The 101,521-nt window shown below is 45.1% G+C and overlaps 2 protein-coding genes, 2 long non-coding RNA genes and 1 other non-coding gene across 13 annotated transcripts in view; 3 read left to right on the forward strand and 2 right to left on the reverse strand.

The window, feature by feature from the left end:
• RCAN3 (RCAN family member 3) overlaps positions 1–17,293 on the forward strand; it is a 39,063-nt gene extending 21,770 nt beyond the window's left edge. For all 3 annotated transcript variants that reach the window (XM_043445492.1, XM_043445491.1, XM_043445493.1), the window contains exons 3-5: positions 12,487–12,660; positions 13,692–13,863; positions 15,107–17,293. In XM_043445492.1, the coding sequence (XP_043301427.1) occupies positions 12,487–12,660; positions 13,692–13,863; positions 15,107–15,291 (531 nt within the window). In that variant the 3' untranslated portion in view covers positions 15,292–17,293. The remainder of the gene's footprint in view (positions 1–12,486; positions 12,661–13,691; positions 13,864–15,106) is intronic.
• Positions 17,294–36,636: 19,343 nt separating this feature from the next.
• LOC122426653 (non-compact myelin associated protein) lies at positions 36,637–82,535 on the forward strand. Of its 7 annotated transcripts, none has more exons than XM_043445740.1 (5): positions 36,653–36,701; positions 44,145–44,286; positions 72,936–73,026; positions 77,236–77,320; positions 79,897–82,535. In XM_043445740.1, exons 2-5 carry the CDS (start codon positions 44,254–44,256, stop codon positions 80,036–80,038), a joined length of 351 nt encoding a protein of 116 aa, XP_043301675.1. In that variant the 5' UTR covers positions 36,653–36,701; positions 44,145–44,253; the 3' UTR covers positions 80,039–82,535. The 7 variants fall into 7 exon arrangements, with proteins under 7 accessions (XP_043301677.1, XP_043301675.1, XP_043301681.1 ...); XM_043445746.1 differs by lacking the exon at positions 44,145–44,286 and adding an exon at positions 58,205–58,281 and having other exon boundaries at positions 36,672–36,701; XM_043445743.1 differs by lacking the exon at positions 44,145–44,286 and adding an exon at positions 69,415–69,536 and having other exon boundaries at positions 36,683–36,701.
• On the reverse strand, positions 58,903–60,066 carry LOC122426656. The gene is made up of 2 exons (XR_006265204.1): positions 59,933–60,066; positions 58,903–59,098 (listed from the first exon to the last, which is right to left on the reverse strand). It is a non-coding gene; the product is annotated as an uncharacterized LOC122426656 (long non-coding RNA).
• On the reverse strand, positions 74,498–90,854 carry LOC122426655. Its single transcript, XR_006265203.1, has 4 exons — positions 90,713–90,854; positions 87,544–87,627; positions 86,778–86,887; positions 74,498–74,688 (listed from the first exon to the last, which is right to left on the reverse strand). It is a non-coding gene; the product is annotated as an uncharacterized LOC122426655 (long non-coding RNA).
• Positions 84,089–84,160, forward strand: TRNAC-ACA. The gene has a single exon. It is a non-coding gene; the product is annotated as a tRNA-Cys (tRNA).
• Positions 90,855–101,521: the final 10,667 nt, after the last annotated feature.

The following is a 101,521-nucleotide window of genomic DNA, read 5'->3' on the forward strand; positions in this document are numbered from 1 at the left end:
CTTTGTCTTTTGGTTGGGGCATTCAACCCTTTACATTTAAGGTAATTATTGATAGGTGTGGTCCCGTTGCCATTTACTTTGTTGTTGGGTTCGCGTTTATACAACCTTTCTGTGTTTTCTGTCTAGAGAAGATCCTTTAGCATTTGTTGAAGAGCTGGTTTGGTGGTGCTGAATTCTCTCAGCTTTTGCTTGTCTGTAAAGCTTTTGAATTCTCCTTCATATCTGAATGAGATCCTTGCTAGGTACAGTAATCTAGGTTGTAGGTTATTCTCTTTCATTACTTTAAGTATGTCCTGCCATTCCCTTCTGGCCTGGAGGGTTTCTATTGATAGATCAGCTGTTATCCTTATGGGAATCCCTTTGTGTGTTATTTATTGTTTCTCCCTTGCTGCTTTTAATATTTGTTTCTTTGTGTTTGATCTTTGTTAATTTGATTAATATGTGTCTTGGGGTGTTTCGCCTTGGGTTTATCCTGTTTGGGACTCTCTGGGTTTCTTGGACTTGGTGGCTATTTCCTTCCCCATTTTAGGGAAGTTTTCAGCTATTATTATTCCTCGATATTTCTTTTTGTCTTCTTCTTCTGGGACTCCTATGATTTGAATGTTGGGGCATTTCACATTGTCCCAGAGGTCCCTGAGATTGTCCTCATTTCTTTTGATTCTTTTTTCTTTTTTCCTCTCTGCTTCATTTATTTCCACCATTTTATCTTCTACCTCACTTATCCGATCTTCTGTCTCTGTTATTCTACTCTTGGTTCCCTCCAGAGTGTTTTTTATCTCATTTATTGCATTATTCATTTTTAATTGACTCTTTTTTATTTCTTCTAGGTCTTTATTAAACATTTCTTGCATCTTCTCAGTCTTTGTCTCCAGGCTATTTATCTGTAACTCCATTTTGTTTTCAAGATTTTGTATCATTTTTATTATCATTATTCTAAATTCTTTTTCAGGTAGATTCCCTATCTCTTCCTTTGTTTGACTTGGTGGGCATTTTTCATGTTCCTTTACCTGTTGGGTATTTGCCTTTTCATCTCGTTTAGATTGCTCTGTCTGGAGTAGGCTTTCTGTATTCTGGAGGTCTGTGGTTCCTTTTTATTGTGGAGGTTTTACCCAGTGGGTGGGGTTGGACGATTGGCTTGTCAAGGTTTCCTGGTTAGGGAAGCTTGCTTCGGTGTTCTGGTGCGTGGAACTAGATTTCTTCTCTCTGGAGTGCAATGGAGTGCCCAGTAATGAGTTTTGAGATGGGTCTATGTGTTAGGTGTGACTTTGGGCAACCTGTATGTTGACGCTCAGGGCTATGTTCCTGCGTTGCTGTAGAATTTGCATGGTATGTCTTGCTCTGAAACTTACTGGCTCTTGGGTGGTGGTTGGTTTCAGTGTAGGTATGGAGGCTTTTGGACGGTCTCTTATTACTTAATGTTCCGTGTAGTCAGGAGTTTTCTGGTGTTCTCAGGTTTTGGGCTTAAGTCTCCTGCCTCTGGATTTCAGTTTTATTCTTCCAGTAGTCTCAAGACTTCTCCAACTATATAGCACTGATAATAAAACTCTAGGTTAATGGTGAAAAGATTCTCCACCGTGAGGGACACCCAGAGAGGTTCACAGAGTTACATGAAGAAGAGGAGAGGGAGGAGGGAGATAGAGATGAGCAGGAGGAGAAAAGGGGGGACTCAAGAGGAGAGAGACAGATCTACGCAGTTCTCTGTTCCCAAAGTGTTCTCCATAGCCCAGACACCCACAGAGATTCACAGAATTGGATTGGGAAGAGAAGGGGGAGGGAGGAAATAGAGGTGATCTGGGGGAGAAAAAGGAGAGTCAAAAGGGGGAAAGAGTAATCATCACACTCCTGAGTAAAAATGGGTACTGAATATTGGATTCTTAAATGTCCAAAATTGATATCAAATACTGAAAAACAAAGATTAAAAATCTAGAGTAGAGGTTAGACTCTTAAAAATACAATATTAAAAACAAAAACACAAAAAATTTTAGAAATATATATGAAGTTCAGTTTAAAAATAGGGCTTCTCTTTTTTTTTTTTGCAAGGTTATAGTGAAATGAAAATGAAAATTAAGGAGTAGTAGAGGAGTAATAGAGGACTTTAAAAGAAAATAAGAGAAAAAGAAAAAAAAGAAAAAAAAACAAGAAAAAAAATTTTTTTCCTAATTAAAAAAATCATAAAAATATATGAAAATGAAAGTTAAGGAGTAGTGGGGGAGTAATAGGGAATTTTAAAAGAAAATAAAAGAGAAAAAAATAGAAAAGAAAAGAAAAAAAAATTTTTTTAATTAAAAAAAAAAAAGGTAAAAATATATCTAGGAATTTCTCTGGAGCTGTTGCGGTCAGTGTGGGTTCGGTTCAGTTTCAGATAGCTCCTCGTTCCAGCTTACACTTCTCGATATCTATAGGCCCCTTCCGGTGTAGTCGGTGTTACCTACAGGGATTTTAATCTGTTGCACCGGTCCCTTCTGAAGCGGTTCCCTTTGTTTATTTGGCTTCTGTTTGCCGGTCTCTTCAGTGCCTAATTTCCGCCCTGACACAGGCGGGCGGAGGTGGTCCCTTGTTCAGGTTGCTAGTTCCGTTGCGCTGCGGAGAGGGAGGGGCCCGTTTTCCCGTCTACGCTGCTCAGGCTCCTGGCTGCTCTATATGGAGCGGGCCCTGCGCTGCGCGCGGTTCCAGCCCTCGGGTGTTCCACAAAAGTGCGGACTCGGATGCGCCTGCGTTTTGTGCCTTCCCCGTCCGAGCAGCTCAGGCAGCCAGGAGCTTGACCGGAGCACTCTCCCCGGGTGCGGCGCGCCTTCACCCCTCCGTGGTCCCAGTCTCAGTTTCCGCCCGCGCCAGTCGGATGCGTGCGCCTTCTCCCCTCCGCGGCTCCAGCCCCAGTCCTCGCCCGCACCGGTCAGGTGCGTGCGCCCTGTGTCTAGCCGCGACCCTCCCGGTGGATGTCAACCATCCAGAATCTCAGGAGGTCTTTGATTAGAAACTGGAGGCCTGTTTGCAGTATGGTAGGGGATGCCGTTCCTGGGGCCGAGCCTGCCCCTTTCCCCTCCCCCCTGCCTCCAGCGGGGCTGGGCCGGTCCGCAGCCTGCGAGCTCTTCTCTGGACTTGCTCGGTCCCTTTGTTTTGCAAACGGCCGGCAGTGTGTTCCAGCGGTTAATTTTCTGTCTCTCTTTTGCTATCCGACAGTTTAAGTTGGTAACTCACAAAAGCTCCCTCCGATTGCCCTCAGGGCACTCAGGCCCGGTCCTTACCCTAAGCAATGCCGCCAGCTCCTCTCCTTCCGCCCCCACTTGCTGGTGGCGGATGCTGGCGTCTGGGGTACTTTTCTGCTGGGAGTTGCTTTTAGGTATGTAATCTGTGGGGTTTTTTTATTTTTCCTCCCACTTAGGTTGTCCTCCGAGATTCAAAAACTTCCCCCAGACCCGCCAGTGCGAGGGTTTCCTGGTGTCTGGAAACTTCCTCTATTAAGACTCCCTTCCCGGGAGGGGTCTCCGTCCCTAGCTCTTTTGTCTCTCTTTTTATCTTTTATATTTTGTCCGACCTCCTTTCGAAGACAATGGGCTGCTTTTCTGGGCGCCTGATATCCTCAGCTAGCGATCAGAAGTTGTCTTGTGAAGTTTGCTCTGCGTTCAGTTGTTCTTTGGATGAATTTGTAGGGGAGAAAGTGGTCTCCCCGTCTTATTCCTCCGCCATCTTGGCTCCTCCCCCCCCCCCCCCCCCCCCCAAATAGGCTTTCTAGTTGGCTCGGTGTTAAAGAATCTGCTCGCCAAAGACGTGGATTGGATTCCCTGAGTGGGAAAGATTCCCTGCAAGAGGAAATGGCAACCCACTCTGGTATTCTTGCCTGGGAAGTCCCGTGGACAGAGGAGCCTGGCGGGCTGCAGTCCACCGGGATGCAGAGTGTCAGGCATGACTGCGCACACACACGAAGAAGAAAAAACAGCGGAGCGGGGCTTCCCTGGTGGCTCAACGGTAGGGGACGTGGGTTCAGTCCCTGACCCGGGCAGATTCCACAAGCTGCGGAGCGACTAAGCCCGTGAGCCGCAACCCCTGAGCCTGCTGTGCTGAGCCCAGGAGCCGCAACCCGGAGGCCGCGTGCACTCGGGAGCCTGTGGTCCGCAAGGGGAGAAGCCCAGCAGGATGAGCAGCCCAGGCGTCACAGCTAGAGGGTAGCCCCCACTGGCTGCAGCCAGAGAAAAGCCTACCCAGCAGTGAAGACCCAGCACTGCCAAAAATGAATAAACAAACAAAATTACTGAAAAAAAAATAAAAACAGAGGAGGGCTAGAGAGTGGCTTGATGGGTGACGATGTTTAACTAGGGTGGTCAGGGAAACCCTGCCTGGAGAAGTGACACTTGAGGTCACTGAATAATAGAACTGCTTTTACTAGTTTGGGTGTACAAACGACTTCTCTAAGCCATTTTAAGAGTAAGTTGCCAGCCACAGTGGCCATTACCCCCAATATTTTAATATGTATTTGCTAACAAACAAGGGCATTCTAAGAAAACAAAACAAAAACAAAATCAGGAAATTAACGTTGACACATTACATCGTTCTAATCCTCAGACCCCATTCAAGTTTGCCCATGGTTCCAGTAATGTCCTTTATAACAAAAAAATCCAGCCCCTTATCACTCAATGTATTAGGTTGTCAGGGCTCTTTATTTCATCTCTTTCAGCCTGAAGCAATTCCTAGTCCTCCCCGCCTTTCAGGATGCTCACACTCTTGGAGACTGCAGGCTGAGCCTGAACTTCCCGCATCTTTCCTGCTTCATGGGCAGGGAGAGCAAGAAGGAGGAAGTGGAGGTCCAGGTGGACACCCTAGAGGGGGCTTTGCAGGCTTCCTTCTGCAGCTGCATCGGTGGACAGTACTGCCCTTGACAGCTGCAGCCTGAGTGCTGGGAACAGAGCAACTGAAACTGCGTTCCTCCTTCCTGGGGCAATTCTCATGGTTTTTAGGGGAAGAACTCATGTTTGTGGTTTTCTTCAACCTCTGATGTTTTAGATCAAAATTGTTGGGAACTTCCCTGGTGGTCCAGTGGCTAAGACACTGTGCTCCAATGCAGGGGGTCTGGGTCAGGGAGCTAGACCCCATATGTCTAGTTTAAAAGCTAAGAACCCAGTATAGCATAAATTAGCAAATAAATGTTTTTAGGAAAAAAACTGAGCCCAAGTACATGGATGCATTTGCAAACCTGAAGTGTTTTTTGCAGGCCATTTTGAGTCTCAGATTGGATAACTGCCCTGTAATCTGACTGCTTCTTCAAAGTGCCCGTGAAACAACAGAGTAGCTTGGTAGGGCGCCAGAGGACTGTTAACAGGAGACAGAATTCTCTGCTCCTCCATTTGTCCTGTCTCCCTACTTTTGTTCCACCTGTTCTTTCCTCCAGGAGGCCTTAAAATCTGCTGCTCTGTCTTCCCTGCTCTTTTTAGTAAACAACTAAACAAACTTTAGGGTGAGAAAAAGAAAAAAGACAAAAGCCATGGGTGCTGCTGAGGGGCTGTCAACAGCTGGGACCTCATGAGAAGTTCTCCTAGTTATGGTTTTGAAGACTGTGCGTCTCTAATAGATATTCCCCAGAAAAACCAAATGAAGTGTTTTTGTTTATTGATGGGCTGCAGGGCTTCAGTGTCATTAATGATGCAGTCAGTACCTTTGTAACTTGCAGATAGTGTGAGTGAGTGTGTGTGTACGCACATGTGTGTATGTGTGAGCTTAGCTGTTAATGTGACCAGGTAGTGGCTGTGGTTGTGGGTCTCATTCCCCTCCTGAAGTGGCAGACTGCATTTTCTCAGTGTTTAGGGTGAGCAGTTACCTCGTAAACTGCTGGAAAATGACTTCATTGTGCACACATCTTCTGTAAAGCATCATTATAGAATCCTTTCCACCTTAGCCATGGGAAAAAAATGCAAAACCAATAATTTTGCCTCTGGCATCAGTGAACCTGTAGCCACTGGACTCTGGATGGGTGGAATTTTCTGTCTCAGATTTACAGAAGAGAATGTGAAATTATCTTGCCTTCGGATTCCAAAGATAATTTCACTGCTGAATGGATTGAAACGTCACTTCTGTGCTTCCCTGATAGCTCAGTTGGTAAAGAATCCTCCTGCAATGTAGGAGACCCTGGTTCGATTCCTGGGTCAGGAAGATCTGCTGGAGAAAGGATAGGTTACCCACTCCAGTATTCTTGGGCTTTCCTTGTGACTCAGCTGGTAAAGAATCCGCCCGCAATGCAGGAGACCTGGGTTCGATTCCTGGGTTGGGAAGATTCCCCTGGAGAAGGGAAAGGCTACCCACTCTAGTATTCTGGCCTAGAGAATTCCATGGACTATAGTCACAAAGAGTTGGACACAACTGAGTGACTTTCACTTTCCAACTTAATGTACAGAAATGATGGATGCCTCAGGATTTTTTGGCTCAAGGCAGACGGGTGCAGCACAATCATTTTCATAGTTTGTCCCTCAGTGAATTGATAAACATCACCTTCTCTGCCTTGGGCAAGAGACCAAAGAGTAGAGCGACCATAATTCTGGAAAGGTTGAGAAATGCGCACCTAGCAACCGTCCTTATCTGTCACTCCCTGAAGCCTGTTTTCCCATCTGACCTTCCCATTTTTCCCTTCCGTGATTTTAGTGTACCCACGGCCCAGCTGCAGAGTAACCTTGAGTTCCCAAGAAAGTGTGTTGGTTGTGTGTTATCCTTAACATATTCTAGGTGCAAGGTATTTGTAATCATTTTTACTGCTCACTTATTGCACGGGTGATTCCTGCATATGAAGGCAGCTCTGGTCTCTATTTTATGGAAAAATTACATAACAGGAAAAGCCTGGGTTTTAGGCCAAGTTATTTGCGTCTTCCTTATAACTGTTGTACTGCCCGAGACGAATACTAAGTGACCTCTGAAGTAGAGTGGTCAGTGATGCCCTGGATCTTATGGGATCCCCGCCATCTTCTAGGGAATAAATGTGCAGCTGTTACCCGTTTAATAGGATGGTGTTACTTTTATATCATTAGGGAATTCAGAAACCTATAAAAGGGAATTATTTCTACAACTTCCCTGGTGGTCCAGTGGTTAAGAATCTGCCTGCCAAAAAATAAGATCCCACATGCTGCAGGGTCATCGAGCCCGCTCGGCACAGGGCCTGAACCTGTGCGCCCTGGAGCCCGTATGCCGCAACTACTGCGCCTGCCTGCCCGAGAGCCGCGGCTCCACAGCAAGAGAAGCCGTCCAGTGAGAAGCCCGCGCACCGCAACCAGAGAGGAGCCCACCCTCTGCAGCCGGAGACAGCGCGAACGAACCCAGCGACGAAGAGCCCATGCGCCGCGATGAGGGCGCAGTGCAGCTCGGGTGAATTATTTCTAAAGCAATTTAAGGAGGAAAGAAAAGAATTTGGTTTCTGAATGGATTCTGTTTGTCCTGCGTCCTTTCAGTCCATCGATGTCCATAGGTGTCCATAGATGAAGCCCTCACCGCCTGTCTCCATTCTTCTAAAGCCCTTTTGTGCTGTTGCCGGCATGTCAGGGACAGCTCAGGAATCCACGTGCTGTCTGTGGACACGGTGAGGGGCGGAGCTACCAGCTAAGGGCACTTACCTTTTTTCTCAAATAGGAAACAGCAAAAGTTTTGCCTCTACTTAATTTTTCGTATTTTCTGCTCACCTCGGAGCTTAAAGTCACACAGTTCATAAGCTGTATTTATGCCACATTAAGGGGGAAATGCATGTGAAAGAGAGGGAAAGAAACAGCAAAACTTTCTCATCAACTCCTGCATGGCTTCATTTTTTACTAATTCTTCATCAGTTCACACATACGGGGATTTAGAAGAGAGAGAGACACATAACTCATTGCTGTCATCTGGATGTTACATTCAGTTTTGGTGTATTTCTGGAATGATTTTAACAATTGGTTTGAAAGGAAATAGGAAGAGGGATGTGATTATCAAGTAGCTATTTATCTACACACATTTTTAGGAGGTATATTTAAAACAAAAGAATACATAAAGTTCAGAAATAATACACACATTTTTAGGAGGTATATTTAAAACAAAAGAATACATAAAGTTCAGAAATAAAGGATGGGAATTGAGTTCTGTGCCATATACAGTTGGCTCTTGAACAACACAGATTTGACCTGCACAGGCCCTCTTATATGCAGATTTTTTCCCAATGAACTACAGTGCTACACAGTCTGCATGGTTGGGTGAATTCATGGGTGTGGAACCGTGGATACGAAGGGCCCCTGCAAAGTTATATGCAGACTTTCAACTGGGCAGGGTTGGTGGCCCTCACCCCTTTGTTGTTCAAGAGTCAACTGTATGACCAACAGAAAGCTACACCAGCTGTGTTAATATCAGACGAAACAGACTTTAAGGCAAAGGACATTCCTAGAGAAATAGACTGCTAACTAATGGTAAAAGATTTAGTCCACAAGGAAGACAAAACAATTCTAAACTTGTCTTTTGTTTTTCTTATTGTTTAGTCGCTAAATCGTGTCCGACTCAATTTTGTGACCCTATGAACTCTAGGCTGCCAGGCTCCTCTGTCCGTGGGATTTTCCAGGCAAGAATACTGGAGCAGGTTGCCATTTCCTTCTCCAAGGGATCTTCCTGACTCAGGGGTCAAATCTGAGTCTCCTGCATTGGCAGACATATCCCTAAAAACGTATGAAGCAGAAGTGAGCAAATTGCAAGGAAAAATAAATCCACCTAATAGTGGGAAGTCTTAAGAAACCTCTTGGTTCAAATAGACACCCCCTTCAAAAGAAATCAGTATATAGATTTCTATATTCTATATTTTTCTGAAGAACACAAGCTTAATATATTGAATATATTTATGGTACAGCATCCAACAGCTGCAGAAAGACATGTCAAGCACACACAGCAGATTTATGAAAATAGATGAAATATTGTAACAAAAGCAAGTCTCAAAAATATTGGATTGATATCTCTTATAGATAAAAACCTCTGATCATAGTGAAAATAAATTAGACGTTAAAAAGATAACAAGCAAAATCTCCTACCTATTTGGAATTTAAGAAATATATAAACAATTCATGAGACAAGGAAGAAATCATAATGGAAATTAAACTAAATATTTAGAATCAAATAATAATGAAAGTAATATATATTCAAACTTGTGGGAATAGCTAAAAAATAATATTTAGAAATATATATTCCTTAAATGTTTCTATTAAAAAGGAGAAAATTGAAAAATTATAGACTCAGCATCCATCTTAAGGCCTTAGAAAAAGGAAAAACTCAAAGAACAAAGAGTAGAAATTAATGAAATAGAGAGTAAATATACATAGAATCAATAATGTCAAACAGGTGATTCCCTGAAGAGAAAGTGGTGTGTGTCTCTACTTATTTGGGTCTTTAATTTCTTTCAACTATGTTGAATAGTTTTCAGTGTACTGAGGGAAGGATAATCATTTCAACCATGGGTGCCGGAACAGAGATAGCCATATGGGGAAAGAAAAAAGTGAACAATGACTCTTGTCTCACATACAAAAATTAACTTGAAGTGGATCCTAGACCGAAATGTGAAAACTAAGCTATAAAACATCTACAAGAAAACATAAGAGAAAATCCTAGTGACCTTGGGTGTGGCAGAGATTTCTACATTTGATACAAAAAGCACAAAGTAGTTTTTTTAAAGTCAACACATGGACTTCATTAAAAAAATTTTTTTTTAATTTGCTTTTTAAAAAGTACTGTTCATAATGAAAAAGGAAAGCAAGGACAATATTTAAAACATAGATTTGACAAAGGACTTATATCTAAAATACATAATAGAATTCTTACCACTTAATAAGGTAGCCTAAGTTAAAAATTGGGGAAGATTTGAATAAATTTGACCTACAAAGTTATAGAGATGGCAGATATACTTATGAAAAGATGCTCAGTGTCAGGAATCATTAGGGAAATATGAACTAAAACTACAGTGAGATAATTCTGTACTCCCAGTAGAATGGCTGAAATTAAAAAGACTGACCATGCCAAGTGCTGGTGAGGATGCAGAGCTGCTAGAACTCTCATACACTGTTGGTGTGAATATATAACAACTCTGAAAGACAGTTTAGTAGTTTTTGAAAAGTTGATCATATACCTATCATATGATTCAGGTATTCACCCAAAAGAAATAAAATCATATATCTACCCAAAACCTGTACATGAATGTACATAGCAGCTTTATTTGAAATAGTTCAAAACTAGTAACAACCCAGTTGCCTGTCAGCAGGTATTTGCATAAATATCCTTACAGTGGAGTTCTACTTGATAATAAAAAGGACCATAAAAGAGAACCCAATAATATGACTCTCAACATGATTATGCTCAGGGAAAAAACCCAGGACCCCCCCTGCCAAAAGTACATTTTTATGAAATACTAAAAAAATACCATCTTCTAGAGTGATAGAAAAAAAGATGGTGGTTACTGGTGGGAGTGGGGTGGGCATCTCATACACTTTCGTTTTATGGAGAGTACGGAGTTAAATATGAAAGGTGAAATCATAAAATTTTAAGAAGACAATCTGGGAGAACATCATTGTGATCTCAGAGTATACAAGGATTTCTCAAGACACAACACAAAAGGAAGAAAATGGATACATTTAGTAAGGTTCAAATTTAAAACTTGTATTTTTCAAAAAAAAATTGGGAAAAAGTATTTATGGCACCTATATTTAACAAAGAATTAGCACCCCTATAGAACTCCCCTTCCTCAATTAAAAGAGACAACCCAGTAGAAACATGGACAAAAGATATGAGCACGCGTATCATGGATTCTGTAGGCAAGAATACTGGAGTGGGTTGCCATACCCTCCTCCAGAGGATCTTCCCACCCCAGGAATCTAACTGCTTCTCTTTTGTCTCCTGCATTGGCAGGCAGGTTCTTTACCACTAGCGCCTCCTGGGAAGCTATATCATGTTAAGAGGAACCCCAGAAGACCCATAAACATGAAAAAAGGTTCAACGTCTTTATTTTTCAAAGAAATGTGAATTATAACCAAAATTAGAGCCTATTTCATCTTCCTTACTTTGCATTGGTAAAAATTTAAAGGTCTGTATCAAATGTTGGCATAGATGTGAAGCAACCAGAATACACTTTCACTCTTAGACAGTAAATTGGTACAAACACTTTGGAAAACTGTGTGGCATCATCTACTAAAGTAAAAGATATGTCAGTGTTGAGGCCCAGGACGCGTGCTTAAAAGACGCTTGCTCCGTGGAAAGAAAGCTATGACAAACCTAGAGAGTGTATTAAAGAGCAAAGTCGCGACTTTACCGACAAAGGTCCATATAGTCAAAGCTATGGTTTTTCCAGGAATCATGTATGAATGTGCGAGTTGGACCATAAAGAAGGCTGAGCAGGAAAGAATTGATGCTTTCGAATTGTGGTCCTGGAGAAGACTCCCGCGAATCCTTTGGACAGCAAGGAGATCAAACCAGTCAATCCTAAAGGAAATCAATCCTGAATAGTCACTGGAAGGACTGATGCTGAAGCTGAAGCTCCAGTACTTTGGCCACCTGATATGAAGAGCTGACTCACTGGAAAAGACCCTGATGCTGGGAAAGATTGAGGGCAGGAGGAGAAGGGGGCAACAGAGGATGAGATGGTTGGATGGTATCACTGACTCAATGGACATGAGTTTGAGCAAACTCTGGGAGATAGTGATGGACAAGGAGGCCTGGTGTGCTGTAGTCCATGGGGTCTCAGAGATGGGACATGACTTAGTGACTGAACAACAAAGGCCCAGTGATCCCACTTGTAGTGTGCACACCAGAGAATCCCATGCATATGGGCACCAAGAATGTTCATAACAGCATTGTAGTAGCAAAAACTGGAGGCAATCCAGATTCCAGCAGCATTAGAGGAATTGTGGTATAGCTGTACAATGGAATATTATACAGTCCTGAAGAGGGTGGCTCACAGTTAGTTACACACAGCAACAAGGAAGCATCTTAAGAAAAAAGGCAAGTTATAGAAGAATATATGCAACATGATTCAATCTTTAGGGGAGCTTATAAATGTTGTAAAACTATAAAGAAAAACAAAGATAAGCATGAAATTCCAGAAAATAATTACTTTGAATCTAAAAAGGAATAGGATGGAGGTAAAAACTCTGGCATGCTGAGGACTTCAAAATGATAGTGATGTTCTTGTTCTATCATTGGGCATGTTTTTATCATTTTATACCTTACTTTCATTTTATAATACTTTACATTTGATTTTATAATATGAACTCTACATAATATACTATTTAATAAATTTATTTTTAAAATAAGTGCAAACTGCAGAATTTAGCATATGACTAACAGGACACCTGTTCTTGTGTACCTACAAGAAGAGAATGCTTCTTTGGGGAAAAAAACAAATTATAATGAATTCTACTCCACTACTTATGTTTAATGATTTAAATTTCCTCTTGGTAAAGGTTTTCCTTTTTTTCCCCCCCTGCCCTTATTCTCTCTGCTGTGCTGCCCCTCACTTTGTAGGAAAGATTTGAAGCGCTCTTCACCACCTATGATGACCAAGTTACGTTTCAGTTGTTCAAAAGCTTTAGAAGAGTCCGAATAAATTTCAGCAAGCCTGAGGCGGCGGCACGGGCTCGGATAGAACTCCACGAGACAGACTTCAATGGCAGGAAGCTGAAGCTGTACTTTGCACAGGTACTGACTTCATAGTGCAGAGGGCAGCGTGTTTACCTCCATCCAACGATGCTGTCCACTCTCCGTATTCTCTATTATCATATCAGAGGTCTTTGAGATGAACAATCCTGATCAGCAAATCATGTAAACATATGTTTCCTTTGTTTTACAGGTACATAAATGTATACATTTATTAAGCATATTTGCCCTCCTAACTTTGTTTTGCTTAGCCTAATAGTTAGAGGGCTTCATTTTTTTCTGGCAGCTTTTCTCAACTGGGGAACACCTAAGCCTTTTCTCCTGTCATCTAGAATGGCACTTGTGATGGGACATCCTTGGAAGATATGAGAAAAGCAGCCTCTGGACTCATTTCCATGGGCTGTGATTCCTAAGAGGCGCCCTGTTGAAAATGGCTCCCAGCCCAAGGGGTGAACAGGGAGCAGACAGAGAACGTACAGAAAGGCTGTGCTAGACTTTGGAATTGCGAAGGACCCTGCAAGTTAATGAGAATTGGCTATCCTTATTATTCTAATCCTCCATCGATAGGACTCTGACAAACCAATTACTTCTTGGAAGAATTAGTGAAATAAAAGCATTAGATCAGCTGTTAAGTGCACTGTTTTATTTTTAACAAAGCATTTTTTTCCCCTTGGTCTAGCTTTCAAAATATTTTTAAAAAAATTAAGATGGGGTTTGCTGTCTGACATTACAAATAAAACCTATGTTTGGACACGTCTTGGTGGAGTCGATGGCGACAGTATAACCTAATCTCTTCTAAAACTGGAATTCAGTGCTTAGTACGATTCATTGTCCATTCATCTACTCATTGATTTTTCTTTCTATTTGACGAATATTTATTGGGCACCTAATGCTCTGTGCCGGGCTCTAAGTGTTCAGTGGTGAACCAGACAGACTCTGGCCCAGCCACTGGAAGATATTTAGCCTGTCAAAGAGAAATTTTACATTTTCTCCAAAGAGATGTTTTAGTTAATGGGAAGATGAAAGTGAAAACATGGCCTGGTCATAAATTGTGAGCACCTCCCTCCCTGCAGGTACAGATGTCCAGTGAAACACGGGACAAGTCCTATTTACAGCCGCCCCAACCTGCCAAGCAGTTCCTCATCTCCCCTCCTGCGTCACCTCCGGTGGGGTGGAAGCAGGGGGAAGACGCAACGCCTGTTATAAACTATGATTTACTCTGTGCTGTTTCCAAGTTGGGACCAGGTAACAAGCTTCTCTCTCTCCTGTTTTTTTCTCCAAGAAACTTTTGTTTTAAAGCCCACATTCAGCTATTTGTGTTCTAGCCAATGAACGGCAACACGATCAGCATGGAAGATAGGGTCACACAAACCTGGGTTTAGATTCTGGTCTTTGCTAACTGTGATCTTGAGCAAGTTATTTAGCTTCAATTTTCTGAGCCTCTGCTTTCTCATCTAAAATAGGGATCATAGGAGCTACCCTTCAACATTGTTCTAAGGACTAAGGGCTTCCCCAGGTGGCACAGTGGTAAAGAATCTGTCAATGCAAGAGACACAGGAGATGCAGGTTCGATCCCCGAATTGGGAAGATTCTCTGGAGAAGGAAATGGCAACCCACTCCAGTATTCTTGCCTGGAGAATCCCATGAACAGAGGGGCCTGGTGGGCTACAGTCCACAGAGTCACAGAGCTCGACACGACTGAGCAAGACTGAGTGCACGCACGCGTGCACACACACACACACACACACACACACACACGAGAACTAACTGATACATACGTAATAGTAAATCTAACTGCAGTTTACTGCTCCACATTCTAGTACATGACAGATCATTAGAGCATATTAGTTGCCATCAAAATCGCAGACAGACAACTTCTACACTGAACAGTTTATCAAGGAATTGGTGGTGATACCGTATCATCCCTTCAGATTCTTACTCTTGGGTTTCTTTTCCCATCTTCTTTTCCTTCTGTTTAATTTCTCTCTCTCATTCCTCCAAAATAATACAATAAATCAGTGCCATTGTTGGTTCATAGTAGTTGTCCACCTAAAATAATGTTGTGTCTTCATTAACGTTAGGGGATACAAAAGGCATTTGAAGAGTTGTTTTTGGACATGAGAGCTGTGTCTTGGATCCCTGAGGTCCCATGAGAGATTGCCGACGCTGCCTGAAACCTTACAGGTGTCTCCCAAGGGGAACCCAGAAACCATTATGAAGTTAAGCAGGAATACTTGCATTGTTCACAGAACAGTAATTAGCACTTGCATTTTAACTCCCAAGACCTCATTACTCCTCACTACTAATTTCTCAAAATGCCAAAATTTTTTAAGAACCTTAAAAAGCATCAATTCTCTAATGTCTAAACAGGATAAAGTACCATGACATAGGATTTACAGATTGAAAAGCCAGTAATCAGCAATGAAAACATGCGTAGAACAAGACGTTTCAAGGTTCAGAACCTTTCCTTTGCTGTTTGCCTCCGCAGGAGAGAAATATGAACTTCACGCAGGAACCGAATCCACACCAAGCGTGGTGGTTCACGTCTGTGAAAGTGAAACTGAAGAGGAAGAAGAAACAAAAAACCCCAAACAGAAAATCACCCAGACACGGCGCCCAGGACCTCCGACCGCAGCGCTGAGCGAGCCCCGGACCTTCGACTGTGCGCTTTGAGGCTTTGGTGGCGTGGCGTGGAGCCGCTGCCCACCTGGCCTGGGATGGCGGGGACATGCCCTTCCGTGACCTTGACCACTGCTCCACCAAGGGGAGGCCGGGGGGCATGGAGCACCCACACTGGGGACAGTAGAACATGGAGTAGCAGTTTTAACTGATCAGTTAAAATCACAGCTTTTAACTGATGTTCTGAACAGCATATTACTTTAAAGGATTAGCCCCCACCACGTGGCAACTCTTGACCACTTTTAAACAGCAAATTAGGAGAATGGCTTCCTCCAGAAACATTGATTTCCCTGATTCTGGATAGCACGGGGTACCCCAAAGTGAAAACTGTAGTCACCCAGGGCAGTTCCATTTTTGAGAACTTAAAAATAGTCTTACAATTAAAAAAAAAAATTAGTCTTACAATTTTAATAACCTAATCAGATATGTTTGTAACGGTCTATTGGCTTCCAACAAGTCTGTTGGTCAAAGATTCATTGCTATTCAATATACATGGAATTTTTGGCCCAGAAAGAGACCTGACATAGAGAATAATTCATAGAAAATAATTTTTTTTTCTCAAGTGGTTTTTTTTTCTTTAGCTTTGGGGGAGAAATGCCCAGTTCCCTTCAACTGTCAGAATCAAGGTGCCCAAATCTACATGCACACTGTTCTCATCACAAAGTGATACATAATAGACCCCAGTTCCTGATAGGCGCCCAGGCAAAGAGCTGCTGCTTTGGGAACGAGACGCATCACCTGTGAGCTTGATGACTGTGACCTTGATGCCTGTGACCTCATGCGGCTGCCACACTCTCCCATTTGTGACACATCCTGGCCTGTAGCTCGGACTGTCTTCAACCACCAGTTGGGTGGTCATTATTCATACTTGTGTGTCATCATTCATAGACTTTAAATCAGAAAAAGTACTGATAAGATTTTCTGAAGACTGTTTTTAAATTGTCCATTCAAACATTTTTCTGTTGGCTTTGACACAGAAGTCACACACATTGTTTTTCTGTGAGTTAAAGAAAGATGTAACAGGGATAATTCATTGGTCAGAGTTTCTTTTGGGTGAAATTTGTTTACTGTGGCTTCCTGTTGGCATTTTCCCTTAAAACAGAATTGTTTCCTGCTTGTGTTTGAGGGTGTATCATTGAACAGACATCTTCTTAACTCTTTTGTGGTCTGTTTGAATTTCGAAGTCCTTTTTGTAGAAAAGTGTCCTAACTAAGAATGCTTTGCTTCAGGTCAGGTGGCCATACTGGTTCTCTGCTCCCTCCAAGGTTTTCTTTGTAAGACAAGTGTCTGGGGCTCCTCGCTGTGTCTGTGCAAGGACTTGTGAGTTTGGACTAATAAACCAGTGTGGCTGCCACGACAACAGAAAGAAAAATGTAGAAATTCAGATCATGCTTTCGATACATTTTTGGTAATGTGTTTCAGTGGTCTAGATGTTCTTATTGTGGTAGAATTTATTTCTAAGGACTTAAACTTTATTGCAAAAAAAAGTTTTCTATATTTTCCCTACCTTAAAATATGCTGAGATGATCGACTCTTCTGTTTGTATATATCCACCACTGGTAAGCCTCGATGTAAAATTCAGTTGAAATTTGTGATTCTGCAAGCAGCTTATTAAACTTATTAAATTTATTATTTGGCAGTTTAACTGGCAGCCACTTAATAAATTTACTTTGCAGTTCTAAATTCAGCCAGTTTTTAATCTTATCTAGGTGCACTAACTTATCATTGCAGAACAAACTCTGTAAGTCAGGAAATGTATGTATTTTCAACGTTTGGAAATTTTTGAGTTTTCTTTTAGGTAATATTTATTCACTGTAATTTTCTAAGTGATCAAAAGTCATGATGTGTTATTATTTGGCTTGGCTTTCATGCTCTACCTTCCAATTAAAGAATATTCTATCCCTAACTTAAAACTGTCTTTTATAGTCCAACAATGCAAATTTAAGCGTTAGTTGCTCAGTTGTGTCTGACTCTCTGTGACCCCATGGACTATAGCCCACCAGGCTCCTCTGATCATGGAATTCTCCAGGCAAGAATACTGGAGTGGGTTGCCATTTCCTTCTCCAGGGGCTCTTCCTAACCTAGGGATCGAACCCAGGTCTCTTGCATTGCAGGCAGATTTTTTTACTGCCTGAGCCACAAGGAAAACACCCCAACAATGCAAATTACCTGATTATTTCTTTTTCTCTTTTCTTTATTTTTTTCAACGTTGAATAAATTGAAGAAAAACTTAAACCAAGATTAAGTATATATTAAATAATATATTTTTAATTTAATATATGTAAAACTTTTCTGAGGCTTTCCCTGGTGGTCCAGTGGTTAAGACTCCAGTCTTCCACTGCAACTTTTCTGAATGGAAAACATTAATATTTTTGTTCTTTCTAGTATAGTATTTCCACAACATGAGCTCTGGAAGAAAAACTACTAAATCCATTCACTTTTTAAAATTTTTGACTATAACCCACAGCTTGAGAGAATCTTATTTCCTTGACCAGGGATTGAACCCAAGCCCTTGGCAATGAAAGCACCAAATCCTAACCACTAGACCCCCAGGCAGTTCCTACTCATTAACATTTTAATATTGTGAAATCAACCAGAATCTCCCCAGGTATTATGATCTCTGATCTGTTTTGACTATTGTGTATCCAATTCATGTGTCCATCTTGTGAGAGACGAGTCTCATTCATCTTTTATTTAAGTACCTTTTAATAAGTTTTATCTACATTTCTCTTTGAAACCGAGTCATCACTTAGATTTAACTGTAGCCATGGTTTCTTTAGACACCATAATCTCAGGAATCAGGTTAGGCAATTGTGAGGAGAGAAGATGATGCTTTTTGTTAGGAAAAAACATTTGTAGAAGATAAAATCATAAGACAATAAAAATAGTCGACAGAACTTGCAATGCATGGGCTCTTGTGGTCTAGATTCTTTCTCTCTACCCACCTGACGAAACCAGAAGTGAATCTGTTATATTTAGAAGTGCACGCCTCTGAGCATCTACTAGTTTAGGTGCTAAGAGGCAGAAATGGTAAAAAAACAGTTCCCTTGCCTTGGAGAGCTGAAAATCGGGTGAAAGCAAACTAGTCTTTTCACATTCTGCTTCTCCAAAATGTTGTCACTAAAACCTATCAGTAATGAAGAGCCAAGTAAAAGCTACTGGGAACTTTTAAGTTCAACATAAAGGGTATTTTTTAAAATTTTATAGTCCCAGTGTTGATTTCCCAGTGTTGTGTTAGTTTCTGCCGTACAGCAAAGTGATTCAGTATAAATTCAGATACATATTCTTTTTTTTTTTTTTTTATTAGTTGGAGGCTAATTACTTCACAACATTTCAGTGGGTTTTGTCATACATTGATATGAATCAGCCATAGATTTACACGCAGATACATATTCTTTTCTATATTCTTTTCCATTACAGTTTATCACAGGATATTGACTATAGTTCCCCGTGCTATACAATTGGACTTTGTTGTTTATAACATAAAAGTTTAAATAAACATTTTGGTTTATGGGATATTCAAATCAAGGAGATGCCAGGAGATAGCGTCAGTCTAGCACTTTCGTTCTTCTAGAATATGATTGTTTTTCCCATTCACAGTAATCCCATCTTTTTAAAATGTTGTGATATAAGGTGAAAATATTTGATTTCTCAGAATCTCAATTACAGAGCTGAAGGCGACTTTGGAAATCATATAGTTGAATCCTCGTGTTGCTTAGATTACAAAGCAGGAGATGTGACTTGCTACGAAGCCCACAGAAGGCAGCCCAGGTTCTAGAATTGCCAGTCCCAACTTCCCGGCTGTGGCTTGTGTCTACTTTTTCTTGCATTGACTTCTTAAAGACACTCAGAGACAGCAATAACCAGCCATAAGAAACAAAAGGGGAAAAAATTCCTTTTCCCCAGTGAGGTACAATGAGTAGGAAAAATCTTATCTGATGACGTCAGTGACTTAGTAATTTCAATGAATGAATTTAATGTTCCATGTTTTGTGTTTTTGTTGTCATTGTACCATTGGATTTGGAATCTACTTAATGTTATTTTGGTAGCCAGGAATTGTGGTGACATTTTATGTAGGCTTTCCTAGATTTTCATAATAATCAGATTAAAGTATAAATAGGCGTCCTTGAGACATGACTGTAATGAAGCAGAATGAGATCTAATGTGATTTGGAAAGAGCTTGCAGTGGAAGGGCGCACTCAGTGTGTGTGAGATGGAATTCTGGTAATGGCTGAAGGCTGACCTGTGCTTCGTGTTTTTATATAGACTTTTTTACAGTCCGTGGCTTTATTTTTAAAAGGGAAAATCTAAAACATAATTAAGCGTTGGAAACGACAAAATTCTTCGGTGTGTCAGGCTCACTGTTTGGTGGATGTCTCTCTCTTCTCCAGAGTTGTGTACTTCATACCTGTCCTACAGATGAGATCGGTCAGTCTTTCCCTTCTTGGCTCACTTGCATTTCTATCTTCCTGTAGGAAAGGAAATGAATTTCTTACAATAAGTATGCTAATATAAAGAAACTAAAGACTCAGAGAAGTAGTTGCCTTCTAGTTGAAGAACTAAGTCCATGTTGTAGAACTGTGTCTTTTAAAAGGTTCAACAAATTTAAAGAATAAGATTTATGAACCTTGTCCAACAATTTGATAAATACATGTTTTTTAAACTTCCATTGGAGTGGGGTCAGTCAGAGCCCCTTCATTGGAATGCCATTGTTTTTTAACCATGAATCAGGGGGAAATTGTAATAATTTGTAGAGTGTCGTTATTAACGAATATACAAGCAACAAAGCAACTGAAATTTCCAATTCCTAGATTCACTGATCAAAAAATTATAAAGACGGTCAAATTAGAACTTTCCAGCTAGGGTTAAAAAGAGCTAAGCTTGGGCTGAGTCAAAGTATCCCTGTCCATTTAAACAAAAATTTGAAGGCCTTTTACTAAATCAGTCATGTGGTCTCTCCTGTAAACCTACATTTCCTTTCGAAACAAAACCATGTTCTGCAGGCTCGTGGAACTCCGGCGTGGCTTTGACTGACTGTCCATTCTTGTCATAAGGGAAGACTTATATCTCTGCACCTAATCTGGGTTTTCTGTGCTGTTTTCTCTTCAGTCCCCAGGCTTCTAACTCAGACTGGGGACTGAGGAGAGAGAAAGGTGGCTGGCCCTGCTATTGTGCCATACTCCTCCCACTGCTTCTCAGCCCAAGTGGGGGCCCCGTGATTTCATTCCTCGTATACTATGTGTAGCCTCCAAGTTCAAGAAATGTTTCTCCACCATTTCGCTTCTGTGTTAACTGAACGCAGAAGTCAGATTTACTATTATTTTATCTGCAAATGTCTGTTATCTTGTGTTACATTTTGGGGCACGTTACCTTTCTGCTACTATCATCTGTAGTGAATATTACTGTACTTCCAAAAACTGGTCGATAATTCATATGTGTATATTCTGCCCTTTAGTATGCTTAAAGTGGTGATTCATAGTCTGTAGTACTTTGTCAACTTTGGCTCTTCTGTATTTTGAGGACATTTAAACATTCCTTGTCTTGTCAAGGTGACAAAAGCAGAATGTAATTTTGGGGGAAATCTTTGTGATTAATGGTAACAGTTTTGTTTTTAAAGCTAATAAAGTTAGTTGTTTTTTTTTAATCCTGTGAATTGAGTTTTCTTTGTAGTATTTTCAATAAGTATCACTTATGTTTAGGTAATAACACAGAAAAGGCAGAAAAATGAAATATTATGTTAACCTGATCCCACTTCATGTTAGTGTGGTGTTTGTGCCGGAGTTGAAGGTGGTGGTGACTCGCCACTGACTCTGGAAATAACCACTCTGGTTGATGTTCTTCACCAAGAAAAGTTTTTACCCTGGTTTGCTTCTCAGCTAGAAATGATTTAGCTTTGGGCTTCCCTGGTAGTCCACTGATTAAGAATCCGCCTTGCCAAAAACAAAAAAAGAATCCGCCTTGCCATGCAGAGGATACCAATTCCATTGCTGGTGCAGAAAGATCCTACATGCCATGGAGCAGCTAAGCCCGTGCACATCTGCTGAGCCCCTGAGCTGCAGCTACCGAAGCCCAAGCACCGTAGCGGCCGTGCTCCGCAAGAGAAGCCACTGCAAAGAGAAACCCGCACACTGCAATGGAGAGCAGCCCCGCTCGCCGCAACTAGAGAAAGCCCACACACAGCAGCGAAGACCCACCACAGCTAATAAATAAATAAATCTTTTTTAAAAATTATTTATTTTTGGTAAAAACTTATTTTCTTAGTTTAAAAAAAAAAACTCCAAAATGTTGAAGCTAGAAGAAATGACTGTAAAGATTTTTTTAAATATACATACCACTTTAAAAAAAATATTATTTATCTGCTTATTTATTTGGCTCCATAGGGTCTTAGTTGCCAGGCTTCTCTCCAGTTGTGGTGCTCGGGCTGAAGAGCTCGTGGGCTCAGTAGTGGTGGCGCCAGGGCTTAGCTGTCCTGCAGGAGGTGGGATCTTAGTCCCCTGACCAAGGATCAAACCTGTGGCCCCTGCGTTGGAAGGTGGATTCTTAACCACTGGACCACCAGGGAAGTACCCATACCAGTTTTTAAGCCATCTGCTCTTTGTTCAAATAAAATCTTAACATAAATCCCAGTGTAAAACTGATTACAAAAAAAAAAAAAAAAAAATAGGTGAACAAAGCTGCTTCTTTTGAAAGGAGGCAGGGTGGGGAGGGTGGAGACCCTGACTCCCCTCCAGCCCCTGTGAGAGCTCACGGAACAATTCAGAACACAGTATTTCAGTGGCCTCCACCCCCTGCCCCCACGCCGCCTACTCACACCTTTGCGAGCAAAGGGCCCAAGAGACATCGCCACGTTCACACATGTGGATGGTGGCCCGCTTGGGAGATCTGAGTTTCTTGCCTCTGTCCCCAGGTTCTCTCTCCCACACTCTTCTACTCTGTTAAACTGAAATCTTTTGTTTTTCAGGAGGAAACATACTACGATTCAAAGGTTCTTAAAATTAGTCGCGTTTTTCTGTTTTAATCCCACTAACTCAGAGTTGCTGGGGACATTGCCATTGTGCCAGATGTGTTTAAGCTGTGTTCTGGGGGGTGGCCTCCAGGTGGAGCTGGGCCTCCAGGTGACCGGGGCCTGGCATTGTACATAATGACCTTAAAATAAGATTTCACTGGAGCTAAAAATTCTTTCCTGAAACAGCAAGTTGGAAAAACACTGCAGATAACCTAAAAATAAAACACTGTTGTAATGCAGAATGGAGAATACAAGAATTAAGCTTTAGGTAATTTACCTCATAATAGTAGACTGACTTAAATAAAAGAAAGAAAATGGGGGAAAAAATAGACTCATTTAAAAGTTAAATTTAACAGTGTTTGTATTGGAATTGTATTATCACCAAGAAACATGTTAGATATGAGGAGTGAGCAGTAACCCACTCTGCCTTCACTGAACACATCAAAATATAATTCTAATCTAGAAGAAAAAAAAAGATTTAAATCTAAAGCTTACAGGAAAGATCTAAAATCCTGCCAAACTTCCACTGGTCTTCTGAGACATAGAAGGTATAAATATAAGTAATTTGTAGGTTAGATATTTAAATAGGGTGTATCAAAATCTGTTATTTGGGAAAAGCTTGTTGTCTGAAATGTTTGGAAAAGTTAAACAGCTTCTATATTGCTGTGCTTCTAGGAACTTACAAATTGGTACATTCTGAGTCTCCAAAACTCTATCAACTATGGAGCCCTTTTGCTTAGGAGTGTTTCATTGCGCTGGTGCATGAAGAACACTGAAAGAAACTTTCTACTAAAATCCTGACTTTAATCAATTAAAGGATAGATTTACAGATTAAAATTTGTTTAATAATTTCTCTAAGTAAGAGTATTATTAGATTGGGGCATCAGAAGGAAACTTCATGGTTTGATAAATGTAAAACCCAAGTGAAACTATCAGAATCTCTAAGAAGGTACCGTGATGTTGCTGAATAGAATAATTTCTTTGAAAAATCAGTAGCATTTTCTTCCACTATTAATAGCCAAACTTAAGCAATAAGATACCACTCATAATTGCAACAAAACAGCAGTGGAAATAAACTTTCAAACTCTAATCGGAACATGGATAATTAAGTCTATGCTTTTAAATGTGTATGTAATTATCTAAGTATATGCTTTTCATTATCTACCTATATGCTTTTATGCTTTTAAAACCACAATCACAGAAAACTAAACAAACTGATCAAATGAACCACAGCCTTATCTAGCTCAATGAAACCATGAGCCATGCCATGTAGGGCCAGCCAAGATGGACTGGTCATGGTGGAGAGTTCTGACAAAACGTGGCCCACTGGAGAAGTGAATGGCAAACCACTTTTGTGTTTTTGCCTTGAGAATCCCATGAACAGTATGAAAAGGCAAAAAGATAGGAAATTGAAAGATTTGAACTCACGAGGTCAGCAGGTGCCCAATATGCTACTGGAGAAGAGTGGAGAAATAACTCCGGAAAGAATGAAGAGACAGAACTAAAGCAAAAACAACACCTAGTTGTGGATGTGACTGGTGATGGAAGTCAAGTCTGATGCTGTAAAGAATATGCCATAGGAACCTGGAATGTTAGGTCCATAAATCAAGGCAAATTGGAAGGGGTTAAACAGGAGATGGCCAGAGTGAACATCGACATTTTAGGAATCAGTGAACTAAGATGGACTGGAATGGGCAAATTTAACTCAGATGACCATTATATCTACTATTGTGGGCAAGAATCCCTTAGAAAAAATGGAGTATCCCTCATAGTCAACAAAAGAGTCTGAAATGTAGTACTTGGATGCAATATCAAAAACAACAGAATGATCTCTGTTTGTTTCCAAGGCAAACTTCAGTATTACAGTAATCCAAGTCTATGCCCTGACCAGTAATGGTGAAGAAGCTGAAGTTGAACTGTTATATAAAGACCTATAAGACCTTCTAGAACTAATACCCAAAAAAGATGTCCTTTTCATCATAGGGGACTGGAATGCAAAAGTAGGAAGTCAAGAGATATCTGGAATAACATGCAAATTTGGCCTTGGACTACAAAATGAAGCAGGTCAAAGGCCAACAGAGTTTTAACAAGAAAATGCACTGGTCATAGCAAACATGCTCTTCCAACAACACAAGAGAAGACTCTACACATGGACATCATTAGGTGGTCAACATCGAAATCAGATTGATTATATTCTTTGCAGTCAAAGATGGGGAAGCTCTATATAGTCAGCAAAAACAAGACCAGGAGCTGACTGTGGCTCAGATCAAAAACTCCCTATTGCCAAATTCAGACTTAAATTGAAGAAAGTAGGGAAAACCACTAGACCGTTCAGGTATGACCTAAATCAAATCCCTTACGATTATACAGTGGAAGTAACAAACAGATTCAAGGGATTAGATCTGATAGACAGAGTAGCTGAAGAACTATGGACAGAGGTTTGTGACATTGTACAGGAGACAGGGGTCAAGAAAAAGAAATACAAAAAGGCAAAATGGTTGTTGGAGTTCAGTTCAGTTGCTCAGTCGTGTCCAACTCTTTGTGACCTCATGGACTGCAGCACACCAGGCCTCCCTATCCTTCACCAATTCCTGAAGACTACTCAAACTTGTGTCCAATGAGTCAGTGATGCAATCCAACAACCTCATCCTCTGTTGTCCCCTTCTCCTCCCACCTTCAATCTTTCCCAGCATCAGGGTCTTTTCAACTGAGTCAGTTCTTTGCATCAGGTGGCCAAAGTATTGGAGTTTCAGCTTCAGCATCAGTCCTTCCGATGAATATTCCTGACTGATTTCCTTTAGGATGAACTGGTTGGATCTCCTTGCAGTCCAAGGGGCTCTCAAGAGTTTTCTCCAACACCACAGTTCAAAAGCACAATTCTTCGATGCTCAGCTTTCTTTATAGTCCAACTCTCATATCCATACATGACTACTGGAAAATCCACAGCCTTAACTAGACGGACCTTTGTTGACAAAGTAATGTCTCTGCTTTTTAATATGCTGTCTAGGTTGGTCATAACTTTTCTTCCAAGGAGTGTGTGTCTTTTAATTTCATGGCTGCAGTCACCATCTGCAGTGATTTTGGAGCCCCAAAAATAAATTCTCTCACTGTTTCCCTGTTTATTTGCCATGAAGTGATGGGACTGGATGCCATGATCTTAGTTTTCTGAATGTTGAGGTTTAGGCCAACTTTTTCACTCTCACTTTCATCAAGAGGCTCTTTAGTTCCTCTCACTTTCTGCCATAAGGGTGGTGTCATCTGCATATCTTAGGTTATTGATATTTCTCCCAGCAATTTTGATTCCAGCTTGTGCTTCATCCATCCTGGCATTTCGCATGATGTACTCTGCACATAAGTTAAATAAGCAGAGAGACAATATACAGTCTTGATGTACTCCTTTCCCGATTTAGAGCAAGTCTGTTGTTCCATGTCCAGTTCTAACTGTTGCTTTCTGACCTGCATACATTTTTCAAGAGGCATGTCAGATCGTCTGGTATTCCCAACTCTTGAAAGAATTTTCCACAGTCTGTTGTGATCCACACAGTCAAAGGCTTTGGCCTAGTCAGTAAAGCAGAAGTAGCTGTTTTTCTGGAACACTCTTGCTTTTTTGATGATCCAGCGGATGTTGGCAATTTGATTTCTGGTTCCTCTGCCTTTTCTAAAACCAGCTTTAACATCTGAAAGTTCACAGTTCATGTACTGTTGAAGCCTGGTTTGGAGAACCTTGAGCATTACTTTGCTAGCGTGTGAGATGAGTGCAATTGTGCAATAGTTTGAGTATTCTTTGGCATTGCCTTTCTTTGGGATTGGAATGAAAACTGACCTTTCCAGTTCTGTGGCCACTGCTGAGTCTTCCAAATTTGCTGGCATATTGATTGTAGCACTTTCACAGCATCATCTTTTAGGATTTGAAATAGCTCAACTGGAATTCATGACCTCCACTAGCTTTGTTGGTAGTGATTCTTCCTAAGGCCCACTTGACTTCGCATTCCAGGATGTCTGACTCTAGCTGAGTGATCACACCATCCTGATCATCTGGATTGTGAGGAACCATTTTGTACAGTTCCTCTGTGTATTCTTGCCACCTTTTCTTAATATCTTCTGCTTCTGTTAGGTCCCTACCATTTCTGTTCTTTATTGAGCCCATCTTTACGTGAAATGTTCCCTTGGTATCTCTAATTTTCTTGAAGAGATCTCTAGTCTTTCCCATTCTATTGTTTTCCTCTATTTCTTTGCACTGATCACTGAGGAAGGCTTTCTTGTTTTTCCTTGCTATTCTTTGGAACTCTGTGTTCAAAAAGGCGTATCTTCTCTTTTCTCCTTTGCTTTTCACTTCTCTTTTTTCCCTCATAGCTCAGTTGGCAAAGAATTCACCTGCAATGCAGGAGACCCTGGTTCGATTCCTGGGTAAGGAAGATCCCCTGGAGAAGGGATAGGCTATCCACTCCAGTACTCTCAGGATTCTCTTGTGGCTCAGCTGGTAAGGAATCCGCCCCCAATGCAGGAGACCTGGGTTTGATCCCTGGGTTGGGCAGATCCCCTGGAGAAGGAAATGGTGACCTACTCCAGTATTCTTGCCTGGAGAATCCCATGGACAGAGGAGCCTGGTGGGCTACAGTCCATCGGGGCCCAAAGAGTTGGACACAACTGAGGGACTAACACTTTCACTTTCATACAACTTCATTTTATTAATGTTTTAATTACCTGTTTAAATGCCAAATCTCCAAATACAATCATATTCTGAAGAAATTATAAGTTAGGACTTCCAACATAGGAATTTTCAGGGAGTGGAAGGGATAGGAATGGGGGGAGTGGAACACAATTCAGCCTATAACAGAATTATGTTGAATAACATAACAGTTGAATTTGGAGTGATCAACAGCCTGGCCATGGCTGAAAACTCATGCAGTTTCTTAGCCTTCAGGTAAGAAAGCTACTGGGCTTCCCGGGTGGTGCAGTGGCAAGGAATCCGCCTGCCGACACAGGAGTCACAAGAGATGCAGGTTCGACTCCTGGGTTGGGAAGATCCCCTGGAGTAGGAAATAGCAACCTGCTCCAGTTTTCTTGCCTGAAGAATCCCCTGGACAGAGGAGCCTGGTGGGCTACCGTCCATAGGGTTACAAAGAGTTGGACACGACTGAGTGATTGAGCGCACACGTCCTCTCCCCTGGGCCTGGGAGAGGAACGATCTCAAGTTTCAGGTAAGTCATCCCCTCTCTATGGTCACATGCTGCTCTCCACCCTGGTCACACATCAGTATCACCTGGATGGTTGTAAGAAAGGATGTGAATGTCTGGCCCTGCCCTCAGAGACTTAGGTTCCAGGGACTCTGCAGAGCGACTTTGATCTCTTTTCAGAGCACTTGGGTGATTCTGAGGGACTGCCAGATCCCTGGGCTAGAGGATGTCCAAGCTCCCTTCCTGGCCCCAGCTGTGATTCAAGCTGACTTGGATTCTCCGTTCCTGGATCACCACATTCTCCAGGCCTTTAGGATCTTTTGAATATGTTTTCATTGAACAAAACATTATGATATTATAATTATCCTTTACATTTGCATAGCCCATTACTGTTTGAGGAAGTAATTTTAGGAACATCAGCTCATTCAGTCCTCATGGCAACTCTCTGGGTAGGCAGCAGACAGATATCACCCTCCTTTTACTTTTCCTCAAATCACTTACCACCTTCCAACGTGCCCTATCCCTGGCTTATTTATTTTTATTGTTTTCCCCTCATATCGGAATGTCAGCTTCATCAAGACAGTGGTTACTGTTTCTTTTTTTCATTGCTGGCACATAGCAAGCACTCAGTAAATATTTACATGGATGAATGAATCATAGAAAAGTAAACTAAAACACAGAAAGATTAGGAGATCGGCCTGGGGTCACACAGAAGGAAACGGAGTAGCTTCTCTGTGTGTGTATATTCCTTCTACTCCTGCTCTGGATTTCCTAGGGTGACTGTGATATTAGAGGGGACCAGGAGGTACCAGGGGAGAGCGAATCCAGCAGCAGAGAGAGATGCAAATAGGCTCACTGCTGCCAGGAAGCGCTCCTAGAATCCTAGATAACAAGACACTTTCCTTGCCAAGGTGAGGAAAGGCAGCTTGCACTGGCGGCCAAAGGGCTTCATTTACAGCCTCTCATTTTCACCCTGGGGACAGAAAAAATTTCCCTGGCAGCCAGTGAGATTGAATCATAGGGTTCCTAAAAATTATCATAAAAATGAGGAAGTTGTCAGGTGTGACATGGGCCAGTTGGTTAAAGGGACAGTCATGAGAGTCAAACTCACTGGAAGAAGCCTCAGATACAAAACAGCCCAATCTGCCATTTTACAGACATGAAAACAGAAGCCTTGAGACACCAGGTGGCTTGCTGGGGGTTCCAGAAGCCTGGCTCAGTCTTGGTCACTCTCTCCTTCACCTTCCATCACCCAGATGCTCCCAGAGTTCAAAAGGGAATTAACCCAAATGCAGGACCACAGCTTGGGGGAATGGGTCCTGCCTCCTCTGGATCACATCTCTGGGTACCACAGAGTACACATTTTAAGAAATTTATTTATGTATTTATTTATTTGACTGTGTCGAGTCTTAGCAGTGGCACACGGGGTTTTTGTTGTGTCATGAGGGATATTTCAATGTGGCACGTGGACTCCCTAGTTGCAGCACCTGCTCCGCAAGTTGGAGCATGAGGGCTCAGTAGTTGCAACTCCCAGGCTCTAGAGCACAGGTTCAGTAGTTGGGGCCCACGGGCTTAGTTGCTCCGTGACCTCAGTTATGCAGATGATACCACCCAAGTGGCAAAAAGTGAAGAGGAAGTAAAAACACCTCTTGATGAAGGTGAACAAGGAGAGTGAAAAAGCTGGCTTAAAGCTCAATATTTAAAACACTAAGGTCATGGCATCTTGTCCCATCATGACATGGCAAATAGATGGGGAAAAATAGATGGGCAGGTTTTGTTTTCTTGGGCTCCAAAATCACTGAGGATGGTGACTGCAGCCATGAAATTAAAAGATGCGTGTTCCTTCAAAGAAAAGCTATGACAAATCTCAACAGTGTGTTAAAAGCAGAAACATTACTTTGCCAACAAAAGTCCATACAGTCAAAGCTATGGTTTTTCCAGTAGTCATGTATGAATGTAAGAGTTGGACCATAAAGGCTGAGTGCCAAAGAATTGATGCCTTTGAAATGTGGTGCTCGAGAAGACTCTTGAGAGCCCCTTGGACAGTAAGGAGATCAAACCAGTCAATCCTAAAGGAAATCAAGCCTGAATATTGATTGGCAGGACTGATGCAGAAGCTCAAGCTCCATCTGATGCCAAGAGCCAACACATTCAAAAAGACCTTGATGCTTGAAAATTTGAGGGCAGGAGAAGGGGACAACAGAGGATGGGATGGTTGGATGACTCAATGGACATGAGTTTGAGCAAACTTCAGGAAATAATGAAGGACAAGGGAGCCTGGCATGCTGTAGTTCATAGGGTCGCAAAGAGTCAGACATGATTTAGCAACTGAACAACAACAAATGTGGGATCTTAGTTCCCAGACCAAGGATTGAACCCATGCCTCCTGCATTGCAAGGCAGATTCTTTACCACTGGGCCACCAGGGAAGTCCCCAAAGAGTACTATTTATATGGGCAACAGTCACGTGGACAATCACACAGTGTGCACTGTAGATGGTTAAGAATCATGGCTTCTGAGCCTTTTGGCCTTTGTTGCTGTCTTCATCCCCTTGGCTGAGAGGCAAGGCATTGATTTCAAAATCAACTGGCCTGGGTATGTTTGCTTCCTCTTTTTTTGTGTGCTGGCTGAATCAGTGTGGACTTGGATGTCTCTGGATTCATGAATCTCTGTGCTTTGTCTCCCCTGGAAATTGCATCCTAATCCTCTGTGACATTTGTCTTGTTTCCCGAGCAACCATCTCAAAAGCCATAAATAGCAGATTAAGGCTTTGAGGGCAGAAGTGAGAGACTGCACAGTTCCAGCCAGGAGATAAAAACCCAGGTGCTCAAAGGCTGGTTTGCAGCAACACCCTCTGCTAACAAGAAAACGGAGGTTATCTCGGTGCATTTGAATTCCTTCTATGTGGAAAGAGCAGTTTTTTGTTCTTTTTAAATCTCCCAGCGCCTAAGGATCCATATGGTACATCTGAAACAGGGGTGGTTTGTTGGGTAATTTCATGAGCCATTTTCATTGACTTAGAAAACTGTTTAACATAAACACCATCTTCTCTACAGGGAAAAAAAGAACACGGAAAATCCCCACATTTTACTTACATTCTGCCAAACTCTTCAAATCTTCATCAGTACATGGACATACATTTTGTATACATACACGTGCTGTTTTTATTTTCTGTTCCTACACTCATGCAAAAACATACTCATATCTTCTCTGATCTCAATATGCAGCTTTACTTCTGACACTTCTGGCCAGCAAATGTGTTCTGGGGAATGAGGCGGGGGAGGGGTAGGTAGTTTTCTTACACCAAGCAGTTGTGTGACACCAGCAAATGCCCTACAATTTAACTCAGTTCTGACACTGTCTCCCTGGAGATAGCATCTGATCCCACAGGTTAAGGGCTCAGTCCTACAAGACTGAGTCTCACTGCAGATGCTAATTAATGGTCCAGGTTATTACCTGTGCTTCTGATGACCTGGTGTAAATCAGAGGTTCCCAGGACCCTCTCCATGGGCTTGATTGATCTGATACAGTGGCTCACAGAACTCGGGCAAACTTTTTACTTACTAGGCTACTAGATTATTAGAAAGCATATTAAAGGATATGAACGAATAGCCATATGTATAGATACACAGGGTGAGGTTCAGAAGGGTCCTGACCACAGAAGCTTCTGTCTCCATGGAGCCTGGGGTGAGCCACCCTCCCAGCATGTAACATAGTCTTCTTTACCCACTGGGAAAGCTCTCTAAGCTTTCTTTTGGGTTTTTTTATGGAGGGTTCATTATCTAAACACAATTGATTAAATCTTGGCCACTGAAGACTAATTCAATCTCCAGCCCCTCTCCCCTCCCTGGATGTGTGTGTGGGGAGGGGGACACTAAAATTTTCAACACTTCGGGACTTCCCTGGTGGTCCAGTGGCTAAAATTTCACGCTCCCCACGCAGGGTCCCCAGTTTGATCCCTGGTCAGGGAACTAGATCCCACATGTCGCAACTAGGAGTTTTGCACGCTGTAACTAAAGATCTCACATGGTGCAACGAAGATCAAAGATCCTGCATGCCACAACTAGGACTCAGTGCAGCCAAATAAGTAAATACATAAGATAAATATTTTAAAAAAAATTCTAACCTTCTAATCACTCAGCTGGTCCAGCAACTAGCTCTCATCCTTAGGCTACTTGGAGGCCTTCCTAAAACCACCTGATCAACATAAACTCGGGTATGGTTGAAAGGGGTTTGTCATGAATCACAGATGACACTCATTTCACTCTGAAGCTCTTTTAGGAATTGAGGATAAAAACCAATTATTATAACGAAAGATGCCACTATTACTCTAATCACTCAAGAATCACAAGGTTTGGGGAGCTGTGAGCCAAAAACCATGGGCAACTACTAAAACATGTATTTCTTATTCTAAATCACAATTTCACACACGCATGTCTCCACAGCTGGAAACACCTGAGTCTTTTACATCTGGTGCATCTATTATGAGGCACAGTTGGCTTTACATTCTCTTCCCATTTGGGACTGTGATCATTTTAGTCTTTACATGCAGAGTATCACTTGATAATCCCTTTGCCTGGTGTGGCACCTTGGATGACCTGTTTGTGGTTTGCCCAAGGAATAAATCCTGGCCAGTGGGTCAGGCAGGTTCTGGACTGGGAGCTAGGGGGCTTCTGCCTTTACCTGGGCATGTATCTCCACCTCTCCAGGCTCTGTGGCGTAAGATCCAGGGACAACCTGAAGTTGCATCCAGCTCAGCAGAAGGAGGGGCAGTGATTCTGGTCATGGAACTGACTCTGGTCATGCCCACTGTTCAGGGCATGAATTGACTTGGCAGCAGATAGATGACTACGTGGCCTTCTTTGAACCTTCCTCTCTGTCGGCAATTCCTGTCTGCCTATCCTGCAGATTATATCTCAAATCTGACCACTTCTTTCCTCTTCCACTGACGCCCCCTGTTCCACACCACCCTCCTACCTGTGCTCCCTTGATCCATTCTTCTCAGCCAGCCAGGGTGATCTATTAAAAACATAGGTTAGGGACTTCCCTGATGATCCAGTGGTTAAGAATCTGCCTTCCAATTCAGGGGACATGGGTTTGATCCCTGGCCGGGGAACTTAGATCCCATGGGGCAGTTAGCCCACACACCACAATTAGAGAAGCCTGTGCACCGCAATGAAGACCCAGCAGAGGCAAAAAATAAAAAACAAACAAACTGGTTAGATCAGGCCACTGCCTTTCTTAACTCCCCATCCCCTGGGTTTCATGGTTCGTGGAATGAAATCTGCAATGCGGGGGACCTGGGTTCGATCTCTGGGTTGGGAAGATCCCCTGGAGAAGGGAAAGGCTACCCACTCCAGTATTCTGGCCTGGAGAATTCCATGGACTGTACAGTACATGGGGTCTCAAAGAGTCAGACATGACTGAGCGACTTTCACTTTCACTTTCAAGACCCTAGAAGATCTGACCTCTGCCTGCCTCTGATCTCATCCTGTTCACTCTGCCCTCCGCCCCCACTCCAGTCAACCACACTGACCTGGTAGGCTTTCCCTGCCTCCAGAACACTCCCCCAGCCACAGCTCCTCCTTCACCTACCTGCTTGTCCTTTCCATCTCCCAGCAGATGGTACTCACCCTTCCCTCCGTTTCTGAAGGAGCTCCTGCTCTCCCACCGCTAACAATCAAAAACAGCATGTTATGTCCTTCAGGGAACTTTTCACAGACTTTCCTTCTCTTGTGTTACCATCTTTTGTGTTTACACGTCAGCTGTCCCCATAGCCCCCCGGAAGGTGAAGTCTACGATGGGGCAGGGCCCGCACTGATGCTGCCCCACCTTGCAGAGTACCTGGCCTGTAGTGAACAGGAGGACGTAATAAATAAACTGAGAGTAGTTTAACGAGAGCCTTTTTATGCCTCTGCCTCACTGAGCTTGGCTTGTGTGTCTGACCCTGGTCAACTCCTTATGAGGGAGGCTGGTAAGAGGAAGAGTTGTTGCCAGACTGAACTTGAGTCTGCTCACGTGCCACCAGCAGAGCCAATCTATGGACACTGGGTTGTGCTGAGGGAAAGTACAGCGTTTATTGCAGGGCATCAAGCAAGGAGAATGGGCAGCTAGGATTCAAAAGACCTGAACTCCCCTGGCCTTTAGGCAAGAGTTTTAAAAGTATTATAGCAGTAGGGATAGGTCGCAGAGTACATGATCAGCTTATGGACATTCTTCTGATTGGCTGGAGGTGAGGTAACAGGGAGATGGTTTTTGAATCTCAAGCATCCACCTTCCTGTTCCAACCAGTCTGGAGTCTGTGTCCTTATGGTCAACATGTAGTCACCATTCTCCAGTGAGTGGGGGCAGCTTAGTTTCTGCAGGACAATGCAAGGATATGTGTCAGATTATCACTACATGTCTTCAGGAGGAAGTAGGAGTCCTTGACTCTATTTTCTAATCACTGACTGCTTGAATCTGCTCATTGGAACTGGAGAAGGCCAAACAAGAAGTCAGGGACACAGAGGGTCTTGTGCCAGGCAAGGCTTTGCAGGGTCCTGCTGAGTTTCAGAGTTTCATCCCCAGATCCCTCATGGCAGGTGTGTGCAAAGCCATTCTGACATGGCAGGTGTCCTATGACTTGGTAGGCCTGGGTTAAGGGAGAAGCAGAAGGTGGGGTAGAGCCATGGATGACAGAAGGCTGAAGGTCACTGACTCCGTCAGAGGGAACCCTACCAGAGATGCTAAGGTCCCCTTGGGTCAGTATGTCTACCACCCCAGCCCCTACCACCTAGCATAAAAATTCTTCCATTTATCTAGTGTTTTGTAAGCATTATCTCATTTTTAATTCTCACCACAAGTATACTGGGGTAAGTATATTATCTTCATTCAACTGAAAGAAACTGAGTCTCGAGAGGTTTTATTTAAAAAAAACAAAAGCAAAAACTGCTCCTGCCTTGCAATTAGCAAGCAATGGAGTCAGGATTGGAACTTGAGACCATCTGACTTTAGAGCTCTTGACCCCCTGCACAGCCCAGCAAGAGCTTCTGGAAGCATCTTGAGGTGGCCTCACAGATCTCAGTTCTCAAGGCCAGAGTGATCTCTCAGTGGACTCCCCCCGCCTTCTGCCTTCCTTCAAGCCCCTGCTGTGAAGACAGACTGCCTCTCCCATCACAGAGGAGCTCTCTGAAGCCAAAGACCATGTTTCAGGTATTTGGTAAAGAAGCAGAAACACAGGCTGCTCTGACTTCCCATGTCCTGGGGCAACTCTTGCCTTCTGAGATGGATAGCATCCTGCCTATGGAAAGTGTCTCTGTCTCAATAAACCTGCTTTCACTTAAAAAATAAAAAAGTAGAATGATAGAATTACACTTCTTTTTTTATTGAAGTGTAGTTGATGTATCAATATAAGTTACAGGTGTACAATATAGTGATTCACAGAATTTCACTTCTTAACCAATCCTTGTTAATAAACATCACCAGAGTTTCCTACGAAAATACAGTGGTTCTCTCTTAGTCCTCAGTCAACTTGGGAGGAAGTTATCAAGGCTTTGACAGCATCTCATAGGCACCAGTGGCAAAGCAATAGGCCCCAAACCAAACACTTTCTAGAAATAATTTGAAGACACAATGGGGAAACCTGACTCTACTCCTGGTTCTGTCATTCCCCTGCTGCATGACTGTGGGCACCTCTGCTTCCTGGGCCTCAGTTTCCTGTTTGTAAACGGGGGATCCCTTAAGATCTCTTCTCCTTTTCTATGAATATTGATTGAGGGCCCATTGTGTGTCCATAATAGAATGCTAGGCTTCACGGATCCAGCCACAAACCAGCCTGACATAGGAGACCGCCAGATTCTATAGGGCAGAGCTTTTGACACTCATCAGCTGGCAAACCTCCCCTGTAACATTCTGTGATTGGCCAGACCCCAACCTCCCCCAAACCCTTCAGTCCGATTAGCATAATCCCAATTCATTTACTTATTTGGCCTCACCACGCAGCTTGGAGATCTCAGTTCCCAGACCAGGAATGGAACACATGCTCCTTGCAGTGGAAGCGTGGAGTCCTAACCACTGGACCGCCAGGGAATTCCCCACACAATCCAACTTTAAAGACAGCTATACAGAGACAGCCACTACAGAGAATAGTATGGAGGTTCCTTAAAAAACTAAAAACGGAACTACCATATGATCCAGCAATCGCACTTTTAAGCATAAACTCGGAGAAAATCATACTTCGAAAAGGTTCCTGCACCCTAGTGTTCATTGTAGCACTATTTACAATAGCCAGGACATGGAAGCAACCTAAATGTCCATAACAGAGGAATGGATAAAGACATGGTTCATATATTGCTCAGCCATTAAAAAAAAAAAAAATTAATGCCATTTGCAGCAACATGGATGGGCCTAGAGATTGTCGTACTGAGTGAAGCAAGTCAGACTCAGAAAGACAAATATCATGTGATTCAGCTTAATGTGTAATCTAAAAAAAGGGTACAAATGAACTTATTTACCTGAAGTAGAGTCACAGAGAACACACTTATGGTTACCAGGGGATGGCGGAGTGGGGAGGGATAAACTGGGAGATTAGAATTGACATATACACACTACTGTATATAAAATAGATGACATTAGTATAGAAAGTAAATGACTAATGAGAATCTATTGTATACAATAGGGAACGCTACTCAATACTCTAATGGCCTGTATTCCAAAAGAATCTAAATAAAGGGTGGATATAACTATTTGTGTAATTGATTCACTTGGCTATATAAGTAAAAGTAACACAACTTTGTAAATCAACTATACTCCAATAAAACAATTTTTAAGGCTACAAATATTATTAAAAAAAAAAATAGACACCTAACAAACTCCCTGCAGTTCACATCTAGCTAGCCTGGCGTATTTAAAGCTCCTTCTCCCTTTCGGCCCTGGCTGAAGTGGCCTTGGTGGACCGAGTGGCTGGGGGTGGGCGAACTGGATCCCCAAGAAGGACCTGGGCCAGGAGAAGCGCGAGGACGCGGCGGGGAAGCGCCGCCCAGCCAGTGCCCCGAGCCTGGCGCCCCTGGGGCGGCCCCCAAGGCAGGGACCGAGGGGGCAACGGGGCCCCTCCCGGGATCACCTGCGCGCGATGGGGCGGGGCCGGGGGCGGGATCCCGGGGCGGCCGGAGCCGGGGCCGCTTCTGCGGCGCTGGCGGGAGGCGGATTAGGGCGGCGGCCGGTGCGCGGGGCTCCCCCGAACAGGTAGGAGGCGCGGGAAGCGGGGGACCCCGAGGCTCCGGGGGCACGGGTGGTCCGGCTCGGGCGCGACGGGTCACAGTCCACCTGCCGGCCGCGATCCTCGGAGGGGAGCCGGGAGAGGTAAGGTGAGGGGTCCCCAAGTCCCACCCATCCCCCTTCGTTGGAGGAAGTGCCTGGGGTCTGCGCCCGGAGGGCGGTGGTTTGTGATCCGAGTGGAGAGGGAGGTCGGTTGTCTTTTTCGGGCTTTGGAAATGGGGATGGGACACGCGTCGCAAGCTCGACCCTCGCGGAGAAGCCTGCATTTGGGGCGTGTTATTCCGAGCATCCGGCTGGCGAGTTGTTTCCTTGACCCACCTCCCTCACTAAGCCTCGGGCGGAGGGACCGAGACTCCCAGGAGAAAAGAGACCCGGCCAGCCAGGAGGTAGAAGAGATTTTTAAACCACTTAGGACCTCTGTTGGCTTCATCTGTGAAATGGGCGTCTGTGCGGAGGCCCCTTTTGGAGGAAGATCTGCAGTGAAAACCCACAGCCAGGAGGAAGAACCCAGGGTTCTAGTTCAGATCAGCCAACTCAGCAGCTCCGGAGAAAGGAGGCGGGGACACGTTCTGTGGTCTGGTACCTGTCAGGAGGAGGACAAGGGTGTGTCATATACTAGGCGGGCTTCGAAGGATCTAGGAATCTCTCTAGTCTGGGAGGAGGGCCAGGAGGGTTATTCTCCCAGGTATCGTGGGATTGAGTATCTTCCCAGGTAGCGCTAGTGGTAAAGAATCCGCCTGCCAGTGCGGGAGCTGCTGGGTTAGACACAGGTCCAATCCCTGGCTGGGGAAGATTCCCCTGGAGAAGATTGCCAGGGAAGCCCCATAGACGGAGGAGCCTGGCAGGCTACAGTCCATGGGGTCACAAAGAGTCAGACACGACTGAGTGATGAAAGAACGACCAATAAAGAAAGCCTAGTGCTAAAGAGCTTTGGAATCAGTCAGCCTGGGCTTTGGAATCCCTGCTTTGCCCCTTAGGCGGCCGATAACTTAGTCTTGGGCAGGACTTTGCATTTCTCTATGGTTTGCGTTACTCCATAAACAAGGCAATTTCTTTGACAGATTGTCAGATAGCCCATATAAAGTACTTAGGACAAGGTCTTTATGTTATAGGCACTCAATAAAAATGAGCTATTAATTTCCACCAGATTGTAGCTCCTTGGGGACAGGGGCCTATGTCTCTTTGGTTCACCATTATTGGTGCCCCGTGGACTGAGGAGCCTAGTGGGCTCCAGTCCCTGAGGTCACAAAAGAGCCGGACACGACTTAGAGACTAAACAACAACAAAAATAGTAGGTCTCACTGCACATTTGTTGAATGAATGAACGATGAGTGAGTATGTAGTACCACAGTTGGCGTGTGGCAAGTAGTCAATAAATAGTGAATTTAGAGATGGCCAGACCCTAACAGATGGGTATGGATAGGAGACAGTGGTCTAGGTGGGTGGAACAGTGTAACAGATTAAGAATAAGCCCAAAGCAACAGATTTGGGGCACCCCTTCTTGAGGGGGCAGGGGGGCAACATGATAAGCTCAGCAGAGCGCAGAGTAGGGGAAGGCACACAGAATCCTGGGATCCTGACCTAGCGGCCACATGGAAGTACATGGAGCAGCTGGAATCTGGGTCGGTCAGCTGCCTTTCTCACATCCTCTAAGTGTCCATCCCCAAGCCACAGGGGTCAGGGGTGCCAAGAGACAGCAAAGGGCTGCGGGTGCCTGGTGAGAAGGGAAGATGAAACGGGAAAGGGGCTCCCATAGCCCCTTCATGGCAGTGGGACCTCCCTCGCCTCGTCCTGCTACCTCCTGGCTGCTGGTGAGGCAGCTGAAGGGGGCAGTGTGGGGCCAGGTGGGCGACCCGTCAGCGTGCATGCTGAGCCAGGCTCATGGGGAGCCGGGCCAGGGGATCGTGCTGGGTCTCTGGGGAAATCTGCTCTCATGGAATCAAAGCTCATCCCTGCAGCCGGTTCTCATGTCCTTCGTCTCCTCCTGTGGACCGTGGCCTCTGCCGCCTCAGGCCGGGAGGGAACTGTGTCCTCGAGGTGGAACTACTCTTAGCCAGGTGAGGAGCCTACAGCCTGTCTGACATCCTGGCAGGCAGCCTGTTGAGGGTCCCATCTCCCTGCAGTGACTAGGAAAGCAGAGATCTGAAGTGGAGGTGAGAGATTTGGGCAAACCCATCAAGAGGACGTGGGAGGCACTGTATCTCTCTAAAGAGCCAAGTTCAAAGCATTTTCTCTTAGCGCTTTCCATAATTGCTCATAATCATTTGATATCTGTGTTTCCCACTGACTTGTAGACTCAGGGAGTAAGCCTGCCTTCTTTCTCACCATATCCCCACCTACCATAGTGCCCCGCACATAGCAGGCGTTCAGTGAATGTCTGTGGAATACATGAACCCAGGCTAAGGACTGGGGCTCTTGGCTCCGAGAGGAGATCTTTGATGCTCCAGGGAGAGCATCTCTTTACCAAAGTGATGTAGACACCCCAAGTTCTTCCCCCCACTGCCACCCTCGTCTCCCATCCAATCCCCATCCCCTAGCTTGAAAGGCATGTCCCCAATCACACGTTCTGAGCCTCTGCCCTCTCTCCTGCCACCATCAGGGTCTTTTCTCAAGGAAGAATCCCCTGCTGGTAGAATTTACACCTCAGGGGCAGGCCTGGACACTGTGCTGCTTCTCCCAGCCTGATAGTCAGCCCCTAGAGACCCCCTAGGCTCTGAGAGGAGGAAAGAAACATCCAGTCTGATCCCTATCCTGCAGGATCACAGGGGATAGGAGCTACAGTTCAGTTCAGTTCAGTTCAGTCGCTCAGTCGTGTCCGACTCTGTGTGACCCCATGGACTGCAGCACGCCAGGCCTCTCTGTCCATCACCAACTCCCAGAGTGTATTCAAACTCATGTCCATTGAGTCGGTGATGCCATCCAACCGTCTCATCCTCTGTCGTCCCCTTCTCCTCCCACCTTCAATCTTTCTCAGCATCAAGGCCTTTTCAAAAGAGTCAGTTCTTCACATCAGGTGGTTAAAGTATTTGAGTTTCAGTTTCAGCATCAGTCCTTTCAATGAATATTCAGGACTGATTTCCTTTAGGATGAACTGGTTGGATCTCCTTGCAGTCCAGGGGGCTCTCAAGAGTCTTCTCTAATACCACAGTTCAAAAGCATCAGTTCTTCAGCGCTCAGCTTTCTTTATAGTCCAGCTTTCACATCCATACATGACTACTGGAAAAACTATAGCTTTGACTAGACAGACCTTTGTTGCCAAAGTAATGTCTCTGCTTTTTAATATGCTATCTAGGTTGGTCATAACTTTTCTTCCAAGGAGCAAGTGTCTTTTAATTTCATGGCTGCAATCACCATCTGCAGTGATTTTGGAGCCCAAAAAGATAAAGTCTGTCACCGTTTCCACTGTTTCCCCATCTATTTGCCATGAAGTGATGGGACCAGATGCGATGATCTTAGTTTTCTGAATGTTGAGGTTTAGGCCAACTTTTTCACTCTCCTCTTTCACTTTCATCAAGAGGCTCTTTAGTTCTTCTTTGCTTTCTGCTATAAGGGTGGTGTCATCTGCATATCTGAGGTTATTGATAGTTCTCCTGGCAATCTTGATTCCAACTTGTGCTTCTTCCAGCCCAGCGTTTCTCATGATGGACTCTGCATCTAAGTTAAACAAGCAGGGTGACAATATACAGCCGTGACATACTCCTTTTCCTATTTGGAACCAATCTGTTGTTCCATGTCCAGTTCTAACTGTTGCTTATTGACCTGCATACAGATTTCTCAGGAGGCAGGTCAGGTGGTCTGGCATTCCCATCTCTTGAAGAATTTTCCACAGTTTGTTGTGATCCACACGTCAAGGTCAAAGGCTTTGGCATAGTCAATAAAGTAGAAGTAGGTGCTACAGGAACCCTTAAAGACAACAGAGGGCTCCTTCAGGTGAGGACGCTGGAGTCCAGAAAGGATGAGATACACCCAGTGAAGAACTGTTAGGAGAGACCTCAAGTCCCCTTATCTGAGTGCTTTGTCACTGCCGTGGGCTGGGAGGTTCTCTGGGAATATGAATAGCTACAACACTTCCCTTTACTTTCCAGTCTTCCAATAAAGTAGAATGGAAGGTTATAAAAAGAAAGATAAAGTGGATTTTAAGCTGCCCAGTAAACCTTTTTAATTGAAAACAAAACAAAACAAAAAAAAACACCTCATATATGTTGAAAATAAAGACCCCAAATTATATACGTTCAATTTACTTTTTAAAAGATATATGTTTGATATTGGAGAAAAATAATCCAAAGCAGGAACCTCTCTAACCTGGGCCAGGTGTTGCTGGCCAAGCAGTGCCTGTGCTGGGGTGTACCCTGCAGGCCGCCACGCCAGGGCCTCTGCAGGCAGCCCAGAATCAGCGGTGGGTTGTTTCTCCTGGACCACCTCTAAGCATGGAGCACGCTGCCCTATCGGTTTCTGCACCTCCATCCATCCGGCCTCCTGATGCAGCCACTGGCATCTGGGTTTCTGACATCCCACTCTTTGCTTCGGGATCTGGCAGGGTGGATCCCTCTTTATCTTCTTTCAGAGGAGTTCCTCATCAGGACGATAGGTCCTCCGTGGGCAGGAGGAGGCAGGAAGAGAGAAAGGGGACTGAGCCAAGGCCAGAGCCTACCAGTCAGCAAGTCTCCGTGGATTCCTCAGCAGGGCTGGGTGTCAGTACAGTTGAGGGGTAGGGCCAGAGCGTGGCAGCTGGGCTGGAACCTCTCCTGTGGTTTGAAGCTCCCGGGGGTGGTGGCTGCAGCTTGGCCTAAGGAAGGAAAAGGGGGTGTGCCAATCTCTAAAGACAGGAGAGGCCTGTTCTTCAGCCAGGCCTGTGGTGAGGGGCCCCCTGCCTGGGCTGGACACTCCTGAGCAGTTGGGGCCCTCAGCAGGGCTGCCAGGTCCATGGTACCCAGTGGGCAGCTCGAGGAGGTGGAGGGGGCGATGTTGGAAGCTCCTGGGATGTCAGGCATCTGTGCAGACCCTGGATGGCCAGGGCAGCCTCAGCCAGCAGGGGAGGATGGGGCGCAGAGTGGGGAGGGAGGCCTTGGTTTTCGAGCTGTGGGATTTTGTTCAAGTCACATCACCTCCCTAAGCCTCGGTTTCCCAATTTATTAAAGAGGATGCTATCCAAGGCCCTCACTTATAAAGATGAGTTTCCCTTCCCCTTCAGAGAAGTTTGTGTCTTGGGACCTGTTGCGTCAGCTGTTCAGGCCAACGAGCATCAGGGTGTTTCAGTTCTTCCACAGTTCACTCATCATTCATTCATTCATTCACTCAGTCACTCACTCATTCTTCAAGACTAACACCTGCCTCTGGCCTGTGCCGGAAGTTCAGAGAGACCTCTTTTTCCTGCTGTGTGTCTGTTTCTTGCAGAGCCCCCAGCACGTGGGGCCTGACCTTCTACAGCTTCCATCTCTTCCTCCACCGGGGATCATCTCTTTCAGTCTGCTGTGCAATAAAAAGCAGTAGTGTGGGACTTCCCTGGCGGTCCGGTGGTTAAGTCACTGTGCTTCCAATGCAGGGGGCATGGGTTTGATCCCTGGTTGGGAAACTAAGATCCCACATGTCCTGTGGCATGGAAAAAATAAAAATTAATCCTATGAGGACTTCCCTGGTGGTTCACAAGTGGTTAAGACTCCATTCTCCCAATGCAGGGGGCATGGGTTTGATCCTTGGTTGGGGAACTAAGATCCCACATGCTGCACCACATGGCCAAAAAATAAATAAAAATAAATGAATAAAAAATTTAAAATGCAGTTGTGCAACTTGTTCCCCCAGCTGCCATCCCTGATCCCCTAACTCTCCTTCAGATATCCCTAAGGTTTTAGCCTTCAGGTCTCAGAGGGAAATGGTTAACAGTTAATGCCTGTTTGCTGAGGATTTGCCGGGGCCCACACAGCACTAAATGCTCCACATGCCTCAGCCTTTTCCCACCCACGGCAGCCCAGGATGTGAGTAGTTTTCCCTCGCTCCCTGCTGAGGTTCACAGAGGGCTGGTGGTCACAGAGCTAACTGGGGACGACATTTTGCCTTCATGGGCCCCTTCCTCCATAAAAAATATTAAGTTATATTAATAACTGTATTGGTACATTTAAACGTTTTCTTCATCCTAAAAGTTCCTGTTTTCTTCTGATTTTGAAAGAAATAAGAAACATTTTTTGTGAGCCCCCAAAAGTCTTGTGAGCCCTGGGCAGTGGGTCTCCTGGGTCCTGGAAAGACGCAGACCCTGAGGTTCGGCAGAAGTGAGACTGAGATTCCAGGAAGTCCTAACCTCCTCCCTGTATTGCCCTTCAGCAATTAAGAAAAAAAAAAAAAAAGAAGAAGAAGAACAGGCAAGAAACTGCAGAAAAGGGACTAGTTATCCAAACTTCTAATGCCTGTGGTGGTATTAGTAGTTCTTTCTGGAAAATGTCACTTGGTTTATTTCCTCACCTCCCCACCAACTCCTACCCTCTTCCTCACTATTTCTTAACCAAAATTTTTTCAAGAGCCAAGTCCACTCCGTCCTCTTTTGTGGAAACTGTAGATGCCCTACGTTGGTCTTCTCTCCAGCCTCAGACCTTAACGGTAACTGGTTTGCCCAGAGGACAAAAGAGGATTTATTTATTGTACAGAAGCAGCTCCATGTTCCTCCCTAATCCCCAGAAATGATGTCACTGCTCATAGTAATAATAACAGCAATTCATAATTTTGAGAGGTTTCGGTGTGCTGGGCATTTGCTAATCATTTGTAATCACTTGGCATGAACTGTCTCTTGAAAACCTAACCCTCTTGGAGAGTGGGAGGAAAATGCGATATCTTGTCAGTCCTCCAGAAGAAAAGGTGGCAGAATGTGAATCTGGAATCAAGGTTGACAAATTTAGTTATCTTTAAGCATGAGGTATGTCTATTAAAGAAAAGCAAGATGATATTTTTATCATCTCCATTGTGCAGATGAAGAAACTGAGGCTTAGAAAGACTAACTGAGATGCTCGAAAGGCAGGGCCGGGATGGGGACCTTAGTAGGGCACTAGGCTGGGTCTGTTAGTTTGTTGTCAGAGCATGAACCCCGTGATGGCAGGGACCATATCCCATGGTCTGCCCCATCATCTAGCACAGCGCCTTGGTACACAGACTTTCAGTGTGGAATGAGTGACTGACCTCTGCACTGTTCTCTAAGGACACTTACTCACTTTGGGTCCCTGCTCCTTGTCTTGGGACAGTCACTGCCTCCTGTCCCTGCAGTGCAGAAGTTGGCAGCTACAGCCCTGGGAGGGTCTATTGTTGTTTTTAGTCGCTAAGACATGTCCGACTATTTTGTGACCCCATGAACTGCAGCCCACCAGGCTCCTCTGTCTGTGGGGTTTCCCAGGCAAGAATGCTGGAGTGGGTTGCTATCTCCTTCTCCAGGGGATCTTCCTGACCCAGGGATCGAATCTGAGTCCCCTGCATTGGCAGGCAAGTTCTTTACCACTGGCTCACCACGGAAGCCCTTGGAGCAACTCAAAGCCCTGCTGAGATGAGGAATCAATCAAAACAGACCAAGGCTCAGGTATTCACTTGCCCATCGCTGCCCTTCCAACCCCGCCCCCCACCCCAGTCTGTAGAATCCCACCGACGGAGTTGACCTCCTGCCAAGGCTACTGCTCCCTGGAACTCAGAGATGAAGCCTGCAGAGACACAGGCAGAGTGCCAACCAGAAGAGAGTGGCTGAGGGAGTCTGTGTCTCTCTGCCCCCGGGCTCATTTTTTCTTTTCCTAGTGCCTCTGGCTCTTCCACAGGGCGCATTACCAGGCTGAGAGAAGTTCCCCCAGGGGAACTTGAATTCACTCACCAAAATAATTAGATGCCTAAGAAGTACAACTGTTCTAAAAGACAGTAAATCAAGCAGCAGATGTCATCTGAAGCAGAATGATTGAAGTAGATGGAACCAGATTTTGAAGTAAAGCATGATACTTTTATTAATACTTTAAAAGATAAGGAAAGACCTTTGTAGAATAATGCAAGAACAAGAAATCATAGCAGAGAACCAAAGCAAAAGATTAGCTATGAAACTTATCGTTGTTGGTTAGTTGCTAAGTCGTGTCCCACTCTTTTGCTACCCCATGGACTGCAGCCCACCGGGGTCCTCTGTCCATGGGATTTTCTTGGCAAGAAGACTGGAGTGGGTTGCCATTTCCTCCTCCAGGGGATCTTCCCGACCCAGGGATCAAACTGTGATGCCTGCTTGGCAGGTGGATTCTTTACCCCTGAGCCACCAGGGAAGCCCATGAAAGATATACTGTTTAAAATGAAGGACACGACCTGGCAGAAGTCCTTGCCTCCCCTCCACTTAGCTTCAGGTCAGAAGCGCCACAGAGGAAGGCACTCTGTTCTCACGTTCCGCAAGCAGAACAGAGCTCTGCAATCCAGCTGGACCCTGTGCTCCAGAGACAAAAGAGGCATTGCTATCTCAGCCTGTTCCTTTCTCCACTTCTTTATTCAGAAATGCTTCACATCGCCTCATTATACGTCTTGGGCCAATATGGCTGAAACATCAACTCTGAATCAGGCTCTTGCGCAAAAGAAAATAAAACAAATTTGTAGTGAAAAAAAAATAAAGGACACAATAGATGGTATAAACATCAGGTTGGATACAGCTAAATTAACATTTCCCAGGTGGTGCTAGTGGTAAAGAGCCTGCCTGCCAATGCAGGAGACATAGGAGACGTACGTGGGTTAGATCCCTGGGTCAGGAAGATCCCCTGGAGGAAGGCATGGCAACCCACACCAGTATTCCCCTAGAGAATCCCATGGACAGAGAATCCTTTCCAGGCTGTGGTCCATAGGGTCAGAAAGAGTCAGACACAACTGAAGCAACTTAGCACGCATGCATGCAGTAAAGAGGAAAATCAGATTGAGAACTATCCCAGAAGGAAGCAGGAAAAAAATAAAGAGATAACAAATGAAAAAGAAAATCTAAGAGAGACGGAGAGTAAAAGTAGGTGTCCTGAAAGAAGACGAAAAATGGAGAATAAGGAAGAATTGAAGAAATAATAGAGATTATATGTTCCAGGATTAAAGGAAAATGAATGAAATCATACTGAAAGGACTCATGGAGTCACCAACAGCAGAAAAATCCATACAAAATATCATGATAAAATTGAAAAGCTGAAAGACAGTGAGAAAGGGCAGAGAGAACTAGCCTCCCTTACAAAGTGCCAAGATTTAGACTGATGTTATACATCTCAATAATAGCACTTGATCAAGGAAGTCAAAGAATAATGTTATTATAAGAATTGAAAGAAGAGAACCCTTTCGATCCAGAATTTTAAAGGCAGCCAAATCGTCATTCAAACATGAGGTCATACTAAAAATATTCTTAGACAAATAAAGCCTTAGAAGGTGGAATACACAAAGACCCACATTGAAAATACTCTGAAGGAACTACTTAAATAATAAAAGAAACAAATCCAGGAGCTGCAGCAGGAGCTGCCGGAAGTCAGGGTGTTTCAGCCTGGGGTCAATGCAAGAAACAGAAACAGAACTCCGCATTTTCGGTAGGAAGGGATTTTATGCACCCTGTTCTTTTAAAATACTGGAAAGGCTGGAGGCTTCCAAAGCGCTGCATACTGGAGCGCTCTGGCACCTGCCATAGTCAGGAAGGTGAAGGACTCACGAAGCTCGCGCAACTGCTGAATTGAAGGATACACAACCATGGTCATGTGATCCGGGGATTCAGATGCTGGTCTGCTGTAACTGCCTGGATTCTGAATCTCAGAGTCTGGCTGCAACACTCACTCCTTTTTTTAAAAGAGGACCTGCCTTGGGCCCAGACCCTTTGGGAGGTAACACTGTCCAGCTAGAATGACACTGATCTGTTTCATCTAATTTATTTTGTTGCTTTCTATTGATGGCAAGTTTTCCATTTTCAGAAACGATAGAATTATTCTGTTTACAGGTTATTTTTTGAATGTTTTAAAGGATAAGTAGGTCCAGGGATCTCAAGCCATCGTGATTGGTGCAAACAATTATTATAAGTAGTCAGAGGTGGAAGAGGTGTTCTGGGGAGGAGGAGACAGTTGAGTGTCATGACCGAGGAAGGTTTAGATTGGGGTAGCATTGGGAAGATGGCACTGGAGAAAAGGCCAGTTTGCTGATTATCTGTCCCTGTGTAACCAACTGCTCTAAGACTTCGTGGCTTGATGGCTGTATAGGTTGAGCGGGCTCAGGGGAGAGGTCTTCACTTGGGGTCTGACACGTGCCTTCTGCCTGACATTCACAGCTCACGGCTCAGCTGGCCTGGGTGTCTGTGTGGCTCACTCACGTGGCGACTTAGTGACACGTGGCTGACAGCTGGGACCACAGCCGGGGCGGTCAACTAGCACATCTGCCTGTGGCCTCTGCACGTGCCTGGGGCTTCTCAGAGCATGTCAGCGGGGTGCCGAGAAGGAGCGAGCATTCTGAGAGGCAGGGAGCAGAAGCCTCCCTGAAGGGCTTTACCCCAAGAGCCAGTGTCGCTCCTGCCATATCCCAGTGGTCCCAGCAGTCATGGGGCCCACCTAGATTCAAGGGAGTGGAGAAACAGACTCCATCTCTTCAGTGGGGAGATACTGTGCAGCTAGTAATAGCTTCCCAGTATGGGAGGCACAGGTGATGCATGGGTGAGTTTAAGGAGACAGGAAGTCACTCATTCCCTGCCTAGGGTTGGGAAGAAAGGGAGAAGACAGGTGCTGGTGGATAAAAGTGGAAAAGGTTCATGGAAGACTTTGGTTGATAAGACAAAGAATGATGGCTTTATTCTGTGACCAGCCAGAAGTAGATGGATAGTATCGGAATAAAAGAGAGACACCATGCAGAAGGCCAAGGTCACAGCAATTTTTTCTGCAACAAGGGATCCGTAGGGAAGACAGCTGGTAGCTTCTGTTCCTTTACAGTAGAATATCCCAGGAGCATGAAGGGGTAGAAAATACACAGACACACACACACACACACACACACACACTGCCCTCAATCCACTAAGCACTTCTTAGACAGTTATTGTATGGCAAGTGCATGGCCAGACCAGGCTCTGTGGAAATAAGTCTATGATTCATAAACCACTGGGCTATCCTGCAAACTCTGGTATTTCTACGTTCATTCTATAGCTTCTAGTTCTCCTCTTGGACTCCTTGTGGACCCAAAATCTTTGCTAGGACAATAAAAGGGCAAAAAGATAGGACACTGAGAAATGAACTCCCCAGATCGGTAGGTGCCCAATATGCTATTGGAGAGCAGTGGAGAAATAACTCCAGAAAGAATGAAGAGACAGAGCCAAAGCAAAAACAACACCCAATTGTGGATGTGACGGGTGATGCAAGTAAAGTCCAATGCTGTAAAGAGCAATATTGTGAAGGAAACTGGAATGTTAGGTCCATGAATCAAGGCAAATTGGAAGTGGTCAAACAGGAGATGGCAAGAGTGAACATCAACATTCTAGCAATCAGCGAACTAAAATGGACGGAAAAGGGTGAATTTAACTCAGATGATCATTATAATTTACTACTGTGGGCAAGAATTCCTTAGAAGAAATGGAGTAGCCATCATAGCCAACAATAGAGTTATAAATGCAGTACTTAGATGCAATCTCAAAAACGACAGAATGATCTCTGTTCATTTCCAAGGCAAACCATTCAGTATCACAGTAATCCAAGTCTATGCCCCAACCAGTAATGCTGAAGAAGCTGAAGTTGAACTGTTCTATGAAGACCTACAAGACCATCTAGAACTAACACCCAAAAAAGATGTCCTTTTCATTATAGGGAACTGGAATGCAAAACTAGGAAGTCAAGAGATACCTGGAGTAACAGGCAAATTTGGCCTTGGAGTACAAAACGAAGCAGGTCAAAGGCTAACAGAGTTTTGCCAAGAGAACACACTGGTCATAGCAAACACCCTCTTCCAACAACACAAGAGAAGACCATCATCAGATGGTCAATACTGATTTCAAACTGATTATGTTCTTTGCAGCCAAAGATGGAGAAGCTCTATAGAGTCAGCAAAAACAAGACCGGGAGCTGACTGTGGCTCAGATCATGAACTCCTTATTGCCAAATTCAGACCTAAATTGAAGAAAGTAGGGAAAACCACTAGATCATTCAGGTATGACCTAAATCAAATCTCTTATGATTATACAGTGGAAGGGACAAATAGATTCAAGAGATTAGATCTGATAGAGTGCTTGAAGAACTATGGACCAAGGTTCACGACATTGTCCAGGAGGCAGGGATCAAGACCATCCTCAAGAAAAAGAAATGTAAAAAGGCAAAATGGTTGTCTGAGGAGGCCTTAGAAATAGCTGAGAAAAGAAGAGAAGCTAAAGGCAAAGGAGAAAAGGAAAGATATACCCATTTGAATGCAGAGTTCCAGAAAATAGCAAGGAGAGATAAGAAAGCCTTCCTTGGTGATCAGTGCAAGGAAATAGAGGAAAAGAATAGAATGGGGAAAACTAGAGCTCTCTTCAAGAAAATTAGAAATCCCAAGGGCACATTTCATGCAAAGATGAGCACAATAAAGGACAGAAATGGTATGGCCCTAACAGAAGCAGAAGATATTAAGAAGAGGTGGCAAGAATACACAGAACTATACAAAAAAGATCTTCACGACCCAGATAATCATGATGGTGTGATCACTTACCTAAAGCCAGACATCCTGGAATGTGAAGTCAAGTGGGCCTTAGGAAGCATCACTACAAACAAAGCTAGTGGAGGCGATGGAATTCCAGTTGAGCTATTTCAAATCCTGAAAGATGATGCTGTGAAAGTGCTACACTCGATATGTCAGCAAATTTGGAAAACTCAGCAGTGGCCACAGGACTGGAAAAGGTCAGTTTTCATTCCAATCCCAAAGAAAGGCAATGACAAAGAATGTTCAAACTACCACACAATTGCACTCATCTCACACGCTAGTAAAGTAATGCTCAAAATTCTCCAAGCGAGGCTTCAACAGTAAGTGACCCGTGAACTTCCAGATGTTCAAGCTGGTTTAGGAAAGGCAGAGGAACCTGAGATCAAATTGCCAACATCTGTTAGATCATAGAAAAAGCAAGAGAATTCCAGAAAAACATCTACTTCTGCTTTATTGACTATGCCAAAGTCTTTGATCATGTGGATCACAACAAACTTTGGAAAATTCTGAAAGAGATGGAAATGCCAGACCACCTTATCTGCCTCCTGAGAAATCTGTATGCAGGTCAAGAAGCAACAGTTAGAACTGGACATGGAACAACAGACTGGTTCCAAATCGGAAAAGGAGTTCGTCAAGGCTGTATATCATCACCCTGCTTATTTAACTTATATGCAGAGTACATCATGCAAATGGCAGGCTGGATAAAGCACAAGCTGGAATCAAGATTGCCAGAAGAAATATCAATAACTTCAGATATGCAGATGACACCACCCTTATGGCAGAAAGCAAAGAAGAACTAAAGAGCTTCTTGATGAAAGTGAAAGAGGAGAGTGAAAAAGTTGGCCTAAACCTCAACATTCAGAAAACTAAGATCATTGCATCTGGTCCCATCACTTCATGGCAAATAGATGGGGAAACAGTAAGAAACTCTATTTTCTTGGGCTCCAAAATCACTGCAGGTGATGACTGCAGCCATGAAATGAAAGATGCTTTCTCCTTGGAAGAAAAGCTGTGACCAACCTAGACAGCATTTAAAAATCAAAGACATTACTTTGCCAACAAATGTCCTTCTGGTCAAAGCTATGGTTTTCCAGTAGTCATGTATGGATGTGAGAGTTGAACTATAAAGAAAGCTGAGCATTGAAGAATTGATGCTTTTGAACTGTGGTGTTGAAGAAGATTCTTGAGAGTTCCTTGGCTGCAAGGAGTTCCAACCAGTTTATCCTGAAGGAAATCAGTCCTGAATATTCATCAGAAGGACTGATGCTGAAGCTGAAACTCCAAAACTTTGGCCATCTGATGTGAAGAACTGACTCATTTGAAAAGACCCTGATGCTGGGAAAGATTGAAAGTAGGAGGAGGAGGGGACGACAGAGGATGAGATGGGTGGATGGCATTACTGACTTGATGGAAATGAGTTTGAGTAAACACCGGGAGTTGGTGATGGACAGGGAGGCCTGGAGTGCTGCAGTCCATGGTGTTGCAAAGAGTCAGACACGACGGAGTGACTGAACTGAGCTGAGGACAAGTGTCCTGAGTTTTGACTAAAAAATTGTGGTACAAGTGCAAGTCCAATTATTTAGCCTTACTGTATAAATAAATCAGGCATTTGTGAGGGTTTTGCATGCATAAGGCATTTAGCAATGCTTTTCAAGCCTCTAGGAGAGTGACTGATGCTTTGTGTTGCCGTTCAGTCGCTAAGTCGTGTCTGACTCTTTGTGATCCCATGGACAGCAGCATGCCAGTCTCCTCTGTCCTTCACTGTCTCCCAGAGTTTGCTGAAATTCATGTCCATTGAGTTGGTGATGTTATCTAACCATCTCATGCTCTGCTGCCCCCTTCTCCTTTTGCCTTCAGTTTTTCCCAGCGTCAGGGTCTTTTCCAATACATTGGCTTTCACATCAGGTAGCCAAAGTATTGGAGGTTCAGCCTGAGGCATAGTGGGCATTAATAAATACTAGTTTCCTCCTCCAGGATCTGTCCAAAGCCTCCCCACGGATCTCAAGTAGGTCAATCTTTTCTGAGAATTCCCAGCACCTCACGGGTACTTTGCTTATAGCACTTATCACATGAAAGTGATATAATTAGCAAACAGGTCTGTCTTCCCTTCTATTTTAGAAGCTCCTTGGGAAATGAATTCATGCAAACATAGAGGCTGCATGGAAGAGATGAGTCCGCTTATTATTAGCAATGATTATCTTATTTGATTTTTGCAACCAGGGAAAAGACAGGAATCACCAAGTCTAGTTTACAGATGAGGAAACAGACTCAGAGAGGTTAAGTCACAAGCCTAAAGACACTCAGGTCAGAATTCAAGTCCATTGTTGTTCAGTTATCAAGTCGTGTCCGACTCTTTGCAACCCCATGGACTGCAGTGTGCCAAGCTTCCCTGTCCCTCACCCTCTTCCGGAGTTTTCCCAAGGTCATGTCCATTGCATCAGGGACGCCATCCAACCATCTCAGCCTCTATCCCCCTCTTCTCCTTCAGGCCCGTATCTAACTCTAAACCCCCACCTCAGTCGCCCTCAGCACACCACCATGTCACGGGAAGTGGAGGACTTTCCAGGAGAGGGCCAAATCCTGTGGGGTTGTAGGGGACTCAGTAGTCCCAGAGAACCAAGGTTAGGGGTGTGTGGGTGCCAAGAGGGAACGGGGGAGGAGACGGGAGAGAGACGGGAAGGGCTCGAGTGCCGGGCCTGGATGCAGGGAGCAGGCTGCAAAGGCCTGCCCGAGGGTCCCAGCATTCCCCAGATCACACCGTGATCTCGCCTCCCGGCTCACTGGTCGCCTGATGGCCACGTCCTCCCAGTCAGGACTGGGCCTGGAACGCAGGTCTCCTGACTCGCAGCCCTGAACTCACCTCCCCCAGCTTCCTCCCTGTCACAGCCTCCCTTTCAGGCTGTGGTGTTTGCTCAGAGCCCAAGCCCGGGGCAGAGAGCAGAGAAATATTTATTTATGTCACCGCCAGCCCTGCCTCCTGGAGGCCCCCAAGGGCCCCCTCACAGAGAAGTTCAGTTATATAACCCCGAGTTGACACAGCAGGAAGGAGGAGGACATAAATTATAATTACTCATTTTTTTTGCAGTCTCGGATGCACTTCAGATAGCTTGACACTTTGGATACCTCTCTTCTTCCTCATTGTACGGACCTGGGGCCTCCAGGGGGACCTTGGTGGTTCTCAGTCAGCCGATTTTAGTCTCAATTCGGGTGAGCCTGGGGCTTTGAGGAGACCTTCCTAGAGGCTGGGGAAAGGAGAGAAATGAGATCTCAAAGGGCTGCTTTATTCCAAGCACTCTGCCAGGGGCTTTATATTCATAACCTCATTTTTACCTCATGAAGAAGGTCCTGTTTATTACCTCCATTTTGCGGGAAAGGGATGGACGACCAGAAAGGTTAAGTAACTTCCCAAAGGGCATTCAGCAGAGCCAGGTCAGGAGCTCACAGCTTGCGTGGAATCTGTGACATGGGGATTCTGGAGAGATTAAAGTGTGCTAGCATCTGCCTATGCAGGAAATTCTTCCATAGCTTAATCCCCAAACATCCCTCACATTCAGTCTCCACTCTGACCTTGCTTGGACACTCAGCTCCGCTGTGCTGGGACCCTCACAGCCCCACCCCGCTCACTGCCCCACCCGCCTCCCCAGTCTCACACTTCCCTTTCTAAAGTGTTCGTCCTCATCCCCATCTCCCAGTCTTCATGCCCACTGTTCTTCCCAGCTACAGTGTCCCTCCTCCTTTCTCCACCTGACAAAATCCTAGCAAATTAATAATAATAATGCACCTTCATAGAGCAGAAGGTGTGGAGTGGAGTGGTTAAAAGAATGAAACTCCAGCTAGTTTCATCACTTTTGCTGGCTGTGTGACCTCAGGCAAGTTAGTTAACCTTTCTGGACTACAGTTTCTTCACCTGTAAGATATAGTGATACCCAGTTGACCTGGAAGAAGGAGAAAAAGTGGGATGAAATGAAGTAAAAATAAATAAAAATGATAGAAGTAACTTCTTTGTAAATTTCTTAGAAAAGTTCTTGGCACAGAGAAAGTGATCAAATGTTCATTCTAACAGTCAAGCCTTTGAAATGTGGAGCAGACCCTGAAGTCGGGTTGCTTGAGTTCACATCCCACCTCGGTTGGTGACCTTAGACCAGTTAGTTAATCTCTCTGGGCCGTGGTTTCCTCTGTAAAAAAATTTCAACAACAACGTGCTTTCCACTTAGGGTGGATGAGACAGTCAAATAGACTTAAAGTACCCAGAGGATTTGGCACTTAGTGACAGGTAAATACGGGCGTTCAGATACAGATCTCAAAGCCCTTATTTAATTAAACCCTTGTTTAGCTTCCCTGGTGGCTCAGACAGTAAAGAATCTGCCTTCCATGCAGGAGACCTGGGTTTGATCCCTAGGTTGGGAAGATCCCCTGGAGAATGGAATGGCAACCCACTCCAGTATTCCTGCTCAGAGAATTCCATGAACAAAGCAGTCCATGGGGTCGCAGAGTCAGACACGACTGAGTGACTAACGCTTGTTTAATGACCACATGGTGCCACTCAGCTTTTCCCTTTCTGAGCAGCTTGCCCTTTTCTCTTGTCCCCTGCTTAGCACCATCTCCCACACTGAGCTCCATAGCATTCACGGCCCGTCTGTGTCTTAGCGTCACATTACTGGTGGCCACTTGTGGTGGGAAGGCTCAAGCCCTATGACCTGTGTTTAGTCCTTGCTGGATGCTTTGGTTCAGCCAACAGCTATTAAACCCCTGTGCTGTGAGGGTGCACAGCATGGGAATTTGAAGTGATGCTTGGGTTAAAGTATCAGAAATGCCAGGAGGTGAGGAAAGAGTGCTCTGGCATATGCAAAGGTCCTGTGGCCACAACGGGACAGAGTTACAGGGCAGAACTCAGACAGAGAGGAGACTGGAGGGGTCTGAAGAATACAGATCCTATACAGGGGCCTTGCTGACGATGGTAAATTCTAGTGTAAAGTAGACCTGAGGTTTTTAAAGATTGCTGCCACTGCTGTGGAGGACCAGAGCAGAGGTAGTCCTGGCCCACCGGGCAGCGATGGCAGCATCCAGGTGACAGAGGACAGAAGCCTGGACCCCAGCAAGGATAGGGACGCTGGAGGAGATTAGTAAGGAGATGTGTATGAAATGAAGATAAATCTGAAAGGGCTTGTTGATGAGGGTGGCAGACTGGTGACAGGTGATGACTTCAGTGGGTTTCTGGCTTCAGAGGCTACATGGATGGCAGTGACATTTCCTGCCATGGGGAACTCTGGAAGAGACCAGATTCTGTGAAGTGCTGGGGCGTGACAAAGCCCAAGACACTGCCCAGGCCCTCAAGAGGGGGAAAGCAGACATATAATGATGATGATGATGATGGTGACCACAATGGCCAATTGAGTGCAGGATTTGGACCCAGTGGTCCAACTCCAGAACCTCTGTTGTAACACCCTGCACGATATAGCCAACAGGCCATCATCTTCATTTTCCTTTTGTTTATTTTTTCCTTTTGGCTGCGCTGGGTCTTTGTTGTGGCACATGGGCTTAGTTGCGCTGAAGCATGTGGGATTTTTTTAAATTAATTTATTAATTTATTTTAATTGGAGGATAATTACTTTACAATACTATGATGGTTTTTGCCATACATCAACATGAATCAGTCACAGATGCACATGTGTCCCCCCATCCTGAACCTCCTTCCCACCTCCCTCCCCACCCCATCCCTCTGGGTTGTCCCAGAGCGCTGGCTTTGAGAGCCCTGCTTCGTGCATCGAACTTGCACTGGTCATCTATTTTACACATGGTAATATACATGTTGCAATGCTGTTCTCTCAAATCATCCCACCCTTGCCTTCTCCTACAAAGTCCAAAAGTCTGTTCCTTACATCTGTGTTTCTTTTGCTGCCTTGCATATAGGATCGTCATTACCATCTATCTAAATTCTGTATATGCATATTAATATGCATATTAATATACAGTATTTGTCTTTCTCTTTCTGACTTACTTCACTCTGTATAATAGGCTCTGGTTTCATCCACCTCATTAGAACTGACTCAAATGTGTTCCTTTATAGCTGAGTAACATTTCGTTGTGTATATGTACCACAACTTCCTTATCCATGCATTTGTTGATGGACATCTGGGTTGCTTCCATGTCCTAGCCATTGTAAACCATGCCGCAGTGAACACTGGAGTACATGTGTCTCTTTCAACTCTGGTTTCCTCGGTGTGTATGCCCAGAAGTGGGATTGCTGGGTCATATGGCAGTTCTATTCCCAGTTTTTTAAGGAATCTCCATACTGTTTTCCATAGTGGTTGTACTAGTTTGCATTAGAGCATGTGGGATCTTAATTCCCAGATCAGGGAAGGAACCCAAGTCCCCTGCATTGGGAGGTGGATTCTTCACCACCAGGAAAGTCCCATCTTCATTTTCTAAGTGCCTACTAGGTGCTGAAGACTGTGCTAGGCACTGGGATGTCATCTCTGAACAACAAAGACCAGTGCCTGCTCTCACAGATCTTAGGGTCTGGAGGGTTGGATGGGTCACCAACAAGATAGTTTCTGCTGGTGGTGGATCTAAGAAGGTTAAAGAGGGTAAGTGAGACAATTCCTGGGGTTGGGGGATAGTGAGCATCTTAGAGTGATGACATTTAAACTGATACAATGGTAAAATCGCACAGTCACACAGTTAATAGTTCAGAACCCCAGCAGGGATTGGGGGTGGGAATGAACAAACTGTATGAGGTAATTTTCTTTTTAACTGAAACATTTGACATAAGTGCTTGAAGGGTTGGAAGGTTTGGGCTTTGAAGTATCAATAGGAGTTCGCCAGGCAGACAGGATTAAGAAGTCATTTTACAGAGAAGCATCAATATGAGCAGTGGCAAGTAATGCTATGGGATCTATGTATGTTATTGTCCAGTCACTCAGTTGTGACTGAGTGAACACACCAGGCTTCCCTGTCCATCACCAGCTCCCAGAGCTTGCTCAAATTCATGTTCATTGAGTCACTGATGCCATCCAACCATCTCATCCTCTGTCGTCCCCTTCTCCTCCCACCTTCAATCTTTCCCAGCATTGGGGCCTTTTCCGATGAGTCAGCTCTTTGCATCAGCTGGCCAAAGTATTGGAGCTTCAGCTTCAGCATCAGTCCTTCCAATGAATATTCAGGGTTGATTTCCTTCGGATTGACTGATTTGAGCTCCTTGCTCAAACCAGTGTAGGACACAAGTATAGTTCATAAGCTCCGTGTGGGCACAAATGCCAGGCCTATATTGTTTCCTCATTGCCTCTAGTGTTTAGCATATAGCAGACGATTAGTGAATGTTTACTGAATGAATACAGTCATGAAGAAATGAACAAATGGGGACTCCCCTGGTGGTCCACTGGTTAGGACTCCACACTTTCACTGCCAAGGCCCCAGGTTCAATGCCTGGTTGGGGAACTAACAACCAATGTGGTATAGCCAGAAAAAGAAGGAAAAAAAAGAAAAGAACAAATGAATAAGCTAATGTGGGTAGGAGAGGCAGCGGAGAGAGGACAGAGTATAAATGTGGTGTTCAGTATATCATGAGCCACATACGTAATTTTAAATGTAACCACGTTAAAAAAGTAAAAAGAAACAGATTAAATTTTGATAATATATTTTATTTGACCCAACATATGCAAAGAGCCTGTGACTCATTGGGAAAGACTGAAGGCAAAAGGAGAAGGGGGTGACAGAGGATGAGATGGTTAGAGAGCATCACCGACTCAATGGACATGAATTTGAGCAAACTCTAAGAGATAGTGGAGGACAGAGGAGCCTGGCCTGCTGCAGTCCATGGGGTCCAAAGCGTGGGACACAACTTAGCGACTGAACAGCAGTAACAATCCCAATATTATCAAACATCTAATCAATTTTTTTAACTTACTAAGATAAGCAAGATATAAATTACTTAGCTCTTTTATTATGTGCTAAGTCTTTGAGGTCCCACAGGTATGTTACACATACAACACATCTCAATTCAGACCAGCCACATTTCAAGGATTCCATAGCCACCTGAAGCCAGTGGCTACCACATTTTTGAGCACGGGCCTACATGCTAAGGGGTTTGGACTTCATTCATCTTGGCTGGTGAGATGTCACTCAAGGTCTAGGCAGAGGTGACCAGGGTCAGATTTGTTTCTAGAAAGCTTGCTCTCTGGGGTGGCCGTAAAGTTGATTTTTTTTTCCTCATTGTACTATGTGGCATGTAGGATCTTAGTTCCTCGACCAGGGATCAAACCCATGCCCCCTGCATTGGGAGCAAAGAGTCTTAACCACTGGACTGCCAGGGAAGTCCCTAGCTGATGGTTTTTGAGTGGAGTGGGCCCTGTCCAACCTGTCTGCTCTGAGTAGAAAGGTCACATTCAGGGCGTACCCCATTCCCCTGGCTGCGGTGTGACTGGGTGGAGCAGGCAGCCTGCTCCCAGCAGGAATCTCCCTCCTCTGGCGAACGTCAGGGCCGGAGCCCCCAGCATGCAATCCTCGGTGACTCTGAGCTCCTCTTTCAGGGGCGGGGCTCCCTGAGCAGCACAGGCTCTGCCATGGTGTGTGGGTAAACAGGCGCAGCCCTCCACAGTTCAGTGAGAAAATGAAGTGCCTACAGGCATGTTTTGCAGTAGCCCTGCCTGGCGGAGTTTCTTGCTGGCTCAAGAAATCAACACAGAGGCAAAAGCTGGCACGCTGACCATGCCCCCTTCCCCTGCTCTGCCCACCACCCCCGGGAGGACCCAGGTGCCCCTGGCACACCTCTCACACCCTCCCCGGCTCTGCTCTCCTGCTCATTTTCATATTTCCTTGGTCCCCAGACTCACACTGCCTTGCCATGTTCTGCACACCCTCCAAGCCTCTTCCACGTTCCCATTGACTCTTCAAAGATGGTGGGGTAGGTACCGGGAGGCCCTCTGGTTTGGGGAGTTGAAGCCTGGATCCTTACCCTGCTCTGTGACTTTGGGCGAATTGCTTGAGCTCTCTGAGCCTCAGTTTCCTTGGGTCTCAAGCAGAATGGGTGTGATGAGGGGTGAAGGAGATTATGAATGTGAAGCCCCAAGTACAGTGCTAGACACAGAGGCGGTCCCAAAACGGAGCAGGGGTGACGTGAGTGGTAAATGCCCATCACCCCCAACCCCAGCTCCTTGAAAGCCAGGCTGACCTACACTCCCAGGGCCTCTGGACTCTCCCCGCCGCCGCACCTGCCGAGCTCCAGGGGCCCGCCAGCCACGGGCAACAGGGCTCATATTGCATTGAAACAAAGATAATGGCAGAAACGAAGGCCCATGGGCTCAGCTCTGGGGGGCCGGGGGGAGGCGTCAGGGACCCAGAGGTGGCACTGGGGGCCCTTCCCGGGACAGGGCAGCTCTGCCAGGACCCTGACCCAACACCAGGCCGACTTACCCACTGGGCAGAACAGACACAAGGCTGTCTAAATGTTTTAATTTCTCTTAAAATCGGGAGTGGGGTGGGAATCCATTTTAGGGCACAAGCAAACCTCACTTCAGAAAAAATAAAATGTTTAAAGCCCATGAAACTTTATTACACTGCAAACAGCCTGCAAAAGCCACACCGCAGCCCTGACCATGTCTTCATTCATTCAACCGCATATCCTGGGCAGGGTACTTCCTGTTGGTTCTTATTTCATCCTTATGATCTTGTCTGGTGGCACACACATCATTTTTCTCCCTGAGATGAGGAAGGTGAGGCTCCTGGAGGGTAAAGATGTTGCCCACAACTTAGATGTGACAGAGGTGGGATTTAAATGCAGGCCCACCTGAGTCCAAATGCTTTTCTTCCCTAGACCACACCGTTTGCAAGTTCATCATCTTATTTGATTTATAGCATAATGGTGGGATAATCAGTCCCACGTTGGTTGTTGTTTTTTTTTTTTTCAGCTGCACCATTCAGCTTATGGGATCTTAGTTCCCTAATCAGGGATCAAACCCACACCCTCGGCAGTGAAAGTGTGGAGCCCTCACCACTGGATTGCCAGGGAATTTTCAACCCCATTTTATTTTCTAAGGTGTTTTTTTTTTTAATGTGGACCATTTTTAAAATCTTTATTGAACGTGTTACAATATTGCTTCTGTTTTATGTTCTGTTTTTTTGGCCACAAGGCATGAGGGATCTTAGCTTCTCTACCAGGGATCCAACCCACATCCCCCTGCATTGGAAGGTGGCCTGAACCACTGAACCGCCAGAGAAGTCATCCGACCCCACTTGAAAGCAGAGGAAACTGAGAAGGGGACCCCTTGCTCCCTGGGTCCTTTCCTCGTAGTCAGTGAGGGTGGGGAACCAGCCCCTCCTCCTGCGCCCCTTCCTACGGCCCCCTCTGGCCCAAAGCCCTTTCCTGCACCCTCCACGGTGCCCACCCCCTGCCCTCACTGTGGGCACCCTGTCCACGTGGCTCGCCTGCCCTCCTTCCCGCCTCCCTCCTCCTGTCCCATTTCCCAGCCCACAGAGGAGCTGCCCACATCCCACCTCCTAGCAAAGCTGCCACCTGAGAGGGAGGGAGAGGAGAATGCGAAGGTTCAGATGCAAACCTGCGTCCCCCAGACAAACGCCCCTCTGTATCTCGGCCGTGGAGACTGGCTGCGGGCCAGCGCTCCCTGCCGGCGGGCGGCTTGAATGGCCAGGATTGTTCCCGCACCTCCTGTCCCTGTCGGCTGCCCAGCGCCTGCCAGGCTCCCCCCGCACGGACAGGAAAGGGGAGGGCCGTTCCTTCTGGAATGGAAGGTGTGGGAGGCAGGCAGCCTTGGGGAGGGTGGGGGGTGGGTGATGTGTCCTGAACCAAACTGGGGAGGCGGGAGAGTCACAGGAGGGAGGGAGCGTGAGAGGGAGGTCACCGTCCCAGCCCGCGCCCTTTGCAGGGGAACAAACTGAGGTGCAGACAGGACAGGTGACTTGCCCAAGGTCACACTGCGCGGCAGTAACAGAGGTAAGACTCGAACCCTGGACTCCTAACTTCCAGCCCAGGGCCCCTGGCCTCCCACGTCTGGCCTCACGGTTGGGGTTTGGGTGCTGAGCCTGCTGAACCGGTGAGGTCGTGAGCGCCATAGCCTGGGACTTGGAGACGCAAAGGAAGAGTGTCACGTAACAGGCTCCACAGCACTAGGGTTCCTCTAGCTCTGTAGTCAAGGGCAGATGCTGCAGGCAGAGTTCATCCTCAACTCCTCCATGACAAAGACTCGAAGGTTGGCCAAGCCTTTGCCAAAGGTAGAGGAGAGACCGAGAATCAAAGGGAGACCGCTGAAAAGTCAACATCAGGGGTGACCTCAGATGATTGGATCTTGTAGGACGGCACTGGCCTGGGTTCTTAAATTAGAAGCAGTTAGCTGGGGGCACTGGGGGTCAGGGCGCCTGGTTCTGAAGAGACTTGGGTTTGGTTTCTTCTCTGCACTCCCAAGCCCAGTTTTTTTTTTTTTCCTTAGGAGGTTCAGAGTGGCCTGCCCAGGGTAGACACAACTCAGTTACACCTCTGTGTTCTTGCTTCAGCAGGCGGCAGTGAGAAGGAACTCAGAAGCCTCGGTTGGTGTGTTTTAAGACGCAGCACAGCTACCAGGCAGGGGTGGTTGAGGGCAGCACTGCGGGGGGAACACTGGGCCAGGCGGGACCTCATTGCGCTCCCCGGCCGGGGTTCCTTTGGGTTGTCTTTGGCTCTTGCTATTGTTGTTACTGACCTTGTCTTGGGTGAATCAGAAAGGCGTTCTGGAAAGAGTACCCAGTGAATGACCAACGCGCCCTCCCATCCGTGTGCCCCGGGCACCTCGCTGGCCCCTAGCTTTCCCATTTGTAAGGAGAGTTTTCAGAGTGGCTTCCACCAAACCAATGATCACAGGCACTGCCTCCTAGGATCACCGCAGAAGGTGTGGGGACCAGGGAAAGAAGCCTCGTGGGGAGAGGAGTGGAAGGGAGGAGCCTTTTGGAGGCGCTGAATTTTCCATCATAAGTTCATCCCACAAACTCTCCAGCCAAGAGTGGATCTCCTTTCACTCTGGACAAACACATAGAAAATCGACCAGTTTCACTTTTTTCTTGGCTGGCAGAATTCTCCTGCACCTCCCTCCACCCCTTGGTCAGACTGGCTACCCACAGCATCACCCGGGCGCCCCCTGGTCCCTGGGTCCTTGGAGCGTCTCCTGCAGCTCACTCTTCCGCTTTCATGGGGCAAATTCTCCGGGAAAATGTGCATGGGGCGGGGCGGATTTTTTTGTGTGTGAAGCTTTTTGTGCCCCTAAATATTGTTCTTCTACCCTTCCACTCCGTATTTAGTTTGGCATCTGTCCACTTCTAGGCTGGAGATAATCTTCCCTTAGAATTTTGGAGAGTTAGCTCAGAGCTTCAGGACTGCTGCTGTCAAATCCACGGACGTTCTGCTTTCATCTGAGTGTTGATCCTTTTCTGGATATTTGACCTTGTTTTTTTTTTTTATAATTGATAGATGTGTGGGACATTCTCTTTACACCCCGTGTTCTGGGAGGTAATGATGACAAGCCCCGTTGTGCATCTTTTATATTCACTTTTCTGGTGAGTCCACCGTCTTCTTATTCTGAAAATTCAGGTCATTCATTTCTGGGAAATTTCCATGTATTGTTTGATAATTGCTTCCCCTTGATTTTTTTCCCACTTAATCACTTCTGGAATTCTTATCGTTAGAATGTTGGACCTCCTGGAGTAATTTGTTTTTGCCTCTTTTATCTCTCAGTCTTTTTTGATTCCACTTTATGAGACATTTCCTCAACTGTCTTCGAATGCTTCTATTGAACTTTTACATTTCTTTTGTCATATTTTAAATTCCTAGCACTCTTTCTTGTTCTTGGAATATTCTTTTCTTATAGCATTCTGTTCTTGTTTTATAAATATAGTATCTCATCTTTCCGAGGATGTTGAAGTTTTCTTCTGCCCTTTGCATTATCTCCGTTTGGCGGGGAAGGGATGGATTTGAACTGCAAATTCCTCTTTCCAGCCCCATTTCCTACCCTGGCTTTTAGTAGTATCAGCAGAATCTGGGGTTTCTTCTGTGCCTTCAGCTTTTGTTGGTTTCCCCAGTCTGCAGGTTTGAGCCTCAGTCTTTGCCAGGCTGCTAGTCATACTTAGCCTTCAGCTTTTCCAACTTTCAAACCTGGACTGGACTCTCTCCAAAGTGGTTGTCATCTCTCCTTTCCCTTTTGACCTCGTGGTGTCGTATGTCTGAATTCCTTTACTGCCATTTGTGGGGGGTGGGGTGAGTTTCAAGAGGAAGCAGAGATAATTATATTCCATTTGCTCTGGTTAACCAGAATTCCCTCTTGCATTTTTTTTTTTTTTTTGGTCTGCATTGAGCTGCCTGCTGGTCTTAGTTCCCCCATCAGGGATCATCGAACCCATGTTCCCTGCAGTGGAAGTGCAAAGTCCTAACCACTGGACCACCAGAAAAGTCCCCCTCCTGCATTTTTTGAAAAACAAAGATAGATCCTACAATTGTTTCTCCTAGGATGAAGCAAACCAGAGTTTGTCCTTCTTACCTGTTGTTTTCCTCTGGGCCCAGAGAAACCACCGCTGAGTCACTGCAGAGCCTGAAACCTGCTGTAAGAGGTAGAAGGCTCTGCTGCCTGTCTGGGGGATGGAATGCCCGGCTCACCCACCCCATGTGAGTTCTTTATCCTGTGAAGAGATGGGTAGGCTCATGGAGGGGCCAGGACATCCTTGCAAACCAGAGCTGGGCAGGGAGGGGGCTTATAAAACTAAAGACATTCTAAGCCCTTGGCAGGGAAGAGATTTGTCTGTTCAGGCAGGAACGGGCAGGGGAGGCTGGAGAGGATTGAATACAAACCTTTGGGTCTGACAGATTAGAGTCTGAATCCTATATATTAGCTCCCTTAACAGGGAGGAGATTTGAAAAGGAAAAATTGAGAATGAGACTTCCCTGGTGGGACTCCAAGCTTCCAATGCAGCGGGCCCGGGTTTAGACCCTCGTCAGGGAACTAGATACCACATGAAGCTAAGAGTTCACATGCTCCAACTCAAGACCCAGCATGCCGCAACGAAGATCAAAGGTCCTGAGTGCCACAGCTAAGACCTGGTGCGACCAACCAAATAAGTAAAAAGAAAAGAAAAATTGAGAATGGTCACCAGTTAACTGGGCAAATTAATCCCACTGATGGGACCAAACTGGGCAAATAAATCCCACCAATGGGACTGAATCCTGGCAGGCACAGGCTAGAGCAGGGTGGTCCTTCGGGACAGGGTGAACTGCAAGTGTATTTGTAGTTAGGCTGGGAGTAGGTGGTGAGATGTGAACTCAGCTCATGCGGCAGGGACAGAATCGGGCCTTCCCAGTTGCCTCTTGAGCCCGCTCCCCACGCCCCTGCCCTGCCTGCCTAGTGTCTCTAGGACCCCTTCTCTGCTCCTCTCATGGCAGCTCTCCCGTACTGCCTCCCAATGTACCTCGTACCTGCTACCCCTCGGCGTGTCTGATCGACCTCTGCATCTCCTGCAGCACCTGGCCTGTGAGATGTGTCAATTCAGGCAGGACGGGGCTGAGGAAACAGGTGTGAATTGACTACAGACCTTGAAGTCCAACAGATATGGGTCCTGTCTATGAGGCTGAGTAATGGTCCCCTCAAAGATATCCGCATCCTGATCCCCAGGTGGCCAAAAAAAAATTCATTAGCATCCCCTTAAATTCCTTAGTTCCCTTAGTTTCCTCTCCTTCCTGATCAGAATGTTGGGGTTGAATTATCTTCCTCTGACATATTTGCATAGAGCCATCAACTCTTTACCCTTGTGCCTTTTTTCCCTTGGGGACAGTGGGACACCTGGAGATTTATATAGGAGCTCAGGTATATTTGAGGACCCTTGGAAGCTGGGCCCTTGGCTGGAGCCCAAAGACTGAGGGGTAAATGTAAGGCGCAGGTCGCATTCCGGCTCTCGGTCAGTCTCAACCAGGACGCCCACTGGTCTCCTCCTCCCACTGACTCCTGGCACACCCTATGCTTCCCATTTGGCACCAGGCATAAGTCTGCCTTGTGACCACTTTCGTCTGGGATTTCTATCTGTAACTTTGTACATGAAAATTAGACTTGCGGGTCTTGGGTGGGAAGCTCCTTGAGGCATCTTTTCTATACAATGTGGACCACAAAAATCAGAAACACAGGATGTTCAAGCCTGAAGTTGACAGGTGGGTAAATAAAACTTAATAGATGTGGTAGACCTGGAACCCAGACTTCCAGATCCACAGGCCACTGCCTTTTCCAAAGGACTTCAATATGATGTTAATCAGCCACCTCTCTGTGATCAAGGCTGGGCCAGGCATGAGGGGGATGATCCCCACTAACTACTGATAGAAGGAGATTTTCTTAAAAGAAATAGTTTCATCCTTTTGTCTGAGCTGTAGAGACATGATCCCTATGGCCCCTCTTTGAATCGTCTCAGAGCTGGTGCAAGTCTAATTTTCATGTACAAAGTTACAGATAGAAATCCCAGACGAAAGTGGTCATAAGGCAGACTTATGCCTGGTGCCAAATGGGAGGTGGTGGGTGCTTGTTGAATGAATGACGGAAAGTGGACAGAACAGGTGGGAGAATGACTGTGCACAGTGGGTGGGTGGGTGGATGAGTGGATGGGAGGATGGAAGAGTAGATGGATACATGGAACAAGAAATGGGCGTCCTAATTTCTAAGAGCCAACTGCAAGGAACGTAGTCAGTATGTAATTGTGGCGGGGCGGGGGGGGGACTAAGTTCAAGGTAGTATGATGCCAACTCAGCCCCCACCTTCGGGAGCTCTGACACACACGGGGACAGAGCCACGTACAGGCAGAGCAATTAGAGTGGGGGGAGATGACATGGGACCCAACAGGAATGGAGGGTGTAGGAGGGAGCCAGTCTGGATTCAGGCAGACTGGGATCACCATGTACTCAACAGAGCTTTTGGAGGTTCCTAAGGGTCCCATATGCAATCTGCTGCCATGTCAAACCCCTCTGTAGAGTTCTCCCTGTTTTATTCCAGTCTCAACTACCTTCCAGGAAGGATTCCTGCCTTCCATTCTGAATTGTACACACCGTCTTCCCTCATCCAATATCCCCCGAGTCGATAGCTACAAAGAAAGATGAGCTTTTGGAAAACACAGGTTCTTGAGATCAGCTATGAATGGCTGGTCCATACCCTAGAACCACAGGTGGAAAGGCCCTTAGAGATCATCTCCAAACTAGGCCATTTTGCAGGTGGGAAAATCAAGGTCTAGGGAAGACGATGACTTTCCAAAGTCTATGGCAAGTGAGTAATAAAAGGAAACCCATGTCTCCTGAGTCTCACCCCAGGTTAAGAATTCTTTAATGCTTTTTCCCTGCACACCCAGCAGCCCCCAGGCCCTACCAGTCCCATTAGGACTTTTGCCTGCTTGGGGTTGGTTTCACTCTTTCCTCTGTCTCTGCCCTCGGTGGAGATGGAGGAGAAGGTCAAAGTTCTGGATGTTCTGATGAGTCTCTCCTCAGATCCCCTTCTTGGAATATCAGCCTTCACAGTCTGGCTCCCTGACTGCTTTGTTCATACTTGAGCTCGACCAAGCACAGCAGACACTTGATCAGGTGGAGAACTGGGGGCTCCAAGAAGAGTAGGGGGAACAGGAGAGAAAAGAGAAAAGGAGCTAGGATGGACACTGACTGATCACCCACCAGCCAGCAGGCACTTTGTTCATTGTTCAGTTGCTCGGTTGTGTCTGAGTCTTTGCAGCCCCATGGACTGCAGCACACCAGGTTTCCCTGTCCTTCACTGTCTCCTGGAGTTTGCTCAAACTCTCGTCCGTGGAGTCAGCAATGCCATCCAACCAACTCCTCCTCTGTCGCCCCCTTCTCCTCCTGCAGGCACTGTGCTGGGCAGTTAGAACATCTCATTTACTCTCAGAACCCCACAAGATAGGGAACGTTTTATAAATGAGACTGTTTTTCCTGTTTTATAAATGAGACCACTGAGGCCTAGGGAGGTGGCTTGCAGAGCTGGTCAAATGAGACCACCGAGGCCTAGAGAGGTGGCTTGCAGAGCTGGTCAGCAGGGATCCCAAGATTAAAACCCAAGACTTCCCGACCCCAAAGCCCCTGCCAGGTCCCGAGCTCCCAGACCGTGTGCAGGGCCCAATCAACAAGGTCAAGGCTAACAGGAATCAGTGCAAAGTCCTGCGTGTAAGTTCAAAAAGACAACTGCACAGGAGTGTCCTGGGGGTCTGGTTACTAGACTACAGCTCATCATAATATCATCACCATGCGTAATATAACCATCATTGCCTTCTAGTTCCAAAGGACTCTGAGTGTAGAAAGTCCTTTCATGTACTGATCGTAGGGCTTTGACTGACCATAAACAAGCACAAGATAAGTCAGGAAAAGGCGTCTCAGCAGGGTGTGTGGAGCAGTGGGCTGTAGCTGCTTGAAAAGCTGGTAAGCTATTTGTTTGCGTTAGTCCAGTGTAATATCAATAGGTTTTGTGCCCAGTCCCTGTGCTAAATGTATCACATGTTTTATCTCATTTAATTCTCACATGACCCTGTGGAGTCTATAATTCTTATTTTACGAATCAGAAAACTAAGAAGTGAAGAAAGTTGACCAAGGTCACGCAGCTAGTAAATAACTGAATTCAAGCTCAGGTCTAATCATTGTCAAGAAAAATGTCATTCTGGACAGTTCAGGTCCCCTTTGGAGTCAAGCATACGGTTTAGGGTATTTTATTTAAGGAAGACACTGACACATAAAGAAACGAGGAACCTATTCATGAGGGATACTAAAGATGGTTTGAAGAAGCTGAGAATATTTATCCTGGAGAATAAAATCATCGGAGAACATATAGTTGCTGTTTTCAAGGGCAGAAAGCATCTCTACTGAGAAACATGTTGGATTCACAGGACATTTGTATGTGCTCAGTCATGTCTAACACTTTGCAACCCCATGGACTGTAAGTCACCAGGTTCCTCTGTCCATGGAATTTTCCAGGCAACAGTACTGGAGCAGGTAGCCATTTCCTATGCCAGGGGATCTATCAAACCCAGAGACTGAACCACCCGTCCTGCACTGGCGGGCGAGTCTTTACCACTGAGCCACCTGGGAAGCCTGACAGGACATTTACCAATCATTTGTTGGTTAAGTTCAAACAGACATACTATAGTGAAAGAAAGAAGGTGAAGTCGCTCAGTCGTGTCTGACTCTTTGCGACCCCATGGACTGTAGCCTACCAGGATCCTCAGTCCATGGGATTTTCCAGGCAAGAATACTGGAGTGGGTTGCCATTTCCTTCTCCAGGGGATCTTCCCGACCCAGGTATCGAACCCCGGTCTCCCACATTGTAGGCAGACGCTTTACCGTCGGAGTCACCAAGGAAGTTCAAAGGGACATACTATAGCCAACTGCTATTGCCACCTACTGGTAGAAGGTAAAAATGACATGCTGATTTCAGCTACCATCACTGTTCCATTCATAGAACCTTAACTTTTTGTACGTGGAAGGGCTTTTAAAAAGGTCCATTGTCGTGTGTAAGAGGTAATGGGTTGCCTCTGTGGGAAGAGAATTAGGACCAATGAGTTAAAATCGCAAGGGAAGAGATTTTGGTCCCAAAATGAAAGTTACTTTTCTGACAATTAAACCATCCCACTAACCTAAGGGACAGCTTGGGAGTAGTTAGGTTTTTGTCTGTGGAAGAAACCAAGTCATGCTAAATCTCCCCTCTCTCAGATGAATGAGAGAAATCAATCCAGTGTCCTGGCAGGTCTCAGGCATTCATGGCTTCCCTATTCTGAGTTATAGTTGGCCATTTGGGTATGGGTCTGCCAGGCTTGATAGCATATGGGTTTTCTTATCCAGGGAGGAACATCTAGGCTAGGTCAGAGAGAAGAAGGATACTGTGGGGGCAGAGCAGAAGGGAGGGGGATATTCTGGACAGGTGGCAACATTGATCCTTGAGTTATGACCTTATGGACTTCCCTGGTGCCTTAGACAGTAAGGCATCTGCCTAAAATGTGGGAGACCCGGGTTCAGTCCCTGGGTCGGGAAAATGTCCTGGAGAAGGAAATGGCAACCCACTCCAGTATTCTTGCCTGGAAAATCCCATGGACGGAGAAGCCTGGTGGGCTACAGTCCATGGGGTCACAAAGAGTCAGACACGACTGAGCAACTTTACTCACTATGACCTTATACTTGACCAAGGAACAGAGAAAGATGGTTCAGTGAGAAAATGGTCATGACTCTCCATCTCTTCCCAAAATGACCTCCCAAATGAGGCCATTTGTAAACAACCCAAGGAAACAACAGCTCCTTGTAGATTCTGTAAATGTGATTAAGGCTCTGCTGGAGACAGAGGTTCAGAGTATAGGCAAGGTCAGCGACCAGTCTGGGTCAGGGTTAGGTGAAGAGCTCTGGCCTCTCTCTCTTCCACAGCCTCTGAGGGTCTTCTCATCAAAGCCCTACATTGATTTGGCCCCCAGATGCTGGCCATTGCACCTTGTGCATTCTCTGGGGAGCAGTCTAGTGAGAGTTTATGGAGAAGGGGCTGTGAAATTAGACAAACCCTAGCTTGAATCCTAGCATAGCTACATATTAGCCCTATGAAGTTAGATTGATATCTTCTCTGACCTGGGTCTCAGTTTCCCCATCTGTAGAATGGGCACAGTGACTGTATTCTCCTAATCAGACAGATATGAGGATTCAATGAGACCTCTCACATAAATCACTGAGTACAGTGCCTGGGGCACATGGTATATTATTATTATTATTAAATTAACCTCTGTCCATGAAGATCAGCCTCACCTCCCTGTACACTCCCCCATTTTCTGTGGCCATGGGCCCTGGTCATGGACATATTTGACACTGACATCTCCCTGCTGGACCTCACTTGGTTAACAAGAATCACAGGGGCCCGACACATGAAAACACCCACACCCTTGGCTATCAACGCTCCACCACCCTCCCTCCCACCTTCTCTATGTGGTCGGAACAGAGATGTAATTGAGAGCCCTTGGCCCTTAGATGAGGCAAAATATGCTCTGGGATTGCTCACTCTTCTCTCAGAAAGAGGAGCAGCCGGGCCCTTCTGAAAGGGAGTCCCTCCTGGAACCCGGCACCCAAGAGGTCACCCTGAAGGACCTGCGGAGGAGCCTGTGCCCTGGTGGCCCTAGACAGCTCCGTTACTGGTGAGTATGTATCTGTGTGCATGTGTGCGGGTTACTGTAGTGACTGGTCTTGAGCCCCCATCCCCACCCTGGGTGTGTACCAGGGGCAGGTGATGCGGAGGGAAGGATACAGGCTTTGAAGTTTGCAGTTCTGGGTTCATTTGCCAAGCCTGCAGCATTCAGGCCATATGGAAAGTCTCAGGGTCCTCATGTGAAATAAGGGGAAAGGAAGACCTATTTTACATGGCATTTGCTAATTAAATCAGAGAATGGATAAAAAATATCTGGCACAAGGTCTTTGCACATGGCAGACACTCAGATGATGGCTTCAGTCAATTCTGTGCTTGTTGGTTTAACAGGGAATGAGTCCATGATAGATTTTAGTTTATCTAGTGATTATGCCATGTCTCTCTCCTTAGGTGACCTTTGGTCAATGGCCACCTATTTGCCTCTTTTTTCTATTTTTAAAAGGAATTGTGGGTAACTCCCTAGCGGTCTAGTGGTTAGGACTCGGTGCTTTCACTGCCACGGGCCTGGGTTCAATCCCTGATTGGGGAACTTAGATCCTGCAAGCCACAAGGTGCAGCCAAAAAAAAAAAAAAAGGAATTGTGAGAAAGCATTACTGGTGAGTGTGCTCAGCTTGATATTGGTGGAGACAGAAGCAGAGAGTTTAGGCAAATGCATATTAAAAGTCTTTATGTGCCAAGATAGGGAATGTGTGTTGTGGGAGGGAACCTCTCCCTGGGAGTAGGAGTTGGGGGTGGATGGTTGGGGAAGACTTTTATGCCATGTTCTCTTATTGGTCCATACTTATTTTTATAGAAAGAATTTTTTTTTTTCCTGTTTTGAGCTCCTGTCTCTAATTAGCTCAGCAAATACTCACTAATACCTGCTAAAAATCCTAAGAGATACCCTTTATTGAGCACTTAAAGCACTTTTCATACTTAACCTTGAACCCTCAGTTCCCTTGGGAAAAGCTGCCTCCTTTTACAAACAGCAAACCCACCTGGGAGAAGTTCAACCACTCACCCAGGTCCTTCCACCCACAAAGGTGAGGAGAGCCAGACTCTTTTATCTGAAGGAGGCAGAAAGATGTGGGGGGAAAGTCAAAAGCGGTCTCTAACTCAAGGACCTGACAATGAGCACGGAAAGTTGGCTGCCAGACGCAGAAGGGAGCCACCGGCCGTGGCGGCGCGTCTTTGCCGAGAGATGCGAGGGAGAGCGGAGAGCAGGAGGATTGATTCTGTGTGGCGGGAAGTCTTCCTGGAGGTGACCGGGCTGAGTCTGGAAGGTTCCTTTTGGAGGGGGAGTGGGCAGCGGAGCATGGCTGGCAACCCAGGCCTGTTTAAGGTGGTTGGGAGACAGGAAGCTCAGCCAGGCGGAAAGATTGGCCAGTGTGGGGACGTCAGAGGGGTCCTTCAGGGAGCCTGAGTCATCCAAGTCCTGAGGATCTGGTTCCGGGGAGGAAGGGACAGACAAAGCGGGGCTTGGGGCTGTGACTGAGGCAGGACTTCAAGGCTTAAAGGAGGGCAGAGACGGTGAAGGCAGAGCCCATCCTGTGGATCAGCAGACCCAGCCACGCGGGGTCACTCTGAGGTTGAGAATGGGAGCGCTGGCCGGGAACAGGTCATAGTCTCCAGAGCCACCAGCCTGGCTTCAGGTGACCCCGATGGAGGGGTGCTGGCCCCTGTTTCCATCACGAGCTGGCAGAGGTAGGGGACCTGGAGGGGGCCAAAGCCTGGGGCCGCAGCTCAGAGACAGCAAAGACCGGGAGTGACATGGGAGGACGGAGTGGCCCATTGTCCCAGCGATTTGACAGAGGTTGTTGTGGGGAGCCAGGAGGCTGAAAAGGGGGTTGGAAGCAGCCAGTGAAGGGCTTTCACTGCCAGACGTTCGGGTGTGGGTGCCCAGGAGATGACTGTTTTTTTTGAGCCCGGGAATGCCATGATCAAACCTAGGGTCTCACTCTCACCAGAATGCGAGCTTCTGGAGGCAAGGAGTTGTTGGCCTTTGGGCCGAGTTCCACGTCTCGCTAGCTGGGGGAAGATGCTCTCTCTGCTTGGAGGGCTTTGCGCAACTTCAGCCGCGTTCTCTCCCCTCTCACCCCACCCCCAGCCCAAACCACGCCCATCCTTCAAGGCCCATTCAGATTAATCTTCTTGAAGTCACTGTTCACAACCCAATAGTTCCTCTCACTGACTGCTTAATAATCATATATCATAGTTAGTTTTTTTAGCTTCTTCCCCCCACCCCCATCTTAAATTGTAAAGATTTTGAAACCAGAAACAGCATTCAGGCATTGTAGAGTGGCCAAAGTCTCACTGATGCCCTGGGTTCAGTTCTCTTGCGTAAACTTGGGGCTCCATGTGGTATTGGGAGCTTCAGTTTCATTAGTAAAATGGCAACAATAACCTTCCTCACACATTTTCCAGAAGATCAATTTAGATACTTGGTGTGAAACATAGTTAGGAGGAGTTGAATAAATATTGTTGAATGAATTGAAACTGCTTTGAAAAATGGAAATCTTTAAAAATGTCAAACCTTATTTTTAACTCCCCATTGTTCCTTGTTCAGTTGCTAAGTTGTATCCAACTCTCTGCAACCCCATGGGCTGCAGAACACCAGCCTTCCCTGTCATCCACTATCTCCTGGAGTTTGCTCATGTTCAGATCCATTGAATCAGTGTTGCTATCCAACCATCTCATCCTCTGCCAGCTTCTTCTCTTTTTGCCTTCAATCTTTCCCAGCATCAGGGTCTTTTCCAATGAGTTGGAGCTCCAATAGTATATGGTAAAAGGCCTGATGTTTACTTGCTGCTAAGAGAAACTTGCCAACAAAGGTCCGTCTAGTCAAGGCTATGGTTTTTCCCGTAGTCATGTATGGATGTGAGAGTTGGACTATAAAGAAAGCTGAGCACCGAAGAATTGATGCTTTTGAACTGTGGTTGTCGGAGAAGACTCTTGAGAGTCCCTTGGACTGCAAGGAGATCCAACCAGTCCATCCTAAAGGAAATCAGTCCTGAATATTCATTGGAAGGACTGATGCTGAAGCAGAAACTCCAATACTTTGGCCACCTGATGCATAGAGCTGACTCATTTGAAAAGACCCTGATGCTGGGAAAGATTGAAGGTGGGAGGAGAAGGGGACGACAGAGGATGAGATGGTTGGATGGCATCACCAACTGAATGGGCATGAGCTTGAGTAAACTTCAGGAGTTGGTGATGGACAGGGAGGCCTGGCGTGCTGCAGTCCATGGGGTCGCAAAGAGTCAGACATGACTGAGCAACTGAACTGAACTGACTGAAGAGAAACTACATGCTTAAATATTTTCTCCAGTCACCCAGATGAAGACCAAAAGAGGCATCATACAGGGATTATAAAATGACTGGTTTTAACCAAAATTTCACCTTCCTTCTCAGCACGTCGAGATGACCACAGCCACCCCTTTGGGGGGTAACACCGTCTACTCACTGAACATGACCACCAGAGGAGAAGACTTTCTATACAAGAGTAAGGTCAACTTGGCTTTGCGGCCAGGGGATCCAGGGCGGGACAGGGTTTGCCTTCAGCTCCTGGTGTCAAGGTCAAGGGCGTGGCCTCTGCAGACAAAGCGCGTGGGTCTCGATGATGCCATTTGCCAACTGCACGCACCTGAGCATGTGACTTCACTGCTCTGGGCTTGTTTCAGCATCTTTGTTGTTGTTGTTTAGTTGCTGAGTTGTGTCTGACTCTTTCGGGACCCCATGGACCGTAGCCTGCCAGACTCCTCTGTCCAGGGGATTTCCCAGGGAAGAATACTGCAGTGGGTTGCCATTTCCTTCCCCAGGGAATCTTCCTGACCCAAGGATCAAACCCGAGGCTTCTGCATTGGTAGGCAGATTCTTTACCACTGAGCCACCAGGGAAGCCCTCCTTATCTGTACAATGGGAGGATTAATGATCTGCCACATAGGTAGGTGTGAGGGCTACAAGTGATAATCCATTTGAAGAATTTAGAATAGCCTCCATGCCTGTGAAACATGATGATTAGTCACTAAGTTGTGGCCTGATGGACTGTAACTTATCAGGTTCCTCTCTGTCCATGGGATTTCCCAGTCAAGAATACTGGAATGGATTGCCATTTCCTTCTCCAGGGAATCTTCCTGACCCAGGGATCGAATCCATGTCTCCTGCATTGGAAGGTGGATTCTTTACCACTGAGCCTAAGTACTTAATGAGTATTATTATTATTATTACTACCATTACTTTTATTTTCATTATGGAGTTTGGGGGCTTGGAGGGCAATGGAAATTTGAATCTCTTGTAAGATAGCCCTGCATGGGACTTCCCTGGTGGTCCAGTGCTTAAAAATCCACCTTCCAATGCAGGTAATGGGGTTCAGTCCCTGGTCAGAGAACTAAGATTCCACATGCTGTGGGGCAACCTAAGCTCACATGCCACAACTAAGATGTAATGCAGCCAAATAAATAAATAATTTTTTTAAATGGCCCTATACGAGTCACCTTAAAATGCAACGACTTTCATTTTTTGGGGGGAGAGCAAAAACATCCTGTCAATTTACAAAGAAGTCAGTGAATGTAGGTGGGAAGAGCTAGTCCTGGGGAGACCTTTGCCAGGAACAAGAAGAGGGCCCCAGAGGAGAAAAGTGAGGACCACTCCTCAGAAAACCAACTGATTGTATTAGGTGAAGTTTGGGTCCATTTTGTACATGTATGCATGCATGCTAAGTCGCTTCACTCTTGTCTGACTCTTTGCCACCCTGTGGACTGTATTCCACCAGGCTCCTCTGTCCGTGGGATTCTCCAGGCAAGAATCCTGGAGTGGGCTGCCATGCCCTCCTCCAGGGGTTCTTCCCGGCCCAGAGATTGAACCGACATCTCTTTCATCTCCTGCACTGGGAGGCGGGTTCTTTACCACTAGCGCCACCTGGGAAGCTCCCCTCCCCCATTTGGTACATACCTTTGCGAATGGAACAGGCCTCCCAACACACGTGGAGCAGTGATGAGCAGTGATAATCGGCTCCAGACTGTGGCACTGGCAGGAAGCTAGATTCGTGGCAGGATGTGTCTCTTACATGGAGACCCGCTCTTGGGGCGGGGTCTCACATGTTAGGCTGCTCTGTGCTGGGCGCAGAGACCTACAGAGGCCTGCTGAGGAGTGTCTCAAAACAGTTCTGAAGGGAAATGCAAAGCAGATAGAATTAGTGTCAGCAAGGTGGGACTAATAATATCAACCAGGCAATTTTGCCCCTTAAATAGGATTGCCAGATTGAGCAAATAAAAGAACAGATTACCAATCAAATTTGAATATAAGATATACAATTGATAGATTTTTAGAATGATAAAGGATATATGTAATATTTCAGACATATTTTGAAATTTATCATTATTTATCAGATATTCTAATATACTTGGGTATCCTATATTATATCTGGCAACCCTACCACCGGAGATATTTGGCAATGCCTGAAGATATTTTTGGTTGTCCCATCTGGGGGTGTGTGGGGAGAAGCGCCCCTGGCATCTAGTGAGTATAAACCAGGGATGCTGCTGAACACCCTTCAGCACAGAGAACAGCCCCCGTGACAAGGAATCATCTGGCCACTGGTTGAAAAACCCACTGGACTCCCCAGGAAGAACAGGAAAGCAAGTTACTCCATGATGGATTTCCCACCCCCTCTCTTTGTCCCTCCCAATCTTTCTTCCTATGAATAATTGCACAGGTCTTTTTTTTTAAGTAAACTATTTTTTGGCCATGCTGCGGGAGGCATGTGGGATCCTAATTCCTTGACCAGGGATCAAACCTGTGCCCCCTGCAGTGGAAGCGCAGAGTCTTTACCACTAGACTTTCAGGAGGGAAGTCCAAAAGTAAGCATTACATACATGCAAAAAATGGCACAAATGATAAGTGCACAGCTGGATGAATTTTCAGAGTGCACACAGCTGTGTGACCAGCACCCAGATGGAGGAGCAGACCACCATCGGTGTGCCAGAATTTCCAGTGCTCCTTGCAGTCATTAGCCCCTGCCCACTCAAAGGAACCCACTCTTCTGATTTCTACCACCATAGATTAATTCTACCCTGGTTTTGAACTTTGTATACATGGAATCATGTATCTGTATCTTTTGTATCTGACTTCTTTTGCTTAATGTTATGTTTGTATGTACATATTTTAATGGTTGCAATATGTATATGTGGTTATGTGTATAGTATCATATTCTATTTTCCACTTTTACATCATCATAAGTGTTCCATGTACCAGAGTCTTCATAATCATTATTTTAATTATTGTATAATACTTCAAGGGATAAGTATACCATATCTTTTTTAACTTTTTCCATATTTAGCATATTTATAATGTAATAAGCATTTTCATTAACACAGCTTTTTCTTTATTGGGGATTATTGCCTATGATAAATTATCCAGAATCAAATAGATTTGTTTAAAGTGTGAACCTTTTTTATGATTCTTGATACTTTCAATATCAATTCTGGCAAGGATATTGATCTTGAACCTAAAATTAGAAATTGACATTAGGACTGGGTGCTGATACTGAAAGTAGAATCTGAGATATTAAGCTACAAGGACATTCATTATAGCCTTGTTTTTAATAGTGTAAAATTGAATGCAACATAAATATCCTCAATAAAGAACTGGCAAATAAAAAAAAAAAAAGAACTGGCAAATAAATTATGGCCAGCCAAACAATGGAGTACTATACAACCTTCAAAAGTCATGAAGAAAACTATATACCTATATAGCAATATGATCAGGATATTTTGTTATAAAACAGTTTATGGAACATGGTTCCATTTTTATCAAATGCATATTTTTCCATATCTATGAATATTTTCTTAAGATAGATTTTCAGACAGGATTATTAAATTATTCAAAAGATTATGGGTATTTAATATGTATATATGCAAAAATATGACCACATTGGTGAATGTATACAGATGTAGACTCTCAATGGTTCTTGGGGCAATGAGGTCTTATCCTCCCCTCCTTTTTGGCTTATATTACCAAAATTATCTACAGGGGCTTCTCTGGCAGTCCAGTGGTTAAGACTTCAAACTCTGAATGCAGAAAAAAACATGGGTTCAATCCCTGACCAGGGAACTAAGATCCTACATGCCATATGGCACAGCTAAAATACACATATAAATATACAAAAATTACATATTGCTTTTATATTATCAAAAAGAAGCAAGGATGTTTTGTTTCATGAAAGAAGTTTGGAGTTATGTTGGGGATGATAAGAGCAGGACTGGACCTACAGCAGGATTTTGGCAGGTAATGTGCCGAGGGCCCTCACACACACAGCAGGTAGCCGTGCTCTGCTACCCTAGAGCGATTCTCTCCTGGGGTCAGCAGTGAGTGTGGCTTTCACACCTCTCCTCGACCCAGTGAGGATGCAGGGAGCCACTGTATGGGTCTTGCGCTCACCTTCCCAATCCTTCTTTGGATTTCAGTTTGCACACTAGCCCAGGCTTCCCCGGTGGTTCAGACTGTAAAGAATCTGCCTGCCATGCTGGAGACCCAGGCTCGACCCTTGGGTCGGGAAGGTCGTCTGGAGAAGGGAATGGCTACCCACTCCAGTATTCCTGCCTGGAAATTCCCTGGCGTGCTACAGCCCATGGGGTCACCAAGAGCCACACGTGAGTGAGCAGCTAACACATTCTCTGCACATTGGCCATCTCCACGCCTCTCTTCCTCATAGGTTCTGGAGCCATCATTGCTGCCGTTGTGGTGGTTGTCATCATCATCTTCACCGTGGTTCTGATCTTGCTGAAGATGTACAACAGGTACGGGATGCGCTGGGCTTTAGAACCATCTGGTCCCTTCAGTGATGCTAGAATGAATGGAAGCTCACGTTTGTAGTTGCCTGTTATCTGCACAGCAGTATCTTTGAGTCCATTTTCAAATGCTCTTACCTTTCTGGGTCCTTTTTTGATGTTTATTCTACTGGAAGAATAAACTTGACTGGTGGCTCAGATGGTAAAGCATCTGCCTGCAATGTGGGAGACCCAGGTTTGATCCCCGGGTCGGGAACATCCCCTGGAGAAGGAAATGGCAATCCACTCCAGTACTCTTGCCTGGAAAATTCCATGGATGGAGGAGCTTGGTAGACTACAGTCCATGGGGTCGCAAAGTGAGACCCAACTGAGCGACTTCACTTTCACTTTCACTACTGGAAGAACTTCACAGTGGCCATAGATTTTTGTATTTAAAGAAGTATTTTCGATATACAATAATGATAATGACAGTGGAAGTGTCTCTAAATAGACATTGCTCCAAAGAAAACACACAGGTGGCCACACTCAACATGACTGAATATTAGAGAAATGCAAATCAAAGCTGTAATGAGGTCGAGTTACACATGTATCAGATATACTTAGGGTTGCTAGTTGGTAAGGAGGGAGGGATAAACTGGAAGATTGGGATTGACATATAAATACTATTCTATATAAAATAGATAATCAATAAGAACCTACTGTATAGCATAGGGAACTCTGCTCAGTACTCTGTAATGCCCAATATGGGAACAGAATCTAAAAAAGAGTGGCTAGGGTACTCTTTTGCCCCCTTCTGATGCCTATGTCAGAAGCTTTCTCTATCTCCTTTATACTTTAATAAAACTTTATTACACACACACACACACACACAAAAAAACTGATTCACTTTGCTGTAGAGCAGATATTATACAGCTGTACAGCACATTATAAATAAAAAAGAGTGGCTATATGTATATATATAGCTGATTCACTTTGCTGTACAGATAAAATTAACACAATATTGTAAGTCAACTATATTCCAATAAAAATTTGAAAAAAAAAAACCTATAATGAGGTATCACCTCATACTGATCAGAATAGCCATCATTAAGAAATCTGCAAATAATAAATGCTGGAGAGGGGGTGGAGAAAAGGGAACCCTCCTGCACTGTGGGTGGGAATGCCAATGGTGCAGCCACTGTGGAGAACAATATGGAGGTTTCTTAAAAACCTTAAAATGAGAGTAACCACACGTGCGCTTCAGTTGTGTCCAGCTTTTTGCAACCCTGTGGACTATAGCCCACCAGGCTCCTCTGTCCATGGAATTCTCCAGGCAAGAATACTGGAGTGAGTTGCCATTTCCATCTGTTCAGTTCAGTTGCTCAGTCATGTCCAACTCTTTGCAACCCCACGGACTGCTGCACGCTAGGCTTTCCTGTCCACCACCAACTCCCGGAGCTTGCTCAAACTCATGTCCGTTGAGTCGGTGATGCCATCCAACCATCTCATCCTCTGTCATCGCTTTCTCCTCCTGCCTTCAATCTTTCCCAGCATCAGGGTCTTTTCCAGTGAGTCAGTTCTTCATATCAGGTGGCCAAACTATTGGAGTTTCAGCTTCAGCATCAGTCCTTCCAATGAGTATTCAGGGTTGGTTTTCATATGAACTAGCAGTTCCACTCCTGGCATATATCCAGAGAAAAACCATACTTCAAAAAGATACATGCACCCCAATGTTCATAGCAGCACTACTTAACAATAGCGAGACAAGCAAACAACCTAAATGTCCATCAACAGATGAATGGATGAAGAAGATACGGTATGCATACAGAATGGAATACTCCTCCATGTAAAAGAATAAATAATGCCATTTGCAGCAACATGGATGCACCCAGAGGTTATCATACTAAGTGAAGTAAGTCAGAAAAAGACAAATATCATATGATATCATTTATATAAGGACTTCCCTGTAGCTTAAACAGTAGAGAAAATGCCTGCAATGCAGGAGACCAGAGTTCAATCCCTAGGTCAGGAAGATCCTCTGGGGAAGGGAATGGCAATCCAATCCAGTATTCTTGCCTGGAGAATCCCATGTACAGAGGAGCCTGGCGGGCTACAGTCCATGGGGTTGCAAAGAGTCGGACACAGCTGAATGACTAACACACACACATTATTTGCATATAGGATCTAAAATCTGATACAAATGAACTTATTTATAAAACAGAAACAGGGGCTTTCCCTAAGTGTGGCTAAGACACCACACTTCCAATGCAGGGTGTGCACTGGTCAGGGATTCTTTTTGGCAGTGTGGCCAAAAATGAAATAAGTAAATAAGATAAAACTGAAACAGACTCGTAGACATAAAAAACAAACCTATGGTTACCAAAGGGAAAAGGTGGGGGTCGGGGGAGAGGAATAAATTAGGAGTTTGGGGTTAGCAGATACTGTATATAAAATAGATAAACAACAAGGTCCTACTGGATCGCACAGGAAATTATATGCAATAGCAGTATCTGCAGTGATCTCCTCGCTGGAGCTGTGGTTACAGAGCCTGTTCCGCAGGGCACACAACGAGGAAGATTCAGCCCTGTGTGGGTATCTCATTACAGGAAAATGAGGACGAGACGGGAGCTGGAACCCAAGGGCCCCAAGCCAGCTTCCCCTTCTGCCCTGGGCGCAAACAGCAACATCAGCCAACAGCCTGCAACGGTGACCTTCAGCCCTGTTGATATCCACGTGGAGGCTCGGTGACGCCCACGCTGGGGCTGGCTCAGCCACCGACCAAAGAGCCTTCAGTCAAGACCAAGAAGCACATTTCTCCTCCGGCAGCTTCACGATGAGTCCCTTCCAGTCAGGTTGACGGGGGCATCTCTTACTCAATCCCTTATGCTTCTGGCGACTCCCAACCCCATCCTGCCCGACCCCAGCCCAGCTTCATCCGTATCCCTGCCGCCACCCTTCCTAAAAGCTCTGCAACGTTGGGAATCCACTGATGTGGGTTTAGCTGTTTCCCCTAAACACAACAGCTAGACAGACAGACAGGTAGGCAGGCATGCAGATAGCCCAGGCGTCTTCTGGTTAGGAGTCAGGAGTCAGGGCATGCTCCTGAGAGTCATGGGGTCTGCCTGGGGTCATATCAGAGGAAGGGCCCTATCCATAGCTTTGCAGCCGAAAATACTCGATCCCATAATCAGGCACAGGGGAACTAACTGGGACTCACTAACCAAAACTCAGCTTGTTCATGTACAACTTGTTCTAGAACTAAATGAACACTAGCTAGCTTCTGACAACTGATCTGCACATTTCTCCATCTTTAAGAAAGGTTATAGAAAAAATTGAATTCTCCAAAAGTGTCTACATCTTTAGTAAAGAGTCAAAGTCAAGGACACAGGATGACCTTGGGAAGACATGGGAAGAATGGCCTCTAGGATGAGAGCGTATTGCAGTGTCCACGGGCCAAGAATGAGCCTGGAGACTGGCCAGGGCCCCTCCCACCCCAGGGGTTTGGTGTGGCTGGGTTAACCTTGATTCAGGCTCATTTCTTGGCTTCCCTCTATTTGGATTCTGAGCAGTCCTCACTCTCCAGTTACCACCTTACCTCCAAGGTCAGGTATTTGGAGACTGATTAGATTACAACTCTATTTATGTTACCTCTAGCCTTCCTGGAGGTAAAGCCTTTGTAAAGCCTTCACTTTACAAAGATTCTGGATATATTCAAAGTACCATATTCACAAACCATTCCCCTGGACAGAACTTATCTCTTTGACTCCTTAGCCTGGAGAACAGTTGAAAAAGGAAAGAATTTGGGATTAAAGTGATCTGTTTTCTAAGCCCCACTTCCTGTTTGTGAGACCATGGGAGAGTGACTTGACTCCTCCCTATTCTGTTTCCTAACATGAAATGGAATAATGTCTGCCCCACTGGATAACAAGTCAAGCACCTAGTAAAGTAGCTCAGGTGGTGCCTGGCACCCAACAGATGCGCTCTAAATGGGAACCAGCATTATTATCATGAATTTCTTCCATTGCAAGACATATGCTTGTTCCCATTTTAATGATTCTGAAGTCAGAATATGTTTTAAAATTGATGGACCCATTAACAAAGTTGTATTTTTTTTCCTCTCAAAAAAAAAGTTGTATTTTTTTTCCTCTCAAAAAGCTGTTTTTTTAACCAATTGTACATTTTATAATTGACAACATCTTGGAAACAAGGTAATAAATCTGTATTCTGTTACAGAAAGTGACACACTCTGACCTTTAATCTTAAATTCTAGGAGTCTCTCCTTCTTGCAGTCAGATATCCCTTTCGAGGGAAAACTGAGGATCTTGGAGGTAGGAAGACTGACCCAGAGTTATACAGCTCCTGTCATCCCACTATAGAAATGCTCACTTCAGATTGTCTGGAGAGGGACCTTCTTGGCAGTCCAGTGGTTAATACTTCACACTCCCAATGCCGGGGGCACAGGTTCAATCCCTGGTCAGAGAACTACGATCCCTGAGGGCCATGTGGCCAGACACACACACACACATACACAAGAATATGTCTGGAAAAACACTGGCAAATTCTTTCTTCCCAGACATCTCTTCTCCATCCTGTGTTTAAATATCCACCAGACACTTTGCAAGGTGCTTTCATGTAAATTTTCTCCTGGGATTTGTCTTTCCCAGTTACCCTGGGAGATGCTATTTTTTTCCATTTGCCACTGAGAATTTCAAACTCAAAGAGACAAAATACTTGCCAGAAGTCTCACATCTAGTAAGTTGCAAAGACAAGACTCAGATCCAGGTCTCTTTGACTCCAAGGTCCATCTTTGTGTTGTATCACACTCTTCCCTAACACCTTGGCTCAAAGAATGTGGATTCTTCTGTGAGTTGAACAAGAGTAGGACAGGCTTATTCATGTGTCTGAGTGGAGGGTCTAGCTTCCACAACAAAAGTGGGGTAAATTCACTTTGTTAGCTTCTTTGGGCTTCTGTAGCCAAGGGGGCCCTTTCCAAGTCCATCCAAGCTCTAAGGAGTCCTGCTTCATTCCCCCTACCATTTAGTCTCAAGGAGCAAGGCATGAGATGCCTCAAACCGGGGCAAAGCCATTTAAGGACTCAAGCACACATAGATATGTTTCCCAAAAGTATTTTGCCTTAAAAAAGAAAAAAAGTTGGACCATAAAGAAGGCTAAGCACCAAAGAACTGATTCTTTCAAACTGTGGTGTTCGAACTCTTGAGAGTCCCTTGGACATCAAGGAGATCAAACCAGTCAATCCAAAAAAAATTAACCCTGAATATTCGTTGGAAAGACTGATGCTAAAGCTGAAGCTCCAATACTTTGGCCACCTGATTCGAAGAGCCGACTCATCAGAAAAGACCCTGCTGCTGGGGAAGATTGAAGGCAGGGGGAAACGGGGACCGCAGACGATGAGATGGCTGGATGGCATCACTGACTCAATGGACATGAATTTGAGCAAACTCCGGGAGATAGGGAAGGACTGTGTGCTGCAGTCTATGGAGTTGCAAAGGGTCAGACACGACTTAGCAGCTGAACAACAAAAACAACTCTAAAACCAAACTCTTCTGCCCACAGTGGAATCTTCCAAGAAAGAAAAGCATATTCCTCTAGTATAAATGAAAGTTTGGAAATGGAAATGGAGGGTAGAGAGGTGAGGGGGAGACAAAGAAAAAAGGATTGTTGTGTTTTGGTTTTCACTGATGACGATGAACTCAATAAACGTCCTTAGGGCTCCTGTGTGCCAGTTGAGGTGCTACTACACACAGTAAGCATGGTCCCTGCTCCCAGGGAGTCTGCAGCTGGCCTCCTGAGACAGGCATCTTGCAACACAGTTGTATTTTGTTTCTGACAGGTGCCTTTCCACACTGAGCAGGTGGTGCCTTATTTGGCTACTGAATCAAAGAAAGATATTAAATGCTTAAATGTCTAAAAATAAAAAAATGTTTAAGTCAAATATTTGTTGAGTTGATTTCAATTTGGAGCTAACAAATACCTTTTCTGGAAACTTTCTTTCCTTGACAATGTAAATAGGATCCTGAGGGAAGGCCAGAGCTGCTTCAAACATTGCACTCTCAGTTCTGAAGGATGGTGGAAAAGGTGGACTGCTCTGTGAGCTAGAAAACTTATTAACTTCATTAAATATTACAAAGGGAATTCCATTTCACAGTAGGCTGAGATGCCAAAGTTTGGAGACCCCTAGGGGTGGAGGAGACGTTAGAATGGAACCCAAATTACCAATAATGATGTTTACCATTAATTAAGCTCTTCTCTGTGCCAGGCATAGGATGAGTCCCTTCTACCCACTAGCTTCTTTAGCCATTACGACTCCCATGCATAGGGTGAGCATTATTTCTATTTTTTGGATGAGGAAACAGGTGCAAGTGAAACAGGGAAGGGGGCAGGGCACAACCTTCAAAAGAATGGTACGGTCCAAGGACACGACATAAACGTATTAGAACTAAATAGGTTCAAGATGGTGGATTTGTCAACTTCCACTAAGCCTGGAGCCTCAGTATGCATTCATTGTAACACGTCAGCAAGCTAAATGACACCCTCACAGGTGCCATGACAATTTCCAGGCAGACCTTAAAAGTCAAAAAGTGGTTGATGGCCCAATTCCTGGAAATCTCCACCCCCTTCTCCAAAAGAGCTGGAACACTTCTTCCACACATCAGCCTATGAAATTACTCAGCCCATAAAAGCTAACCACACCATATTTCGAGGCCACTCTTGTCTTCTGAGATGATTCACACCCTCTGTGCAGAATGTGTTCCTCTCTAAATAAATCTACTTCTGGCTTCCCTGGTGGCTCAGACGGTAAAGCATCTGCCTACAGTGCAGGAGACCCAGGTTCGATCCCTGGGTGGGGAAGATCCCCTGGGGAAGGAAATGGCAACCCACTCCAGTACTCACGCCTAGAAAATCCCATGGACCGAGGAGTCTAGTGGGCTACAGTCCATGGGGTCCCAAAGAGTTGGACATGACTGAGCAACTTCACTTCACTTCCCCTATTACTTTGTCTCTCATTGAATTCTTTCTGCCATGAGACATCAAGAATCTGAGCTTCTTTAAGTCCTAAAACCAGATGTGTGATCTCAGTTGGAAGATCATGGATTTTGACTGGATTTGAGCCCCCGCACATGAGTTCAAGTCCTACTCTGAGATGAATGGTCTCAATATCATTGACATTTGTCCTTTTGGTGATGTTGACTTCATTTGGCTGGTCTAATGATTGCTGCTGCTGCTGCTAAGTCACTTCAGTCGTGTCTGACTCTGTGTGACCCCATAGACGGCAGCCCACCAGGCTCCCCTGTCCCTGGGATTCTCCAGGCAAGAACACTGGAGTGGGTTGCCATTTCCTTCTCCAATGCATGAAAGTGAAAAGTGAAAATGAAGTCACTCAGTTGTGTCCGACTCTTAGTGACCCCATGGACTGCAGCCTACCAGGCTCCTCTGTCCATGGGATTTTCCAGGCAAGAGTACTGGAGTGGGGTGCCATTGCCTTTTCCAGGTCTAATGATTAAATCGACACAAAACAGATTAACAGAAGAAAAAGATTAATTCATATGTACAGAGGTCAGAAATGAGACCTCCGAAGTGAACAAAGCAGGATATTGGTGCAACATCATTTTTGGTTCATTGTGAGGGGCTTCCCTGGTGGCTCAGATGGTAAAGAATCTGTCTGCAATGCAGGAGACCCTGGTTCGAACCCTGGGTCAGGAAGATCCCCTGGATAAGAAAATGACAACCCTCTCCAGTATTCTTCCCTGGAAAATCCCATGGACTGAGGAGCATGGTGGGCTACAGTCCATGGGGTCACAAAAGAGTCAGACAAGAGACATGACTCAGCGACTAAACAACAGCAACAACGGTGAAACAGAGGCTTGGGCCTGGAGTGACAGATGGATGAAGAAGTGGCAGTATTTGTTTACACAGTTTTACTGGCCTTGAATTCCCTAACTCTGCTGATAAGGATGCTGTCTCTCCTCCTGGTAGAAGGAGGATAGCTTCACATGGGAGATTCATTTCCCACTATCAAGGAGAGAAAGGGATGTTAGGTTTTTATAAATATCATTTTTTTTTCCCACCAGCTGTTTCCCAAGCAACCTTAATTCAAAATAATCAAGAGGCCATTGTGGCATATCTTGGGGCAGGCTACTCTGAGCACCAACAGTGACCATTCTTGTGTTTGGGAAAACTTCTACTTAAAAAGAGGCAGGATCATCTCCTGCTATAAAAGCTGGAAAGGCCAGATGCTCATTTTCTTGGAGTCCCTTGCAGTTAGGGCGAGGTCACATGACCTAGGCTCTGCTAATCAGACACTCCTGCCACAGACTTCAAATGCAGAGTTGGCAACATCAAGGGATAGGAACTGTGCAGAATCTGCTCCTGTGGTAGGTGTTGGCACCCTCCACTTCAAGGGGCAGCCACATCAGGGATTCGAGCTGCCACATCGGGCATTCTTTTCTTTTTTAATTTTTCTTTTTTTTGCTTTGTGTTATTAATTAATTTTATTTTTGGCTGTGCTGGGTCTTCGTTGCTGCGAGTGGGCTTTCTCTCGCTCCAGCGATCGGGAGCTCCTTTTCATTGCGGTGCACGGGCTTCTCCTTGTGGCTTCTCTTGCTGCAGCGCATGGACTCGTCTAGGCGCACAGGCTTCAGTACTTGTGGTGCACCGGCTTAGTTGGCTCAAGGCATGTGGAATCTTAGTTCCCGGAACGGGGATCAAACCCATGTTCCCTGCATGGAATCCCCTGAACAGGCAGATTCTCAACCACTGGACCGCCGGGAAAGTCCCAGGGGGCATCCTGGAGTCCAGCCCCGGTGCCCGTTGGAGTTGGCTGTGTGAGCTCTACTGGACAACCACAGCCGCGGGATCTGTCCCAAACTGATTCTATAGTGTAATTTTAAGCATCATACCTGGCATCATACCTCTGAGCCTGCTTCTGGCCTTCTAGGAATTCTAGCAACTACCTGATTCCTTTTTCTGCTCAAGAGTCACTTTCTGCTGCTTATAGCTAAGTGCCATGTGGCTGTGGGGGACTCAGGTCTGTGGCCACCCACGTGGTAAATGGCTGGCCCTAGAACCCAGGTCCCCAGAGCTCTCTCTTTTTCCATGCAGATGCTTCCAGGTGTGTGATCAAAGGATCCCAAAGTGCCATGAGACCATAGAGGAGGTAGAGTTACCATCAATTCCTCTTAACCCAGAGACTGTGTGACTTTTTGAATGCTATTGAGGGAGTATTTTAAAAGTACATGGAAGAATGGGTAGGATTTTGTAAAAACTTTTTAATTGAAATATCACACACACACACATACAATGTGTGTATGCACATACAATGTGTGTATGCAGCTCAAAAAATGTTCACAAATTGAGCACACTTGTGTAACTGGCATGCAAATGAAGAAGTAAAGTATTCCCAGCACCCTAGCACCTCCCTCTTCCTCCCACCCTACTCACCTCCCTCAAGGAGTACCCACCATCCTACCTTGTTCCACCATAGAACGACTGTGTCTGTAGGTAGCATTACAGTGTAGACTCTTGTTTCTGGATTGTTTTGCACAGCATGGCGTTTGTAATATGGGTTCATCTCGTCACCTGTAGTTGAAGAGCATCAATTCTCATTGTGGGAGTATTTCATCATGTGACAAAAATTATGTTTAATTTTTTTTCTTTTTTTTTTTGGCCTCAACATGCAACATGTTGGATCTTAGCCCCACCTCCACCCCCCAACCCCACTCATTGGAAGAGCAGAGTCTTAATCACTGGATCACCAGGGAAATCCCTTGTTGTGTTTTTTAACTTGTTTATTTTTAATTGGAGGATAACTGTTTTACAACATTGTGTTGGTTTCTGCCATGTGTCAACATGTCAATACGGTTTTAGCTTGTATTCCCTGATGATGAGTGGAACTGATTTTCATGTTTATTGGCCATTTCAATTTCATTAGATTTCCTCTTTCACAAAGTTGCCTTTCCATTTGTCTATCCATTGTTTGTGTGTGGTTGTTTCCTTTTTTATCATTGACTTGCTGGAGTTGTATATCTGTTCTGGATATAAGTCCTCTGTCATCTTATGGCTTGCCTTTTAAAAAACTAACCGGTTTTTTAGTATGTAAATTGCATTCCATCAAGTTCACCCTTTTAAAGTATGCACCTCAATGGTTTTTGGTATTTTCACAGAGTTGGGCAGGCATCACCACTATCAAATTCCAGAAGACGGTTGGGTTCACTTATTCCTTCTCTGTGTCTCACCTTCATGGGCACTGGAGAGACGAAGAGGGTGGGATAGACGTCACCGAACTTCCCGAGTAGCAGGAAAGACAATTAAACAAACACCTGCAAATGGATGGAACAGTTATGCTTGTGATAGAAGAAAGTTCAGGATGTTGTGGAAGCCTCTTGCTCGGGCACCTAGCTCAGCCCAGAGGTTGGCACGTAGGGAAGAAGCTTCCTCGGTTGAAACAACATCTGTGTGAAGACAGAAAGACTGAGTAGGAATGAGCAGGGGAGGGTGGGAGGAGAGGAGGAAACAAAGAGAGCCCTGGTGGAGGGAGAAGCTTCAGCTGAGCAGGTGTTCAAGGAAGCAGTGGGAGATGGGTGAGGGGAAGAGATGAGGGGTTCCAGGATGAAGGATCTTCGGGGCTTTGCTGTTTAAAGGCAATGTGGAGCCATGGAAAGTGCTGGAGCATGTAAGTGAGCAGATCAGAGCTGTGCTTTATGGAGATGGATCCTGCTACAGTGTGCAGAATGGACTGGTGTGGGAGAGACCAGAGGCTGGGAGGACAATTTTGAGTCTATTGCAAGAAGTAACAGGAGCGTCTGTTAATTTTTAAATGCCTTTTCTAAATAACCCTCGAATTGTGAAGTTTTGTTCTTTTCCTTGTTTTTAAGTAGCTATTTGTGGGTGTGCAGTAACCCAACAAAAATGTCTCCAGGAATCGTCTCGAGCCCACTGGACGGTAGCACACAGCGGGGCATTGTGTCAGCTCTGTAGCCCTTTGTCCTCAGACACTCATTCCCTGCACAAAAAATTTCCTGGCAAACAGGCGAATAACTGTGGTTCAGTAGATACTACTGTCCTGGACTCTGATAGTCTGCCCACGTTCAGGAGGAGCAGGTAAAAACAAAATGACCTTCAGGTCTCTAGTGACACAAAACCCTTGGTCTGATCACAGCCCAGGTATTAGCAGAAAGGGCCCCTTCCCGGCTCAAACTCAGTCTCTTGAATTGAACAGTACCTGGGACCCCAGATGCTCTTTAAAGATGTTGCAGTGTCTTAATTGATCTCAGAGAAACAGAGCAACCAATTCATTCATTCTTTCTAGCTTTTCAGTTCTTGTCTTAGGAGGCATATGGAGTAAAAGAGATAGAACACATTAATGTCTGCGTATTCACAGCATTGAATGGAAGAATTGTGAATTTGGCAGTTTGCTGTGTATAATAAAGAACAGGAGGGGAAAAAAGGGTGTTGTTTTGTTTCGTTTTATTCTGTGTGTTTGCTCCTCCACCCTGCCTGGCCTCCAGCAGAGACAGCTCCACCGTTTTCTCCAGATTATAGCTCTGTCATCCTTGATTTTCTGTTCTCCACTTCACCCTGGCCTGCTGCAGTCCATGGAGTCCCAAAGAGTGGGACACAGCTTAGCAACTGAACAACAGTAACGTCACCCTGAATTCCCACTCCTGCTTTCTTCTCCACCATAGACACTCCCTTTAATTTTTAAAATTTATCTCATTGAAAACAAATGAGCAAAAACTTTCCATTGGCCACGCAGGTCCCTCCTGGCACTGGGCCACATCTCTGCTTTCCCTGATACAAAACTCTTCCAAAGTGCTGGGGAACAGTCTTGGGAACAGAAAGGAATGGAGGAGTGACCCATAGAAGAGGGCCTGAGTGGAATAAGACCAACCCCGCACAGGTATAGAGCTGAAGGTTAAGTGGTGTCACTGCCTCTGTCCCTCTGGTCAGCTCGGTGGTTGGAGGCCTGGGGGGTCTACACTGGGTGGCCTTGGGGCTGCTGATGGCCAGACACGAGGGTCAGGGAGAGCTGCATGAGGACTTCCATGGTCACGGCTAGACACCCAGGTGTGGCTTTCCACCCAGGACACTCACAAGAGCATCCAGCAGAGGCACACCCATGTCACAGCCATGGAGGATGTGCCCCGTGCCCCTATTTGCCACTCCCGTGGCCACCTCTCCCACAGAGGACGTGGATATGACTGTGAGCACAGCCTATGCACTGGGGCCACAGCGCTGATCTCTGCTCTGCAGCTGCATTTTTCTTTCCCTTCCTTATCCCCAAGGAGTCCAGTTCCCCCAGCATCGCTCTCCACCCTCGATCTTATTCGGTTTTGCTTGGGGTGGGCTCCGGGGAGAATGATGTCTTCTGGCACCTTGACCTTCCACCTGCTCTGAAACCTCATCCCCCTCCACCCTCTGGAGCACCACGGGAGGTCCTCTCTGTGTCTCGAGACAATGGGTCCTCAGGAGAACTGTCACCTCTTTGTGAGACATTTTAGAAGGATCGGCACATGCTCTGATCACACATCGAATTCACAGACGTGGAAGATGGGGGGGTGGGGTGGGGGGAATCCTCTGAAGGAGAAGCAGAGCTCAGAGGAAGAAAAGGAACTGGGAGCTGGGTGGTCTCAGGTGAGCAGAGGGAGGGGCACAAGACTCAAAGATGGGCCTGCGGACCCCAGAGAACCAGAGGACAAACCAGGTTCAGACCTGTATGCCTTAGGCTGAATCTGGCTGCCGATTGGCACCAACTTCACAGGTGGTCTGGAAGTCCAGGGCTGACCACAGCGGACTGTCCTGCTGCAGGAAGTGCCCCATGGAGTCGGGGACTTTGCCTTGTTGATCCAGTCTGGATATAGGGGCGCCAGTGGGTACAGCCTGTGCCCTCCTCACTCAAGGAGGGGCCTGGGCAGTAACATGCCGGTGGTTCAATCCTAGCTGGGCTCTGCCACTCACCGCCTTATCTACAGACTAACTTTGCCCTGTGTGTGGGCAGCCTGAGCTGTTAAAGGAGGCATCGCCATTGCAGTCACTTCAGAATATGCCAGGGCAGGTTGTCATGATGGCACTCACGGTCCATTCATGTGAGAGTTGGCATCAACTGCCCCAAACTTCTAGCCTCTGATTCCTCCAGGTCAGGGGTCTGTGGAGGTTGGGGGACCTGGCCAGGGACCTGTGCTAAGGAAGGAGCCATATCCGAGGGAAACAGTGGCTTTGGTACAAGGACCACTAGAGTCTGGCAGTCTTACAGGGCCTGTAGAGATGAAACTGAGAGGCCAGAGGGACGGTGCCTTTGGGCACGGGCTGGCCACATTGTTGGATTTGGGAAGGGGGGTACCTGGGATGACGATGAAGGCTGGAGGAGAGAGAGGGGATGGCAGCCCACTCCGTGTACCCTCCTACCTGTTCTCAGATGACCAAGCTGCCACACACAGAATTTTCCAAGGTCTGCGTCTCTTTTCCCTCCTGATGGTGCAGCCTTCAAGGGAGGTCAGAGTCCTGGAGACATAGGGAAGCAGAAGGAGCTGAGGATAGACATCCCAAGTTAAACTTAGGACTTTCCTGATGGCCCAGTGGCTAAGACTCCCCTATGCCAAGGGCCCAGGTTCTAATCCTGATCAGGGAACTAGATCCCACCTGCCACAACTAAGAGTTCACATGTCTCAACTAAAGAACCTGAGTGCTGCAACAAAGACTGAAGATCCTGCAAGCTGAAACTAAGACCGGGTGCAGCCAAATAAATTAAAAAATATTTTTTAAAAACCTTTGACCTGATCTAGGAGTGACTGGGGAGGTAAGGGATTAGCTGCTAATCTCATGACCTGATTTGTATATGAGTGTGTGTGTGTGAGTGAGTGTGTGTGTGTTTCTATTCTTTTTATATCACTGTTAGAATGGAGAGCAGAGGTGGTAACTGGAAATAGAGTTCTCAAGTCTTCCAAGCCACCCCCCACCCCTGACACACACACACACACAAAGTGCTGTCTCTACTTGCTTTACTGACTTCTTTTCCTGATCTCTCTAGAGCCCTTTCTAGTGAGGCTTTTAATTCCATCATTGCATTAAGTTAACTTTACCAAAACTTTTTCGTGCCTCCTCATTTTATTAACTTATGAGTAGAATCCAGTTCAGTTCAGTCCTTAAGTGGTGTCCGACTCTTTGCAACCCCATGGACTGAAGCATGCTAGGCCTCCCTGTCCATCACCAATTCCTGGAGTTTACTAAAACTCATGTCCATTGAGTTGGTGATGCCATCCAACCATCTCATCCCCTTCTCATCCAACCATGTTGTCCCCTTCTCCTCCCACCTTCAATCTTTCCCAGCATCAGGGTCTTTTCCTTTGAGTCAGTTCTTCACATCAGGTGGCCAAAATATTGGAGTTTCAGCTTCAGCATCAGTCTCTCCAATGAATATTCAGGACTGATTTCTTTAGGATGGACTGGTTAGATCTCCTTGCTGTCCAAGGGACTCTTGTGAGTCTTCTCCAACACCACAGTTCAAAAGCATCAATTCTTTGGTGCTTAGCTTTCTTTATAGTCCAACTCTCACATACATACATGACTACTGGAAAAACCATAGCTTTGACTAGATGGACCTTTGTAGGCGAAGTAATGTCTCTGCTTTTTAATATGCTGTCTAAGTTGGTTATAACTTTCCTTCCCAGGAGCAAGAATCTTTTAATTTCATGGCTGCAGTCACCACCTGCAGTGATTTGGAGCCCCCCAAAATAAAGTCTGTTACTCTTTCCCCATCTATTTGCCATGAAGAAATGGGACCAGATGCCATGATCTTAGTTTTTTGAATGTTGAGTTTTAAGCCAGCTTTTTCACTCTCCTCTTTCACTTTCATCAAGAGACTCTTTAGTTCTTTGATTTCTGCTGTAAGGATGGTGTCATCTGCATATCTGAGTTATTGATATTTCTCCAGGCAATCTTGATTCCAGCTTGTGCTTCATCCAGTCCAGCATTTCTCATGATGTACTCTGCATATAAGTTAAATAAGCAGGGTGACAATATAAAGCCTTGATGTACACCTTTCCTGATTTGGAACCAGTCTGTTGTTCCATGTCCAGTTCTGACTATTGCTTCTTGACCTGCATACACATTTCTCAGGAGGCAGATAAGGTAGTCTGGTAGTCCCATCTCTTTCAGAATTTTCCAAAGTTTGTTGTGATCCACACAAAGGCTTTGGCATAATCAATAAAGCAGAAGTAGATGTTTTTCTGGAACTCTCTGGCTTTTTCAATGATCCAACAGATGTTGACAATTTGATCCCTGGTTCCTCTGCCTTTTCTAAAACCAGCCTAAACATCTGGAAGTTCACGGTTCATGTACTGTTAAAGCCTGGCTTGGAGAATTTTGAGCATTACTTTGCTAGTGTGTGAGATGAGTGCAATTGTGCGGTAGTTTGAGCATTCTTTGTCATTGCCTTTCTTTGGGATTGGAATGAAAACTGACCTTTTCCAGTCCTGTGGCCACTGCTGAGTTTTCCAAATTTGCTGACATATCAAGTGCAGCACTTTCACAGCATCATCTTTCAGGATTTGAAATAGCTCAACTGGAATTCCATTGCCTCCATTAGCTTTGTTTGTAGTGATGCTTCCTAAGGCCCACTTGACTTCACATTCTAGGATGTCTGGCTTTAGGTAAGTGATCACACCATCATAATTATATGGGTCGTGAAGATCTTTTTTGTATAGTTCTTCTGTATATTCTTGCCACCTCTTCTTAACATTTTCTGCTTCTGTTAGGTCCATACCATTTCTGTCCTTTATTGTGCTCATTTTTGCATAAAATGTTCCCTTGGTATCTCTGATTTTCTTGAAGAGATCTCTAGTCTTTCCCATCATATTTTTTCCTCTATTTCTTTGTATTGATCACTGAGGAAGGCTTTCTTATATCTCCTTGCTATTCTTTAGAACTCTGCATTCAAGTGGGTATACCTTTCCTTTTCTCCTTTGCCTTTAGCTTCTCTTCTTTTCTCAGCTATTTCTAAGGCCTCCTCAGACAACCATTTTGCCTTTTTACATTTCTTTTTCTTGAGGATGGTCTTGATCCCTGCCTCCTGTACAATGTCATGAACCTTGGTCCATAGTTCTTCAGGCATTCTGTCTATCAGATCTAATCCCTTGAATCTATTTGTCACGTCCACTGTATAATCATAAGAGATTTTATTTAGGTCATACCTGAGTGGTTTAGTGGTTTTCCCTACTTTCTTCAATTTAAGTCTGAATTTGGCATTAAGGAGTTCATGATCTGAGCTACAGTCAGTTCCTGGTCTTGTTTTTGCTGACTCTATAGAGCTTCTCCATCTTTGGCTGCAAAGAATATAATCAGTTTGAAATCAGTATTGACCATCTGATGATGTCCATGTGTAGAATCTTCTCTTGTGTTGTTGGAAGAGGGTGTTTGCTATCTATGACCAGTGCATTCTCTTGGCAAAACTTTGTTAGCCTTTGACCTGCTTCATTCTGTACTCCAAGGCCAAATTTGCCTGTTATTCCAGGTATCTCTTGACTTCCTACTTTTGCATTCCAGCCCCCTATAATGGAAAGGATATCTTTTTTGGGTGTTACTTCTAGAAGGTCTTGTAGGTCTTTGTAGAACCATTAAACTTCAGCTTCTTCAGCATTACTGGTCGGGGCATAGACTTGAATTACTGTGATACTGAATGGTTTGCCTTGGAAACAAACAGAGATCATTCTGTTGTTTTTGAGAATGCCTTCAAGTACTGCATTTGGGACTCTTTCCTTGACTATGATGGTTACTCCATTTCTTCTAAGGGATTCCTGCCCACAGAAGTAGATATAATGGTCATCTGAGTTAAATTCACCCATTCCAGTGCATTTTAGTTCTCTGATTCCTAAAATGTCGATGTTCACTCTTGCCATCTCCTGTTTGACCACTTCCAATTTACCTTGATTCATGGACCTAACACTCCAGGTTCCTATGCAATATTGCTCTTTACAGCATCGGACTTTACTTGCATCACCAGTCACATCCACAACCGGGTGTTGTTTTTGCTTTGGCTCTGTCTCTTCATTCTTTCTCGAGTTGTTTCTCCAGTAGCATATTGGTCACCTACAGACCTGGGGAGTTCATCTTTCAGTATCCTATCTTTTTGCCTTTCATACTGTTCATGGGCTTCTCAAGGCAAGAATACTGAAGTGGTTTGCCATTCCCTTCTCCAGTGGACCACGTTTTGTCAGAACTCTCCACAATGACCCGTCCATCTTGGGTGGCCCTACATGGCATCTCTTATCATTTCATTGAGTTAGACAAAGCTGTGGTGCATGTGATCAGACTGGTTAGTTTTCTGTGACTGAGGTTTTCGGTCTGTCTGCCGTCTGATGGAGGATAAGAGGCTTATGGAAGCTTCCTGGTGGGAGAGACTGACTGAGGGGGAAACTGGGGCCCATTCTGATGGGGTGGCGGGGGTGGTACCTGGGTCAATGAAGAAGGCTGGAGGAGAGAGGGAGGATGGCAGCCCACTCCGTGTGCCCCCCGACCTGTTCTCAGATGACCAAACTGCCACACAGCCTTTTCCAAGGTCTGCATCTCTTTTCCCTCCTGATGCTGCAGCCTTCAGGGAAGGCCAGAGCCCTGGAGAGAGAGGGAAGCAAAAAGAGCTGAGGATAAACATCGGTTAAACTTGGGACTTTCCTGATGGTCCAGTGGCTAAGATTCTGCATTCCCAATGCCAGGGGCCCAGGTTCCATCCCTGATCAGGGAACTAGACCCCGAAACTAAGAGTTCACATGTCTCAACTAAAGAACCTGAGTGCTGCAACAAAGACTGAGGACGCTGCAAGCTGCAACTAAGACCAGGTGCAGCCAAATAAATTAAAAAATCTTTTTTAAAAACCTTTGACCTGAGCCGGCATTGACTGGGGAGGTAAGGGATTAGCTACTAATCCCATGACCTGATTTGTATATGAGTGTGTGTGTGTGAGTGAGTGTGTGTGTTTCTATTCTTTTTATATCACTGTTAGAATGGAGAGCAGAGGTGGTAACTGGAAATAGAGTTCTTCCAAGCCCCCCACACCCCCCCCACACACACACAAAGTACCGTCTCTACTTGCTTTACCCACTTCTCCTGGTCTCTCTAGAGCCCTTTCTAGTGAGGCTTTTAATTTCATCATTGCATTAAGTTAACTTTACCAAAACTCTTTCGTGCTGCCTCATTTTATCAACTTATCAGTAGAATTGGGCACAGCCTATTGCTCCTACCTTCTGGAAATACTTTCTCGCTTGCCCTCCAGAACCCTACCCTCTCTTAGTTCTTTTCCAACCTCAGCGACCATTTCTTTCCAGCCCCTTTGCTGGCTCCTCACCACCTTCCCTCCTTCTAAATAAAGTAGTGTCTCTGTGCTTGATCTCAGTCTCTCTTGTTCATTCCTTGGTGACTTCATTTAATTCCTTGACTTTTTGTGTAGGATATGATTAATATAAATAAATTAAATACAAATCTATTATATTGAAATTATTAATGACATCAGTCAAGATGTTCCTATTCTTACTTTTTCTGCACTTGATAAAATATTCTCAGAGAAATGTTAGTGTGTCTCGCTATGATTAAATATGTTTTCTTTTCCCTTATATTTTTCTTCTAATTTTTGCTTTATTTATCTTTGTGGTTAAGGTATCTAATGGTTTATGATGTCTGTCTTCTTTGTGAAGTGTACCTTTTATCATTAAAAATATTCATCTTTGTTTCATTTAAAAATAAATAAACTTATTTAAAAAATCCCCTGATTTAGAGACTTCCCTGGTGGTCCCGTGACTGAGACTCCTCACTCCCCAGGAGGGCCCAGTTTCTATCCCTGATTAGGGAACTGGATCCCACATGCTGCGGTTGGGAGTTTGTGTGTGGCAGCTGGGGACCCTGTGTGCCCCAGCTAAAGACCCCGCATGTTGCAAGGATGACCAAGGGTCCCAGGTGCCACAACTAAGACCTAGTGCAGTCAAATAAATAAATACTAAAAGAAGAAGAAGAAGTGAGATACAAGAGTACATACTGTATCAAAAAAAAAAAAAATCCCATGATTTAAATACCTCCTATCTATTGCAGCTTCTAAAAGTGTAACCTCAGACCTCTCCCCTGAATTCTATTCTAGACAAACGGCCAATAGACTCCTGATACCTCCACTTGGGTGTCTAATGGGCATCCTGAACATTCCAACCAAACTCCTGGTTTTTTCACCAAAACTTACTCTCCTTCCCAGTCTTTCTATCAATCTTCCGGGTGCTCAGGCCAAAACCCTCAGCAACATCCATGGTACCTCCAGTTCCCTCAACACCCATTCACTCATAAATTGTCTGCTCTTTTAAAAATCCTCATTTTTCTCCCAGTTTATAGCTGGTCCTTTTACTCTTGGTGGTATCTTTTGATGAACAAATGTTTTTCATTTAATGTAGTCAAATTTGTTTCTTTGATGCTTAGCACTTCTGAAAATATTTTGTCTGAGGTATTTGTTCCCCATCCCAAGTCCTTAAAGATATTTGCTGGTAGCTTTTCATTTTTTCTCTAAAGATTGGCCTTTCACATCTCTCATACCACCCTCTTCTAAATCACCATCACCTTGTCCTGGATTGCTGTAATCCCTCATTAACACTTCCCCAGCCTCTAGTCTTAGCTCTGTACAAAAACCGTGGTGATTCTGTAAAAATAAGCCAGATCATTTCACTCCTCCCCTAAAAGCCTCTCATTTTGCTCCAAACAAAACCCTAAGTGCATACCACAGCCTGTAAAGCCCTGTGTGACCCCGCCTACTACACCTCTCACTTCCTATAACTCACTCTCTCTCTACTCTGACCACGCACTGGCCTCCTTAATGTTTCTAAAACATACCAAACACTCCCACCTCAGGACCTTTGCACATACTGTTCTCTGCCCAGAGTTCTCATTCCCCACATATCCAATCTTGTTCCTCCTCTTAAAGAATTTCCCTTATCAGAGAAGACTTCCATGGCCACCCTGTATTAAGAAATAGCACATCTCTGACTTCTCTGGTGGAACAGTGGATAAGAATCTGCCTTCTAATGCAGGGGACACAGGCTCCATCTCTGGTCCGTGAAGATTTCACATGCCACAGAGGCCCATGTGCCATGACTACTGAGTCCAAGTACTGCAACTAGTGAAGCCTGAGTGCTCTAGAGCCCATGATCCACAACGAGAGAAGCCACTGCAATGAGAAGCCACAATGAAGAGTAGCCCCTGCTCGCCACAACTAGAGAAAGCCCATGTGCAGCACCAAAGAACCATGTAACCAAAAATAAATAATAGAAAAATACAGTGAGTCTCTTAAAAAAGATACCACATCTCCTGCATCCACAATCTTCATCTTGTGTTTCTCATTTATTTTTCTTTATCATCTCTTTTCTTCTAGTAGAATATAAGTTCTATAAAAACCACAATTTTCTTAGTTTGCTACTATATCCTCAATGTCAGGAGTGGTACCTGACATATAATAAGTATTAAAGAATACTACTGAATACTTGATGGAGTGAATGAATGTGTCTTGAAAAACATAGTGTTCATTTAAGAATAAATGTTTTGAATGTACATAAGTTTACATAAATGTGGTATAGATATTCTGCTTCTTGCCTTCTCACTGAATGTAAATCCAGTTCATCATTTCTAACTACTGTATACTGTGCCATCAAAGGCCACATTTTCTCATTTGTCTTCTTAATGGTGGATGCACCATGGGTTGCCTCCAGCTTCAGCTACATACATAACATGAAATAAACATTCTGAAATTTTACTGTTGTTTTTATTCACTGTCGTGTCTGACTCTTCTTTTATATTATTATGTTTTTGTGTGGGTCCAGCTCTTTTGTGACCCCAAGAACTGTAGCCTGTCAGGCTCCTCTGTTCATGGAATTTCCTAGGCAAGAATACTGGAGTGGGTAGCCATTTCCTTCTCCAGGGGATCTTCCCAATGCAGCGGTCGAACCTACGTCTCCTGAATTGGTAGGCGGATTCTTTACCACTGAGGCACCAAGTAAGCCCTCTTCTGAAACTTACACCTTATGAATCTGTGTGAAAGGTCTTTTTGGTATTTGGGGGGTGGGGAGTGGAGGGAGTGGAATGGTATATACATACATACTCAGGAGTAGAATTGGTGAGTCACAGGACAAACAGAGATATACTTATCTATGTACAGCGTTTTGGGACAAAGCACGCATAAATTCATGCCTCCCTCCATCAGCAATTTGTGGAAAATTCTGTTTTCTCCATATCTTTACTGGCCCTTTGAATTGCCTTGAGTTTCTACTTTTTGGCATTATAACAGATATAAAATGTCATCTAATTGTTGCTTTCATTTGGATTTCTCTGATTACCAGCTAAGAGCTCATAGAGTTTTAAGTTCTGACATTTGCGATGTTTGGAGGTTTTTTTGTTTGTTTTGTTTTGCTTTGATTTTTGAGGGGAGAGAAGGGAGGGAGGGGAGAAATCTCTATCTAGATACTAATAAGATTTATTAAGTCATATATTCTCCTTTATTCCCCATATCTCATCACTTTCTCCTGGATTCAGTTCTCTTCTTGCTCTGTGCTTACTTTAGGAGGCATTTCAAAGGTCTTTCATGGCAACATTCCTGAGGTCTTGAATAAATATTTATTTTCCTGGAGTATTTAAATGACAGTATAACTAGAGATAAAGTTCTTGTTCCAAAGTTCTTTGCCTTCTAGCACTTTGAAAATATTAGTCCATTGTCTTTGGCCTCCCAGCTATTAAGGAGTTCAAAGATATAATAATATGGCCAGGAATTTTTCTCTGCCACATAGTATTGTATTTGTAAAATACCAAATATGAAACATTTTTGGACTTTTCTGGTGGTGCAGTGGTTGAGAATCCGCCTTCCAATGCAGGGGACGGGAGTTCCATCCCTGGTCAGGGAGCTAATATCTCACATGCCATGGAGCAACTAAGGCTGTGCGCCACAACTAGAAGAAGCCCTTGTGCCTCAACAAAGACCTAGAGCAGCCAAAAAAAAGAGTAACATTTCTAAACACTGGCTCTGAACACGCCCTGATTCAAGAGTTGGAGCATTACCAGGGCTGTTTAAAAATCTACCTCCTCACTCCTTCCCTATCTTATCTTCTATTCTCCACCATCACCCCATCAGGGAACCACTTTCCTGAATGTTCCTCACTTTAAAAATAATTTTGTTATAAATGTGTGCTTTCTTAAAATAATACATGGTTTAGTTTTGCTATGTTTTTTTTTTCAGCTTTTAATAAATGAGCTCATATCGTGCATGTGAAGCTAAGTTGAAGTGAAGGCCTCTCAGTCTTGTCTGACTCTTTATTACCCCATAGACTGTAGCCTGCCATGCTCCTCTCTCCAAAGAATTCTCCAGGCAAGAATGCTGAAGAGGTTAGTCATTCCCTTCTCCAGGGGATCTTCCCTACCTGGGGATGGTACCTGGGTTTCCCACATTGTAGGCATATTCTTTACCATTTGAGCCCCCAGGAAAGCCATCATATTGTGCATAGTCTTCTGCAACTTTTTTTTTTTTTACTCAGCTTTAGATTTCTGTTTCATCTATTTTGTTGAATGGAGCTGTACTTAATCCTGATTCTTTTTGCATAATATCCCACTTTGGAATCATATTACAATCTATCCCTTATCCTGATGACAGACATTTAGGTTTACGTTCAAGTTTTTGACAGTAGAAAGAATATTGTTATGAATATTTTATACATATCTCTTGGTACATGCATACAACTGTTTGGAGTAAGGGTCATAAGGTTTGTATATCTTTAAGTTTATTCAATAAGGCCAAATTGTTTTCTGGAGTGTTTGTAAAATTTCCTTTTTTTTTTTAATTGCATTATAGTTGCTTTACAGTGTTGTGTTAGTTTCCACTGTACAATGAAGTGAGTATGTCTATTCACTTCAGCTAGATGTACACACTTTTCCACTTCCTCATGGATCTTCCTCCCCAGCAACCATCCTCCCCATCTAGGTCACCACAGAGCACCAAGGTGAGCAACCCGCGCTATACAGCAGGTTTCCACTAGCTATCTCTTTCACCCATGACAATGTACACATATCAATCCCAATCTCCTAATTCACCCTGCACCCCATCCTCCCCACCTTCACACATCTGTTCTCTGTCAGCATCTCTACTCCTGCCTTTAAAATGAGCCTGGGTCCTGCAACTACTGAACTCTGGGCGCCAAGAGTCTGTGCTCCACAGTGAGAAGCCACTGCAGTGAGAAGCCTGTGTATCACAGCAAAGAGTAGTCCCCACTTACTACAACTAGAGAAGGCCCAAGCAAAAGGCAGTGAAGACCCCGTGCAGCCAAACATAAATAAATTAATTCATTTTTAAAAATTATTAGACATTCAATAAGACGGGAAACTGAGATCTGTAATGAAGAGAAAGATCAGTCAATATACAGATATCCACAAATGACCCAAACATTGAAATTTGCAAAAAGTTGAAATAACATGGATCAATTTGTCAGAGTCTACAGAAGATCTGCATAATGACTGAAGAGATGGGAAATTTCAGAAGAAAGTTGGAAACTATAAAAGAAAAACCAAGTTGAAATCCCCAAACTGAAAATGCCATATCTGCGGTCAAAAATGCTTTGGATGTGATTAACAGGTTGGGTATAACCAAGGAAATGACTAGTGAAGGCAAAAACAGATCAGTAGATGGGAGTTGCTTGGTGGCCTCGTGGTTAGGATTCAGGGCGTTCACTGCTGTGGCCCGCCTGGGTTTAACCTCTGGCAGGGGAACTGAAAACCTGAAAGCTGCATGGTGTTGGGAGGGGGAGGGAGAAACAGATCAGTGGATATGGTCTCAACCGAGAGAATGAAAGGGCCATAATCAAAAAGGAAAAAGAAAGGACAACCAATTAATGCCCAAAGGGCAATAACACAGTAATCTTTGGAGTTGTCTTTTTCTTTTTAATTTAATTTAATTTTACTCTTGGCTGCGCTGGGTCTTCATTGCTGCTAGGATTTTTCTCTAACTGCGGCGGGGGGGGGGTGGGGGGGTGGGGGGTGGGGGGGCGCTGCTCTATAGTTGCCGCGCACTGGTTTCGCATTGCAGTGGCTTCTCCTGTTGAGTTGGCGAGCTTCAGTAGTTACAGCACGTGGACTCAGGAGTTGTGGCTCCCCGGCTCCAGAACACAGGCTCAATAGCTGTGGCTCACGGGCTTAGCTTCCCAGGGGGCGCCAGTGGTGAAG

Source organism: Cervus canadensis, chromosome 24 (genome assembly GCF_019320065.1).
Source record: "Cervus canadensis isolate Bull #8, Minnesota chromosome 24, ASM1932006v1, whole genome shotgun sequence".
NCBI classification, from domain to species: Eukaryota; Metazoa; Chordata; class Mammalia; order Artiodactyla; family Cervidae; genus Cervus; species Cervus canadensis.

Coding starts and splice junctions, on each gene's coding strand:
- LOC122426653 (XM_043445740.1), top strand. CDS start 44,254: ATGAGGAATCAATCAAAACAGACCAAGGCTCAG. Junction 44,287..72,935: donor CAAAACAGACCAAGGCTCAG/GTATTCACTTGC, acceptor CTTCCTTCTCAG/CACGTCGAGATGACCACAGC. Junction 73,027..77,235: donor AGAAGACTTTCTATACAAGA/GTAAGGTCAACT, acceptor TCTTCCTCATAG/GTTCTGGAGCCATCATTGCT.